The following is a 125735-nucleotide window of genomic DNA, read 5'->3' on the forward strand; positions in this document are numbered from 1 at the left end:
CCACCTGGGAGTTCTTATTATTAAGGACATCTTTCCAGTCTTTGAGAAGCTTCACCTATGACTTTCTTCCAACATATGCCGTTAAGTAAATTTCAAACTCCCTATTTCAGGACTTGTTTCACTGTGTTCCTACTTTATAATTGTTTCACTATGTTGCTACTTCATAATTTTGTGATCCTTTATGCCATTTTGCCTGGTAGGAATTTTTCTGTGTGGCTTTGCTTTACATGTCAGTTTTGACTGTTTTAAAAACCCTGTTAAAGATTCATTTGTTCAACATTTATTTCTAGCTTTCTTGAGAAATGTTTTAACTTATTTCTATTACTTCCTTATTTTGTTTTTATAATGAAGACTGTGAAGCATTCAGCACCATGATGGCCATGGGGAAAGTTCTTTGAGAACGCTGGATCCACTTATTCATTCCATACACATCTGCTGAGTACATGTCTTATGCCTATGTGCCAGGAACTACCCTAGGATCTGAGGCCACGAAGAACAAAAACACAGTCATTAGACTCAGGGACCTCACAGACCAAGTAAAGATACAGACAGAACACCTGGTAATAAATATACAGTATGATAAACGCTAGATCCAAAAATTCTACAGTGGTACAGAGCCTATGGGTCAGAGTAAGCCAAACTGGGACATGAAGAGACAGGGAAGAATTTTTGCAGTTTGGAAGTAATAACTGGGTGACTGAGATATACTCATTTGAGAAAGAGGACAAAGAAGTCCCAGGCAGAGGGAACACCATATGCATAAGCACCAAAGCATGAGAGAGACTGGTCCATTCAGGAAACCATATGTAGCTTGATTTGTTGGAAATTATGAACAAGCAGAGGGAATTCCAGATGTGATGCCTCCTTTAGGAGCCAGGTCAACCAGTTCATATCGCAGCTTGATGTCCATGGGGAGTGATCAAAGGACCTTAATCAGAAGAGCAAAGAGGCCAGCTTTGTGCTTTGAGAGGTCACTGTAGTAGCGATAAGGAAAAGATCTTTAAATCTTTAAAGAGAAGAAAGGCTGAAAATGGAGAGACCTGTTTGTAGGTGAATGCAACAGGCAGAGAATGAGGAGGGCCCAAGCTAAGGTAATAGCTATGAAATTCAAGTAGTAGATAGCTACAAAAGATATGAAGTAGCGAAATCAGTAACTCTTAGTGGCCAAATAGACACAGTAGAATGAACTCTTAAATGCTTAGCTTAGGTATATAGACAGATTATAATGGCATTCACTGATAGGAAGCATTAGAGGAAGGATATAGTTAAAGGAGTTAAAAAAATATCCATTTTAAGTGTCTTAGATTGAATTGTCTGTGAAACTTCCATACTAGATAGAAGTGTTTAAGAAGGATTCGGCAAATATTTTTCAATATATACCAGTATCAGATCATCACATTGTACACCTTAAACTTACACAATGTTACATGTCCATGATACCTCAATAAAGCTGGTAGGAGGAAAGAGTGTGCAATATATCTAGCTTGAAGTTTAAGAAACAGATCTAGACAGGATACAGCTGGCAGTCAAGGCCACAGATATACAGAGAGAGTGAGTAGAATGAGAAAAGAATAAAGGGTCAAGGAAGGAGAGCAGACAACAAATACCAAAACAGAAGAGAGGGGAAAGAAAAAGCCAAAGAGATAAGAGTTGGAAACCACATTAATACTTGGTTCAGGTACCACTTTCTCCAGAAAGAACTTCTCTTGGTCTCTCTGAAACCAGGCAGGACCCTGTGGATCTCTGGGTCATGGACACCTTTCCGTGTCCCCTATTTCTTGTTTATCAGAAACAGATTCCAGCCTCCATGACCTTCCTTGGGTTACAAAGCACAGGTTCAAACTGCTGCTAATCAGGGAAGGAAGGGAACGCAGAGGTAAGGAAGGAGTACCAAGAAACAGGATTTGTATCCAACAGATATGTAAAAATTTAAAAGCCTGATAATTCTAAGTGTGAGTGGGCAAAGATAAGAAACAGAATGGTGCCAAAGAATTGATGCTTTCAAACTGTGATGCTAAAGAAGATTCTTGAGAGTCCCTTGGACTCCAAGGAGATCAAACCAGTCAATCCTAAAGGAAATCAACCTTGAATATTCATTGGAAGGACTGATGCTGAAGCTCCAATACTTTGACCACCTGATACAAAGAGCTTACTCATTGGAAAAGACTCTGATGCTGGAAAAGATTGAAGGCAGGAGGAGAAGGGGAAGAGGGAGGACGAGATGGCTGGATGGTATCACCAACTCAATAGACATGAGTTTGAGCAAACTCTTGAGAGATGGTGAAGGACAGGGAAGCCTGGCGTGCTGCAGTCCATGGGGTCACAAAGAGACACTGAACAACAGTAAGGCAGCCTTGGGGCAGGGTCCTGGTTCCACCTCAGGGGATACACATAAAAATATCCTTTAAGCTCTTTATAGAACTAAAACTCCCAATGGAATATTCTTAGCATTCTTCATTCTAGAGAAGTCCATCTGAGGCTAGATTATAGGATCAGAAAAGCTTATCAAGAGATTGCCTGATCTAAAACCAGATTAAAGGAGTGCAGGCCCTACACACACCCTCATCTTATCAGCAACCCCACTCTTGAACTATTGCTATTAAAACTCCTCACCAAGTCTTTGCTTGGGACACACAGTTTTCAAGGGCAGGAGCCTGCTGTGTGTCTCTTCCTCCTTGCCTGGCAAAGCAATGTTGCCATAACATTCATTCACATACCTCTGTACACACATGCAAGAGTTCTTCTGGGTTCCGTGTAAGCAGAACTCCCAGGTCATAGGGAATGTACATCTTTATTTTGATATAACATGAGGATTATAACCCTTACAAAATATAGTCAAATTGTTCTCTGAGGATTGCAACAATTCACTCTCTCACCACCTGTATGTCAGATTTCCATTGTGTTTCTTTACTTTCCCCACTCACACTTAGAATCATGAGACTTTTAAGTTTTCACCTATCTGTTGGATACAAATCCTGTGTTAATTTGTATTTCCTGGTTAGTGGTGAGACTAAGCACTTTTCATTTGCTTACTTAGCCATGCTGGTTTCCTTTTCTGTGAACTGCCTTCATATGCTTTGCAAATGTTCTAAGATTTTGTCTTTTTTTTTCGATGTTTGCAAAAATTCTTAATATAGTCTGGGCATAAAGTCTTTTTCAGTTTTATGTGTTGTGAAGACTGTCTTTATGTCTATGGGCTTAGTTATATCATTTTAACTTGTGTTATACATAGTTTTAATTCTATTCTATTATCAGACACTCAATTTTTTGATCTACAGAGTCAGTGACAATATTTTTCTAATTAAGTCTGGAGGATTGGTTCTCAAGGTGTGGACCCCAGGCCAGCAGCATCAGCATCACTTGGTAATTACTAGGGATGCAAATTCTCAGGTTCCAACACAGACTTAATGAATCATAAACTCTGGGGATGGGACCCACAACTTATGTGCACCAAGTGATTCTGACAGATACCAAAGTTTAACACCGGCCTAGAATTATTTACCATCTCTATCCAACTCCTAAATAACCAAAGTCTTCTTTTCCTACATAATGAGAAGACATTGACTACGACTTCTGCTTCCACTCTCAGTATTCTTATCTAGAAGTTTGAGTGTGTATGTGTGTATCAACAATGTCAATGGTTAATTAAACACAACAGCATTCTAAGAATATTAGTTTCTCTTCTTTTGCATCTTTTTTTTTTAATTTTATTTTTAAACTTTACAATATTGTATTAGTTTTGCCAAATATTGAAATGAATCCGCCACAGGTATACCCGCGTTCCCCATCCTGAACCCTCCTCCCTCCTCCCTCCCCTACCCTCCCTCTGGGTCGTCCCAGTGCACCAGCCCCCAGCATCCAGTACCGTGCATCGAACCTGGACTGGCGACTCATTTCATACATGATATTATACATGTTTAAATGCTATTCTCCCAAATCTCCCCACCCTCTCCCTCTCCCACAGAGTCCATAAGACTGATCTATACATCGGTGTCTCTTTTGCTGTCTCATACACAGGGTTATTGTTACCATCTTTCTAAATTCCATATATATGCGTTAGTGTACTGTATTGGTGTTTTTCTTTCTGGCTTACTTCACTCTGTATAATAGGTTCCAGTTTCATCCATCTCATTAGAACTGATTCAAATGTATTCTTTTTAATGGCTGAGTAATACTCCATTGTGTATATGTACCACTGCTTTCTTATCCATTCATCTGCTGATGAAAGCTTGACTTTTATTCAAGCAGTCTTTTATTCAAGACTGTCAAGAATATTGACATTCATCTGCTGATGGGCATCTAGGTTGCTTCCATGTCCTGGCTATTATAAAAGTGCTGCGATGAACATTGGGGTACACATGTCTCTTTCCCTTCTGGTTTCCTCAGTGTGTATGCCCAGCAGTGGGATTGCTGGATCATAAGGCAGTTCTATTTCCAGTTTTTTAAGGAATCTCCACACTGTTCTCCATAGTAGCTGTACTAGTTTGCATTCCCACCAACAGTGTAAGAGGGTTCCCTTTTCTCCACACCCTCTCCAGCATTTATTGCTTGTAAACTTTTGGATCGCAGCCATTCTGACTGGCGTGAAATGGTACCTCATAGTGGTTTTGATTTGCATTTCTCTGATAATGAGTGATGTTGAGCATCTTTTCATTTGCTATTATTTTCTCCCATTCTGAAGGCTGCCTTTTCACCTTGCTAATAGTTTCCTTTGTTGTGCAGAAGCTTTTAAGTTTAATTAGGTCCCATTTGTTTATTTTTGCTTTTATTTCCAATATTGTGGGAGGTGGGTCATAGAGGATCCTGCTGTGATGTATGTCAGAGAGTGTTTTGCCTATGTTCTCCTCAGGAGTTTTATAGTTTCTGGTCTTACGTTTAGATCTTTAATCCATTTTGAGTTTATTTTTGTGTATGCTGTTAGAAAGTGTTCTAGTTTCATTCTTTTACAAGTGGTTGACCAGATGTCCCAGCACCACTTGTTAAAGAGATTGTCTTTAATCCATTGTATATTCTTGCCTCCTTTGTCAAAGATAAGGTGTTCATATGTGTGTGCATTTCTCTGGGCTTTCTATTTTGTTCCATTGATCAATATTTCTGTCTTTGTGCCAGTACCATACTGTCTTGATAACTGTGGCTTTGTAATAGAGCCTGGAGTCAGGTAGGTTGATTCCTCCAGTTCCATTCTTCTTTCTCAAGATAGCTTTGGCTATTCGAGGTTTTTTGTATTTCCATACAAATTGTGAAATTATTTGTTCTAGCTCTGTGAAGAATACCGTTGGTAGCTTGATAGGGATTGCATTGAATCTATAAATTGCTTTGGGTAGTATACTCATTTTCACTATATTGATTCTTCCAATCCATGAACATGGTATACTTCTCCATCTATTAGTGTCCTCTTTGATTTCTTTCACCAGTGTTTTATAGTTTTCTATATATAAGTCTTTAGTTTCTTTAGGTAGATATATTCCTAAGTATTTTATTTTTCCGTTGCAATGGTGGATGGAATTGTTTCCTTAATTTCTCTTTCAGTTTTCTCATTATTAGTGTATAGGAATGCAAGGGATTTCTGTGTGTTGATTTTATATCCTGCAACTTTACTATAATCATTGATTAGTTCTAGTAATTTTCTGGTGAAGTCTTTAGGGTTTTCTATGTAGAGGATCATGTCATCTGCAAACAGTGAGAGTTTTACTTCTTCTTTTCCAATTTGGATTCCTTTTATTTCTTTTTCTGCTCTGATTGCTGTGGTCAAAACTTCCAAAACTATGTTGAATAGTAATGGTGAAAGTGGGCACCCTTGTCTTGTTCCTGACTTTAGAGGAAATGCTTTCAATTTTTCACCATTGAGGATAATGTTTGCTGTGGGTTTGTCATATATAGCTTTTATTATGTTGAGGTATGTTCCTTCTATTCCTGCTTTCTGGAGAGTTCTTATCATAAATGGATGTTGAATTTTGTTAAAGGCTTTCTCTGCATCTATTGAGATAATCATATGGGTTTTGTTTTTCAATTTGTTAATGTGGTGTATAACATTGATTGATTTGCAGATATTGAAGAATCCTTGCATCCCTGGGATAGAGCCCACTTGGTCATGGTGTATGATCTTTTTAATGTGTTGTTGGATTCTGATTGCTAGAATTTTGTTAAGGATTTTTGCATCTATGTTCCTCAGTGATATTGACCTGTAGTTTTCTTTTTTTGTGGGATCTTTGTCAGGTTTTGGTATTAGGGTGATGGTGGCCTCATAGAATGAGTTTGGAAGTTTACCTTCCTCTGCAATTTTCTGGAAGAGTTTGAGCAGGATAGGTGTTAGCTCTTCTCTAAATTTTTGGTAGAATTCAGCTGTGAAGCCGTCTGGACCTGGGCTTTTGTTTGCTGGAAGATTTTTGATTACAGTTTCAATTTCCGTGCTTGTGATTGGTCTGTTAAGATTTTCTATTTCTTCCTGGTCCAGTTTTGGCAAGTTGTACTTTTCTAAGACTTTGTCCATTTCTTCCACGTTGTCCATTTTATTGGCATATAATTGTTGATAGTAGTCTCTTATGATCCTTTGTATTTCTGTGTTGTCTGTTGTGATCTCTCCATTTTCATTTCTAATTTTATTGATTTGATTTTTCTCCCTTTGTTTCTTGATGAGTCTGGCTAATGGTTTGTCAATTTTATTTATCCTTTCAAAGAACCAGCTTTTGGCTTTGTTGATTTTTGCTGTGGTCTCTTTTGTTTCTTTTGCATTTATTTCTGCCCTAATTTTTAAGATTTCTTTCCTTCTACTAACCCTGGGGTTCTTCATTTCTTCCTTTTCTAGTTGCTTTAGGTGTAGGGTTAGATTATTTATTTGACTTTTTTCTTGTTTCTTGAGGTATGCCTGTATTGCTATGAACTTTCCCCTTAGGACTGCTTTTACCGTGTCCCACAGGTTTTGAGTTGTTGTGTTTTCATTTTCATTAGTTTCTATGCAAATTTTGATTTCTTTTTTGATTTCTTCTGTGATTTGTTGGTTATTTAGCAGCGTGTTGTTCAGCCTCCATATGTTGGAATTTTTAATAGTTTTTCTCCTGTAATTGAGATCTAATCTTACTGCATTGTGGTCAGAAAAGATGCTTGGAATGATTTCTATTTTTTTTCGAATTTACCAAGGCTAGATTTATGGCCCAGGATGTGATTTATCCTGGAGAAGGTTCCATGTGCACTTGAGAAAAAGGTGAAATTCATTGTTTTGGGATGAAATGTCCTATAGATATCAATTAGGTCTAACTGGTCTATTGTATCATTTAAAGTTTGTGTTTCCTTGTTAATTTTCTGTTTAGTTGATCTATCCATAGGTGTGAGTGGGGTATTAAAGTCTCCCACTATTATTGTGTTATTGTTAATGTCTCCTTTCATACTTGTTAGCATTTGTCTTACATACTGTGGTGTTCCCGTGTTGGGTGCATATATATTTATAATTGTTATATCTTCTTCTTGGATTGATCCTGTGATCATTATGTAGTGACCATCTTTGTCTCTTTTCACAGCCTTTGTTTAAAGTCTATTTTATCTGATATAAGTATTGCTACTCCTGCTTTCTTTTGGTCCCTATTTGCATGGAAAATCTTTTTCCAGCCCTTCACTTTCAGTCTGTATGTGTCCCCTGTTTTGAGGTGGGTCTCTTGTAGACAACATATGTAGGGGTCTTGTTTTTGTATCCATTCAGCCAGTCTTTGTCTTTTGGTTGGGGCATTCAACCCATTTACATTTAAGGTAATTACTGATAAGTATGATCCCGTTGCCATTTACTTTGTTGTTTTGGGTTCGAGTTTATACACTGTTTTTGTGTTTCCTGTCTAGAGAATATCCTTTAGTACTTGTTGGAGAGCTGGTTTGGTGGTGCAGAATTCTCTCAGCTTTTGCTTGTCTGAGAAGCTTTTGATTTCTCCTTCATACTTGAATGAGATCCTTGCTGGGTACAATAATCTGGGCTGTAGGTTATTTTTTTTTTCATCACTTTAAGTATGTCTTGCCATTCCCTCCTGGCTTGAAGAGTTTCTACTGAAAGATCAGCTGTTATCCTTATGGGAATTCCCTTGCTGCATTTAATATTTGTTCTTTGTGTTTGATCTTTGTTAATTTGATTAATATGTGTCTTGGGGTGTTTCACCTTGGGTTTATCCTGTTTGGGACTCTCTGGGTTTCTTGGACTTGGGTGATTATTTCCATCCCCATTTTAGGGAAGTTTTCAACTATTATCTCCTCAAGTATTTTCTCATGGTCTTTCTTTTTGTCTTCTTCTTCTGGGACCCCTATGATTCGAATGTTGTAGCGTTTAATATTGTCATGGAGGTCTCTGAGATTGTCCTCATTTCTTTTAATTCGTTTTTCTTTTATCCTCTCTGATTCATTTATTTCTGCCATTCTATCTTCTAATTCACTAATCCTATCTTCTGCCTCTGTTATTCTACTATTGGTTGCCTCCAGAGTGTTTTTAATTTCATTTATTGCATTATTCATTTTATATTGACTCTCTTTTATTTCTTCTAGGTCCTTGTTAAACCTTTCTTGCATCTTCTCAATCCTTGTCTCCAGGCTATTTATCTGTGATTCCATTTTTATTTCAAGATTTTGGATCAATTTCACTATCATTATTGGGAATTCTTTATCAGGTAGATTCCCTATCTCTTCCTCTTTTGTTTGGTTTGGTGGGCATTTATCCTGTTCCTTTATCTGCTGGGTATTCCTCTGTCTCTTCATCTTGTTTAAATTGCTGAGTTTGGGGTGTCCTTTCTGTATTCTGGCAGTTTGTGGAGTTCTCTTTATTGTGGCATTTCCTCGCTCTGTGTGGGTTTGTACAGGTGGCTTGTCAAGGTTTCTTGGTTAGGGAAGCTTGTGTCGGTGTTCTGGTGGGTGGAGCTGTATTTCTTCTCTCTCCTTTCAAAGACTTGGGTTGCTTTTCTGGGTGCCTGATGTCCTCCGCCGGCATTCAGAAGTTGTTTTGTGGAATTTACTCAGCGTTTAAATATTCTTTTGATGAATTTGTGGGGGAGAAAGTGTTCTCCCCATCCTACTCCTCCGCCATCTTAGCTCCTCTCTCTTCTTTTGCATCTTGATCCTTGGATATGTGTTCATGGTTCTCTCATTGAAGGTTTTAAGTGGTAAACTTTTATAGTGATTTTTGAAACTGTCTTTATAAGGTCCTAATTTTTGAGTCACAGTTTATCTGGATTTAGAATTCAATGTTTGCAGTTATCTGCTATCAACACCTTGAAAACATCTGTTGTAATCTGGCATCTGCTGCAGATGAAAAGTTTGTTATTCATCTATAGGTATTCATTAACAGGAATTCTGTTTTTTTCTCTTGTGGCTTTTAAGACTTCTCTTTATGCTTGGAGTCTGCAATGGTACCATCTTTCATCTACATGTGCACTTATTTCTATTTTTTTTTTCATTGTTCTTCATGTTCTTTATGAAGACTTGTGAATTTCTTTAACTCTTAAATGTCTTCAGTCCCTCTCTGAGTAATTTTTCACCATCCTTTTTTTCTTTTGAAGTTCTTGTTGGATGTATGCTGAAGCCTTTCAATCTGTGTCTTCAGAAGTCTCTTCCCTCCTTTTCCACATTTTTTTAAATCTTACTCTTTGTGCTGCATTCTTGTGGAATTTCTAATACAACCATCCAGAGCACTATCATTTCCTTCAACCATATCAGTTTAGAATATACTGTGTCTTATTCCACTGCTTATATTTGTCATGTACAGGATTTATAATTCATACATATCTTTTTGTTTCATTTCTGTCTGTTTTTGTTTCTTATTCTTTTTTATGAAAGTTTTTCCTTCATTTACACTCTGAGGATCCTAAATACATGTATCTAAAGACTTTTTTTCTGGAGGTCTTACCTCTTTGACTGAACCACCAAAAGGACCTGGGTTTGGTGTGCAAGCAGGCTTTTAATTTATATTTGCTGTAAATATGTCAGTGGAGAAATAAAATATGAATCTCCTATCTACATAAAAAATAAATAAAGACTTTTTTTTCATAATGATCTATTATTTTTAATTGTACTTAAAATGAATTTGTCTCAAATTATTGGTTGCCCTTTTAAGACTAGATTTCTTCATATGTTTTAGAGTTTGTAGTTCAAGCTCATTTTGGTAAAATGTCTTTTTTCCCCTTCCTTTCCAGCCAGTCTCCCAGGTCTAGAGGCACCCTGAAACTGCCTCTCTTCTCCTATGTCCCTGATGGTATTGCAGATATTGAAGATTTGCTACTGTGTAGGCCTCGCCTCATTATCACATTGTGAATATGTACAGAATCTGTTTTTCCCAGGCACTAAGTTCATAGAAGTGACACCCCCAAGGAGCTCTCCAGCCTCCTTTCTTAACCAGGAGAACCCTATTCAAGGGCCTCATTTCAAGAAAGTTCTGCCTGCTTTCAGACATAGTGCAGCATGGTCCAACCCAAGTATAGCTTTGTTGTTCTGTTGTGATTCTAGTACAGGGAAATGTTATCCTTTTTAATTAGTATATCTATTACTTTCATTTTCTCTTTTTTAAAACTGCTGTATGTTTCAACCAAAAGTGGAACTTAAAGTAAATTTATAATGGCTTCTTGACACACAAGGTCTGACAAGGAATCCACTTTGTTATCCTTTTAGGATCCAGGAAAGTATACAGAATGAGGTAGACTTTCTTTGTCTGGTCCAGCAGGCGATGTTTGAAGGTTGCCATACCATCCTAACAAGTAAAATGCTAAACAAAGTGAAAATCAACAATTCTCGTATTTATCAGAGAAGTGAGGTCATAGGACAAACTGCTGCCCCCAAATTGGAGAGACAGACAGGTGGATACAAAGAATCACAACTTACCAGAGCAAAACCCTCCACAGGAACCAAGAGCACGGTAGTAAAACCTAAGCTGTACCCGGAAAACTGCTGGAGGTTCACTGTGGACAAGTCTGAAAGTTAAACCTCCAAGAGGACCCAGTCATCAGGAGGCCCTGACGCTTTTCTGAGTTCTACCTACCAGGTTCTCACAGTGAATTTGGGGGGAAAATTGTCTCATGCTTCCAGGGAAGGGAAAAGGAATCATTCTGAAATACCCTAAAGAATTTTTTTCTTAACAAGGTCAGCCCTTAAAAGATACTATTTGACAAAAGCCTAACTTAATGATATTTAATCAGAGTCTAACAAGTTCAGAGAAGGGAATACTCAACTCAAGCCTACTCTGGCCATCCTATCCCACCCATGGTGTAGAGCTTGTGACTGAGAAACACTTGTGAAGTTCACAGCCCAGAGACACAGGCTCACTAAAAGACTGAGACTTAATCAATTCAGTACACTTCAGTCTCTCAGTCATGTCTGATTTTTTGCAACCCCATGGACTGCAGCACCCCAGGCCTCCCTGTCCATCACCAGCCCCCAGAGTTTACTCAAACTCATGTCCATTGATTCAGTGATCCCATCCAACCATCTCATCCTCTGTCGTCCCCATTCCTCCCACCTTCAGTCTTTCCCAGCATCAGGGTCTTTTCCAATGAGTCAGTTCTTTGCATAAGGTGGCCAAAGTATTGGAGTTTCAGCTTCAGCATCAGTCCTTCCAATGAATATTCAGGACCGATTTCTTTTAGAATGGACTGGTTGGATCTCCTTGCAGTCCAAGGGACTCTCAAGAGTCTTCTCAAACACAGCGGTTCAAAAGCATCAATTCTTTGGTGCTCAGCCTTCTTTATGGTCCAACTCTCACATCCATACGTGACTACTGGAAAAACCATAGCTTTGACTAGATGGACCTTTGTTGGCAAAGTAATGTCTCTGCTTTTTGATATGCTGTCTAGGTTGGTCATAACTTTTCTTCCAAGGAGTAAGCGTCTTTTAATTTCATGGCTGCAGTCACCATCTGCACTGATTTTGGAGCCCCCAAAAAATAAAGTCTGTCACCGCTTCCATTGTTTCCCCATCTATTTGCCATGAAGAGATAGGACCAAATGCCATGACCTTAGTTTACTGAATGTTGAGTTTTAAGTCATCTTTTTCACTCTCTTCTTTCACTTTCATCAAAAGGGTCTTTAGTTCTTCTTTTCTTTCTGCCACAAGGGTGGTATCATCTGCATATCTGAGGTTATTGATATTTCCCCCAGAAATCTTGATTCCAGCTTGTGCTTCATCCAGCCCAGCATTTTCGATGATGTACTCTGCATAGAAGTTAAATAAGCAGGGTGACAATATACAGCCTTGATGTACTCCTTTCCCTATCTGGAACCAGTCTGTTGTTCCATGTCCAGTTCTAACTGTTGCTTCTTGACCTGCATACACATTTCTCAGGAGGCAGGTCAGGTGGTCTGGTATTCCCATCTCTTTAAGAATTTTCCATAGTTTGTTGTGATCCTCACAGTCAAAGGCTTTGGCATAGCCAATGAAGCAGAAATAGGTGTTTTTCTGGAATTCTCTTGCTTTTTCAATGATCCAACAGATGTTGGCAATTTGATCTCTGGTTCCTCTGCCTTTTCTAAATCCATCTTGAACATCTGGAAGTCCATAGTTCACATACTGTTGAAGCCTGGCTTGGAGAATTTTGAGCATTACTTTGCTAGTGTGTGAGATAAGTGTAATTGTGTGGTAGTTTGAGCATTCATTGGCATTGCCTTTCTTTGGGATTGGAATGAAAACTGACCTTTTTCAGTCCTGTGGCCACTGCTGAGTTTTCCAAATTTGCTGGCATATTGAGTGCAGCATTTTCACAGCATCATCTTTTAGGATTTGAAATAGCTCAACTGGAATTCCATCACCTCCACTAGTTTTATTCATAGTAATGTTTCCTAAGGCCCACTTGACTTCACATTCCAGGATGTCTGGCTTTAGGTGAGTGATCACACCAATGTGATTATCTGAGACCTAATCATGGGACTATAAAACACTTCCCCTTCCCCCAGCACTTTACCACTACATCACCAAAGTCCTATTAATTGGAATTCCTTTTACCCAATACATCATGATTGACTTTCAACAACAAGAAAGCATAAGGCATACTAAAAGGCAAAAATTAGTTTGAAGAGATAGAACAAGCATCAGAACCAGACTCAGATATGGCAAGAATGAGACCTATTACAGACCCATTATCATGAGACAGGGAATTTAAAATAATCATGATCAATATGCCAATAAGTCTAACGGAAAAAAATGACAACATGCAAGAATAAATGTGTAATATAAGCAGACAGATGCAAATTATAAGAAAGAATCAAAAATGAATGCTAACAATCAGAAACACTGTAACAGAAATGGTAAATACCTTCAAAAGCTCATTAGTTGACTGGACACGTCTGAGGGAAAAAACCTCTAAGCCTGAGCATATGTCAATAGGAACTTTAAAATCTGAAAGCAAAGAGAATAAAGACGGAAAAAGAACATAATATGAGGACTAGAGAACAACTACAAAAGGTAACACAAGTGAAATGGGAAAATCAGAAGCAGAATAATGTATAATAATCAAGTTTGCATCTATACAACCAATCAAATTTCATCTTATAAGCAGTTCTCTTGGAAGATAAGAAAAGCACTCTCACTATAATTCCTCATGGAATTTCTTCATAACTAAGTTATAAGTTACATAAGAAAAGCATCCTTGAAGTCACAGAAACTGTAAAGACCATAAGTATAGTTTCTGTAAAGTGTAACAAGTATCAGCAAATGTTCAGCATACACACCATAGTTGATCTAGGTAATTAATTGCTGTATTCCTCCCCACTGCTTTAGCAGTACCTCATGACCATTCTCAGTGCAACGTACTGGGCAGTCACTTCCAGTGACTACAATTACCATGCAAAATGAACTCTGTTCATCAACATTTCCTAAAGTATTTATGTAGTGACTTCCTTCTATAAAACACTAATTGGTGAGAAAAAAGATTAATAAGGTCAAATGAATTTTAAAATAGTGAATCAAAACTATATAGGTTTTTTCAGTTATCAGACTTAACAATATACATTATAAATTTCTATTTTCTGAACTTCCTAAACCAGGAACAGTTCCCTGAATTAGTGTTCCCTGGAACATATTTTGAGAAATAGAGCTCCAGGAATATTCATGGATACACTATTTAGGAGAAGGTATAAAAGTTTAGCAGTAGAGCAGTAATCAGGACATTTTCTCTGTAAAAGTCCACCTAGTAAATATATGGGACTTTGCAGGCCAGATGGTCTCTGTCACAACCACTCACCTCTTCTACACTAGCCAAAAAGCAGCCATAGTCAACCCTGAGTGTAGCTGTATTCCAATAAAACTTCATTTGGCAAAAGAGGCCTTGGGCCATAGTTTGCCAACCCCTGCTATAAAGGAACATGATGATGTTTGGTCACAAAACATTCTTTCACTCAACAAATTGAGTGCCTACCATGTGTATTCTGGGCCCATAAATATTGTTTGATGACTGAATAGATGAATTTATGTGTGGAAGACGATAGGGTTTAGTGCACAGACACTACAGAGTCCTGGAACCTTCATAATTTACATTTACATATGGTTTTTCACTTGACTTTTTTTAATCAGTATTTTTAGTATTACCATTGCACCACTGAGAACATTTTCTGGTGGTTGAGCCAGAGATGGCATCTAGGCATGGCAGGAGGATAGACACACATTCAGAATGGCATTTCTAAGTCAAGCTTCCTGTGTCAAGTTGACATTGTCCAAACTTACAGTAAGCCCTGCAACTACTGAAGCACAATGAAAACATGAGATATTAACTAACTTTTGTCTTAGGCAACAAAGTAAGTTCTACCTTGCAGAGTTATATGTTCAGGATGGGACAGATTCTTGAACTGCTCAAAGAAACTGATTGCATATTTTCCACATCCAACACACTAATCCTATCATTGAACTCAAAACCTGGCCAGTAGCAAGGAAAGATAGAGGCATCCTCTGTTTTTTTCAGTGTTTTGTGTTGAAATCCTGATGGAAAAGCTAAAAAGCTTCAGATCTGGCTAGCCTGCAAAACTTTCCAACCAAAGGTTTCACATTTTGGTTGTTTCCCAGGTTCTGCTGATTCCTTTAAACCAAGTTAACCTCAGGCATGTTTGGGCTTTGTTCAAGTTACCAGCAGCCTCCATGTCCAAGCCTGTTTCCCATGCCAGCTGTTTAGACTACAGCATTCTGATATATACATGCTTTCCCGGGTTATACTCTGCTCTTCCTAGAAAAAGAGAACCCAAGAAAATTCAAGTATTTAGCATCTGATAACTACAAAAGCAATGAAGAGGACACAATATATACTGAAAGGAGAGACTGTTGCCCATGATCTCTTTCTCAAGCTCTGTTACACAATTTTTTCTAGTTGTAACCTTGAATAAATGCTAGAAGTTAGCCTGAATTTGTCAAAAGAAAACACTGATGTCCCCATAGGACTGTATATCAAGTGGCTGATGCCAAACAATTAGCATTGTGTCCAGACATAGGACTCCAATTTTAAAAAGAGCTATGCTCCTTGAAATTTCTTAGGTTTGGCTGCCCTGCTGGCCACATACCCAGCCACTGGAATGTTTAATAGAGCAAATGTTTCTCTCTGCCTAAGCCATTTGTTTCTCTTTCTACAATCCCTATGGAAAATTTCCTATGAAACAGATTTGAGAGTCAAGATGAGCACAGAGAGCCTCCCTTTGAACAACTGACTTCCACTCCCCCACCCCCAGTCACACCAGATGAGAGCAAAAAATGTTCTCAGATTGCACAAGTGAAATTTGAGCCTCACAGGATTTGTAAGAGCTAGAAAAAGTGAGAACTGTTCTTCACTGGGTTCAAATATTTGATCTACATGAAAGCAAATTTCTAGGATTCCCTTTAAGCTGGCATCACTCAGTTTAGCCAGTTCTCAAATAAATGTATCTATGGGGGTTGTCACCATTCAGAATTATCTGTAGATTTAACTCACCCCAGAACTCTAAAGTGTGGGAAATCAGGCACTAGCCATTTCCATAGAACAAATCAACCTTGACCCAAAAAGGGACAAAAATGAAGCAAAGCAAAATGAAATGACAAGAAAGATGTGTGACTAAAGGAAGACAGAATATAAAGATGGGGAGAGGGGTTGTTCTTGTAAATGGAGAATAGACAATAAAGAATGCCTACAGCATTTAGAACCATGCCTGCTATTAAATTCATTTAAGACCATTAGGCCAAGGTGGTGCTAAATGCTATGGTGTGCTACATAAGCAAACCAAAATCTAAGCCTATATTTGCCTCAAGTTTACAAGATCAAAATGCTAAGGACAACAAATCACAAATCATCAACAGGCTTTAAGTTACAGTCAATCAATAAACACCTTACTTTGTTTCCACCTTTTCTCTATGAAAGCCTCTCCCCAGCTCTGGTCAGTGGAGCACTTCTAGCCACTTCTGGTTTGGCCCTGCTTGATTTAAATATTTTCTCAAATAAACTCTTAACATTTTTAATATGCTTTAGTTTATCTTAAAGCAGTGCTGATGTCAGAAGAGGGGACTAAAAGAAGCTCCCCCACCCATAGGGTCTAGGTATTGACAATGAGGTGAAGATATTTGTTGAGCCCTTCAGCTCACTGCTTTCTCGCTGCCTCTGGACTTGGGAAGTCCCTCTCAATTCCTCTCAGTTCCTAACTCCACACTTTCTGCATTATGAACTTTTGAACTTTGATTATTTCTTTTTCCAGTCTGGGTCTGACTTAGAAATCAGACTGAAACCAAGCAGGACTCTGCAGAGCCCTTCCAAGGACAAGCCCCTCCATGCCCCCAGCTTCATATTTGGCCTTCCCTGAGTTCCAAAGAGCAAATTCAAACAGCTAATGATTAGAAAAGTGAGGGAATGCAGAAACAAAGGAAAAGCAGTCAAGCAAGAAAAGTAATGATAAGCTTAAAGAACAGTTCAGCAATAAAACAGAGTCATAGGACACTCAGTTCCTCCTCCAGGGATATACTTAACAGCCTGACACATATCTTTGAGTAATTTTGCAGAAACTAAGACCCCATGCAGATGGAGGATGGTGACTACATGCTGACCACAAGTCACAGACCCTAGACTGGCTGAAACCAAAAGGCTGAATATTAAGATTTCTGAAACATCACCTGAAACCTCACTAACAATCGACCAGAAGAATGTCCATGAGTTGATCACACACCTTGCAACTCTTACTCCTAATGATAACTTTAAAAATCCTTGCCTGTTTCATCCACCTCATTAGAACTGAAACTGGAGCCTATTATACAGAGTGAAGTAAGCCAGAAGGAAAAACACCAATACAGTATACTAACACATATATATGGAATTTAGAAAGATGATAACAATAACCCTGTGTACGAGACAGCAAAAGAGACACTGATGTATGGAACAGTCTTATGGACTCTGTGGGAGAGGGAGAGGGTGGGAAGATTTGGGAGAATGGCATTGAAACATGTAAAATATCATGTATGAAACGAGATGCCAGTCCAGGTTCAATGCACGATACTGGATGCTTGGGGCTAGTGCACTGGGACGACCCAGAGGGATGGTATGGGGAGGGAGGAGGGAGGAGAGTTCAGGATGGGGAACACATGTATACCTGTGATGGATTCATTTTAATATTTGGCAAAACTAATACAATTATGTAAAGTTTAAAAATAAAATAAAATTAAAAAAAAAAGAATAAAAAACTTTATCTAGCCCTAAAAAAAAAAAAAAAAAAAAATCCTTGCCTGAAAGCCATCAGTCTTTTGAGTCTGAGATGCCTGTTCTCCTTGCTTGGCATTCATGCGTACCTGTGCACGTGCTAAGTCGCTTCAGTCGTGTCTGACTCTTTGCGACCTTATGGACTATAGCCCACCAGGCTCCTCTGTCCATAGGATTCTCCAGGAAAGAATACTGCAGTGGGTTGCCATGCCCTCCTCATGACCTAGGATAATCTTCAGTAAATAAAAGCTAGTTTAAATTTGCTGGTTTAATTTAAAAAGGCATGTCTTCAGAATTACCAGCATTAAATTTAATGCAGACATGTAACTTTAATTATACCTGCATTTACAAATCAGTTTTCTCTGTTAAGGGCTTCCCTTGTGGCTGAGCTAGTAAAGAATCCACCTGCAATGCAGGAGACCTGGGTTCAATCCCTGAGTTGGGTAGATCCCCTGGAAAAGGGAAAGGCTACCCACTCCAGTATACTGCCCTGGAAAATTCCATTAACTGTGTAGTCCATGGGGTCACAAAGAGTTGGACACAACTGAGTGCCTTTCACTATCTCTGTTAAAAATTTGCCAGCAAGATAATAGTTAGCTCTTTATCAGCTACTGGAATTTTCATGACTAATCTGAACATGACTGTTAGAAACATGTGAATCAACAGATGTAAGTAGAGTAAAAGTTTATAAATGAAACTTGGTAGAGTTTCGTTTGGTAGAGTTCTATCAAGTGAACTGATAGAAATTCACTGATTATCTAGGTCATTTTCAAATAAGATACAATACTGAAACACTGATTTAATCAATTATAGGTTTATCTACTTCTAGGTCCCTACTGCAGAAAAAAAAAAAAAAAGTGGATATAATTAAGTTCAAAGTTTATTTGTAGATTTTGATTACCTATTTCTGTAAAAAAAATTTAATTTACATATTTCAGCAATTCTAAGGCACACTTTGTTTTTTTTCAAATCTAATACACTGAAATTGAATTTTCTTACAACCCAAAGTGTTGCATTCACAATCCCTACCAGCCAGGCAGCACCATGACTGAGCTGTCATTGCTGGTATACGCCTCATTGGTCATAGCTGTTCATATGAATGTCATCATCTCTGCTGAGCTATGTGCAATCTGGCACTACAGTGCTGAATTTAACTGCTGTTAAACGTTTTCAAAAATCTTTTGCTACGATTCAGCATTTAAACAAAATATTTGGAAAATGCAGAAAGGCACAGAAACACAGCAGAAGGATATACATTTGATACGAGTGAAACAAAGTCTACTGTGTATGTAGAAAGACATGGAAACAGAACATAAAATATTCCTTGTAGGAAGAATGACCACACTGCCAAATTTTCTTATAAGGAATAACTAAATATAGGAACTGAGAAAAAAAGATGTTTGCAAGTAAATAATGTTATATTTCATTACTGAGATATATGCAAAGAACTTACTATCACAAGTCAGTGGATGCCACCAGAGGCAAGAGAAATTGCCAGACTCTCAGAAAAGCTGAGAGACATTTCAAAGCAATAATTGGCTTCTGGGCTGATTCATATGCAGCTTTCTTCTTCTTTCTTGGCAGTACATAAAACAATGGTGAGTCTTAGAATCGATGGAATCCTAAAGTTGATTAAATATTATGTTTTTCATCATGGCTGAGTAGCAAGTAAACCTCAGTAAGAGTTTAAAGTAACATGTCGCACAGTAGTTATGACTCAAATACAGAACCTTCATCTTTAAGACCTCCAGTTTCTCAAGCCCTCAGGGCCCTTAACACACATCCAATCATGCTAATCATCTGAAGGGACAGTCTCAAAGCATATATGTGCCTAGCCAACTACATGGAGAACTGTGTATTGCCTTTCAGTGGCTCAGACAGTAATCTGCCTGCAATGCAGAAGACTCAGGGTCCAATCCCTGGGTCAAGAATATCCCCTGGGGCAGAGCATGTCAACCCACTCCAGTATTCTTCCCTGAAGAATTCCATGGACAGGGGAGCCTGGCATGCTACAATCCATAGACTCACAGAGCGTCAGACACAACTGAGCGACTTTCACTTTTTTCATGCCTAGCGATCTTCTAAAAACAGGTTCAGGTCATCATCAATCAGGTTTGCTTAATTAATGGTAGAGATGAGTAAGAGAACATACACATCCCACAGGCTAGTCTAAAAAAGCCTGGAAGAGCATGAGGTGAAACAAGTGAACTCCCCAACCTCACAAATCAGGTTAATCACTTACTCTTGTGCAAAGGGTGGAGCATGGGATGTAGAAAGACAATGTAACTGAAAATGTTATTCCAACGCTGTTGAGAAGTGGAGCACAAGTTTGATACTCATTTTCTAGGGCTACTATTAAAAATTATCACCGATTTCGTGTCTTAAAACAATAGTAATCCCGCAGCCAGACGGAGGTGACCAAGTGGCGCAGCGCCAGAGCAAGCGAGGCGCTCAGGTCCGGTGCGCAGCAAAGAGCAAGCCCAGGCCCAGCTCTGGCTCCGGCACTCCTCAAGCCCCAGCCCCAGCTCCGAGGGCCCCAGGGCCCCTCAGCCCTGTGATCACCTCAAGACCCAGCCGCGGGTTGCCCGGCTCACCGGGCTGCACGAGGAGACAAAGGAGGGCTTCCACGTGACCCTGGTGGACGGGACGACCTGTATAACTGTGAGGTGGCCATTTTCGGGCCCAGCACCTACCACAAGGGCCACTACCTTCAAGGCGCGCCTCAAGTTCCACATCTATTTCCTGACCCCCTCGTCAGCCTCTCAGTTCCTGGCTAGGGCGTGGCACCTCGACACCTACAGGACCAGACCTCTGGGCTCCACACCCCAAGCCCGGTGTCCAGCCCCAGCACCAGAAACTCCTCTGGCACCTCACCTCCCTCCTCAGCAACGCTTCTCTCTGGTGAGAAGGACCTCTTCTCACCAGCCATGGTGATTCAAAGGGAATGGAAAGAGAACAAAGGCGAGGAGCCGGCACTCAGGAATGATCTCGAAGCAGGTCCTGGGAACGAGGTGGACGCGGAGGGCGGTGACACAGACCTGCGGGCCACACAAGTGTGTGAGCACGGAGTGAAGACCAGGGCGCCTGCGCAGGAGACGGCTCCACTCTGACCACGAAGCCCACACCAGACCGAAAATGCTCTCAGAAGGAGGAGGATGACCCGCAAACAGGAGTTCTGACTTGCCCCCACCCCACCCCATGAAATAAACCTACAAATTTTGCAAAAACGACAAACAGAAATGTACATTCAGAGTTCTAGAGGCCAGAAATCCAAAATTAAAGTGTCAGCAGCACTGGTACCTTCTGGAGACTCTGATAAGAGAATCCATTCCTTACCTATTTTCTATTTGTTGATGATTGTTGGCATCCTTTGCATTCCTCCACTAGTAATTGCATAACTGTAAGTCTCTGCCTCCATCTTCACAAGGCTTCCCCAACCCCAACCCTGTGCCAAACTCTCCTCCCCTTTCTCTTAGAAGGGTAACAGCCATTGGATTCATAGCCTATTCTAAATCTAGGATACTCTCAAAGACATAAGAGACAAGGGTTCAATCCCTGGGTGGGAAAGATTCCCTGGAAGAGGGCATGGAAACCCACTCCAGCATTCGTGCCTGGAGAATCCCATGGACAGAGAAGCCTGGTGGGCTACAGTCCATAGGGTTGCAAAGAGTCCAACAGGACTGAAGCAAAACACACAGCACAAGATCCTTATTTAATCTACCTCAGTTCAGTTCAGTCCAGTCACTCAGTGATATCCAACTCTTTGTGACCCCATGGACTGCAGCACGCCAGGCCTCCCTGTCCATCACCAGCTCCCAGAGTTTACTCAAACTCATGTCCATTGAGTCAATGATGCCATCCAACTATCTCATCCTCTGTCATCCCCTTCTCCTCCTGCCTTCAATCTTTACCAGCATCAGGGTCTTTTCAAATGAATCAGTTCTTCACATCAGGTGGCCATAGTATTGGAGCTGCAGCTTCAGCATCAGTCCTTCCAATCAGTCCTTCAGGACTGATTTCCTTGAGGATGGACTGGTTGGATCTCCTTGCAGTCCAAGGGACTCTCAAGAGTCTTCTCCAACACCACAGTTCAAAAGCATCAACTCTTTGACACTCAGCTTTCTTTATAGTCCAACTCTCACATGTATACATGACTATTGGAAAAACCATAGCTTTGACTAGACAGACTGTTGGCAAAGTAATGTCTCTGCTTTTTAATATGCTGTCTAGTTTGGTCATAACTTTTCTTCCAAGGAGCAAGCGTCTTTTGATTTCATGGCTAGAGTCACCATCTGAAGTGATTTTGGAGCCCCCCAAAATAAAAGTCTGTCACTGTTTCCATTCTTTCCCCGTCTATTTGCCATGAAGTGGTGGGACCAAGATTCTATTTCAATATAAGATCACATTTACAAGTCAAAATGACTTGGACAGATAGTTTGGGGCAATACTAAACATTGCTTATGAAAACATGAGAACAAGAATTCTTCCCCTGCTCCTCTTTTATTCTAGGAACTGTGCCAGGCACCAGAAATTCATAAATGAGTAAAATCCTTGCAGTCCCTGTCCTTGTGCTCATGGTCCATTCTTCACTTTCCCTACTGCCAATGCCATAATAGAATGGTCTCCTAATTTTTCTCCCAGCCTTAAGTCCAACTGATCCGTCAGATATGAAACAAAATTAGGCAAAAAAAAAAAAAAAAAAAAGAACCTATAATAGCAGAAACAGGCAGTAAGCATTGTATCTCAGTGTCTTATAACAATAAAACCTTGTGCCTTATTGATGTCTGTGACAAATAGCCAAGGGTCTTCTTTATGTCATTCTCACTCAAGGACCAAAATTCATGCTTCTAGGAGAGCTAAGGCCAGGACTCAATGGCAGATCAGATAGTGTCTCTTCCAGTTTCTGAAGACATGGCATATATTAGTATTGGTAAAAGTAAGTTATGTGCTCATACTTCAAAGGCAGACAAGGAAGTATAATCCTAATAGGGGCTTAGAAGTGGGAAGAACTGAAACTATTTGGTGAGTTGTTCGAATAACTACCACAATCATTTCTTCTGTTTAAATATTTTTAATGGATCTATCTCACCTAAAGACGCAAGTTTACACTCCTTAGTATGGCATTCCAGGCTCTATAGGGTGATCCCAATCTCAGTTTTCAGCCTCATTCTCCCTCCTTCACTGCCATATATGGTCCAGCTACCCTAAATTTCAGGGCTTCCCTGATAGCTCAGTTGGTAAAGAATCCACCTGTGTTGCAGGAGATCCCAGTTCGATTCCTGGGTCAGGAAGATCTGCTGGAGAAGGGATAGGCTACCCACTCCAGTATTCTTGGACTTCCCTTGTGGCTCAGCTGGTAAAGAATCCACCCACAATGCAGGAGACCTGGGTTGGGAAGATCCCTTGGAGAAGGAAAAGGCTACTCACTCCAGTATTCTGGCCTGAAGAATTCCATGGACTGTAGAGTCCATGGGGGTCACAAAAGTCAGACATGACTGAGTGACTTGCACTTTCACACTAAATTTCACTACTCAAAATTCCCTGCTGTTCCCTGCTCTCTAGCCTCCAGGCCTTTGTTCTCACTGTTCCCTTTACCTGGAACAACCTTTAATTCACTTTCCAAGTTTTTTCTTAAAGTTCTCTTCTTCTTTGAAGTGGTCTCTAAGCTTAGGTATAATTAATCTCTCCAGCTGCCATCAGATTTCATTTTTACTTATCTCATTCCTTCACTGATTTATTTACTCAAGAAGCAAATCATATGCCAGGCAGTGTACTGCAATAAAAGAAAAGAGTACAGCTTTAGTCTCAGAACACTTACTACATACCAGAGGAGAAAGGAAAGTAACAGGCAATTACAATTCAGGTGTGCACGTGCCACTGTAGGAGAAGTATGAGGTGCTATGGGAGCCCCCGGCACAGTGACGGTTTCTCAGAGGATAAAATGGTTAAAATAAGATCAGAGGTAGTTAGCCAAGAAAAGGAGTGGGGAGGAGAAAGATGTGGTGGGTAGAGAGAAAAGTTTGTATGAACCTCAAGAGAGAACACGTGTTAAGTTTGGAGAACTGAAAATATGTACTTAAGAAATACAGGGGAAATATGTGGCATACACTGTAAAGCAAATTGGAGACTGAACCACAGTTCCTGAATTCAAGAGCAAATGAGTGCCCGTTTCCTACTTCCATGATTCACCATAGGGACTGGTTCCTTAATTTGGCTTTCTTTATCTATCAACTTTTCTGAGATATTTATTTTTGTCCCTTAATGCTACCTCCTAACATTAAGTTTCCTTTTTTTTTCAATATATATTTTCTGCTTAATTTTCTGCAGTATTCTATTAATATTATTCAATATTAATATTGTTACATCAACTTTTTATATATTTTATTTTCTCTTTTCATTTGTAATTATTCCATAATATTTTGTGTAAAGCCTGACTATAAACAGCTTATATTTTATTTCTTTAACCAGATTTTTAATCCAATATTAGAAAAGTGAATTTAATCTGAAGCTAATTACTGTAATTATTGATACATTTGAATTTCTGCCATTTTACTCTATTTTATTTTTTGCTATTTATTTTTATTGGTTTTCTTTTTTCTCTCTTTTTTTTTTGTGGGTGTGGTGCTAGCTTTCATTAAATAGATTTCTCAAACTTTTCTTTTTACTTTCCAGTTTGGGAGTTATGCATTTTGTGCTTGATTTTTAGCAAGCATTTATAATATGATGACAAAGCCAATCAATCTCTCTTTTCTCTCCTGAAAAAGACAAGGACCTTAGCACTTAGCACCTTCCTCTACCTCATAACTTTCAAGTTAGCATGTGGTATTTTATTTCTAGTCTGTTTTCAAACACAAACACAAATATTGTTATGCCTGTTACTCTGTGGAAAGTATTTTTTAGAATTATGTGTTTTACTGCTTCCTTTGTTCATCATCACTTCTTGTACCCCATAGCTTCACTTTACAATCATTTTTCTCTTTCCTGGAGTATGGTCTCCCTGACTATTCAGAGTAACACCCTCGGACCTGGGTATATGGCCCTGATGATGTGTGACCTAGCACTTTAAAGGGTCCCTCTGGCCTTCATCCAGGAGTTGAAGAAGATATAGCCATCTGGGCATGCACCTCTTGTCTTCTGGACCGTATTTCAAAGATTCAGGACCCTGGAATTTCCTGCCTGGATGGCAAGTGTTAGGGGCAGACTAAGTTTCTGGTTTAAATTTCTGGTTCCCTTGGAACTTTAGCTCCTGCTCTTTGATACTAGTTCCTTTCCAGTTCCAACCTGTATAAATTTTCCTGTATTCATTTTGAGTTCAGCTGTGTGTATGTGTGTGTGCATGCATGCACACATGCACAAAACATGTTACTTAATAAAACTATATATTTTGAGTAGAAGGATTGTTGGGGGCAAGGAGACACTATTTTCCATGTGCTAAGCGCACTCTCTTAACCTTAACTTTACGTGTAAATTAAACGTAAAATTTAAGTGAAATAAAATTAACTGAATCACATTGATTAATTTTAAAATTAAATTACATGAAGTAAGCCTCTTACTGTGGCCCTTGGATTAGGTATAAGTAACTCCATGAGGTAAGGCAAATTACATCATCATTCTGAGCTACAATTTCTCTTTTAAAAAGGAGATTAATGTGAGCTGCCCATAGTGACTTCCATGCAAAAAGTACAGTATAGAGAGAGGGAACAAAGAGACAACTTTACAGCTGAGAAACCCGGCGAACACGACTTCTACCAGATGATAAAGATTACCACTTAATGTGATAAGTAAATGTAAATAATAGGCACTCTTGATATAATGTGATTAGAACGGTACTTTATCTCTGTGGTCTTCTTTTCCAAAACCCAATCTAATCATGAGGAAAATATCAGACTCCAATGAGGGAATCTACAAAATACCTGAGCAGTACAACTCAAAACAGTCAAAGTCATTAACAAAAAAAGGTCTGAGAAACTCTACAACCTATAGGAGCCTAAGGAGACATGACTAATAAATTTAACATAGCATCCTAAATGGGATTCTAGAACAATAAAGGTATTAGTTAAAAACTAAGATAATCTGAATAAAATATGAACTTTATTTGACTTATTATTTAATTAATTATAGCAGATATAATATACTAATAATGTAAGATATAATGTTAATAATGGGAAAAACTAGATGTGAGGTATATGGGAAATCTCTTCACAATTTTTCAATACATCTAAAACTATTCTAAAATTAACAGTGCATTTTAAGAGTTTGTAAAACAAAATACAAAAGATTGGATGTGATAATACCATATGAATGATAAAGTAATTTTAGCCTGAATGTTCTGATATCAAAATACAAGATAATTAATTTCCAAAGTTAGCAAGAATAGAAAGAAAACCTCTTGTAAGAGGAAATTGGATCATGCAACTTCAACAATATTTTGTATCCATCAGTTCAGTTCAGTCGTTCGGTCGTGTCAGACTCTGCGACCCCATGAATCGGACTCTGCGACCCCATGAATCCCAGCACTCCAGGCCTCCCTGTCCATCACCAACTCCCTGAGTTTGTATCCATAAAGGTTATCATTTCATATGTATCAATTTGTACCTTGTCTACCCAGCATTGCTGTTGCTGCTGCTAAGTCACTTCAGTCGTGTCCAACTCCGTGCGACCCCAGAGACGGCAGCCCACCAGGCTCCCCGTCCCTGGGATTCTCCAGGCAAGAACCCTGGAGTGGGTTGCCATTTCCTTCTCCAATGCATGAAAGTGAAAAGTGAAAGGGAAGTTGTTCAGTCGTGTCCAACTCTTAGCAACCCCATGGACTGCAGCCTACCAGGCTCCTCCATCCATGGGATTTTCCAGGCAAGAATACTGGAGTGGGGTGCCATTGCCTTCTCCGCTACCCAGCATTAGGTTGTATCTATATTGATGCACTAAGACACAATTCATTCATTTTGACTGGAGTATGGTAGTCCCATGTATGAGTATAGTATTGATATGATGTATTTATGCAGTCCATCAATGACGAGTGTTCACATTCTTCCAATTTTTGACCCATATAAAAACAGCAGTATCTCTACATACCTCTTTTGCACACATGAACAGAAATTCATAGGCATATATATAATTAGGATAGCATACACACAAAGCTATTAGATATTTATTGCCAATTTGATCTCCAAAGTGTTTGTACCTGTATACTTTCCAGCCAACAGTGTTACCTAAAAAATTTATTTTTTCTACATATTCATGAACCCTTTGAATAATATTTCACTTTTTAATTGAATCCCCCCTAAATAATCATACAGTTAGACATCTTTTCATATATGTATTTGCTTCAGATTCCCTGTTCTGAGTTAGATATGATTAAAAACCTCCCTTGGTTTGCTTTTATTTTTCTTAATGATTTAGAGAATTCTTAGGTTTTTTATACCAATTCTTATTTGTTATACTTGTTAGAAATACCCTATCCACGTTTGTAGTGTTTCTCTTGACTGCTTATTTTATCTGTTGTGACACAAAATTATTAAATTGTAATTTAGTAGAATTATTTTTTTCATGTTTTGTATCTTTCATGTATTTAAGGTCATTCCAATATCAAAATTATATTCTTCTATATTTTCTCTAAATGCTTTATATATTTATTTATTGGCTGCACTGGATGGCTGTGCATTGAATCCCAGCCCATGGCAGTGAAAGCAGCAAGTCCTAACCACTGGACTTCCAGGGAATTCCCACTGTCTAGAAGTTTTAATGGGTTTCCCTCGTGGCTCAGATGGTAAAGAATATGCCTGCAATGCAGGAGATCTGGGTTCAATCCCTGGGTTGGGAAGATCCCCTGGAGAAGGGAAAGGCTACCCACTCTAGTATTCTGGCCTGGAGAATTCCATGGACAGTTCTTGGGGGACACTACTGAGCAACTTTCACTTCACTTCAGAAGTTTTAATAGTTCTACTTTCTACATTTAAATATTCCAATTACATGGCCTTTTTCTTCATACAATGAGGTAGGGATTTAACTGCATTTTTTTCTATGTGGAAAATCAACCTTTCTCACATGTATTGGATAGTGTATCCTTTACCCATTGGTTGTAATGCCATCTTTGTTACAAACCTGCTTCTGGGTTTTTTGGTTCACTTCACTGGTTAGGTTGCTTGTTTAAATGCAGACTTCTGGGTTTTAACCAAAGATTCTAATTCAACCCATTTAGAATGGAACCTACGAATCCACAGTTTTGACAGTAAACCGCATAGTTCTGATAGAAACGGCCCACAAACTACATTTTAAGAAGGATAATCCTGTACTTTGGGAAACAATAGATAATGGCAGAATCCATAACCAGGATTCCTCCATCTTTAAAACCTGTTCTTTTTCCGTGTTGTATCTGAAACTTTATCATTCAAAACTCAACAGCCCATTTCAAGGCAGTTTGACTCACAGAAATCTAATCAGAGAGAAAGTCTAAACCCTCTTTATCTAGCTTTCAATTTAATACCAAGCAGGTGAGCACATCTAAATAGCTAACTTCCCCATAGTAATTAACAGTAAACTTACTTTCACTCTTGAACCACTGACAAAGGCTCTTTCCATGACCAAACTTGAGTCAGGCTCCTCTGGGTCTTTTTTCTGACGAGGTTCCTGACCTTGGGCTCTGTCCTCGGCCTTTTTAATCCAGTTTTAGCAACACTCCAATTTACTGAAAACTCCCCATCCTTAATATCTAATCAAATTTCTCATTCCCCTTCCCGACTCTTTAGTATTTCATCACCTGGGCCCAGCTTCAGCAAAACTCCTGTCAAGCCAGAATCCCCCAACCCCTGCTGCTTTTTCTTAGTCATTTTACATCCACCAGTTCCCACCCTGCTCCTTGGGTATAATTCTTCACATGTCCTTGTTATATTTGGAGTTGCACTCCATCTCTCTCCCCTACTGCAAAACTCCATTGTAATAGCCCCTTTGAATAAAGTCTGCCTTACCATCTTTAACAAGTGTCTTGAATATTTTTCCTTTAACATCATAGTCACCAGTGTAATATTCTCTTTGTAGCTCTCACCAAAATAATGATATTGGTTCAATGAATAAACTTTCAGACATATGAGAGCAAAACACACACACTAAGAAGGAGGGAAGGATTTGTTTAAAATAGTATTATCTCACTAAGCAAACTCAGAAGTTCAATGACTGGATAGATTCAACTGGCTCTGACTGGTTAACTTAAGTACAGAGAGAGCTTAAGTAAAAAGTTAAAGAAAACCAGTGTAGAGTCATTCCTCTCTCTCCTCACCCTTTACTTCCAAGTCTTTCATTGGTTACCTTTATGCTTCATATTTATCATTTACCTTCTGTAAACAGATAAAATAAAGAACTAAATAAAATTTAAAGAAACTCTCGTTATTTTAATCTGATAGGTAGCTGCAATATAGGTGTTAAGTTGATAAATTAGAAGTTGACTACCCAACAGTTATACTTAATAGATTTTAAATGTAATATTTGTAGATACCATGTTAAAAATTTATAATTGAAATAAACTAACTCATTTCAAGGAATTGTAAGCAAGAGACAGAAAGCATAGATTATTGGTTTAATAAAACCATACACCCTCCAGCAAAAAAAAAAAAAAAACTAATTTGGGGTTTGTATTATAATTGACCTTTTTCTTCTGGATAAAACTGCACAGGAAGCCCCTAATCCTCATGATTCCTAATCTTGTTTATATATCATCTATCTACTTGGATTCTTACCTAACCTTGTTGGCATATGTTTTCAATATAGAGCTGCAACAAAGGAAAGCTATAATTACCAAATCTCTTCCTTTCAGCTATTGAAATAAGGTGATTTACAGAAATGCAGGATACCATAAACAAAGGGGATTTTCCAGGGCTCACAGAGCACAGCTTCCAGGAAGATGTTGGAATAAATACACTTTTTTGTGGCCAAGACCCTGGGCCTGCAATCCAAATAGATTATATGTTTCAGAGCCAGGTAGAGTTACTCATCTAGTCTCCATGTTCTGAGAACATTGCTTAAGCAGGAGGAAAATCACAGTATTATCCATAACCTTCCTGAAGCTCATTGGAAGGGACTCCATTCAAATACAACTATTCATATCCTGTAGATGGTAGTGACTCCATTACCTAATGAATGATTATCCAGTTTGTAAATTTTCCAGATTTGTAAACTTTCTCCAGGCTTCAATGGAATCAGCCTCATGTGCGGGTGAAGTATGTAGGAGGGCAAAATTGTCTTAAAAACCAACCAAATCAGTTAAAACTTCAAGCAACACACACTACTTTTAGCATTATAGGCACTGTGGGCAGATATGAAAATGGCTTTTTTGCCTGAGAAGGAATTTGTTTTAGACACGTGAACCAGTCTGACTTTGAACTAGTTTACAAAGGGCCAAGGATGCTGAGGGTTGGACATGGAACATGTGAGCAATGATGGGGAATCAAAGGTACAAAGAGGGTTGGGAACATGGTCTCGCCCAGTGTGACAAGGCCATAGCAGTGGGCAGTGAAGAGGAGATGGAGGTGGAGTTGTGCTAGAAAGAAATGGGGTACCATAAACATAGTAAGATTTGTTGCCAAAGGCACTCACTTTCCAAGACCTCTAACTCAGCTTCAGCTCATCACATAAACCTTCCCTCTGAACCATTTCACTGCACAACAGCATTTCTCCTACTTGATAAGTAGGAATGAAATGTGGATAAAGTATTGAAAAAGAATCAGAAATGAGTTTTTTGCATTTCATGTTAGTTTATGCTGAAAGGGATTAGAAGAGGCAAACCATTAACGATAGTTTTGACTCGTGAGAGTGCAGAGCAGGAAACTGCACACGCCAGCGACAGAGCAGGGTGCAGCCGCGTGTTTCCACTTCACAGTGGTCTTTCCACGTTTCATAGCTGGAGTCTGAACACAGCTGGTTTGCTGAGTTATGGTGCCAGTCCAAGGAAGGGCCTAAATGCAAACCTCATTCTGGATGCTCAAACCAACTCACTAAACAAGCACTGCCTGCCCTGGGGGCCTCTTTTCTAGATACAAACAACTGAGTACAGGAAGTGTGTTAAAACTAGGGCAGGGGCTTTCGTAATGAGTTCTCAGTGGTTCCCAAATCTCACATTATCTCTGAAGTTTGTTTAAAAAATACAGATTCCAGATTCCCAACAGCAGAAACTAACATAACATTGTAAATCAACAATATTCCAATAAAAATTAATTTTTAAAAATACAGATTCCCTAATCCTTAGTCCTCAAAAAAAAATCAATATGAGTGCTGCACTCAATATGTCAGCAAATTTGGAAAACTAAGCAATGGCCACAGGATTGGAAAAGGTCAGTTTTCATTACAATCCCACAGAAGGGCAATGCCAAAAACGTTCAAACTATAGTACAGTTGCGTTCATTTCACATGCAAGCAAGGTAATGCTCAAAATCCTTCAAGACAGACTTCAGCGGTACATGAACTAAGAACTTACAGATTTACAAGCTAGATTTAGAAAAGGCAGAGAAACCAGAGATCATTACCAACATTTGTTGAATCGTGGAGAAAGCATGGGAATTCCAGAAAAAAACTACTTCTGCTTCATTGACTATGCGAAAGCCTTTGACTGTGTGGATCACAACAAACTGTGGAAAATTCTTTAACAGATGGGAATACCAGACCACCTTACTTGTCTCCTGAGAAACCTGTATGCAGGTCAAGAAGCAACAGTTAGAACTGGACATGAAACGATGGAATGCTTCAAAATTGGGAAAGCAGTATGTCAAGGCTGTATGTTGTCACCTTGCTTATTTAACTTCTATGCAGAGTACATCATCAAAAATACTGGGCTAGATGAATTACAGGCTGGAATCGAGATTTCTGGGAGAAATATCAACAACCTCAGATATGCAGATGATACCACTCTAATGGCAGAAAGTGAAGAGGAACTTAAGAGCCTCTTGATGAGGGTGAAAGAGGAGAGTGAAAAAGCTGACTTAAAACTCAACATTCAGAAAACTAAGATCATGGCATCTGGTTCCATCACTTCATGGCAGATGGAAGGGGTTAAAGTGGGAGCAATGACAGATTTTATTTTCTTGGGCTCCAAAATCACTGCAGATGGTGACTGCAGCCATGAAAGTAAAAGAGCCTGCTCCTTGGAAGGAAAGCTATGACAAACATAGACAGTGTATTTAAAAGCAGAGACATCACTTTGCCAACAAAGATTTTTATACTCAAAGCTATGGTTTTCCCAGTAGTCATGTACGGATGTGAGAGTTGGACCACAAAGAAGACTGAGCACCAAAGAATTGATGCTTTTGAACTGTGGTGCTGAAAAAGACTCTTGAGAGTTCCTTGGACTGCAAGAAGATTAAACCAGTCAATCCTAAAGGAAGTCAACCTTGAATATTCACTGGAAGGACTGATGCTGAAGCTAAAGTTTCAATACTTTGGACACCTGATGTGAAGAGCCCTGGAAAAGACTCTGATGCTAGGAAATATTGAAAGCAAAAGAAGGTGGCAGCAGAGGATGAGATAGTTGTATGGCATCACTGACTCAATGGACGTGAGTTTGAGCAAATTCTGGGAGATTGTGAAGTCAGGGAAGGCTGACTTGCAGTTCATAGGGTTGCCAAGAGTCGGACACAACTTAGTGACTGACCAACAACAAACAGGACAACAATATTGACCTTTTCTGACCTCAGTCAACTAAAGCTTGGATTCGGTCTGCAGCCAAGCCCCTTCATGACTGTACTTGTACCCTTAGCTTAAAACTTCAGTTTTGCTGTTCCAGGGGACACTGCTTTGGGAAAGACCCCTGGTGTTCTTCTTACTCATCACATGTAATAAATTTTCATTCTCCCAATCTGTAGCTTGGTTGTGTCCTTCAGCTTAATACCCAACAAGAGACAAACCTAGTTTTCAGATAACAAATCGTCTGGAAATCTGATTTTCTTTGTAAATAAAACACGTAGGTTTGTTGACTATTCTTAGTTGATCCCCTCTGTAATTTTACAAAACTCTTAGTGATTCCACTTAACAGATGAAAAGGCTGAGGATCAGGATTAGGAAAGAGTTTAAAGAAACACTGCTGGTAAGAGCCTTAGTGGCATCAGATAAAACACCCACCATACCTTCAACAATGAACCCTATCAGACACGTCACTCTGTCTGGAATCCATTATTCACTGAGCTGTTTTCCTGAGAAGACTGCTCACATGCATAATTTTGAAAGAGGCAACAAGTTCTGGCATGGTCTTTCCCCTGTCAGAACTCCCTTCTTCTCTCACCCATGTTGGAAGTAATGATGCCCCTTGTCTCCCAAGTTTGAAGATCTTAAATTCTCCCACATCAGAAACCTATCTGACCAAAGCCTTCCTCCCTCAGGAACTGGGTGTTATGATCAATGAAAGCTGGTGGGAGAAGGTGGAACAAGGTAAACCTTCTATGCCCTCCCAGAGAGTATATTACCCTCCTTCCTGGTAAGGACCCCTCAAATCCATCCAACCGTCTCCAAAACCTCTCCATGAAGCTCACATATTAAGAGGCTTTTGTGTACAAAGCAACTTGCTTATATGAAATAATTCATTCTACCTTTAAAAAAAATAGACCGGCAATTGCCAATCAGCACTTTGATAAATGTGGGATAACTAGGATGAATACAGTTCCATCCAAAAGCAAAGAAACTTATGTTTTTGTTAGTCATGCAGCCTGATTGTAGCTTATTGTACATTTCCCTTTAGACTTCTTAAAATAATAAAAAGAACTTTCAAGGGTGGCTGGGATTTCTTTCTAGAAGTAATTTTAGTCAAAGGAATAATTCTACCAGTGAGAATTTCAGGCAGTGAAGAGACTTTATTACAGGCTCCAAACCTTTGCCCCAGAAACAACCACATACTGTGTTGTGCACCAGTTCTGCCCTGTATTAGTCACCAAACATTGTGGGGAAGACAGTGTAGATGGAGCTGTCAGAGTTTAAAAAAAAAAAAACACATTTGTTCAGCTGTATCCTCTATTAAAGGAAAAGAGAGAGAGCGATAACAGGGGCTTACTACTTGTTATGGGGTTCTCGAATGTTAGTGCTCATAAGAAACACCTGGGGAGCTTGTTTTTATTGTTACTATTATATTTAATTTTTTGGCTGTGCTGTGCGGCATGTGGGGTTCCAGTTCCTCAACTAGGGATTGAACCAGTGCCCCCTGTACTGGAAGCTCAGAGTCTCAATCACTGGACCACCGGAGAAGTCCCCCAAGAAGCGTGTTATACAATTGTATTTCCAGCTGCAATTCCCAAGAATGCCAATTCTCCAGTCTGAGTTGCAGCCTGGGATTTTGCAGGTTCATCGAGTACCTCAGGTGATTCTGATGAAGATTTTTCCCTTAATTTTGTTTTAAAAATTCTCAAGCCTTAGGAAGTTTCCAAGAACAGTACAATGAACACCAGTATACTCTACACCAAGATCAAGGGTCAGCAAACTCTTTCAGTAAAGGAATACAGTTCAGACATACCTCAGAGATACTTCCAGTCTGGTTCCAGATCACTGTGATAAAACAATATCATCATAAAGCAAGTCACACAAATTTTTTTACTAGTGCATATAAAAGTTTACACTATACTGTTGTATATTAAGTGGGTAACAGCATTACTATGTTCATTTATTAATTTAAAAACTTTATTGCTAAAAAATGCTAATCAACATCTGAGGCTTCAGGGAGTACTGTAATCCTTTTCCAGTGGTAACATCAAAGATCACGGATCACAGATGATAACAAATATAATTTGTTAGAAAAAGTTAGAAATGTTTCAAGAATTACCAAAATGTGAAACCCAAGTGAGTAAATGCTACTAGAAAAATGGTACCAATAGACTTGCTCCATGCAGTATTGCCACACACCTTCAATTTGTTAAAAAAAAAAACATATATGGGAAATGCAATAAAGTGAAGCACAATAAAACAAGGCATGCCTGTAAATATTTTCAGCTTTGCAGGCCATGGTCTCTGGGCAACTACTCAAACATGCCATTGCCATATGCAAGCTATACTCAATATGTAACAAAATGAACATGACTGTCCTCCAATAAGACTTTATTAATGGATACCAAAATATAAATTATACATAATTTCACATCATAAAATATAACTCTTCTTTTGACTTTTTCTAACGTGTTATATTTGAAGATATGAAACCATTCTTAGCTCAAAATTAGTACAAAACCAGTCAAGGGGACAGGTTTGTTCAATAGGTTAGTTTTCCAGTTCTTGACTTACCAATTTTGATGAAAAAGTCTAAGCTTTTCTGAGGACAAATCTTAAATCTGTTATTACTTTCATAACCAGGCTAATTACAATGTTCATGTTAGAAAAAAATTTTAAATGAATCTATGAAGTTGTTTTCTGACCCACTATTTGCTGGATTTTCAGATATTGCTATGGCTGATATTTTTGGATGCCCTGTGGGGCACAGTTCCTCATTCAGAAATCTTCATAGTTCAATCAGTCATTCTTTAATTTTATCATATAAAAGCAGTGTTGTGTGCCCTTCCCTAAAACACCAAGGCCTAACTAGCATCCTTTTTTTCAGCTTCTCTCTCTTATCGAAGATAAATTTGAGTAAAACCTTCGGTCTTACAAATGATGCCAAGAATCCAGCAAGAAGTAAACAGCATTTTGTTATTTGTGAGCAAGGGGCTGGCGATGCCTTTTCTTAACTTTTTTCCCTCCCTTTTGTTGAAAATGAGCTCCAGTCCAGAGTTTGCACTCATATTTCTAAAAGTCTGGATTATTACTGAGTTAAGACTAACCATAAATATACAAATCTGTTACCCAATTACTCCCATTCATGGTGTTCACTTCTAGGGGAATTTCTCAGGTTATTAAACTTGATTTCACAAGTATCTGAAAGCCAAACAAGAATTCTGGAGGGTAAACTCCAACCACACATCATGAAATCAACAAACACTGTCACAATGGAATTTAAGTACTTACCTACTACAACCAACTTAAAAACACACACACACACTTAAATTAAGTGCATACCTGCTTACTGAAATGCCTTTCAACTGGACTTATCCAAACATTACTTCATCCCTTAAGGAATGAAAACTTAAGTTATCTGAAGCATTCAAGCCTCTATCCATCACTGCATTGCCCACCCCTCCTCCAAACCAAATATTCCATCTAATGGTACAAGGATATGTTCTCTTCTGATGGAGCTGGAGAACAGAGGAGTCATAAACCTCCTCCCCACGCTCAGGTCTAAACATCAGTTTAGTGGCTGCTTTGGAGTCCTATTCTGTAAGACCATGAGCCTGCCTTTCATCTTCTCACAAGCACTCTCTTCCAGCCTCTGAAGATAATATACAACATGCTGATTCAGGTGGAGAGGGAGAAATCTCACAGGAAAGACTTAAAACCCAAGTCTGTTGATATATGAGAAGGCCCTGTGTTTCTCATCAGCTGGCCAATTCGTGGACGGCCACATTTCTGGAACTCAACCAACTGCCTCACCTGATGGAAAATGCTTATGAACTTATAAATCACCTTTGAACACATTTTCCCAGTAGAAATAAAACAGACTGCAAGCTCCCAACTGCCTGAAATGTGTATATCAGCTTTGATAACCAATTTAATAATCTGAGACAACTAAGGACTAAAAACGCTATCTGAAAGTTCAGACAACAGCAAAATGTTTTGTTTAGGGCTGGGAGTTCCATAAGCAATATAGGAATCACAAATAAAAATAGATAATTATAATTTTGTTTTTATCACACAAAAAATTATAGACTGAAGTTAAACAGTGGGCCTATTATATTAGTGCAGTGATACCTAACCCTGGCTACATGTTATTAGCATCACCCAGAGAGCTTTTAAAAAAATTCCAATGGCCAGGCTGCACCCCACACCAATTAAATGTGAAGCAGGAGCTGGAGTGGAGGGAACAGACCAGGCCATCATAGGTTTTAAAGCTCCCAAGCTTTCTCCAATGCGCAGCCAAAGTTAAGAACCTCTGCACCGGCCTTCTGAAGTTACTTAGTCTTACAAAATCTACCTAGTGGATGAAAATTTCTTCATTATTTCTGCCCATAGCTTCTTTACAGATGGGATATGGAATGGAAAAAAAAAAAAATTCTTGCTAGATAGATAGTCACACACATACATGAAAAAATACATGCACACATATTTTTATTTTATTTAAATTGGGCCCTGACCATTAGCATATAAATCAGAAAAACTGAGTGCTTTAGAACTTACATATCCTCTTCAAATCTTTAAAGAGCCAAACTCTAAAAATCACACATAAAAGATATTTGTCATTAAAAAAAACACACACACACAAACAAACTTTAATCACCTTGAGGAACCATGATCCAATAATATATTTAATAGGTAAGATTTCATTCATCAATGTACAAAAAAAACACCCCAAAACCTAAACTTTGATTAAGACACGTACTCTTTTAACAAGAGTACTTACAGTTAGAAAGGTTTATCGGTAGCACTTTGAGGTAGCATATTTTGTAAAGTAATGGAAATAGTCACAGAGCTGCTCTGCAGTTTATTTTGGGCACAAAAGGACAGGCTGTTAGCTGTTGCTCTTGATAGAGAAGAGTGAATTTGTCTGTACTCATTGCCAAAGTCAGCCTGACCATATTCCTTGCTGTGGCCATCCCCACGTTACACTTCATACATTGTGGGTTTAGGAAAAGATAAAAGCGTTTCAACACCTCTTTCCTCTTGGTGTAGTGACATCCTGGCTTTGGCACCAATCTCCTTTAGCCACATGCAGTCCTCACTGGCAGGAGATGCACACACCCAGTAGGAAGAAAAATAGGGCATCACAGTGCCTTTTTTTCAGTGGGCTCTAATGATTTACTTAAGAGTGATGGACTCCTCTAAGGCTAAAAAGAGGTTTGTTTCTGAATATTCTCTCCTTGATTCTGGCCCTTAAAAGGTTCTCCTGTTTTTCCTCTCCCTGAGTACAATATTTTGGGGTATCATTAAGTTTTTTGCAATTGTCCTGCCAGGTTGGTGAGCAGAGAAGCTTTTTTAAAAAAATCCACACGGGTGCAGAAGTACTCCAAGAACAGACTTCCTCTGTGCAAGTTGAAATGACACAAGTTAATAGTTCAGGAAAATGGCCTGCTTCTTTTTTAAAAAAATGTAAATATTTAGCTCAGCTCTTGCATTTTAAATACAAATATACAGTCAAACAGGCTAAGGATTAAAGCTGCAAAAATGGTCCCACCAACATCAGACCAAGGTGCGGGTCCAATTTTTGCCCAATGGTCACAGATTAAAGGGATGTCGAACCCATAAAAGCCCTTTTTTTCCCAATAATACTTGCTGTTTTAAAGTTGAATCCTTAGAAGGAATCAATATACAAATGAATAAAAATAGCACATGTCCAAGCAAAAAAGGGCATGAGCTGGGCCTGAGTTGCCACTTAAAACTCCATCATTCAGTATCATACAAAATCCTCAAAGGCTGCCTGGAATCAGGGACCAAGGCATTCCTGAACATGCCAGCCACCCAGGTCAACTGCTGACCCAAAGTCAACGACACAAGTGAACATCAGACTTCAAGTATCCAAGGTGCTACAAGAGCTGGTCCTCTCAAGGACTCAGGCTGACTCTCAGAAGCTCCCCTTCCCTCACAACATCCCATTTTGTACAAAAGGTGAAGCACTGCTTATGGTCACTACAAAACACAGGAGTGGGATGTGAGGGATAAGAGAACTGATCTCTGAAATATACCAGCCTAACAAATACATATAAATTCTTTAACATTTTGTACAACTAGAAGGTGCATGAGCTGGTATTCAAGCAATCACTTTAAACTCTTACTTTTCTCCCCTTTCTGCCTCAAACAGGAAAATGGTTCCATTGGGTTAACAGTGTCATTTTAAAATGCCATAAATTAAATAAGTTAGTTCACATTTTATCCCCCAGCACTTAAGTTACAGTTCAATCTCTAATGTGCCTTTGAAGTTTGCTTCAACAGCTCCAGGTCTCTTCGGCGGATAGTGTCAGCTCTGTGACAACCATATTCGTCCAGCTGCAAAGGTATGAATTGTTCAAGCAGCCCGAGGCCCTGTCTAGCAGGGCTGGTATACAGCTTAGTCCAGGATGGTTTAAAGTTTCCACTGAATCCCAAAAATATGGTACTCCCTTTAAAAGAAAAAAAACAAAGTTCAATTTGTATCTCTACTAGTTTCAGGCAAGATAATGTGAAAGGTGAGGTGGAGGTGAGCGAAACAAAAAACAACAAAAAAACTATACTTCCTTACGTCAGAGAATGAACTCTTACCACCCACCTCCTGCCCCAAATAACAAACTACATCCCAACACACTTCCTCTAACACTGTCTCCTGATTTAAAAATTACTTCATAATACCCACCCCAGCCTAACAAGCTCATGAAAGCAGGCTGATACCTACACTCCACCATAAAAATGTATATGTTGCTGCTCTCCTAAAAACTTTTTATGGAAGAATACAGATACAAACCTTTGTTATAAAGATTGGCTGGCTTGGCTAATCCCAGAGGTACTAATGAATCTGAAATATTGAACTGCTTTATCTGTCCTCTTGTGCTCAACAGGACAACTGACCTGTAAAAGTTAGAAAATCAGAGCAAGTTTCAGTAATTCAGCATGTGTTCACTGAGTACCTTTCTGAAGTATATACTAGATAAAAGCAGAACTCAAAAAACAAAAAGCACTCCACATGCCTTTTCATCCTTGCTGTCACAAGGGTCCACTTCAATTCTGCACCTAGATCTTAACGTTTCTGTTACAAGGAGGTCTCTAAATACAGGGAAAACTAGTGAGAGTTGGACTGTGAAGAAAGCTGAGCGCCGAACAATTGATGCTTTTGAACTGTGGTGTTGGAGAAGACTCTTGAGAGTCCCTTGGACTGCAAGGAGATCCAACCAGTCCATTTGAAAGGAGATCAGCCCTGGGATTTCTTTGGAAGGAAGGATGCTAAAGCTGAAACTCCAGTACTTTGGCCACCTCATGTGAAGAGTTGACTCATTGGAAAAGACCCTGATGCTAGGAGGGATTGGGGGCAGGAGGAGAAGGGGACGACAGAGGATGAGATGGCTGGATGGCATCACCGACTTGATGGACGTGAGTTTCAGTAAACTCCAGGAGTTGGTGATGGACAGGGAGGCCTGGCGTGCTGCAATTCATGGGGTTGCAAAGAGTCAGACATGACTGAGTGACTGAACTGAACTGAACATCTTTACAGTATTAACTTTTCCATCCAGAAGCAGGGAGAGCCTCTCCTTTTACTCTTATCATATATCCTTTAATAAAGCATTTCTTTTCTTAATATATTGGGTGCCTTGCATGACTATTGTGTTGCTCTAAACATCTGTAGTGAGCTTTATGTTCCAGATTGTTTTAGGTGAAGTGACTGACTGTGTTTATTTTCCAACATTAGGGAAAAAAATCTTTAGATACATAAAGAAAATTGAGGCCTTGCAAAGTAAATACCTACAAACGTATTAAACCAGAAGATAGAGCTATATGTACACAAAGAATGTTACACTCAAAGAATATAATGACTTTACGGGACTTGTTGAGGTCTGGTTCTTTAAAGTTTAAGGAGCGGAACTGACCAGATCAGTTGATGATGATTCAAAAGCTACATAGGACTTTGCGGGAAGCCTATGTTCCTCACTTTGGGGCTTCATTAAATGAAAGCCTGTGTGTAAATCAATGTCCGCAGCAAAGCAAAGGGGGCAGAAAGGGGACTGAATTTATCTTCTTGCCTCCAGTCAGGGTCTGCCTAACACAAATACAGCAAGGTGCACCTCTGTTCAGACACTAAGAACACTGGAGCGGGTTGTCATTTCCTTCTCCAGTGCAGGAAAGTGAAAAGTGAAAGTGAAGTCGTTCAGTCGTGCCCGACTCTTAGGGCTCTTAAAAAAGAGATCACACACTCATCTACTTTAAAAATCAATTTAGTCCTTTCCAGTCAATTCCAAGTGACCCAGATGGCAACTTCCTATACCAGAGTCATAGCCCAATGCTGTCCAAGGGTTCATCAGCAGGATAGACTGTTACAAAGGCAAAACTCAATAAAATTGTTTTAAAATGATACTGAGCCTTCTGAGAGAGTTGGGTACAATGTAGATCAGCTTAATACTAAGAAGTGGGATAGGAACAATCCAAAATGTTGAGCTTTTCCTCCTTCCAAGAACCTTCCCATCATTTGCAAACTCTTCTAACATCCAAGTCCTCACTTATCAATGATAAGCAACTTAGATCACACAGGCATCAACCTGAAACTGGGAAAAGAATGAGTATCCATCCTTCAAGAATCCTAAATACCCAGAGTAAAAAAGTAGACAAGCCAAAACTCAGAGTGAGCCAGGTGTCATCCTTAAGGTATCTTATCCCTTATACAGGGCAAGCTTCACCTACCTTGGAGGGATGCTTGTTTTTAAGTATTCTTCCATGCGACTGACATCAGTGAAAGAGAAAATCTTTTTTTCAGTCAACCGGAAGGGAACACTGCAGGCATCCACAATCAGGAGGAGGACGCCCACACTTCGTAAGGGAAAGTCGGTGCCGTTGATCTGAGAACACAAGATCGTCCTCTGCTGTCATTACCATTTCAGTATCTTTCCAGCCCCTTTCCCTCTGTCTTCTAAACCCAAGAATCAAAAGTAATAACTCCAAAATTCAAACTGCATGTTCCATCACTCTTCCTCTGCCAACATTTGAAATTGAGTCTGTGTTTTCATAGGCTTTTACCTTGACTGGTCTTTACTGATTGGATAAGATGCTCTAAGCAAGACATGGCAGCCTACACTCAGCTGAGTAGGATGACTCTGCAGGTTCAGGGCTTTCATTCTTATATACATACTCTCTCACTGGGGTCAGTTTCCAACTCAGTGATCAGGTGACGGCCTCTATACTGAAGCTCAGATGTTGTCACATTGGTTCAGGAAAAAAATATATAACTGTATACAGTAGGTATCTAGTCGTATAGGTAGGTAAGTAGAGAGAGAGACTTCCTTAACCCACATAAACTCCCGCCCCGTCAGAGTTTAGGTTTGAAACATCAGAAGAGGCAGATAGTTTCATCTGCATTGTTCCATATATAGGTCTCCTTTAAAATCAAAATGGAAAACAGGAAATTTTACCAGGATTTAAGCCACGGGTAGTGATATCTTGTTCAAACAATTACTGTGAAATGAAAGTTCCAGTTGTTCTCTTTAAATTAATGGCTCGAGACATTTTCAAGAAAAAGGAATTCCAGATATACCCAAATCTCATAAATTCCTCAACCAAAAAAGGAAAGAAAAAAATCTTGACTGAAAAATGATTTAACACTACGCCATAGGCACTGATTCTCTTTAAAATGTGTAAAATTATAAACTATGTTAAAAGTTAACAAAGGAGAGATGCTCTCTTCATTACACCTGTCCTCACTTGGAGAAGTTATACTTAAATTGTATTTCTAATCACTAATGATCTCACAGGAATTCAAAATGGCTATTTGTCTGTATTTAAACTGCTCTAGTCCAGAGAATAATTCTAGAAGTGCTTAATATATAGTGCCATTCTATATTTAGAAAGACTGAAAGTGACCCATTTTTTAAAATCCAAATACTTAGAACTGAGACACATTTGATTAAAAAAAAAAAATCATGATCTTTAACACACTCAAATTGTCCAATTGAAAATTACCCCCAAAAACCTGCTGCTTAAAAGAAACACAAAATTTTCCATAAAAACTAAAGCAAGGCCACGTCCAGCAAAGACTTTTCATGTAATACATGTGAAAAGTAGTGGAGGTAAACATGACAAAACACAGTCCTCTGTGACCTCTTTTAGGGTCCCAGACATGCAGTGACTCCAGCAATGGAGTCAAACAATGTCTGCACACCCAAAGGAATACCCTACCTGAGATTGTCTGGGCAATACCTTATCTTGTTTAATTACCTAGTAAGCTAGTAGAGCAGAGACTCAGCACCCAGTGGCATCCCTTTGCAACTGACACCCACCAGATTCCACACAAGGAGGCTGGGATGGGTTCCTCACACTGCTGACTTTATTGAGATGTTGAGCTAACAAACTTCCTACATCATGCTGCTGCTGCTAAGTCACTTCAGTCGTGTCCGACTCTGTGCGACCCCATAGAGGGCAGCCCACCAGGCTCTGCCGTCCCTGGGATTCTCCAGGCAAGATCACTGGAGTGGGTTGCCATTTCCTTCTCCAATGCATGAAAGTGAAAAGTGAAAGTGAAGTCGCTCAGTTGTGCCCGACTCTTAGCGACCCCATGGACTGCAGCCCACTAGGCTCCTCCGTCATGAACATACTACAAAATGAAGACATGCTAACATAGAGCAATAGGTATATATATGTGAGAAACCTTGGAGTTATATTTAAGTAAGGATCTTTCTTTCTTTTCCTTTCTTCCCTCCTTTCTTTCTAATTGTGGTAAGAATACTAACATGAAATCCATCCTCTTAAATATTTTAAGTAGACAATATATTATTACTGATTACAGGGAAAATGCTGTAAAACAGATTTTGAGAGTTTATGTAGTATTTTACTCAACTGAAACTTTATGCCTGATGATTAATAACTCTGCGTTTCACCTTCCTCATCTTAAGTAGGGGTATTTTTAATTCAAAATTATTAAAAAGTTCTTAATTTAGAGTTAAGTTCTGGCGGTGGATAATGGTGATGGCCACACAATATTATGAATGTATTTCATACCACTGAACTATATACTTAAAAATGGTTAGGATTGTAAATTTTATGTTATGTGTACTTTAACATAATAAAAGAGATTGAGAGAGAAAAAAAAAAAGATTTAAGTTTTCACATATATGTGAATTTGTAAATGTGTTGTCCACCACTTTAAAAAAAAAAAAAAACAGCTCCCAAAGAGACCACATGAGACTAAGCCCAGGCCCTGTCTGGGTATCAGTCGGCTAGATACCTCCTACCCAAAGAGCCCTTTATACAGATGCACTCTGGTCAACTCAGTTTGGGACAGGCCACATGCCTAAAGCGGGCTTCCCTGAGAGCTAAGTTGGTAAAGAATCCGCCTGCAATGAAGGAGACCCCGTTTCAATTCCTGGGTTCCAAAGATCTGCTGGAGAAGGGATAGGCTACCCAGTCCAGTATTCTTGGGCTTCCCTGGTGGCTCAGCTGCTAAAGAATCCGCCTGCAATGCGAGAGACCTGGGTTTGATCCCTGGGTTCAGAAGATCCCCTGGAGAAGGGGATGGCTACCCACTCCAGCATTCTGGCCTGGAGAATTCCATGGACTGTATAGTCCATGGGGTCTCGAAGAGTCGGACACGACTGAGTGACTTTCACTTTCACTCCTAGAGCTGATTAACCTTGCTGGCAAACTTGGCTTTTAGGCCAAATTCCAATATTGACACTCAGGCTAACGTTTATACTTCCATTAACCTACTTAAAGACAGTTAACACTTTGCATTGTCACCTTCCTTATCTGAAAAACTGGGAGGCAAGCAATCTCAATTTATAAGAGGCTGAGGAGATTTTAAAATCTTCAACTTCCATATTTTAAACAAATAACTGGGGAGCTTCTTTAAGTTTCAAAAACTAAGGTTAAAAACAATTTTCTACATATTGATTACCAATGACAATTTTTTAAACCAAAAATACCTTTTCTCCTATAGAAAAGGAATCTGGGTCACCTGAATAATTTTAACATTTGCCTAAAAGTAATCAATAAACTTAACTGAGAAAAAAAATTTAATGAATTTCATTTATTTAAAAATACATATGTTTAGGAGTATTTATACCTCTGTTGTATAGCTCACTACAAACAATAAAAATGTGATTAGAAACAAGTGAATGTTATCAGAGATAATTCATGTTACCAGGACAGAATGAAAAAGTGAGAAGCTGAGGCAGTGCACACAGCAGATGGTACTCACAGAAATAACAGACGCATCTCCACGCTGAATCTCTGCTTGACTGGGTGACCGGAATTGCACAGGGAGGTAGCTTATATGAGGATCACTTGTGAACACCACCTACAAGGGGAAGAAGTTCCATATCTATGTTAACCTTCTAAAAAGATCCTTCAAAATAAACTCAACTATATCAAAGCCAGTGAATGATTTTTTTGTTTTTTTTTCCTCTGAACTTTCTGTACGTATTTCATGACCTGGAATTTTATTTTTTGATATAAGCTTTAATAGGAGAATGGTTCAGTTCAGTTCAGTTCAGTCGCTCAGTCGTGTCTGACTCTTTGCAACCCCATGAATCGCAGCATGCCAGGCCTCCCTGTCCATCACCAACTCCCAGAGTTCACTCAGACTCACGTCCATCGAGTCAGTGATGCCATCCAGCCATCTCATCCTCTGTCGTCCCCTTCTCCTCCTGCCCCCAATCCCTCCCAGCATCAGAGTCTTTTCCAATGAGTCAACTCTTCGCATGAGGTGGCCAAAGTACTGGAGTTTCAGCTTTAGCATCATTCCTTCCAAAAAATCCCAGGGCTGATCTCCTTCAGAACTGACTGGTTGGATCTCCTTGTAGTCCAAGGGACTCTCAAGAGTCTTCTCCAACACTACAGTTCAAAAGCATCAATTCTTCGGCGCTCAGCTTTCTTCACAGTCCAACTCTCACATCCATACATGAATGGTATGTTCCTCATTTTCTAGAGCAATCCCAGTTTCAAGTCATTGCAATCTTGTTAATAAGATCAGCTCTCTAAATGACTATATAAATATGCTCTGTATCTAAATCTTTGTAAACATTTCATGCAAAAAAGTTACAAATCTTTTTGAAGGCTCTTTTCAAACTAGTTATCCTCAACTGTGATTCAGTCACTCCAGGATTGAGGAAAGAAGTATAGATGACAAGGATTACTCTGTTTAAAAACTTTTAGGGGCCTTGTACATCACCAATTTTATTTAAATTCCTCTACCTGACCTGCAAAATGTTCCACAAATAGAGCCACTATTCTATTCTATTTCCCACTGTTCTATCCACATTAAACATGCAGGGCAGTTCCCTCAGTTTTCCATTCTTCTGCCACTTGCCTTTTCAGATGCTGTTCCTTCCCCAAGAATGCTCTTCCATTCTCCCTTCTACTTCAAACCACTTCCAGCCTCCAAATCCCACCATCTACCTCCTCCCTAAAGGCTATCTTCTCAATTAAAAGCACTCAACTCTTCACACAATTTAACACTTGAAAGTATATGTACCGAGGAATTCCCTGGCAGTCCAGTGGTTAGGACTTAGCACTTTTACTACCTTGGACTGAGTTCAATTCCTGGTCAGGGAACTAAGATCCCACATGTGGTACTGTCAAAAAATTTAAAAAAATTAAAAAAATATATATATGTATATTCTTATAAATCAATGTCAACAAGAATAAATAATCATGGCAAGCGCAGATAATCATTATATTAAGCATCCAGAAGCTGAACATTTGTTTGAAGTCTCAGGTCTGAAGTCAAAAATTCTTGCGAATTTTCCTACTTATCTCTAATTTACATGTGTTTTTGACATTAAAACAAAAATTCTCCTCAAATTTCCAAGTAAAAGTGGTGTCCATAGACGCTTCAAATACTTCTCAACTGCCAGGTCAGTAGTCAATACATTTTTAAGAAATGAATTCTGATCAATGTTTTAAGCCCCAAAATAAAGAATGCTAAACATCAATGCATGGAACCATTTAACAAGATAGGCCTAGAATAGTTTCGAAGATGATTAAGTTATCTTTACAAATTCTAGTATTTCTTATAACAAGTATAAATTATTTGAAGTCTTCTCAGTAATGAAGGACTTTCTTAACAAATTCAACTTGAGAATTAGGCTGGAAAATTTACTTCTCCACAAAGATTATCTGACAATTTCACTTTAACAGTCAAAACATTACACAGGACAGGCAAGGATTCATATAAGCTTATTTATATACCTGGTTTATTTTTTGGTCTGTTGGTTAGTTTAGTTGAACTGGAGTATAGAGGTGGCTCAAGAGTATAAGAAACCAAGACCATGATAGTGAGTTGTCACCAGAAAAATAATCATCCTATATCACAACAGGAAGCATAAATCCCCCTTCCTTTCCCTGTTCTTACTGCCACCAACAGACAGAAACAAGAAAAATTAGAAATAAGAAATAAAAGAAATATTTAGAGGTTTTCTCCCTCTTATTAAAAGAGATCAGTCCTGGATGTTCTTTGGAAGGACTGATGGTAAAGCTGAAACTCCAATACTTTGGCCACCTCATGTGAAGAGTTGACTCATTGGAAAAGACTCTGATGCTGGGAGGGATTGGGGCAGGAGGAGAAGGGGACGACAGAGGATGAGATGGCTGGATGGCATCACCGACTCCATGGACATGAGTCTGGGTGAACTCTGGGAGTTGGTGATGGACAGGGAGGCCTGGCGTGCTGCAATTCATGGGGTCGCAAAGAGTTGGACACGACTGAGTGACTGAACTGAACTGAACTGATTACAGTATGCATTTCTGTGGCAGTAAGAACTTTTTTTAAAAACTCCTCCAGGCCCATGAAACTAAAATGTGAACATTTATCAGAATCACCTGCAGGGCCTGTTAAAGCAAAGACCATAAGCCCCACTCCTTAAGTTTCTGATTGGGTAGAACTGGGTGGGCCCCAAGAGTTCGAATTTTTCACAAGTTCCCAGGTGTGCTGATGCTGCTGGTCTGGGGACCACAAGTTGAGAACCATTCCTCTTGACCCATATTTGTTTATATATAGGTTAAATATTAATTAGGGCAATATTGATTCTGTACTTCTTTTTCTCCTGGAATCAATGTGACTTCCTATGGGGTTTCCCATGCCTGATTTTAGCTCATACTTTGGATTTACTTTCACTGCCAAGTTTTCTCAAGATCTAGAAGACTGTCTCATTAAGAATATGTCACAGGAAGCACTTCACTTCTGACCAAAGTCAGTTTGTACTTTTAATTATAGGTAAACATAATAGCATATGCTTCAAATTAATAGTTTTTCATCTTAAAGGAAACAATCTCCATGAGTGCCTTTTCTGAAGATAAATTTCACACTGCCAAGAAAACAGATATTTCCACATCACTGACATGTATACATAATAGTGATAATGTACTGGAATCACAGCTGAGAAAGAAAAGATGACAACCAATAAATCCATAATGACCCAGGGCAAACTGATGTGTAAATACATTTTGATTGATTTTATTATAAATTTGGACCGGTTTGCTTCTTATGATCATTAAATTCTAGAGTGGGCCAAAATTCAGGAGAAACCATTCAATATTTATAAACTGGCAGCAAACATCATCAAAAAATTTATGATTTTACAAACAATAAATGCTGGAGAGGGTGTGGAGAAAAGGGAATCGTCTTGCATTGTTGTGCTGTGCTTAGCTACTCAGTTGTGTCCTACTCTTTGCAACCTCATGGACTGTAGCCCGCTAGGCTTCTCTGTCCATGGGGATTCCCCAGGCAAGAATTCTGGAGTGGGTTGCCATGCCCTTCTCCAGGGGATCTTCCCAATCCAGGGATCGAACCAAGGTCTCTTGCATTGCAGGCAGATGCTTTAACATCTGAGCCACAAAGGAAGCCCTGGTGCTTGCACTGCTGGTGAGAATGTAAACGATACAGCCACTATGGAGAACAGTATGCAGGTTCCTTAAAAAACTAGAAATAAAACTACCACATGACCCAACAATTCCACTACTGGGCATATACCCTGAGGAAACCATAACTGAAAAAGACACATGTTCTTTTTCACAATGTCTATCGCAGCACTATTTACAGTAACTAGGACACGGAAGCAACCTAGATGTCCATCAGCATGAATGGATAAAGAAGCTGTGGTACATATATACAATGGAATTTTAGTCATAAAAAGGAATGCATTTGAGTCAGTTCTAATGAGGTGGATGAACCTACAGTCTATTATACAGAATGAAGTCAGAAAGAGAAAAACAAATGTTGTATATTAATGCATATATATGGAACCTAGAAAGATGGTATTGATGAATCCATCTGCAGAGCAACAACGGAGATGCAGACATAGAAAAAAGATTTGTGGACACTGTGGGGGAAGGAGGACAAATCGACAGTAGGATAGCAACATAAATTACCATACGTAAAATAGATAGCCAGTGGGAATTTGCTATATGATGTAGGTAGCTCAAATCAGGTGCTCTGTGACAACCTAGGGGGTGAGATGGGGTGAAAGGTGGGAGGGAGGTTCAGGAGGAAGGGGACATGTGTATACTTATGGCTGATTCACACTGATGTATGGCAGAAACCAACACAATATTGTAAAACAATTATCTTCCAATTAAAAATAAATTTAAAAATAAAATAAATGGGCAGCACAGATGTTTCGGCGGGGGGGGGCAGGAATGTGCTGACTGCACAGAACCTTTTGACTTTTTCTCTTGGACCAAAGCCCACTTTTATTCCTTGTTTTACCTGACGGGTTCCACAGCCTTGACAGAGTCCTTTGAGCATGGACGGCATCGACTTGAGGGCTGATGGCTTTCTGTAATACCGGGGATATGCTTTGGCCATGCAGTTACTGATGTCTTTTGAGTCTGTTGCTGCCTGGATCTTGACTCTTTCGCATCCCTGAGATGAACAGTAACTGTGACCATCCCTATGGCTTTTGGCTTTAAGATACAGAAACAGCAACCTGCACAAAACAGACCAGTCCAAAGGGTATTAGATTTTGACTTTCAAAAACTTTTCAAATTAACTCATGGCCAGTGGGGATATTCCTCCAATAAAGTAATTTTTTTCTCAAAAGGAAAATAACTTATAAAACTAATAAAGTTGCTTCTCTTTCCTTTCTGTCCTCATAGGGTTCTAAGTCAAACACAATTCCACTTCAGAAAATATCATGAAAATCTGATTCCGTCATTATGGACAGTATCAAAGTAAATTTCTGGTTTGAATAACCTCAATAGGTAATTTGGGAAGATGGAATTTGGCTTGGCTCAAAAATTCCTTGGAAAACTAATACTTATGTTGAGTTTAGAATTTGGTAAATTAGGGTGGTTTATTCTTTCTTTCTTTTTCTTTTAGTTTATACATTATTCTGTTTTAAGGCACAAAACTGGAATAATAAAAATAGCAACTTTGAGACTGGTTTGTTTAAGGCCAAGATATGGTCTCAAATCAATTCCTGTGATGTATACTAAGAGCAGATGGGCCTGGAGTCCTTCTGTCTATACTTTGGCCAAAATCAAGTGAAATGATCAGTCCTACCCAGTCTGAATTCTCCTCCAAAATGAATGGAAAAGCAACTTCTAGGCAGCAGTCCAATGTCTTGTCAGCAAACCTAGGCCTTCTAAACCAAAGGAAGTCAAGATTCCAAAAATGACTTGATCAACTGTGATTGATTACTGGAGTTCACAAGTTCACATTTTAAAATGAAGTCAACAAACAATACAAAGTTGAGATTATGAGGTGAAAATCAGCCACTGTTCCAACATCTAGTAATTTTAACATATACATAAGGAATGACAGGGATCTAATTAGGCATGTGCCTTTTGATATATAATTAAAACCATCAAAATGAACAGAATTAAAAAGAATTTGAACCTCAAAGGCTGAAAGGTTCTAGAAATACCCAGATGAAGCAATATTTCCTATCATTGTACATATTAATCATTAATTTGTGATTACCAGACTGTCCTTACAAATTTGGGCCTTACATTTATTTTTGCAGAAAATCAACTGGGAATGTAGCTGTTCTGTCATCTATAGAATAAAACTCCAACTAGGTTTTTAAAGGTTAATTAGAAATTAAAAGTAAGAGAAAATGATACAAAAGGGTTTAAGCTAATCACACTGGCTGCTGCACCAGCCCTGGAGGGCAAATGAGTTGCTTCTTACCCAAAGGAACAAGACAATTGAGTGAACTCCAACCTCATTCCCCCACAGTCAGTCCTGCCACCCTTCTCTTCAGTCCAAAATTTTCTTTCCCCAAACATGTCATGCCATGTTTTTCATGCCTCCATGCATTTATCCATACTGTTCTTGGAACACTTACTCGTCTCCTCCTACTCACTCCTCAAGAGTTAGCCCCAGTGTCACCCTCGTGGGTGTCACTGACCACCCAAGGCTGAACTTGCGGATTATCTCAAAAGGCATGCTTATAGGACTTACAGCATTTAAACCTTTCACCTTCTAACTACTTGCTTTACATGCCCACATCCTTCAGTGGACAGTGAATTTGCAGAAGAAATGCATCTTATTTACATGAGTATCTTTGTAGTACCTAGACAATGGTATGGAGTAGAAATGTCAGCTTAAGGAATGGATATTGGAGGAGCATGCTACTTTCTGGAAGAGTACAGGAGATCAAGCCTACCATAACCCAAAGGCTGAGAGACTGTAACTGGATAAAAGCAGACAAAGCCAACAGGACCCCAGGTGAACAGGATTAGAATTAAAAAGGGGAAAGATGCAGCCTAGAGAAAGTTGAAAGCAAATATGCCATGGTTACACAGTGCTTTTTGTTTTTTTTTTAAACCCAAGGTCAACTTGAGAGATAGCCTTAAAGGAAGAGAAAAATGAGCTTTTGCTAAAATATGAACTATATCATATGGAAATAATCATCTTTAGAGTTGTTATGGAAAACATTATTTTAATTTTCAACTGGGCCTACTGGTTCTTTATTGACAAGGATAATTTTTCTCTCTAAATTGCCTTAATAGGTATACGGCAAACATCTCACTCGATTCCTATTGCCAACTGTAATTATGAGTCATTCTAGTTCTTCTTAAACCTCTAATGGTGATAAGCAGAGAATTACCCACATCAGCTGCTTTTCTAACTAGCCGTCACATCACAGCCTATTCTTAGTTACACTGAAGAACTAGTAATTTCACCATTAAAGAAAAACAGCAAAAATTTTCGTTCATGGGTTGCCCTGAATTACCCCGTGCTGGAGTCAAAATAGAATTTCCTCTCAGACTGCTTCTTCTGCAATTCCTCCAGCGAATGCACAGGCTCATACTCTTCCATTTTGGATAATGAGCCATTATGCCGCTGTAAAAAGCCAAAGGTAACCTGAAAACTTGTGTTTGATGGATAGCAGAGACCAACTCGAATCCAGTCATTCCTATAAAGGAGAGACAATAAAAACACAAGTCCACATTTGAGCCAATATCTTTTGAGTATTACAGCATATGTAAATTTTAGCCATGATCTTCTCCTTCTTAAATTTCTACTGTGTATGGAGCCACTAACAATGAAAGTCCTGAACCCTAACACACATAAGTTATCCACCTTTCCACGTTACTCAGATTTCTCTCATCGTATATTTACAATGGTACGGCTTAGAAAAATCTTGTTTGCAACAAGATTTCAGAGAATGTGAATAGATGTTGGATAAAATGTACTCAGATACTGTAAGCAGATAATAAAATTAAATGAGATGGTTGGGAATGGGTACACTAAGATGGAATAAACACTAATAGCCTGATTGTGGAAATGTACGCTGCTAAGTTTTCCAAAGGATTTTTTTATTCATAAATATATTTGTATCTTTTATAATAACACTAGGATAAATTCCTGGAGAAGGCAATGGCACCCCACTCCAGTACTCCTGCCTGGAAAATCCCATGGACGGAGGAGCCTGGTGGGCTGCTGTCCGTGGGGTCGCTAAGAGTCGAACACGACTGAGCGACTTCACTTTCACTTTTCACTTTTCACTTTCATGCATTGGAGAAGGAAATGGCAACCCACTCCAGTGTTCTTGCCTGGAGAATCCCAGGGACAGGGGAGCCTGATGGGCTGCCGTCTACGGGGTCACACAGAGTCCGACACGACTGAAGCGACTTAGCAGCAGCAAGATAAATTCCTAGTGGCAAAATTGCCAGTTGCTGTTTTTGTTATTGTTCAGTCACTAAGTTGTATCTGTAACCCACCAGGCTCCTCTGTTCGTGGGATTTTGCAGGCAAGAATACTGGAGTGGGTTGCCATTTCCTTCTCCAGAGGATCTTCCCAACCCAGGGATCAAACCCACATTTCCTGCTTGGTGGGCAGATTCTTTCCCACTGAGCCACCAGGGAAGCCTTAGAATTGTTAGAGACAAAGGATATGCATTTTTTAAGTCTTTGATAATATTACCAAATTGCAATAGTGTTTTTTCTTACCTAATGTTCTTGGATATAAAATTAATACTCTTCGAAAACCATTAAAAATATTTCTCCTTTTTTTATCATTTGCTTTTTTCTGATGTTCTTTAAATTGTGGTAAAATACAAAATTTGCCATGTTAGACATTTTTAACTTTACAGTTTAGTGGCATTACGTACATTCACAAGGTTGTACAACCATCACCACTACTCATTTCCAGAACTTTTTAATCATTCTAAAGAATTTTACCACAATATGTAATGAGGGTTTAAAAGTGTTCACACAAATTTCATTCAGTAATCCCACTAAAAAATTAGAAACACAGACCAAAAATAATAAGAAAAATGTTCTATCCAGTATTATTTGTAATACTAAAAGGAGAGGAGGGACAGGAGAAAAACAATCTAAATGTTCATGGGGGAATGGAATAGTTAAACACATTTTGGTATGAGATATACTCAGAGAACCTTTGAGGGTGGAAAGAGACAAGAACCCTATACACATTTATAATGCCTTACTTTGATTAGAAGAATTATAGGTTATTGCAATTTTCTTTATGTTTTTCTGCATTTTCTTAGTTTGTGCAATAAGTATAGATTTATATCTTTTAAACTGTTATTTTCAAAAGTGCCACTATGACAAAATCCATGATCTCTCTGTAATTATCTTAAACATGGGGAAAAAAAACTTACATCTCCTCTTGCCTCTGCCCATGATATAATTTTTACAAACTTTTAGATGATTAAACAAGGAAAGTCTGACTGAATTTCAAGCCCATATGGAGTTTTGAAACTTCTGGCTCAGCCCTTTTTTCACTTTAAAATGTTTTTTACTTGCTCAGTATTTATTCAAAAAATTATGCTTGGTATGTACAGAACCCTGTTTACCTTTTGACTGTAATATCTCACCCTCAGGTTCACAATCTGCCAGCTATAACTTTTTGGACTGCTGATCACTCTTTGGCATGTATCCCCCACCCTCTCTGACAATCATTTGTTCTTTCATTGACTTCTAGGTAGCTCACAGACGGGAGTGATATGATCAGACTGGCTTTTAAAAAGAACTACACCCTGGACACAATGTGGGCCAAGGATTGGAAGTGGGGGGAGATGGGGAGACCGAGTAGGAGGCTGCTGCAGGGATCTAGGTGAGATGACAATGACTCAGTCATAAGCAGTGAGGGTGGCAAGAGTGAAGAGATTTGAACAATATTAAGGAGACAGGACCAACCGGGCTTGGCCACTAATAGGATAGAGAAATGAGAGAAAATAAAGAGCCAAAGATGAGTCCTGAGAGTTTGTTTTCCTTTTCTGTCTTGGTTGACTTAGTAAGTGAAGGTGCAGTTCTTTGGCAGCAATAAGTATTACAGGAAAACAGTAGTGGTTCAGTTTAGAGCATATGCCAGAGGCCTAACATCTCAGAATAAGAGCATCTACCGTATGTTCAGCCACTCTTTAAAGTGCCCTACTTACAGGCGAATTCCTATATGATCTATGTCCATTTCTGTTCATTTCAGTTAGTACTTTAAGAGAGTTCTGACAAGTCAAGGTTTATGACCAATCAGGTAAACAAACCATTTCAATTTTTCAGGGACATATCTGAGCAGTTTCATGGAGTCCCATGGTTTAACCACCACACATATCTAGATAGTCCCAGCTCTGGTTTCTAGTCTCATCTCTGTCACTCCCCTAACCTAGGCTTCCACCGCAATCAATAAATACATCAGTCTTTGAGCAGAACTAGCCCTTTACCAACTCTGCTGCTTTTGTAACAAAATGATCACTTACTGTCCCTTCCTCAGTGTAGCCTGGCCCAACTCCCTTATGCAGAATAATTGCTCTTATCCTTTGTCCATTAAAAAAATAGTACTGGCTTATTTACTTAAATTTTGTTCTACCTGTATACTGTGAGTTTCTAAAGGACAAGTATTTCTCTTGGTCATCCTTATATCAACTGGCACACAGTAAACATTTAAATAAGTTAAATAATAAATTAATTAAATAAATAAACAGAGGCCTTAATTAAAAGTAATACTATAAAAAAAAAAAAGTAATACTATGAGAGCAGACAATTGAGAAATCAAGAGGGAATAGAAAGATGCTTTCACATACAGGCAGAGGTGCAAAGTATCTGGCATTTCATGCCACAATTTTCCACTCCGTGCCCACTGATGACATGAATAATCAATCATACCACTCTCTTCTGTCAAGTCTAAACTTGGCCTCAAAAACTTTTTTACTTTCTAGGTAACCAAGTGCTCATCTGGAACACCAGATAAAAATGTCTTCCTATCCCAGCTACGGAGAATTAAAGTATTCAGCATACAGTATTAAAATCTACTGTTGGGGAATTCTCTGCCAGGCCAGTGGTTAAGACTGGTGCTCTCACCAGTGCTGAGGGCCCAGGTTCGGTCCCTGGGGAGGAACTAAGATCCCACATTTCCACAGAAAAGCCACGTGGCACAGCAAAAAAAAAAAAAATCTTAAATGGCTTTCTGCACAAAATACCTTGGCCATAGAGAAAACATACATGCTTTTAAAAGGAGAGGATTTAACTTATATAATCCCTTAAGTCCATCAATATAACACATATAGCCTTTCCACAGGAGGAACAAAGTACGTAAAGCCGGCATTCTATACTTGCTACAAAGGAGATAAGCTATGATTTTTCTCCACTAAATTACTACTTGCTCAACTATTTGAAATAACGGTAACAAAAGCATACTTGTTGAAGTTTATGAGGTATAGAAAGGCAATCTTGGGTGCTGGCCCATTCCAGTGGATGGTGTAGCCCTTCTCCAGCATGATCACAGGCTGGTACTGTGAGAAAGCTGCCTTCTGGTTAATTCCTCGGAGCACCATAGGGTAGTCTGGATACTCATCTCGTGTGATGGTCATAGTCAGATTTGGAGTGCTCCATGTCTGCACATAGACCTTCAAAAAATAATTAAGAATTAAAGAAAAGAGAATGAAAATTTAAATAGCTAAAAAAAAAAACATTTCAAGCAAAAGTCAAGTGTCTCTACTTTCAAAAGAGAGATTCTATGATCTGTGCCAGACAAAAATGAGTAGTAGCCAACTTCATCCTAAGCTCCACTTACAATGAAGCCTACTTAAACTGAAATGGTAAAAACAGACCATGTGTTCTGCTAGCCAAGATCTTCATCATCTCTTCCACAACAGGCCAGCTTATTCATCAGAATATAAAACCTTTGTGGTTTACATAGCTTGTCAAAGAAATCCCTCAATGTGAAGTACACACATATAAAAAATTAGTAAATTAATGTGAAAACTGATACCCTCTAGTTAAATCTAAAAGGCTTTCCTCTGAAATAAGAGGTGGAAATTTAAAATATCTTAGAGCTTTGGCTTTCGATTTTCCATGACCTGCATCAGCCCAAGAAGTCATTTTTCACCCATTAAAAAAAAAAGTTATAAAGTGTTCTGCAAAAACTGGAAAAACATATTAAACTGAGGCAAATTTGAAAGCTCTGAGTTTATTCCAGTGGCATTTGGGCCCCATGCTACACCAAAACAAAATCTTCCCCAAATGCATCCTCCAAGGAACAACCTCAGAACAATTTCCTAAAACAAATCTGCATCTGTAACAGAATTCCCCAGAAGTATCGAAACATCTGCAGAATGCTGCATTTAATCCACACAACTTCTCTGTTTTCTGTTTCTCTTTTCCACAGTTTTGTCCATAGTGATTCCTTAATTATAAACTCTTTGAGCCAGGAAGTCTTAACTTTGATTTGTGTTTGACTATTTTGATATAACTCTTCTCTAATGACACCATGTAAAGATTAAAATATAGATAGGAAATACATAGTTTGAGACTGATTGTCTTCATTTAAATATATATGTTTAATATATTATATTTACTTATTGTTTATTTAAATGTTTATATGTGACCTGTACTTCATTACATTGGGTTGACCAAAAAGTTCTTTCAGGGTTTTTTCATTATGTTGCAACAGAAAAACCCAAATGAACTTTTTGGCCAACCCAATAATAGGTTATATAAAGGTTATATATAAAATATAATAAAATACACACCCCACCCCAAACACATATCTATAACCTGCCTTCTTCCAAATCCAAAGATTTGAGGTGGCACATGCTCCTTATGAGGGCTTCCCTGATAGCTCATCTGGTAAAGCATTCGCCTGCAATGCAGGAGACCCTGGTTCAATTTCTGGGTCAGGAAGATCCCCTGGAGAAAGGGCAGACTACCCACTCCAGTATTCTTGGGCTTCCCTGGTGGCTCAGTCAGTAAAGAATCTGCCTGCAATGTGGGAGACCCGGGTTCAATCCCTGCGTTGGGAAGATCCCCTGGAGAAGGGCATGGCAAGTCACTCCAGTCTTCTTGCCTGGAGAATCCCCATGGACAGAGGTGCCTGGCGGGCTACAGTCCATGGGGTCGCAAAGAGTCGGACACGGCTGAGCGGCTAAGCACAGCACAGCACAGCACAGCATGCTCCTTATGATACCACCTTTCTTCTTGAGGACCTTTATCCTTGGGTCAGCGAAAAGCAGACATTCCATTAAAAATATTTACAAATAGCTAAATAATGATTATTCTATCTTGAGATCCAGTTGTTTCTAATTTTTGCTGAAAACGTACAGTATTATATATCATCCAAGGAACAACAAATGGCTGTAGATCTGGGCTCCCAGCCCAAATTTCAAATCTCCAGGAGAAAATTTCTATCTTACCATTCCCAGAGCCTCATGGGCAGGATTAAACAAACAAAAACAACAAAAAAATAGAATTACTACTTTGCTTTGTAAGACAGAAGTATCAGGTTCACATTCTCAAGTATATCAAATCCAAATTACGGAGACATTTAAAATAAAATATAAAGTCTTCATTAGTGAGTACATACCAGGTTAAGAAAGACAAACAGATACATGTACCTTTGAATACACATGGCTAGCAATTTAACTACAACTGTAGCTATTAAAGAATTTAAAAGCTTCTTATTTTTGTTTTAATTCTCGAATTTCTACATCTTCTTAGGCATTAATGAGTCTACTTAATTTTAGAGGGCAAATCTGGTTAAGAATAAAATGAATGAAAAAATAAATCACATTTTTAACCACATTCTTTTCTTCTTTATTTTTTACTATAATTAATTCTCCATCCTTCCCTGGTCCTTCCTGGAACTCAGGCAAATATGATTCTTCTTGCTCCCATGGGGATGAGAAATCCCACAACAAAGAAGCTAGTATTCCATTAAAATAAACCAGAAAAATCTCTCTAATCTTTATCCCTCTTAAGCCCTTTGTCTTGTCTATTGATGAGAATCTTTTTGAAGCTGTTTTTTTATTTTTAAGAATCATAGCATTCTTGAACAATGATGATTCAAAGTCTGAAGAGTAATAAAGAAATCTGCTATAAGAAACTCCCACTACAGAAGGCTTATTAAATGGCAGAAACCATTAAGACTCCAGGGGCTCAAGAAATTGAAAAGCAGGAGCCACAAACACACACTTGATGGGTAAAGTAGCCAGAGTTCAGCAAAGGTACTCCATCACCAAACTGGTCCTTCCCCAGGAAAAACCCATCCTACAAATAAGAGAATTCAGCAGCACATCAGCAAGTGAGGCTTCTTTCTTGCCTTTGAGACTATCAGAGCCCAGTCTGCCTTGGAGAATACCTTGCTCTTCCTCTAATTCTCCTCTTCATGCTCCAGTTATCCTTTTCCTTTATTCTTTTATCTCCCTCAACATTTATTATTAAGTATGACCATGTAATTGTCTAAAATATGGAAACAAAATTCTGCTCTCTTCAAAATTCTGGGCAACTGGTACCTTCATTCTGCAATCTTCTATCCATCCAAAATATCACTATTAAAATCATATTTGCAACTTAGAGCCCTGTTCTTCAAATAATACTAATTGCAGCAAGCACTTCACTATGTGCCAGGCCATGGGTGAAATGTATTATCAGTACTCATGCATTCTATCTTCACAACAGCCACATATGAAAGAAACTAATATTATCCTCACTGTGCAGAGGCACAGAGCAGCTAATTAACTTACGCATCTCGTATTTAAGAAAATAACAGAGCCAGGATTCAAAGCCATGTGGTCTAGTTCCAGCATCTATTTTCTGAACATTATACCTCCCAAAGTATTCCATCCTTTTATACTTGGCATCCAGTTAATAAATGCACACTAGCTTAATGTTTTCAAAGACGTGTTTCCCAATCTATAGCATCTCCTTCATATTTTCATAGATACATTATGATTTGCAGAATTTCCTTGAATTCCTTCCTTGTCCACTCATTTCCAATTCCCAACTCTGTTTCTGAGAATATATTACTTTCCATGTGACCTACTGATATTCTGCCTCACAAGTTAGATTCCCTAATTTAGAGATAAATAGAGATAATAACCCTGAAGGGCTTCCCAGGTAGCACTCGTGGTAAAGAACCCACCTGCCAATACAGGAGCTGTAAGAGACACGGGTTCAATCCCTAGGTTGAGAAGATCCTCTGGAGGAGAAAATGGCAACCCACTCCAATATTCTTGCCTGGAGAATCCCATGGACAGAGGAGCCTGATGGGCTACAGTCCATAGGGTCACAAAGAGTTGGGCACAACTGAAGCAACTTAGCATCAGTAACCCTAAAAGCAAAGAATAAAATGCCTTCTCAGGGGGCACAGCTGTAGCATGGCCAGAAAACCTGGCCTAAGACTCAGGAAATATGGTTTCTCACCCCAACTATCTCCCAACCATATTTAACCAAATGCAAATTAATCCTACTTCTCTTGGGCTCACTTTTCCACTTTTAAATTGGTTTGCAGTGGGGGAACTTTAAATCAAATTCTATGAGTCTATGGTTTCTAATGAAATTTTTCTTTTTTTTAACCACTTTTAAAGAAAAAAGAAAATCATGCTTTGAGAAGTATCCATCAGCCAGAAGATCTGAAGAGTACTCCTCACAGAAACGGTGCTGTCAGGAGCTGGGGGACGGGGATCAGACAATGCATTCTGGCCTACCTGGGCATAGCTCCCACTGCACACCACTGCATTCCATTTAGTCACGTTTATACAGCTTGGATGGCGGATCAGGTAGTTGTCCATTCTTCCCACATAAGCATCCTTGTATCCCGTCACAGAGCCATCAATGTCGTGGAATATGGAGTTCTTATCACCATCTAGTTCACAGTCTTCAAACCAGGGACCAGGCTTTCCAAAGAATACATTAAGAGAGACCTAACAGCGATGAAAAACAAGGACATCCTACAATGAGGGCTGCTGCCATGGTACCCAGCATCCCCTTCAAGAACCCAACTTCATATTCATTACAATTCATTATAAAACCTTAAAGACTATGCAGTTCTGAGACACAGCATTGTTGTCAACCAACATTTTTTATTAATTATGACTTGAACAGAAAAAAAAAACTTCCTGAAGCTTTAGTTTGTGCAGCAAGCTTTCAACTTCATCTTTGATGTTTTCCCTTTTTTCAACTTGATTACCTGTTCCCCAGATAAAACGAATTCATGGTAACAGAAACCAGAATAGTTGTGGAAAGAGGAACTATGTAGTCAAGGTATTTGTTAAAACTTAAAAACTTTTCACTTAAGATCTCTGCATGTCCCTGTATGCAAATTATACCTCAATTAAATTAAAATATATTACAAGTTTGATCTCCTGAGCTAATCATTTCATTTTACTTCAAATGTTTTAGTTAACTTGTGAATGACTCCTGTCACCAAAAAATAAGTACAGTTCCAAACTGAAACAGTCTAAATGTTGTCTTGGTATGGTTGCCTGACCATTGGACTCATTAGAACCTGTTGAAAGGTGTCTGTTATTTTTTTCCTCTCCTCAACACAGACTAAGTCCAGCTCAGTAATTTTCATGTCAGGTAACATTAATTCAATACCTTTATCAAACACATAGTACATAGCTAGCTACAAAGCAGGCTACAGGTTACATAATTTATAATCTTTCAGTGCGTGCTAAGTTGCTTCAGTTGTGTTTGACTCTCTGCGACCCCATGGACTGTAGCCCACCAGGCTAATGTTATTCAAACCATGCAAATACACCTTATGATGCTTTTATGCACTCATTGCCCTGGCAAGTTTTAAAATCAACTGAACATCTAAATGATAAGCAACTCAATGGAAAGTCAGTGATGTGTAGGACAAATGGTTCTAAGTTCTTAGTTCTAGACTCTTTTCTCTCTTCACTTATACCTCCCATGGTTAAATCTTAAAGTCTAGGACATATTCTCCATCTTTTTAGGAAGAACAAATTTGCGGAACATACCCTTCACAAATGGTTCCAGAGCATCAGCACCTAGAAAATTCCAGGCTGATGAAACACTGGCCTTAAACAGCATGGATTCTCTTAGGCTGCGAGAACTCTAACTCTACAACAAATGCAACATCTAAAAACTGATTTTTAAGTATGACCATGTCAGTGATCACTAAACTCAATGTATGGAGAGAACATCCAGGCTGTAAGTGAGCTGCCAACCTCCACAATGGACAGGCAATCCAAGACCCACCCTATTTACATCCAGCCCTGTCCACAGTGTAGCTCTTCCTCTTCCCCTGGAGTTATGCAGTCTAGATGAGAACCAGTCAATTTGCCCCTGTGCCTCTGCTCCATGCCTCGTCTATTCACAAAAACCAGTTATAGACTTTGATAAACTAACCTAAGTTCTCTTTTAAACTGGGGAACCACAGAGTTTGCCTATGGACATGAACGACAAAACTATGAATCACTTTACAATTGTGGCTGCCTGTGGGAGCAGAAAGCAAGATGGTCTGAGACTCAATCTCTACACCACTGTCATCTTTGAAGTGGCAAGATGGGAAGAGGCTGGGGGTATATAATCAGATTGGCCTATGTATTGATGGTAAGGAGGGTACTGGTGAAGCTACTGAGAAAACGATTTCTGTGGCCTGCTGCTCCTAAGTTGCTTCAGTCGTGTCTGACTCTATGCGACCCCTTAGATGGAAGCCCACCAGGCTTCCCCGTCTCTGGGATTCTCCAGGCAAGAATACTGGAGTGGGTTGCCATTTCCTTCTCCAATGCATGAAAGTGAAAAGTGAAAGTGAAGTCACTCAGTCGTGTCCGACTCTTGGCGACCCCATGGACTGCAGCCCACCAGGCTCCTCCGTCCATGGGATTTTCCAGGCAAGAGTACTGGAGTGGGGTGCCATCGCCTTCTCCGGTTCTGTGGCCTACTATATTGTAAACAGTTATTTCTAAGTCTTTTTTGCAATCTTCATAAAAATATTCCAATAGTTTATATCAGAAATAACCCAATTTGTTTCCTATCACCCCAGTATTTCTCTTCTTTCCCAATCTTTTGTTCTCCAGTTCCCCAGAAGAATAATCTCAGAAAAGTAAAATACCAGGTAAAACCCAAATCTCTTTATGGATTATTATACTGAATTCCCCAAAATCATACGTCCTCTTATTCCTATGAAATTCTACAATTCCCACCAGTGATCATCACATTAAGTCATTCTCCCTTTGTTGATATCAAAAATACTCTAGGTCACATGGGACTTCTGTTCTCACCCTAAACTCAGCAGGACAGAGTACCTGAAATCAGGAGTTACTCTTGCATAGAATTCGCCTCCTAAGCCTAAAAACTCAGTGCAAATCCCATCTTTGTGTTTCTTTCTCTGGAAATGTGCCATCCCTCCACTTGGTACCATAGTCACTGTATAGGAACCATAAGAATGTACTTACATGTGGACCAAACTTCACGAAGGAGATGTTATTTCTAGGGGTTATCTGCCAGGAATTCTTCATGAGGAAGCCAATAGCACTGGTATATCTATCTAAAGTTGGCACATATTTTTGGAAAGTGCACCTGGTGAGATGAATGGGCCCATCATAGATCTGAAAGCCTCTAATTGGAAATGTCCTGTTGAAATACAAAATTTTGTTTAATGCATATGGGCCCATCTGTTTAACAGCATTTCACTTACATATTTGTTTCATAAATACTGTTAAATATCCCATATACACTGAGTACAATTCTAGGATACAGTGCTAATGAAGCAAGATCTCCAATCTTTTTTTTTTTTTTAAGATCTCCAATCTAATGAAACCTATACTGCAGTGAGAAAGGCAAACAAAAACATAATGGGGGAAAAAAAAAAAAACATAATGGGTAATTTCAGATAAGAGCATAAGAAAACAAAAGACATAGGAATAGAATAGAATTGAGTAGGACAGAGATGCTATTTAGGATACAGTGAAGGCCTCTCCAAGAGGTGACTTTCCTTCCTTGAATCAACTCAGTTAAGATCTTTTCTTTGATAAATCATACCATTTAGCTTTAATTCCGAAATCTCTAGCACAAGAAGACAAATCTGTGCTTAATCAGAGAGACCTCCTTTCAAGCCACTAAATGACAGTAATAAGGAGAAATGATATACTTAAAAGTACAAGTCTGCAAGGCTTACTATAGCTAGATTGAGAAATTCATTTTATTCATTTTACTCCTTTCTGTCCAAACATAAGCTCCTTAACTTACTAATCATATGTTATTAACCATAATTAATGTACAAAACCCATAATATTCTGGATCCCTTAGGTTTTTTCCCCTATTACGTTTTTTAATGGCATTGCAGAGGACTTCTATAGCAACTAATTAGTTTACGACTTGGCAGTGTTTTGCAATAAAAAATCATAAACACTACCAAGAAAGTCAAATAATCTGGTTAAAAATCTATGCCTATCTTTGTGTATCCAAGAATATATAGCAAAATGGTCCTCTGCCATAGAAAAGGCTGCAAAGATACAGTAAAATAAAAATTAGGCCCATTGACCAACCAGCAATCTGTTTAAAAAATTCCTTGCTAGCACAGAAGCAACAGCATTTTGAAGTAAAATTGGAGGCCAATGTAAAATAAAAATAATGAAATTGAATTGCCCACCATTTTACTGCAGCCCATACCCAACTAATACAGCTTTTTTTTTCCCCTTTAATTTACATATTAGAAGAGACAGCTTTGGCTTAATTGTGAAGAGCAGAGCACTGAAGCCAAACTAACAGGTTTTGAGTCCCACATTAGCTACTTTTAGTAAGTTATTCATTTATAAAGCAGGACGATGACAACACCTACCTCACCAGGCTTACAAGGATTAACTGAATAATAAAATATTCAGAACAGGGCCTGATACATAATAAACATTTAATAAATGTTAACTATTAAAAATCCATGAAGTTCCTTTCCTAGTGGCTTCCATGGTCTGACTAAAAGAAGTTCTACACGTAGTGTAGCATGTAGTAAAGATGTTTAGTATTTCCCAACAATAAGCACAGGATAGGGCCAAGGATAGGCTGCCCTTTGCTAGAAGCTAGTTAAGCCCTTTGGCCAATATTCACCACCTGTCCCTTAAAGTCACCTGTCTGTTTGCCTTACCCCGCTGACCTGTCCTAGCCCAATATCCAGACACAGTGGATAGCTTTAAGGGGACTGATGCTTAATGAAATCTGACATTAGCTCTGATGTAAGGACTTTAGAACACTAATTTTTCTCTACCTGGTTTTCTTACAAGTAAAATGACGACAACTCTAAACTGTGTCTCAAAGCTGACTAATTAGGTAATAGTTTCCCAAAAGTTCTGAAGAATCTTTATAGTGCTAAGTACTAGTTTAATGACTGTGATTATTTTGACAGAAAACATGCCAAAAGTCTACCCCATACCCTTTCAACATCTGAAATATTGTTAATTATACAGCTAGTTAGGTTTTGAGTCAGCGTTGGCATCTATCAACTGATTTTCTAGGACTCTTTTCAATAAGTAATTTCTTTTTTCCAGTGGCTATTTCTTAAAGCTAACATCACCATATTAAGGAAAAACTGATTTGATGTCCATAGTTTATGGTTTGGTGACTTTCTGTGGCTCAAGAAAGGAAAAAAAAAAAAAACAACTACCAGCTTACATAAGACTTTATCCAAAAAGGATAAACAGGATAGTTTCCTTCATTATAAAACTGATGTGGTGGTTTAGTTGCTACATCATGTCCGACTCTTGCAACCCCGTGGACCATAGCCGGTCAGGCTTCTCTGTCCAAGGAATTTCCGGGGAAGGAATACTGGAGTGGGTAGCTACTCCCTTCTTCAGGGGATCTTCCTGATCCAGGGATCAAACCCAGGGCTTTCACATTGCAAGTGGATTCTTTACCACTGAGGGAAGCCCCATAAAATTGATAATGACATCTACATATAATGTTTAATAGTTAATGCTCCAGAATCCCAGAGGATAATACATACAATAGAAATAGCAATAATAACATGAATCATTTTAATAATAAAAAATACGGTGGGAAAAGTGTTACAGTGGGAATCCATTCAGGATTATTATGGAAACATTTTTAAGGGTTAGAGCTTCATTCATTGTTTAAAGGTAACATTCCTCTGATACAGCAATGCTCACCTGTTCCTAGGTAATGTCCGAGGCTTCAGGTCTATCCCTCCAGTGCCTACATACTTGTTCTGACCACCCTGAAAGCCGTAATTCCTGCTCTCCCCAACAAAGAGAGATTCAGATACCTCTTGGCTGGAACCTTCATCACTTGGGAAGCTTCCATCACTGTTAAAATAAGAATAATCATTAATCACACAGGAAGGCAAGCTATAACTTTAAAAACCTAAAAATTTTCAAAGTAGCCAGCAGCTTCTTAAACACATATTAGCGAGTCATCAACAGGTGCCTCTAAATTGTGAGTATACCTCTTATAAATTAATATGTGGTTTGGAAATTAGACTTAAACAAATGAGATTTAATTTAGCAGCAACAACTAATTATTTTAGTCTCAAGCAACAATATTGCAAATGAGGAGAATAAACTTGCCCTGAATACAAGGAGATGACAAACATGTTTAAGATGGGCATGAGAGTAACTGTTATCTGGGGAAAAATATGTAACATAAAAAGTTCAGTTCTTAAGGACCATTGTGAAACGAGACCAACTTTTAAGAAAGAAAATATTTAATCTGCTGCCAACTTTTACTCCTTTCCTCTTTATTCCCTTACTTTTTAAGATCTTTAATCGAAAGCTCAAGGGTTTTCTTCTAAGCAAAAAATGTGATGGGCCTATCCTTCTGTGCAATTCCAGCTAGAGCAACCTACTTTGGTGTGAATTCAATTAATCAATAAAAATGTATTTTTGGCCCTCTAGTGGCATCAAGAAGTGAGTGCTATTTTTTTAATGTTAATAAATGATACAGCATTCCTGTGCTATTCAAAAAAAAAAAAAAAATCAAGGTTATTTTACCTTACAACTTTAAAATAAACAGATAAATATTTTTTAAGTAATTACAAACCTGGCAAAGGTCAGTCCTATTCCATTGTCTGCAAATCTAAAGAGAATGAAGGAACATTTTAATTTATCACATCATGTAAGAAGTAATTCTCTCAATATTTAATTGTCATAAAATCCAAGAAGTTCCAATTATATTTATTCTCCAAGACCACACAAAAATTTCACTTTCCAATAACTAAAAGCAATCTTCACGGTAAAGGCACCTGGTTTGAATCTCAGCTTTGCCAATTACTAGCTGTGTGACCTTGGGCAAGTTACTTGTGTGTCCCTCAGTTTTCTCACCTAAAGGCTGAAATAACACTATAAGCTTCCTCATAGGATATCTGAGCATTAAAATGCTAATTCATTTCAACTATTTAGAACAGCGTCTGGCACAGAGTAAAGAGCACATGAAAAGTGAAAGTGTTAGCCACTCAGTCGTGTCCGACTCTTTGCAACCTCATGGACTATAGCCCACCAGGCTCCTCTGTCCATGGAATTTTCCAGGCAAGAATACTGAAGTGGGTAGACATCCTTTCTCCAGGGGATCTTCCCAATCCAGGGATCAAACCCAGGTCTCCTGCATTACAGGCAGATTCTTTACCGTCTGAGCCACCAGAGAAGCCCAAAGAGAATATGTGTTAAAAACCTATATTTACAATTTTTATCATTAGGTTGGCTCCCATATCTGTGTGTTCTGTATCCACAGATTCAACCAACTGTGGATAAGAAATATTTTTTTAAATCCCAGAAAACTCCAAAAAGCAAAATTTTTTCTAGTGCTGGAAACTATTTACATAGCATTTACATTGTATTTACAACTATTTAGGTAGCATTTACAGTCTTGAGTATAATAAGTACTCTAGAGATGATTTAAAGTGTACAGAAGGATGTGTATAGGTTATGTGCAAATACTGAATACTATGACATTTTATATAAGGATCTTGAGCGTCAAGATTTTAGTACCCATTGGGGTCCTGAAACTGATCCCCCATGAATACCAAGGAATGACTAATTTTTATCAATTAGATCATAGTATTCTCTTCAAAACTTTTCAATATTAATTCCAAATTATTTCTACAGATTTTATACAGTGTCAGTTTTTCATGATAAATGTCAAGCAACTAATATCAGTATCAGCCAGAAAAAAACATTTTTCTAAACTCCAAATCTTAGCTCGACATACCTCAGGCTTCTCCTAAAAGTATACAAATGGAAAAGAAGTGAGAGGCTTACTGCCTCAAGTCATGTTAAAACATAAGTCAACAGACTTATTAAGGTGGAATTCAACTTTTGTTTTGAATGGCAGTGGAAGAACATCATGAAACTGAGTTTCCAAGAGGAAGGAAAAAAGTGAAGGCAGTTTCGAAATCTTTATTTAGTTCTCTGACATAGACCATGTTTGTTATATAAAGTCCCAGTTTCTGTTTAATCTCATCAAAAAGCTCTCATGTCACCAGACAAGTTTAGTTCCAATAACAGCAGCAGAATGAGACGATTCCAAACATTTGCAGTCGGTTAATATACTTCCTCAGAGCTTGTCCTGTCTATTAGTAATGATACTATGACTCCAGAAACCACCACTGTACTTTCGGTCTACTGAGTTTTTAAAAATAGTCTTAAAATAAATACATCAGTGTCATCAGATAATAACTTCATAGAGAATACCCACGCTGAATTCTGAACAACAATGTCTCCTCCTCTAACCCAAGCTCCGTTGTCATTATTTTTAAAAGCAATGAGCCTGTCAATTAAAGCAGCAACACGTGGCTTTTCAGGGTCTCCGTCCTGATGAGGCCGAAACCTTAGGGTTGGGAGAAAAAAAAAAGACACTTTTAAAGAGTAATGAAAAGGCAATGGGAATCAGCTATTTAAAATTATAAGCTTAAGTGTCAAAAAACAGGATTCAAGATTTTGTCTTGACCAAAACAAGACAAAAAAACCAAGATACAACTTAATATCTACATTTAAAATACTGAAAAAAAAATCACAAATTTGCAGAAAACTGGTTTAATATTTGTTTTTCATCAATTTATCTTATAGAGCGGACATTACAGAATAGTCCAAGCACTAAAAGCATTTCAAAAATAAAAACCTCAAAGTAAGAAATACAGCATGTTTCCACAAATTTTTAAGTTACATGACATTAAAATAAACTTACTGAGTAAATTAATCATATATTCCAACATACATATCTGTGAACCAGAGTATTATTTGAGTTGTGTACTGGTGAAATGTTTTAGATATAGAGGGAAATCTGAGTTCAATGTCTATAAAATGCCTAAATTTAAAAGAGATTATATTTATAGAATATTACTCAGCCATAAAAAATGAAATTTTGCCATCTGTGATGTGGATGGACCTAGAAGGTATTGTGCTTAGTGAAATATGTCAGACAAAGAAAGACAAATAAATGCTCCACATTATCACTTATATGTGTAATCTAAAAAATAAAACGAATGTAACAAAAAAGAAAGAGATTCACAGATACAGAGAACAAAGGAGTAGTTATCAGAATAGTTACCAGTGTGGAGAGAAGGGAGGAGGGAGCAGATAGTGGTATGGGATTAAGAGATATAAACTACTATGTATGAAATAAACAGGGCTTTCCAAGTGGTGCTAGTGGTAAAGAACCCACATGCCAATGCAGGGGACATAAGCAACACAGGTTCGATCCCTGGGTGGGGAAGATCCTCTGGAGGAGGAGGAAATGGCAACCCAAGCAACAAGGATATACCATACAGCACAGGGAAATGAAGCCATTATTTTATAATAACTTTAAATGAAGTATAATCTATAAAAACACTGAATCATTGTTGTACATTTGACACTGCTGCTGCTGCTAAGTCACTTCAGTCGTGTCCTACTCTGTGCAACCCCATAGACGGCAGCCCACCAGGCTCCCCTATCCCTGGGATTCTCCAGGCAATAACACTGGAGTGGGTTGCCATTTCCTTCTCCAGTGCATGAAAGTGAAAAGTGAAAGTGAAGTCGCTCAGTCGTCTCTGACTCTTAGCGACCCCATGGACTATAGCCTACCAGGCTCCTCTGCCCATGGGATTTTCCAGGCAAGAGTACTGGAGTGGGTTGCCATTGCCTTCTCCAACATTTGACACTAATATACTGTAAATCTATTATTATAAAAATATAAAAAATAAAATATCAGCACTTTAAAAAGTAGACTGTATTTCATCGACTTATTAGTTATAAAGACAATTTTACTTTTTCTTTCTGTTCCTAAAATGTTTACAAGGATGTTAATAAAAAGACCAAGGAAGAAAAACTGGTGTTAAAAACTGTTAAGTGTAACAGCTCAAATAATTCCAGAATGCCTCCTAACTTAAAATAAGATCACTTCCATCATAATCTTACAAAGCTGGGGAGGTGGAGAGAGAAAAACTAGAAAGTTTTACAAAAACCCATTCAGCAAGTTGAGATGCTTCAACCATATAACCATGAAGTATCATTCGCACAAATGCTATTTTGAAAGTTGCTGGGACATGGCAGTACCCACCAAAGACGTATGTTACAATGGGAGAAGCAGCTATGCAGAAAAAGCAGCAAGTGCAAAGGCAGGAGCGAGCTTGGCATGTTCAAGAACAACAAGCAGGTTGGCTGGTAAGTACAAAGCAAGAGGAAGAGGACAGAGAGGAAGGCATGTTTCAGGCAAGGATGTGGTTCTTTATTCTAAATGCAATGGGAAAAGTAGAATGGCGGTGCCAGGGGCTGGAGGGAGGAGGAAATGGGGAGGTGATGGTCAAAGGTATACAAGCTTTAGTTTTATAAGATAAATAAATTCTAGACAGCTAGTCTATAGGTCTTTTGACAAAAAAAACTAATTTTTTACTTCATAAAATAATGTCCATAAAGGAGACAGAAGGAAACTTTGCCCTTGATGGTTCATAGGTGTGTACTTATTTCCAAACTTACTGAGTTCTTGATACTATATATGCACAGCTTTCTACATGTCAGTCATACCTGAATAAAGTAGGTGGATCAATAAGTGTGATGGAAAGTTGTCAGAAACATGGAGTCAGAGCAATGATACAACCGAATTTCACTTTTTAACTGGTCACTAGCTGCTATTTGGTGACAGGATCATGGAGAACAGATAATAAGGACAGCACTCTAGAAAGCACTCCACAAGACTGTGTATGTGACCCCTTACACTAAATAGCTCTGACCTAAGGGGTAAAAAGACTGAGCCGTCGCCCACTCTTTTGGCATTGTAGCTGCTGCAAAACAGATCTGCGGTCATTACATAATATCAAGCAGATGGAACAGTTCTGGAAAGGAAACTACACAATGTTCTAAAAGAAAGCCAAAAAAAAATACAATAAAGCAACATCTAATTTTCTGCTGTAGCCATCTCATTTTTTATGAAATTCCTATCCATATAAATCGTTGACCACTTGCTTAAATGCCCTTTATTTTTCATCCTCCTTTCCACTTAGTCTGTAGAAAATGCAGCTAATTTTCCATCCCCTTCAACTTATGAGCCTTCAGCACACTCCCCGACTCTCACTTGTCTTCTGCTTTAAATGTACTAGTCAGTTTTCATGTTCTTTTACTCTCTTAGATGAAATTTCCCTGTCTTAACCTGAGAGCTTTCTGGAGTTAAAATATTCTTATCTTTGGATTCCTGTAGTTTCACATCTTGAAGATATAAGGAAAGACTCATCTGATTAACTATTAAGTCAGCTTCCCCTTTGATGAACACATTAAATACCTTCTGAATCCCATGAACTGGATGTTTAATTCATGGGCTGACTTATTACTCATTTGTGTTTGAGTTTCATCATTTTTAGTCATGTCTGGACTGCATGAATGCATGTGGGCATATTTTACTCATCAGTTTATACAAAATTAAATGTATATACTAGTTGCCAAATGTCTTGTTACTCTTCTACAATCAGTTCTTTTCAATAACAACTTCCAAATGGAGTCTAACTCCTTACCAACCTGTATGCTTTATAAACTAGTGAGAAAAGTATAGAGAGCACAGAAAAGATCATCATTATCATGATATCAGACATGCATACACAGGCTAAGGAGCTTCTTAAGCCATTATGAGTAGGTTTGTTTTATTGTCAAGTATAATGAAAACATCAACAGATTCTGAAATACATTCTCTTCATTCATCCCTTCATATACACACATATAATTTTTAAGGCAGATAAGAGAGTCGATTGTGTTTTATGTAAAGATTTTTTGGTTAATACTATTAATACCTTAGCAAAGCACACATTACTAGTTCTACCAGTTATAACAAACTCTCAAAAAACAGTAGTAATCTTCTAGCAAGATTCCTTTGTTTTGTCAGTTAATATTCTCTTTTTGGTTCATAATTTATTGCCATCTATATGCTCCTTTTTCATCTCAAGTTTATCTCCTCTTTTTCTACGTCATATCTTGCTCAGCTATTAAGTGTCTACCACTCTGCGTTTTATTTAAACAATGCTCACAATTTCTCCACTTCTCAAACATCATCTGAGCATTGCTTTAATATTTTTCAGGCTTAACTTGATCTTTCATAATGAGTAGTTTTACTAACTTATTTCCCCAGTTTTACTGTGTCACAAGTAAAACTGCTTCACTGACCTAAAGTGTGGCTCCTACTTTATTCCCTTGTGAACAACACCTGGCATCCTTTTCTTTAAGTGCCACCCATAGTGGCTCAAACGGTAAAGAATTTGCCTGCATTGCAAGAGACCTGGGTTCAGTCCCTGGGTTGGGAAGATCCTCTGGAGAAGGGAATGGCAATCCACTTCAGTATTCTTGCTTGGAGAATTCCATGGACACAGGAGCCTGGCGGGCTACAGTCCATGGGGTTATAAAAAGTCGGACATGACTGAGTGACTAACATATTCAGGTTTTCTCTTTTATTACTGTGTCACAGTGATTCTGCTTCACCTACCTACAGAGTGGCTCCTACTTTATTCCTTTGTGAACAACAGCACCTGGCATCCTTTTATAAATGACTGCAAACAGAGTCTATTAAACCTAGCTCCTTTTCAAATCCTTTAGTTGGTCAATCCATCTGAAGTATAGAAAAATAACATACACACAGCTTCTACTGAATATGACCTTAAGTTGCCATCTTTTCCAGAAAATTTTGTTTCCATTGGAGACATTTTATTTATTTTGGCTCATATCATGCTCATGCTCAGTCACTCAGTTATGTCTGACTCTTGCAACCTCATGGACTGTAGCTCACCAGGCTCCTCTGTCCATGGGATTTCCCAGGAAAGAATACTGGAGTAGGTTGCCATTTCCTCTTCCAAGGGATCTTTCTGACTCAGGGATCGAACCCATGTCTCCTACGTCTCCTGCGTTGGCAGGCAGATTCTTTACCACTGAGCCACCTGGAAAATGACTGGGATATAGATCAGCATTTCAACAAATTTTTTTTTTAACATGAAGTATATGAGCCAAAATAAATTAAATGTCTCCAATAGAAACAAAATTTCCCAGAAAAAAATGGCAACTTAAGGTCATACACAGTTTCTACTGAGTATGACCTTAAGTTGCCATCTTCCGGAAAATTTTGTTTCCATTGGAGACATCTTATTTATTTTGGCTCATTTACAGGATGTTCAGAAAAATAGAAAAACTTTGTTGAAATGCTGATCCATATACCAATTACATTTTGTGGTTATAAAGGAGAGTAACAAAGAGCCCTGCTATGATGTGAATCTGAGACTACAAACAACTGAACCAGAACTAGCTTGATCAAGTTTGAGACTTTTCCCTTTGAAATAGATTTAATGCAATATTCCATTTTGACCACTAACAATAAATTACATGTTCCATGGTTTTCAGGGATTATACTAAAACGTCTTAGCTTATTTTTTGATGAATCATATTCTACTGTAGGCCAAATTTGGACCCTTTTTCAACATATCTCTCTTTATTTCTCTTTCTACAACTCTTTCTAACATCAATTTGCAACTGTCAAAAAGAGAAGAAGCATCAGTTTCTTTGGCATCTAACTAAGATAAAAAGCCCAGCCACAGTACCCAGAACAGCAAAATAAATGTTTTTTCAAAACCCTCCTACAAACCTAGAAAACTTCAGTTTAACTATGTTACTGGAGAAGAGGGCAATGGCTCAACTCAGAAAGTTTTACTTTGGCAAGATACGGCTCGAGTGTGACTTAAAAGGACCAGTTCTACCTTGCACTGTTATCCAAACAGAGGTACTCCCTCGGGTCAGCAGCACTAGCATTGGTTGTTTTGACACCTTTGTCAATAAATAAGCCAGCCTGGAAAACATAATCATGGACTGAAATGAATATAAATCCCACGTTATAATGACATATAGGATACATGAAAATAAGTTTTAGCTTATCACATCTACCAAAAAAGGAGGGAGAAGAGGTAAACAGCCAAAAAAAGTATTACAAAAATGGCTACTTTATTGTTGTGTTTTTTTTAAATAATTTTATGCATTTGGTCAAACCTTTCTTTAGTGCCCACCTTGGGGGTCACCAAGAATTATACGTCACCCAGAAAATCATGGTCTTTGCTGTTACTCCATAAATGAGGAGGAAGATACGCAATTAAATAAACAATTACAAAACAATATAGTAAGCATATAACGAAGAAAATAGATGATGCTTTGGCAGCACATAAGAAAGGCACCAAGATGAGACCTTCTATGAAGGCAGGAGAGAGAATTCAGGGAATGTCCTGAATTCGAAAGCTGACACTTGAAGGAACCAGCCACACAGAAGACCAGGTCAGAGACTGAAGGGCAGGGAGTGGGTGGGAAACATCTAAAGAACCCAGAGGAAAGCACTCCAGGGAATCATTTGTACAAAACCTCTGGGGATGAGAGAAAGCATGGCACATCTGAGGGGAAAAAAAATCTTAGATGGATTATCAGGAAATATATGGAGGGAGGAAGGTAAGAAAGAAGACTAAAGAGAAGCAAATGCCAGATGATGCAGAGTCAGTATGCTTAAGAATCCAGACAACAGGATTTTAATAAAGGTTATGTAATCAACTGCATTTTAAGAAAGAATACTGTAGTCTCCAATTTAACAAATTTAAATTTAAAATCTAATAATCCACCCTTTATTCAGATCTAATATCTTTTATTTTGAATTGATATAGTAGAATATTACATTTCCTCATGGTACATGATATTACAAAATTAATTAGAATGAGGTTTTTTTTGTAATACCACAAATAATTTTAAAATTTTGAGGACTTCTACTTTGAAGCACTGTTTTCAATAATTACCACTCTTAATCAACTATTCAGTTCATAAATATCACAATTCTGTGTAAAGTTTTTTCCTCTCTTGTCTTCATCAAGTGATTCTAAGTTCTTCAAATTATATCACACTTAGGTTTTTAAAGGAGGATCCTCTGAGTTTCATAAAGGGAAATTATTAATTGAACTTTGATGTGGATCACATCAGAGGAAAGAATCTGGGTACTGTATCACATGATAAAAATATCAAGATGCCTCAAGAGTACAAAATGAACCAGATGTGTTTATCACCGAGGAGGTTAAGTGTCAAATACCATGAAAATTAGAGTTCCTAAATGGCCTTTCATCTATTTGACCTACATATCATTTTAAATTAGGTCAAATACTCTCAAATAGTATTTCACTGTTTAACTATATTAAATGTCCAATAGGACATTCCATCAGCACTGAGAGAAGAGAGAAAATATGCTTTTTAAGCCCCAAAAGCATATAATACACTAATGTGTACGTCCTTAGAAACATGCAATGATATTAAAGATTGGAAGGAAAGTGAGCGGAAGGAAAGAGGATGAAGACTCATGGTTCAAGTCCATTATTATAATTATTCAGAGTGCATGCACATGTGTGCCACAGCATTTATTTCTGTGTGTATATAAACAGAAAGCTGTCTATACATCCTGAATGGGGCAGGATTAAGAGTCAGCTTTTTTAATCACAAATTACTTTCTCTGATGACAAGTTCTAACTAGTATTAACATCTCTCAGTAGTCCATCCTTTATCCTGTAAATTATACATACTGATTGCTAAAACTTAGGAACCTACCTTAAAACTTGAATGGACCCTGTTGTTATAAAATATTCCCAGTGGAGTGAGTTCTGGTTTTGCTAAGAGCTGCAATCCACTCGATTCCCCCGTAGGCTCCTTGTGGAATAAATACCATATTCCAGCATCCTATAATTAAAAGGGCAAGGTCATTAAAGGCATCCTTTTATAAAACCACTCTATGAAACACCCTCACGTAAACTAAGCATTTCACAAACAAGTTTAATCTTTTTAACACGAATTGTTCATTGTTTCAGCTTCAGCGTTGACTCTAAAAAGTTGTGTACTCATGTAACCAACTCTCAAAGCAGTGTATCAGGTTTGATTTTTTTAAAAGCTAATTTACTTTCGCTTTTAAGATGGGACAAAAGATAGAACTGGCTGATACCAAAATTTTATTCAAAATAACTTTCCTATCATTAGCTTTAAAAAGTCATGCAGAACTAGAACCAAACAAGCCTCCCTTCCTTTCACATGACCAGGACAGGATAGCCTTTTAGCAATATGGGGTTTTTTTCCTATTTACCTACAAACCTGATCAATAGATGAGTCATACCTATTAAACAACTATCCATCAACACACAGAGATCACTGACTTCTTTCAAACAACTCCAGTGCCCTTCCTATCCTGAGGCAAATTTTTGCCAAAGAGAAAAAACCACCACATGCATGAATCAGGATGCTGTCTCAGTCTGGGTCCTGTCTGTTCAATCTCAGTGTTAAGAGTTTGAAATTTTCTGACACTCAAAATAGGATATAAAATGAAATGAAATGCTCTTAATCTCTGTGACATTTTTTTACTTTACAATTTAATTAAAAATCAGCCCAATGTGAAGGACAACTTCACATCAAGGAACACTGATTAAGCAGATTGCTAAAACTCAAATATATAGTCCAAAAGTACAGTATCGATTCAAATTTAGCAGACATTCATTTAGTGCCAGGTATACAATAGCCTATTCTCAAAGAATTCATAGTCTCATGGGAAACACAGAGACAACTAAAGTATAGCTAATAAGTACTATACTAGTTTTGACAAAGTCCTTTAGGAACATAGATGAATTGTGAAAAACATATCAGCAAAATGAAAGCAGTATTTGGCATTTTTCCATGATAAAACTTTACAGATAGGTCTCAGTAAAAACAAACTCCTCTGAAGAATGTGTCTGCCACCTCTGTGCTTTTGGGCACAAAACAGACTCAGAGGGCTATGAAGAAGGCTCCACACCATAGCCTTATAAACTAAGGGCAGTGAACCCTCCCAAGACGCAGTAGAGTTTGGGGCTGAGGGATGGAAAAAGGGGGATAAGGAGGTAGCAGCTGTTTCCTGTTAAAACACTGTGGTGTCAAGACAGGTAAAGGGAGCTTTGTAAAAGGCAGTGGAAAGGTACAAGAAAAAAGGGTTTGATTTACTTTGGGAGGAAAACCCTTGCCAAAACATGAGCTTTACAGGAGCAGTTTTTCTAAAGAGAAAAAAAAGAACTCACAGAATGAAAAGGGAGAGGAACATATAAGAGATGGAAAAAGATAGACACCTGCTTTCTTCTTTTCTCAAATGAGCCCTCATAAGGATGTCTGGCAACCACAACTTACATTTTTCATGGACTCTTTGCAATTTACTTTGATCTACAACCCATGATTTCTGAAAATAGCTAAAAGGAGTCTCTGCTCTGTGTTCATTTGTAATGTAATGTAGATCAGATGATCCTGGGGTAAGACTGCACATCAAATCCTTGGCCACCTCTACTCAAAATCTCATCTCAGTATAAATCCTATATGTGCTCAACAAATATTTGATGAAACATGAATGAATAGAAGACTGAAATGATTGAATGCCCAGGTCTCTGCCCTGTCAAGTAAGAATCTTATGCTTTATGTTTTTAAGAAAAACCACAGAGTCTGCGCCGCACCCCGAACCGCAGCCATGGCTGCCTACAAGCTGGTGCTGATCCGGCACGGTGAGAGCACACGGAACCTGGAGAACCGTTTCAGCGGCTGGTACGACGCGGACCTGAGCCCAGCCGGGAATCAGGAGGCGAAGCGAGGCAGGCAGGCGCTGAGAGATGCTGGCTATGAGTTTGACATCTGCTTCACCTCAGTGCAGAAGAGAGCAATCCGGACCCTCTGGACAGTGCTGGATGCCACTGACCAAATGTGGCTGCCAGTGGTGAGGACTTGGCGCCTTAATGAGCGACACTATGGGGGTCTGACTGGCCTCAATAAGGCAGAAACTGCTGCCAAGCATGGTGAGGCCCAGGTAAAGATCTGGAGGTGCTCCTATGATGTCCCGCCACCTCCCATGGAGCCCGACCATCCCTTCTATAGCAACATCAGTAAGGATCACAGGTACGCAGACCTCACTGAAGACCAGCTGCCCTCCTGTGAGAGTCTGAAGGACACAATTGCCAGAGCTCTGCCCTTTTGGAATGAAGAAATTGTCCCCCAGATCAAGGAGGGGAAAAGGGTACTAATTGTAGCCCATGGCAACAGCCTTTGGCGCATCGTCAAGCATCTGGAGGGTCTCTCTGAAGAGGCTATCATGGAGCTGAACCTGCCAACTGGCATTCCCATGGTCTATGAGTTGGACAAGAACTTGAAGCCCATCAAGCCCATGCAGTTCCTGAGGGATGAGGAGACCATGCATAAAGCCATAGAGGCTGTGGCTGCCCAGGGCAAGGCCAAGAAGTGAGGGCAAGCAGATGATTACTTTCCCAAGGATTACCCTCCTCCCCTGCCCTGGCCCACCCTATTCCTCTGCACCTCTCCCTGGCACATGTCCCACTGATGACATCTATAGGCATCATAAGTTGTAGCTGCAGGTGGGACCAGCGGCTCCCAATCCCACATTAGCCATTTTATCTCTTGCTCCCACTCCCTTCATACAGTCTAGTCAGAATGGCACGTCTGGGGCATGGTCCTCAGTCCAAGCCGAGGGAAGACTTATCCAGAAGTGTTGAGAGGTCATCGCTGCAGGGTTTGATGGTGGTTTATTACTAAGGAGCTGCTTGAGTAGGGGACAGGGAGAAAACCATGCTAAGGTGTGACCAATGAGGAGAAATAAGAGCCTGTTCGTGTCCCCAGAGGCCAGCCGGGCACAGTTGTTAGGTGACTCAGGGCTCCAGTCATTCCAGTGGAAGGTGAATGTAACCTGCATGGTGACTCAATCAAATATTCCTCCCTGACTCTAAAAGGCTGGATCAATCCTGAATGTTTTTGTGTTGCATTTACTTTAAAATATATATATAAATACAAAAAAAAAAAAAACCTTCTGGGGTTTTTAGTGGCGGTTGAAATATTCCCACATGTGGTCATCAGCAAATAAGTCATTCCTTATACCATCATGGGATAAGCTCCTTGACTTCTAAGGTGTAGGAGTTCATCCTGCTGTGTGTTTTAAAATCCCTCCCCTGCTGTACTGTTTTGTGGCAGCAGAATGCCTCTTGATCATGTCCAAGTGTGTCTCTCACTGTGCCTGACTTCTGAATCATGTTACAATTGCTTGGCCCAGCACGTGGGCCCAGTACTCATTTGAGCATAACTGTACTAAAAATATCTTTTTTCCAGATCAGTATAAAATAAAGGAGTGATGTGCAATAAAAAAAAAAAGAAAAACCACAGATGTAAATTCTACCATCACCCAGTGATACCTGTTTTCTGGCTATCTTGAAGAAATACTCCCTTCAGGTAATGTTTTCCTTTATTCTGGAAAACAATGATAGGTATTCCTTTCCTTTTTAAAGTGTTAATAGCCATGATGTATGTATATGAATATTCAGGTTTTGCTGGAAAGCTCATGTTTCTGTGCTATACAGTTTTCAGCATAGATATAATCATAATAGTATTATGTCTTAAAGATTCATTTGTACATTATAAATTAGCAGCTGCATTATAAAAACACTCAATTACAGATGTAAATTTCTCCGAGTTTATCCAGGAGACATTTCTGTCATCCCAAAATAGTTCATTTATTCTCTTAAATTATCCCTGAGTATATGTGAAACAATATAAGGCTCATAACTAGTACATGGCACACAGCTGAAGTTCCCTGGTGGTGCAGTGGCTAAGAATCCTCCCATCAACGCAGAGGTCACAGGTTCGACCCTTCATTCAGGAAGATTCCACACATCTCAGAGCAATTAAGCCTGTGTGCCACAACGACTGAGTCTGTCCTCTACAGTCCCACGCCCACATGGAGCAACTACCGAAACCCGTGTGTCTGGAGCCTGTGCTCCACAACAAGAGTTAAGCCACCACAATGAGAAGCCCACTCACCACGATGAAGAGTAGCCCCCGCTTGCTGCAACTAGAAAAAGCAGTAGAAAAGCAATGAGGACCCAGTGCAGCCAAAAATAAATAAGTAAGTTAAATAAAGGCACACAGTTGAGTCCTTGCTTTACTAAGGAGGTGGAATTTCCAAGTGTATAAAATCCCTGTATTTAACAAAAAGGATATGCCCTTTGACCAGAATGACCATTGTCATAATATTCTACAGAATAACCCAGTCTCATAGGGCTTTTTTTACTCATGAACACATGACTGAAATAGGAGAAGCCAAAAGGATTGTACATAATACACTAAAAATACACTCTGGAGATGACATGATAACCCGATATACTAGCCCCCTCTTTTCTTCCATTTAGCATCTGTCTTTGTACACTCATAAATACTAACTGGCACAAATGATGTGAAGAAACAGAAGAACCATCTCAACCACAGCCTGCTCTGAGAGCTGGCTAAAATAAGCAGTACCAGAAAGCAAGGTGCTTGAGTTAGACTACCACACACTCTGTTGCATATACACATAAACCAGGACACTTACAAACAAGAATGCAAAAAACACAGATGCACTTTAGTGTTATTTACCTGTGAGCCTGCAGCTGCATTATTAATCAGATTATTGTTGGGATGAGCAATCCAGAAAGTTGAAACAGCCCTGAAAGACATTTTTTTTAAGGTGATTTAAATATTCATCAGGAAAAAATCCCATCTTCTAAAAACCTCCCACTAAACATATCCCCAAAAGCCAACAGGCCTTGGCCATCACACGTGAGCTTTTCACTCCACCAATTACTCACATACAGTCAGTGGCAGGCACAGGGATATAATTTCCAAATACTTTTTCCCGCATGGTGATACACATGGAGTTATTCCGATCCGTGGGAAGGAGTGTGCCTGGTTTGGTGAGGAGTCCCAGATTGTGGAACAAAGTATTTCTCTGTTCAATACCATCTTCCAGAAAGAAACAATGACCCAGTGTGTCAAATCCGACGGTGTCTTTTATCTGCCAAAATACAAGTGTATAATGTCGTTGGTAACAAGACTGGCTGTGGTTGACAAGTGCTATTCATGAGGCATGCTGAGTACAAAAGCAAAAAATTTTCATCTTAGCTGATGGGGCAAAGTCAAATGTCAGGGTTCACTGATCTCTTAAGAGAACAGAGAAAAACAGCAGAATTCTCAGGAAAGCAGGACAGAGTAAGACTTGTGGCCCAACGGCTTACTTGTATAAAATTGACAAGTCATGGGAATGAAGGAGAGGTGACTGTTTTCATAAAATATATCAACACAATATGAGGTTACTTACCAGCAAGCCATTTGTCCCATGCACAGTGATGCACCTGGAGAAGCTGTGATGAATAGACAGGCCATCCACAAATGTTGCATGTCTGTACCCTCCTTTGTAATCCACATCTCCACACAGATGAAAATGAACAGGGTACCGCCCCAGGTGCTGCTGACCCATGTGTTTCAATTCCACATGAGAAAGATGGACTGAAGTAAAATTTTTCTTTATCTATAAGATAACCAAAAATCAAACTAACACATAAGCAAAGTAGCTTAGGGTAAAGTAGCTCAGAAGCAAAGTAACAAAATACATTGTTTTTTATTTAAAATATTTATTTGGCTGTATCAGGTCTTAGTTGCAGCGTGCAGGATATTTGTTGGGTGCATGGGCTCTCTAGTTGCCCTGTGGTATGTGGGATCTTAGTTCCCTGAGCAGGGATCGAACCTGAGTCCCCTGCATTCGAAGGCGGACTCTCAACCACTGGATCACCAAGGAAATTCCCCCAAAATATTGTTTTAATAGAAAATATCTGAAGGAGACCAGAAATGAAAGCATCTTTCTTTTACATCCTGTTTTCCTGGATCTCCAGCTCAGAATTTAGCAAATGCTTCTTTACATAAATGAATACTTTAAAGAGTAATAAAAAATAGCCTCTTATTAGGAATCAAGGAAAGGTAACCAGGAAGGCTACAAAAATGATTTTTGTATATATGTGTGGGTTTGTTCAAATATTTTGGTCATTTCCTATCTAGTCTTGTTTTTTCATTTCTATAATCTCCACTGAAGTTTGATAAATAATTATTTCTAAATCCTCCCTCAATGATTTAGTTAGCATATAATGTTGTTTACTTCTGTTTTTTTTTTAAAAATGCCTCTATGATCCACAACTTAGGCAGTCTCAATATTTATAAACTCTGGATTTTCAATCACACTACTAAAAACAAAGTCATGACACTGACCAACATTTCAGAAATCAGCATAACAGAAACATAGCCAAAAATAATATCCTACTCACACAAAACTGATTTTAAGACACATGTAGCCAAAATGCAGCCCAGGAGTCAAATAGATTAGTAGTACACAGAGCAACATTTAGTACATAAGTGCTCAGTACTTTTACAGAATAAAAAATCTGCATATAAAAAATATCTTTACAGAAACATATCTTGAATATGTACATCACTACTGCTTACCCTTTCATAATATCATGTTTAAAAAAAAAAAAAATCTGATCCTTTCAGAGACTGCATGCATGATACTGAGATTATTTGGGTTTTTTTGTCTTTATAACTGATTCTTCCCAATATAAATTGACTTCCTTCTTCACAGGACAATTCTTAAATGATTTAACTAAGAGTCCAGATCAACTACATGAAGATATAATGTTATCTTTTAATCATCTAAAATCTCCTTGTCATTGAAAAGAGAAATAAAATGTGATTTTAATAGCCATAAAGATGCCATTCCAAAACTTGAAAGCTTTGTCAAACATGTACTTAGCAGTCACAGTTTCAAAGAATTCATTAAATCCTTTTGCCTACCATGACATGTCCTCCAAAGGTATCATAATCAAAGAACTGACACTGATTTTCAGCATAGCATGAGTCTTCCATTTCTCCTCGGATAACAATATTCTGGGTAAGAATTCCAACCTCAGCTCTCATGTCTACACCATCTATAATCTCACCCATGTGCAGGAACTGAGGCGTTTCTGGTCGATGAGGGCAAGGCAAAAATAACATCAGAACAAAGAAAACATAAAACTTATATCAAAAAGACAGTAATGTTTATCTTGTAACTTCAAGACATTATTAAATTTATTGTTTGTTTCCATTCTTCGATACCTCAGAACAAAAGAATCCCAGGAAGCAGAGATTTTATGGATTTTCTGCTCCAATCACCCACACTCAATGCCCTTAACCCTCACTCCCAACTATCAAACCCACACACAGAGAGCTTACTCCTCCCTAAAGTACTGGGTCAGCCAAAAAGTTCCATTTGGGTTTTTCCAGAAGATGTTACATAAAAAATCAAACGAACTTTTTGGCAAAGCCAATAGTTCAGTCTTCTCTTGAACAGCACCAATAATCTGGAAGCTAGCTAAGAATCCATGCTGTCTCTGCTTCCTGCCCATGTGCTCTTGTTCTACTCCCCTGAGGATACATGAATACTCCAGTGCATGCCGTACCTAGGAAAACTAATGATTTTGTAGATGTTGATAATAGGGTGGAAAGTTTTTTTTGCTTCTCCTTCAAAGCTAAAGTAACCTGCATTTGGACATTAACAGTCCAGAAATAACGACCTTTTCTTTCCACTTCTTATGCACATTTAAATCCCCACCTTTACTAAAAACTTAGAAACACTTTACCAATGAGCTTTTATCTGATCTTAACTATACAAACTCAGGAAGGAAAAACACAAATAAACCAAATAATGGAGATTCATTATCATGTATACTTGTTAGGAACAATGGGAATTTCCAAACAAAATTAATGCCAGATGGTATGATGATTTTTTAGTTTTCAGTTTTCTGCTTATGGCCTGTATAGTCAAGAAGGAAGAGTACAACACTGAGTGAAGCAGGAAAAAACTGCCAAGTGAGTCAATTTCATTTTTTTTAAAGCAAAAAAGTTTCCTTTAACCTTGAAAGTTCTAAAGTACCCACTGAGTGAGTACTTATTAAATAGTTACTCTAAATTCTTTTGTTTTGTATCATAAATGTGTAATGCATAATTTGTATTACAGAAGCATGGAAAGCAATATAATGAATGAATGCACAATGAATTCCATAACTGAGGCAATGAAGGAAGAAGCTTTGCCTATCACCAGCCTCAAAATAAGTAACTGGTAAATGTCAGTCATCCTTTCTAAACAGAGATTACAGTAAGGATCCCACTGTATATTGCTCTCTCTCAAAAAATACATTCGTCAAGATTATGATAGGAAATGTAGTTTTATGAAAGTATCTTTTCGGTTTCATTTTAAATATTTGTGAGATCTACTTCTGGCCAAGAAAGCAGACACTCAAAGACTGTGAGTTTCATTTTTTTACATAAAAAAGAGACACTTCTATTTAAAAAATAAACCTAGTTTACTATTATCTAATAGCAGAAATTTAATAAAAAGGAAGTTTGAAAGCATCTTCAAAGAAAAAATTCAATCCATCTAGTTTGCATCTCTTTTTTTTTAAACATAGAAACTGGCATAAAAACACTGATTTGTCTATGATACATCATTAACAGCAACATTATTGCTTGATGACTACTTTTATCCAACATCCTCTGGGACTCTAGTGTTCAAAGCTCCCCACTGCTAAGACCTTCAATATTGATGACAATGATGGTGACAATGACGACTCAAGGAAAAACAAAGAATCCCAAGAATCATATCTCAAGAAGAGTGTTTCCCAAGAAGCCTTCTGAGCAGTCTGATACCTTTGACTTTGACCTGGAAGCGGCTGCACTCAGGACAGGGGAGAAGAGTAAACTCCTCTGCTTGGTACATGGAATAGTCCGTGCTTGCGACCACAATCTGATCTCCGGGTTCCCAACTACTAACATCATCCAGCAGGTGCAGTTTTACTCCATCTATGGCCTCTACCCAGAAACCTGAAAAAGAAATACCTAGACCAAAAAGCAAGAAACAAAGTGATTTTTTTTTCTAAAATCAACCCCTTCAACTGATTCACAAATCGAAAGATAAATGTAAGCCAGCAATGCTTCAGTCTGACCCATGCACAGGAAATGATAGGACATGAACACACAGAATCTTAACATTAAATATAAAAGCTGGCCTTAGGTGATTTCTCACTTCTAGACCTCTGCTCATCATTTAGTCTCTGTCTACAGTGTCCATCCACTCTTAATTTACCAACCAAGATACTATTCATCTTATAAAGTTCAGGCAAACCTTTCTGGACTTCCCAAACATCCTCTTGGAAGTAACCATTCCTCCAGTATTCTTATTCTGTTATTTCTCTCTGGTATGATTAGTATCATTCCAATGGGAAGACAGCTCACCTCCCTGGAAGCGACATCAGTGAAGGGGGCAAAGCACCATGTATTCACTGCTCTGTCTCACAGTGCAGACTCATCAAATGTCTACTGAAGGGATGAGTGTCCCCACGATCATCTGCAAAGGGACCTAAAGGCCACATGATAGTGCCCCAGGCCAACTCAGCACCTTTCCTGGGGTAACATCAGACATGCAATCCAGAAACTACTAATCACTGATCTTTCCTAAGACCCCCTTCTGAAATTCAGAGTTGGTTCCCAACTAGGCAGATGGAAACTGAAAAGCTGACCCAACATCTCTCTAACTTGCACTCTTTAACATGCAACCAAGTGCAGAAGCTTCTGCACTGCTTCTACACTGTTCCCTGCTTCTCAAAGTGTCCATGATACAACCTGTCATGGTCCCAAACCTGATTTAATGCAAATGAATATGGAATAGATGGAAGCTATGGAAAATATGGAAATGTGGGGAAACACCGTATTTCAAAGATATCTGTTTACTATCTGTATTTCAGTATCACCTTTCCAATTAATTGACAAACTACTCTGGGGCTACTTGAAGATACTGACCCTAAAAGTCGATGAGGGACTTCCCTGCTGGTCCAGTGGCTAAGACTCCAAGTTTGCAGTGCTTGGGGACCCAGATTCCATCCCTGGTCGGGATAATATATCCTGCATGCCATAACTAAAGTCCCGCATGCCACAACTAAGAGTTGGTGCAGCCAAATAAATAAAATTTTTTTTAATTAAAAAAAATATAATAGTCAATAATAGGAATAAAAAAACTCATTTACTTAAGTTAGAGGAATCAAAATGCAAGATATTTAGGCAAGACACAAAGAATAATACAAATATCCTTACAGTCTTAGGGATACCTGATAATACCTAACCTGAGCAAGTTCTGAAATCTGCTCCATTAGACTGATCTACCATGCTTTCCTGTGTCTACAAAGCACCAAAACAAAACAGAAAAAAAAAGGAAGGAACCTAAAAATGTAAAGTGTCTTTTCTTTATGTTTCTTTCACATAAATACTAAAGCCCATAATGGAATTTTGTCTAAATAAAGATAATAACTATCAATGACAGTTAACAATTATTGGGATTTCACATACATAATAACCTTTCATCAAAACAACTTTGAGATAGAGGAACTATTATATGCATTAGAGATAAAAGAAGCAAAGGCCAGGGAGTCTGACTAATAGCTGAAAAAAGAGCCCACAATGAATGCTAATTTAATTCCAGAGTCCAATTTTCCTAACCTCTATATCATTCTTCCTTCCTAAGAACTAAAACAGGCAGGTTAAGAGTAAAGATAAGCCAAAATATCATGGTAGCAATGATAATCACTACCCAAAATTTCAGATTTAACCAAAAAGATTTATCTAAAAAAGGGAAACTAAGAAATATTAACTTTTTTTCATAAAAAATTTCAATGATGTTTTTAAAAAAATTTTCTAGATAAATAAGTTTTAACTTAAAAGATCATTAGAATTTGTTTCTGTTAAAAAAAAAAAGCAAGGTTACATAGAGAAAAATCTGTATTATTCAACAATTCTTCACTTTTTTCTGGATGTAGAAGAAAATCCTTCCTGAGATATCTCCTACTGGCACTAGAACTGGAAGTATGAAAGAAAATACGTTCATCATCCTAGCTTCCTGGAGTGACTTGCTACCTCTTCCAGAAAATAGGAAACACTGAGAACACAGAACACAAACAATATCCTACAATAGATAGCCAGAATGTATACTTTCCCAGAAAAGAGCAGTCATTGGTAATGTGAAAATGTAAGCAAAAGTTCTCACAAAGGAAATGTTGACTCCAAGTTTGTCGTCCTCTGCCTGGAATCTTACTGAAAGAAGTTCCACTAAACTCTTCATGCAAGTCCAAATTCCTGCTCAGAAATATTTCTCATCTACCTATGTTTTTTGCCAGAGGCCAACCATGATGTGGTTGAAAGAACAATAGTCTTGGAGGCAGAGAACTTAGCCTTGATTCCAGTCTCATCCATAAATAGATACCATCTCCTCACCTCAAACTCAGAAGGCTCCTTAAATGGAGCATGTGGAAGTCCCATTATATACCAGGAACTGTTTATCTGTTTGTTTTAAAGCAAAAGACTCTTTTTTTAATTACAAGGACACAAAATACAGTTATATCCCAAGTCATGTTTGCATTACTGTTAAAACGCTAACTTTTATTGAGTGCTTACTATATACTCTGTGCTAAAAACGTCATATTCTTCATGTTTGATATTCACAGCAGCCCTATGTGGTAGTTCCATTATTATCCCCACTTTCAGATGAAGAAACTAAGGGTTAGGAAGTTAAAGTTATATGCCATCATCATACAGTAAGCAAAAGAGCTGGGACATGAACCTAGGCATTCTGTCTCCAGAAATCCATTTCAGTGAATACTTTGCTACAGTACTGCTAAAAACAGAGGTATGTGGCCAGCCTAAAATAAACCTTTCTGGGTAATTACAGATGTAATAAAGCACCTTTTAATTACTCATTTGACATTAATTTTGGTATAATACTGGCTTGGAAAAGAAAGGTAGTGGGCAAGCACAGACAGGAGACTGCCAATTCACCTGGAGCCAAAAAAATCTAGCAGCAAAATACAGAAATTCTTCAGTGAATTTCCATTAAAAAAAAAAGTCAGAGTATCATTGTTAGACATGATAGTTCTTCTGAAAGGTGGATTCTAATTTTCAAAATATGCTCAAGAAAAGTAAAGACCTAAGATAACTTTATAATGTATTATTTAAGGAAAGGAAAGCAGGTTAAGACAAAATGAACACTAGGGGAGGGAACATAGATTTTAAATGCTAATTAACTCTGAATGATAGGGTGAAACATTAATTTTAATTTTGTACTTTTCTCCGTTTTCCAGTTTGTCTATAAGATAAACGTAGTAGCTGAATTATCATGGAAACATTGCCAAGAAAATGAGTAATTTGTTTACACAGCGTGTGTTTAAAGGTAATATTTGTCCATACAGCTATATAACAATAAGATCCAAAGTACAAAACCAGTTCACTATCACAGAACATAATAAAAGACAGCTCACATCCAGATTGGTTCGACTGATACTAAATCTAGGAAACAAATCCATTAACCACACCTAATGACTCAAGAATGAAGAACAATGTCCAACTGAGGATGCCTAAACTAGATCATTTTCTAATCCAGAAAAAAAAAGTTTTGTTTCAGCCTAAAAGATCAACTATAGTTGGAAAACTACAGGTTTCTTCTTCAACCAGTTGAGAAATCGAAATAGACTGTCATTTGAATACAATGTCACTTTAAAAAACGTCTGTCACAATACTTACCAACGTATTAACAAGAGTATAAACTGCTCGCCTACCTTCCTTCCATTCACTATAAGCTGTCACAGAGAACTTCTGACCATCCACAGTATAAAATTCTCTTTGGGCGAGAGCCTTCCCTCCACTACTATGATTCTCATAGTTTCTTACAGACTCATTGCAAGAAGTACTGCCACCATCAATGACACCAACCAAAGCCCAAGCTTGCCTAGAAGGAAAAAGAGCAGGTGCAACTGATTATTTGTTATGGTACTGATCCAAATCCCCAACACAGATGTTATGACAGGTGCTATTAATTCTATTTCATTTTTGTCAATCCCTCCAACTCTTTTTCCACATGTGGTTGCAAGTACAAACTTGACTGAAAAAACTGACATCACAGAAGGAAATGCACCTGGATTTTAAATCCCTGTTTGTCCAGTTCTGTAACAGGTGAAACACTGATTACTATGATTTCAATTAATCATTGACTTCCTCAATGCACACTCTTTTCATTCACATTATTTTTTTTTTACTATTTTTTCTAATCTTCTGGCCACTCAACATGTGGGGTGTCAGTTTCCAACCAGATATGAAACCCGCATCCCTTGCATTAGAGGATAGATTCTTAACCACTGGATCACCAGTGTATGTTAGTTACTCAGTGTGTCCGACTCTCTGTGACCCCAAGGACTGTAGCCCACCAGGTTCCTCTGTCCATGGAATGCTCCAGGCAAGAATACTGGAATGGATTGCAACTCCCTTCTCCAGGGGATCTTCCTAACCCAGGGACTGAACCCAGGTCTCCTGCATTGCAAGCAAATTCTTTACCATCTGAGCCACCAGGGAAGCCCCCATTTCTTTTTAAATGATTATTGTCTGGTCTCTTTTCCACTCTTATCTCTGCAATGTTCTCAAAGCTAACTATATAACAGAATCATATGGGAGCTTTAGAAACATATCCAAGCTTAGACCCAGCCCACACCAATGCAACCAACATCTCTCAGGTGGGGCCTAGCATTAGTCTGTTTTAAACTTCCCCAGATGCTCTGACTGTGCAGCCACACTGGAAAACCACCAAGTTAGAGCAGGAGTTCTCAAACCTCATTGGTATCAGAATTAAACGTAAGGCTTGTTAAACCAGACTGCTGGGCCCCACCTTCTGATTGTTTGATGTGGGGCCATAGAATTACTGACAAGTTCCCAGGTGATGCTGATGCTGCTGGTCTGGGAACCACACTGAGAACCTGAGTCACAGGTCAGAGGTTAGAGCAGTAAGTGTCATCTTTGACTGCACACACTGCCAGTGGGGAGCGGGGAGGATGTCCTATGCTTCAGAGATCCTGATGTAAATGATGTACAGTGGGCCCTGGGCATGAGACTTTTTAAGATCTCAGATGTGAAAACAAAGCTGAGACCACTGGGTTATTAGTTTAATATTATTAAAGCTATAGAATCACTATTCAACAGGTTTTTAATTTTATATGCTTTATAACTATTTGTTGAAAGCATACACTTGAAAAACACCATTTTATTACTGTGATACTGTGATAAACATTCCAGGGACTTTGCTCAAGCTTATGATCAAAGTCAATTCAAAAAAAAGAAAGAAAGAAAGAACAAAGACAAAACATCAGAAAATTAGCCTTAAGACTCCTGGTTTAAAACATGAAAAGAAAAATCTCAGCTTCCTATTGTAGGGGGAAAAAATGCCAAATATAATCTATGCTAGACAGATGGCTGGATATTCACAGATGAAAGTTAACCAATGCATGCCTACATCCTTACAAATCCCACACCCGCCCCTGCATGGATTAGCTACTCTTTGGCTGACTGTGCTTTATAGCTCTATTTATATTCTTTGATACAGCAGAAAGAATCAAATGAAGAATGCTTCAATTTATTATCTCCTATATGAGGGAAGGAGAGGAAGACTATCAGAGGCTTCCTTTATTTACCAGAACTGCCTCAGCAACTATTAAACAATGTTCTATTCTACTGACACTATCTCCAAAACACTCCTACTTCCCTCCTCCACTTGAGGAAAATTTCAACGTGCCAGAACATTATCTTCAAAGGGGCATGTTTATGTACCCTGGAGATAATGGCAATGCAAAGGAACATTGGCAAAGGATCACAATTCTAATTTCTCCATCAAATCAGCCACAATATTTTAAAAGGAATTTGAAAACAATAGGGAGAAGATTACCCCAAAAGTTAAACAAAACATTCAGAGCTAATGATCACACAAATCTAGAACAATAATGACATAAAGAAACAAAAGTTGCTATCTCTGGTACTACTGGATAATGAAATAGAGTGGGTATCTGAGCAGACCATGCTTTCACTCCTAGGTCTATCAATTACAGAAATACCTGCACATGAGCATGAAGAGAAGTTCCAGTACTTTGGCCACCTGATGCAAAGAGTCGACTCATTAGAAAAGACTGTTGCTGGCAAAGACCGGGGGCAAGAAAAGAAGGGGGCGACAGAGGATGAGATGGTTGGATGACATCACTGACTCACTGGACATGAGTTTGAGCAAACTCCGGGAGATAGTGAAGGACAAGGAAGCCTGCATACTGCAGTTCATGGGACCGCAGAGTGGGACATGACTTAGCGACAGAACAACAACAAATATTCCCTGTGTGAGTAAAAAGAGTTTTAAAACCATTACAGACCCTTTTTATTCACTAATTTTTGTCTTAACTTTCTCTACAACTTCTACAGATAATATTCCATTCCAACACTAACCAAAGGAAAAAATAATAACTAGATAAATCAACCATCAAAGGAAAAAAAGAGAAACTAGATCATTTCAACATGCCAGTTTTGAAGTTCTCTAACTTTTCACTGCAGATATCCCCTGACTTTATTGTGAATAGTAAGCAGAAAACTTCTGTTTTCTTTGTAAATGTTGAGCCAGCTACTTCCCCAGAACTGCATTAAGAAATCATGATTAACCAGAATATGGCACAAGAAGACAAGAATAAATTACAGGAATGAATACTACTATTTGGATGAACTTCCTAGGCCTCCAACTTGTGCCAGGGTCTCATAGGACAGTACCAATCAAACAAGATTCAAATTAAAGGATTCAAAAAACAAAAGAAAAAAAGAGAAAGAAAGAAAAGAAAAAGAAACCTGTGCATGTTCCACCCCTCTTCATGCTTTTAAGACAACTTTTACATCTTAGCTCAGAATGGGGCCCTAAGCCCTGCCGTCCCTGGGATTCTCCAGGCAAGAACACTGGAGTGGGTTGCCATTTCCTCCTCCAATGCATGAAAGTGAAAAGTGAAAGTGAAGTTGCTCAGTTGTGTCCGACCCTTAGCGACCCCATGGATTGCAGCCTACCAGGCTCCTCCGACCATGGGATTTTCCAGGCAAGAGTACTGGAGTGGGGTGCCACTGCCTTCTCCCTTCCAACTCATAAGGTACCTCAATTAGCCTGAATTTCATATGATCTTCAGAAGATACTATAAGAAGGAAGTCAATTTCCTTAAACTGATTGTTTTTCAGAACCACACTCCTGTTCTTAATTTTTCACAAGTTCAATGCTAAGATTCACAAAGTGTTTCGTAAATCAAAGCTTTGAAAAGAGCTTTGTAACCAGTATTCTGTCCTCCAATTCAAAGCAAGAGGCAACCAGACTTCCAAATTGTAGAGGCCATTCTGACACCTGACTTTCTCCATCACACTCTCCTCTCACACAGACACAGATTCAAATATGCAGGGGGAAGGAAAGTAAAAAAAAGATATGTATGGGGCTTCCCTGGTAGTCCAGTGGTTTGGAGTCCACCTACCAATGAGGGGAACATGGGTTTGATCCCTGGTCCAGGAGGATCCCACCAGCCGAAGGGCAACTGGGCCCTCAAGCCGCGACTACTGAGCCTGAGGGCCCTAGAGTCTGTGCTCCGCAACGAGAGAAGCCACCACAATGAGAAACCCAAGCACCACAGCTAGAGAGCAGCCTCGGCTCGCCACAACTAGAGAAAGCCCTTGCAGCAAGGAAGACCCAGCACAGTCAAAATTAAATAAATAAAAAATTGTAAAATATATCTTCATGCTAAAAAAAAAAAGATATGCATGCCTACCTGTAGCCCAGCCCTTGGATCAGCTTACTTCCCAGCCGGTCCTGGATCATTTGTATGGTTCCTTGTAAGAGGCTTTTAACAGCTGAATCTCCAACAGCTATGGCAACAATCCGTCCTGGATCCTGGTCTCTCAGGAATTTCTGAAGTCGCCTACTTTCATTTTGGAATTCATGGGTATCAAATCTCTCAATTTCCAAAATTTTGGCTGTGTCTTGATCAATGACCCTCACATTGAGGCCCCTGGAAAAGTCCTTTTTAAAGGCATAGGAGCCAAAGGTCAAGCCTGAAGAATTCAGAGTTCTCACCAACAATGTCCATGATGCCTTCTGTGTCCCATGTAATTCCAGTGTCCCACCAGCTTCCACACCAATAAATTTTTTGCCAAATGTTGGCATACTTTCACCTTCATCTGACTTGCCATACAAGGCAATTGTCGCTTTGGATTTATAGCGGCATTTTTCTGCTCCAATATGAAGCGCCCCACCATCCTTGATCAGGATGTAATGAGTCCTCAAAGTAATATTTCTGGATCCATCTTTATCATCCCCAAATACAAGCAGTCCTGCAGGGAATAACACTAAGTAAGCCAGTTTCTGAAATATCTTTCTAAGATACAGAAAAATAGCTTTCATCTTAAGAGGGGAAAAAAGCACTTCCGCAGTTAAGTTGGGAAAAAGAATTTACTAAAAGTCTGCTTAGAAAATTGAATCTGTTTTAAAAACAAAGAAGTGGAGAATTCATATCTCAACACCCTAAACATGCCCATGTGTAAGAATTTCAATCCATTCACTTTAAAGGTAAATCATTTCTAGAAAAATATCTAAGACTCTACACATCTGAATCTCATTTTTACCTATATTAACCTACATTAATTCTCTCATCACTCTCCATAGTTGTAACAAAGATTTAGCTATGAGAAATGACCTTCTGGAGCTCTTTCTTTCTGTATAAATCAACGGTCTTGACTTGAGTGATTTCTAAGGCCCTTCTCACTGTTGAATTCTACGGTTCTAACTTAGGAATCTTTCCTGTCTCCACAGTTAGAGTGACACCACATTCTAAATGCCAACGATAGTTTTCTACATAAAGAACATCAAGTGTTGCTGTTCCCATAGACAGGGACCGTTACTTACCTCCATCCTGAATAACTATAGAATTCACTGTGGCATCTGAGGTCAGACGAAACATATCTCCTTCCTTGATAACAACTTGTTTTGCAGAATCTTGTCCTGGATCCCAGTTCCTGAGACGGGGGTTTTGATCTGGGCAATTCTCTATAAAACAAAGCAACATCAATACCCCATTAAACCAACAAGACACAAAAATACCTTTAGCCAAATTCAAATACTGCTGTTGTTTATTGCAACTTACAAGTAATGGGCTGACATATTTTCATTTCTTTCCATAACGATGGAATTCCTACCCCATCCCACCAAGCAGAGCTATGTCAAATCTTTTACTTCCTCAAAACATAAAAAAGGTTTCACCACAAAACCAAGTTGCTGCCATCTAGTTTGGGTCAGAGTCCAGTAAAAACAGAGTTCCTCTGAACTATCTACTCTGGAAACAAATCAACAGTAAGAGGTAAAACTCTGAATTGTGTTTAGAAAAGAAAAGAAGTTCACAACACACTGATAGATAAAAAAAAAACAAAAACAGGAAAATTGCTAAGCAATATGTATATTAGGTCTTCCCAGGTTCCTTCCTATGCATGGTGAATCATAAAGCAGGTGATAATGGGACTTCCTTCATCACAAACGCAGCTGCTGATAAATAGCGGTATCTTCAGACACGTACATTTCCCCAACAAAACTGCAAGAGGCAAATGGTCAAAAACATGACTTCTCATTTTCAGAGATGAGGAAACTACAGATTAGAGAAGCCAAACCCAAGACTACTCAGCAAGTTGAGTGATATGAAAGTTCCCCTTTAAGAAATGAGGTTTACTTTCCTTGCAGTGTTCCTTTGCTACAATTTGCCTCCTGAATACATGATTGATGAAAATCAAAAAGTATTTTGCATTGCCAAAGCCATTTAATGCATGAGACCTTTCATTTCTGCTATAATTTGGAAGAGGGAGGAAAAAATACCACACCAATTTTTTTTAATTTATTTTTAATGTTAGGATAATTACAATATTGTGTTGATTTCTCCCATACATCAACTTGGATCAGCCACAGATATATATATGTCCTCTTCCTCTGGAGCCTGCCTCCCACCTCTCACCCTATCCTACTCCTCTAGATTGTCACAGAGTCCTGGTTTGAGTTTCCTGAATCATACAACAAATTCCCACTGACTATTTTACATATGTTAGTGTATATGTTTGGAGAAGGCACTGGCGACCCACTCCAGTACTCTTGCCTGGAAAATCCCATGGACGGAGGAGCCTGGTAGGCTGCAGTCCATGGGGTCGCCAAGAGTCGGACACGACTGAGCGACTTCACTTTCACTTTTCACTTTCATGCATTGGAGAAGGAAATGGCAACCCACTCCAGTGTTCTTGCCTGGAGAATCTCAGGGACGGGAGCCTCGTGGGCTGCTGTCTATGGGGTTGCACAGAGTCAGACACGACTGAAGCGACTTAGCAGCAGCATTAGCAGTATATATGTTTTCATGCTACTCTCTCCATTATCACATCAATTTTGACCAATTAATGACCAAGTATAGTTATGGAGGACCAATTTGTCCACTCTGGACTAGACAGTGTAAAATTCATAAAGTTTATAATACATAAAATTTAGAATGAGCTCACAGCCCTTAGAGTTTTGTATGAAATAATACTGAAAAATATGGTAGTTTCTTTAGATGCAAAAAAGCTCAGAGAAAGGAGAGGTGGTGCTAGAGTAACTGAGAGAGCTTCAATAGAGCAGACCTATATCCCCAAAGAGTGGACAGAATTTAAATAAGAGGAGCATGAAGGGGAGATATGAATACTAGAGATGCAAATATCCCTTGTGGTCCAAGTCCATTTGGTTGCTCATTTAGAATAGCCAGATGTCACCTACATTTAAACTAAGCAAAGATTAGAAAGGACAGGATACACTTGTATGAAGGTGGAAGGTATATACTACAGGATAATGTGAGAAAAAGTAGAGATACTTCATATATCACAAAGACACAGTTTTTTATAGGAAGTAAATTGTGATTCCTCATTTTGAACTTGCACACCACTAATGCAAACATCTATTTCTAAGCATTCATGTTGGTTTATGCTTTCTCTTTGAGGTGATAGTAACCACTACCATTAAAACTAGTCCTACTAGGTAAGACCTTGGCAATTACTTCATGGAATTAATTTTGTCCTAGCAGCTTCATAATCATTGATATTTAATTCTGATAAATCAATGATCATCACTAATATACTAAGAATAGTCAAACTTTTCAAAGAAACAAGAAATGTCTTGAATTCATTCTGACTTAATATTGAGGATTTCTTGAGCTTTTCTTGTACCTCCCTCTCTACCCATAAAACATTTAACTGGAATTCTCCATCATATCACAAGCAAATGTAGGTCCCAAGAAACAAGCAATGGACCCAGTTAGAGAAGAAAATTCAGAAGGAATCTAATCTCAAAAGATCTAAAGCCTACTATAATAATTATATAATTCCCCTTAATTGTTTATAAATATTTATAATATTTATATTATATTCACTAAAAATTTTTTATCATCCAAAATTCCGATCTGTTTTTTTCCAGTAAAGTACATTTAATGAGAAAACATGTAGTCTGCAGAAAGCATCAAAAAATAGCTTAGCCAGCCCCACCTTCTTGGCTACCCACTTATTGAATAGTGGGATCCATTATTAAAGTTATGTAACAGCAGTAACCACAGTAGGGCTGATTCTGAAATATTTCAGCACCAGATCTTTCCACTGATATTCTGCCCTTATGCTGCCAAAATGTGAAACTAAAAAATGTTGAGTCAAGGAACCACATCACCAATTCACTGTCTTAGCTGGAATATGAAAATGTCAATTAAAGCCACAGATTTTAGCTCTGATTTTCCATAATCTAGCATCCATTTACTGCAGATTGCTTGGAAAGAATGAATCAACAGCAGTGAACATAGTTATTTCTCTGGAGAAAAGAGGAAAGAAGTCAATGGTATGTGCAATGAAAAGCAATGTTGCAAGTTCTTTATGTGGTCCACTGGCTTGGCCAACAAAGATGTTGAGAGACACCTCAACATCACTCTATCATACTGAATGAAGTATAAGTCAGAAAGAGAAAAACAAATATTTTATATTAACACAAAACATAGAATCTAGAAAAAATGGCATAGAGGAACTTATTTGCAAAGCAGAAATAAGAGACATATCAAGGCAGCAAGGTAGGGTGGGATGGACTGGGAGACTGGGATTGACATACATACATTACAGTGTATAAAATAGATAATTAATGAGAACCAACTGTATAGCAAAAGGAACTCTACTTAATGCTCTATGGTGACCTAAATGGGAAGGAAATCCAAGGAAGAGGGGAATACATGTATACACATGGCTGATTCACTTTGCTGTATAGCAGCAACTAATAACTAACACATTATAAAGCAACTACACTCAAAAAAAAAAAAAAAAACACATATACATTAAAAAAATAAAAAGTCAAATGAACATCTCTCTTACTTCAGGTATACTTTTTCACAAGTATTGACATTATCTCCCCCTAAACCTTAAAGTCTTTAAGACCCTTAAATCACCCATGAAAACTAAATAGACTAATGTTTCTAAAGTCTTATAACCAGTAAGTCAAAGTGTACTAGTGACTCAGTAATGTTCAACTCTTTGCAACCCCATGGACTCTATCCCACCAAGATCCTCTGTCCATGGAATTCTCCAGGCAAGAATACTGGAGTGGGTAGCCATTCACTTCTCCAGGGGATCTTCTCAACCCAGGGATCAAACCCAGGTCTCCTGCATAGCAAGCAGATTCTTTACCATCTGATTCATTCCAGAGAAGCCTATAACCAGTAAAGGAAAGTAAAGGAAAGTGAAGTCGCTCAGTCGTGTCCAACTGTTTGTGACCCCAGGGACTATAGCTACCAAGCTCCTCGGTCCATGGGATTTTCCAGGCAATAGTACTGGAGTGGATTGCCATTTTTCTCAAATGTTATATCCATTTAAGAAGGCACTAATTCACCTAGAGCCAGACGTCCTGGAGTGTGAAGTCAAGTGGGCCTTAGAAAGCATCGCTATGAACAAAGTTAGCGGAGGTGATGGAATTCCAGTTGAGCTATTCCAAATCCTTAAAGATGATGCTGTGAAAGTGCTGTACTCAATATGCCAGCAAATTTGGAAAATTCAGCACAGGCCACAGGATTGGAAAAGGTCAGTTTTCATTCCAATCCCAAAGAAAGACAATGCCAAAGAATGCTCAAACTACCACACAATTGCACTCATCTCACACGCTAGTAAAGTAATGCGCAAAATTCTCCAAGCCAGGCTTCAGCAATACGTGAACTGTGAACTTCCAGATGTTCAAGCTGGTTTTAGAAAAGGCAGAGGAAACAGAGATCAAATTGCCAACATCCGCTGGATCATGCAAAAAGCAAGAGAGTTCCAGAAAAATATCTATTTCTGCTTTATTGACTATGCCAAAGCCTTTGACTGTGTGGATCACAAGAAACTGTGGAAAATTCTTCAAGAGATGGGAATACAAGACCACCTGACCTGCCTCTTGAGAAACCTATATGCAGGTCAGGAAGCAACAGTTAGAACTGGACATGGAACAACAGACTGGTTCCAAATAGGAAAAGGAGAACGTCAAGGCTGTATATTGTCACCCTGCTTATTTAACTTCTATGCAGAGTACCTCATGAGAAACGCTGGGCTGGAAGAAGCACAAGCTGGAATCAAGATTGCTGGGAGAAATATCAATAACCTCACATATGCAGATGACACCACCCTTATGGCAGAAAGTAAAGAGGAACTAAAAAGCCTCTTGATGAAGGTGAAAGAGGAGAGTGAAAAAGTTGGCTTAAAACTCAACATTCAGAAAACTAAGATCATGGCATCTGGTCCCATCACTTCATGGGAAATAGATGGGGAAACAGTAGAAACAGTGTCAGACTTTATTTTTCTGGGCTCCAAAACCACTGCAGATGGTGACTGCAGCCATGAAAATTAAAAGACGTTTACTCTTTGGAAGGAAAGTTACGACCAACCCAGATACCATATTCAAAAGCAGAGACATTACTTTGCCAACAAAGGTCCGTCTAGTCAAGGCTATGGTTTTTCCAGTGGTCACGTATGGATGTGAGAGTTGGACTGTGAAGAAAGCTGAGCACCGAAGAATTGATGCTTTTGAACTGTGGTGTTGGAGAAGAATCTTGAGAGTCCCTTGGACTGCAAGGAGATCCAACCAGTCCATTTTAAAGGAGATCAGTCCTGAGTGTTCATCAGAAGGACTGATGCTAAAGCTGAAACTCCAATAGTTTGGCCACCTCATGTGAAGAGTTGACTCACTGGAAAAGACTCTGATGCTGGGAGGGATTGGGGGCAGGAGGAGAAGGGGACGACAGAGGATGAGATGGCTGGATGGCATCACTGACTTGATAGACGTGAGTTTGAGTAAACTCCGGGAGTTGGTGATGGACAGGAAGGCCTGGTGTGCTGCGATTCATGGGATCACAAAGAGTCAGACACGACTGAGCGACTGAACTGAACTGAATTCAACAAAAATCTGTTGTAGACGATTAAAAAATGCAGACCAATATGGTGCTAATCCTGGTGGCCTAGTCTGCTTTCTCCACAGCTTTGAGCCCTTTGGTTTTTAGAGATGGATGGGATGTATTATAAGGCCAGTCTTTATTGCTACTGGGGTTTCCCAGGTGGCTCAGAGGCAAATAATTTGCCTGCCAATGAAGGAGACGTTGGAGATGTAGGTTTGATCCCTGGGTTGGGAAGATCCCTGAAGGAGGAAATGTCAACCCACTCCATTATTCTTGCCTGGGAAATCTCATGGACAGAGAAGCCTGGTGGGCTACAGTCCAAAGGGTTGTAAAGAGTCAGGCACGACTAAGCACACACACATTTTAGCAACACAATATTGAGACTGACTGACAATATCATTCAAAGTACTGCTATGTTACCAACTCAAAAAGCAAAAACCATTTAAGAAATTAAAATCTTCCTAAATGAAGTTTAACTATGAAGCCAAGTGTATCAGAACTTATACCTACTAATGGATATTTTCCTTTAAGGATACACGTTATTCCTCAAAAAATACTGGGAGCTTCTCTTTTGGAACTGTCCCCTCAACTGGTTTCAAATGGCAGAACACAAATCCTATCGCTTTCACTTTTTTTCCCCAATTAAATGTACTTTATCGCTGCATTTAGTAATTCTTAAGACTTCCCTGGTAGCTCAGACGGTAAAGCGTCTGTCTACAATGTGGGAGACCTGACTTCGATCCCTGGGTCGGGAAGTTCCCTGGAGAAGGAAATGGCAACCCACTCCAGTACTCTTGCCTAGAAAATCCCATGGACTGAGTAGCCTGGTGTCCATGGGATTGCAAAGAGTCGGACACGACTGAGCAACTTCACTTTCCCTTTTAGTAATTCTTATTACTAAAAACTTGTGGCAATCTGAAAATTTACTACAAAAGATGAAATTGTGCCACCACAAGATTTCAGTAAAGACTCTTAATATTACTGTTTTGAAAAGAAATGTTCCAAGAAGGTCTTGAGCCCTGGGGCAAAGTGGCAAAATGGAAAGGAAGAGCAATCTTTTTATCATTTTCAATGGATTCCTTTAACAATTGCTCTCATTCATAAGAAGTTATAGCTCCTATTACCTAGTTATATATAAGTTAGCTAGAGCCAAGTTAAGATAACAAAAGATTTTTCAGAGTTTATTCTATTTCCTTCCCTTCTTTCTTCTCCTATATGCACTCACCATCTGGAGCATATTTTGAGGATATTCCTAAAATGACTGCAAGTGCAACAAAAAATGAAAAACTAGTAATAGCAAAGCAAATGAAAGTATTTTTGTGCCTCTTCTGCTTTCGGCGCTCTCTCTCGACTTGCTGTTCCTCAGATGAAAAACCAAAGCTGGCCTGGGCTTCCTGTCGGATGGAGGTAAATTTGGCTGAAGCTTGGCTCTTTGGAGGAGGAGGGGGACGCAGTGGGACAACCTTCCCTGGAACATAGCCAGATGAATGATGGCTGTTTCCATTCTGAGGTTGCAGGAAAGCAGGGGAGTGTCCCCTGGAATTAGTGGCATGCATGATACACTGTCACTGTGAAAAGAAACAGAAAAAAAAAAAATTTAGGCTCAGAAATGTGAGAACTGTAATGCCTTTGTTTTTAGTGTGGTAAAATATATATAACATGAAACTTAGCATTTTAACCATTTATAAATGTATAATCCAGCGGCATTAAGCACATTCACAATGTTGTACAACCATCACAATCATCCATTTCCAGGGCATTTTCATCATCCCAAACAGAAACTCTGTACCCATGAAGCAAAAACATCTCCCTCCTTCTCCCCAGTCACCACTGTAATGACTTTTTTGAAAATATCAAGTCAGCTTACATCCTGATATATTAAACTATGTCAACAATCACCTTCAGTGATCTACTTCTAACACCACTGCTTCTCCACTCTACACGCTATAATCACCTGATAATGTTAATGCCCAATGCCACACCCCAAATATTGTCAGGAGGCAAGCCACCATAGCTTTTAAATGACACAGATTTTCTAATGGGCATCTTGGTTGAAAACCACTGTTCTAGGGCAGCTTTTCTCAACTGTGCATAAGATTCACAAGGGAAGCTTGTTAAAGAAGTATATTCCTAGGCTCTCCACCCCACTGATTCTGGCTCAGTGGGTGGAAAGTGGGCCCTGGAGTTTATATTTTTAAAATGTACCTTGGTGACACTGAATCAGGTGTTCACCCTTGAGTATAATTACTGTAAAGCTCTTCAAATGGAAGTTAAAGTCCATCTGTCAAAGGACCACAAGGTGGAACCACAGGTTCCAACAGGCAAGCATACATGTTTCAGTTCAGTTCAGTTCAGTCACTCAGTGGTGTCTAATTCTTTGCAACGCCATGGACTGCAGCACACTAGGCCTCCTTGTCCATCACCAACTCCTGGATGGAGCTTGCTCAAACTCATGTCCATTGAGTCAGTGATGCCATCCAACCATCTCATCCTCTGTCATCCCGTTCTCCTCCTGCCTTCAATCTTTCCCAACATCAGGGTCTTTTCAAATGAGTCAGTTCTTCTCATCAGGTGGCCATAGTAATGGAGTTTCAGCTTCAGCATCAGTCCTTTTAATAAATATTCAGGACTGATTTCCTTTAGGAAGGACTGGTTGGATCTCCTTGCAGTCCAAGGGACTCTCAAGAGTCTTCTCCAAAACCACAGTTGAAGAGCATCAATTCTTCTCTGCTCAGCTTTCTTTATGGTCCAGCTCTCACATCCATACATGACTACTGGAAAAACCAAAGCTTTGACCAGATGGACATCTGTTGGCAAAGTAATGTCTCTGCTTTTTAATACACTTTCTAGGTTGGTCATAACTTTTCTTCCAAAGAGCAAGCGTCTTTTAATGTCATGGCTATAGTCACCATCTGCAGTGATTTTGGAGCCCCCCATAATAAAGTCTGTCACTGTTTCTATTGTTTCCCCATCTATTTGCCATGAAGTGATGGGACTGGATGCCATGATCTTCCTTAATGTTGAGTTTTAAGTCAGCTTTTTCACTTTCTTCTTTTACCTTTATTGAGAGGCTGTTTAGTTCCTCTTCACTTTCTGCCATAAGGGTGCTGTCATCTGCATATCTGAGGTTATTGATATTTCTCTCTGCAATCTTGATTCCAGCTTGTGCTTCATCTAGCCCGGCATTTTGCATAATATACTCTGCATGCTGCTGCTGCTTCAGTCGTGTCCAACTCTGTGCGACCCCATAGACGGCAGCTACCAGGCTCCCCCATCCCTGGGATTCTCCAGCTAAGAATACTGGAGTGGCTTGCCATTTCCTTCTCCAATGCATGAAAGTGAAAAGTGAAAATGAAGTCGCTCAGTTGTGTCCGACTCTTCGCGACCCCATGGACTGCAGCCTACCAGGCTCCTCCATCCATGGGATTTTCCAGGCAAGAGTCCTGGAGTGGGGTGCCATTGCATAGAAGTTAAATAAGCAGGGTGATACTATACAGCCTTGACATATTCCTTTCCCAGTTTGGAACCAGTCGTTGTTCCATTTTCCATTCTAACTATTGCTTCTTGACCTGCATACACATTTCTCAGGAGGCAAGTAATGTGGTCTGGTATTCCCATCTCTTTCAGAATTTTCCATAGTTTGTTGTGATCCACATAGTCAAAGGCTTTGGCATAGTCAATAAAGCAGAAATAGATGTTTTTCTGGAATCCTCTTGCTTTTTCTATGATCCAGTGGATGTTGGCAATGTGATCTCCGGTTCCCCTGCCTTTTCTAAATCCAGCTTGGATATTTGGAAGTTCACGATTCACGTACTGTTGAAGCCTGGCTTGGAGAATTTTGAGCATTATTTTCCTAGTGTGTGAGATGAGTGCAACTGTGCGGTAGTTTGAGCATTCTTTGGCATTGTCTTTCTTTGAGAATGGAATGAAAACTGACCTTTTCCAGTCCTGTGGCTACTGCTGAGTTTTCCAAATTTGCTGGCCAATTGAGTGCAGCACTTTAACAGCATCATCTTTTAGGATTTGAAGTAGCTCTGCTGGAATTCCATCACCTCCACTAGTTTTGTTCATAGTGATACTTCCTAAGGCCTACTTGACTTCACACTGCAGGATGTCTGGCTTTAGGTGAGTGATCACACCCTTGTTGTTATCTTGGTAATATAACTTATTTTTAACCATGCTATCACTTAATAGCCTGTGAATTCACTTAATGAGAAAGTCTTTTTAAATACTTTTTAAATACTGAAATTTTTTAAATTTCTTTTTAAATTTTTAAATACTTTTTAAATACTGAAATTTTGTTTTAAAAAATAGCAGGCATTCAAATATCATGTTTAAGATGGTTTTAAAAAATAGTGAACTCCGGGAGTTGGTGATGGACAGGGAGGCCTGGCGTGCTGTGATTCATGGGGTCACAAAGAGTCAGACACAACTGAGCGACTGAACTGAATTGAACTGAACATTGCTAGAGCACTTCCTACCTGGTCCTGTTCTAAACACCTTACATGTGTTAACTCACCTAACACATTTAATACAACAAATCTATGAATAGGTGCAATTATCCCCATTTTACACACCAGAAACTGAGGACTAGAAAAGTTAATTAGCTAGTTTACAGAGAACCAGGACTTGAACCTAAGAATGTTGACTAACAATTACACTAAGGTGTCTTCCAAAACACTTGAGAGACAGTAATTTCAAAGAATCCATTCTGCAAGGGTATAACCAGAACTGTGTTGAGTCTGAAAGGGCACTTTAGTATTCTCAGAACTTCTTCATGCAGAAGTCTACCAGACTATATATAATTCTTTCTAATCTAAGAGAACCTGACACAAACGCAAAAAGGCAGTCCTTTTTACTTTCTATATTCTTTATATTAAGCATTTAGTTTTTGAATAAAAGAATAAGTTTTAAATGAAACCTGACTCCAATTTTGTCAAATGAAACAGAAGGGGGCCAGGAGGGAGAAAAAGAGAAAGAATGGAAGAAGGGAGGGAGGGGGAAAAAGCGAAAGAAGCCTTGTCATTTAATGTTCTTACTGCAACAGCTGTGGATAAATAAGAAACATGATGTTCACTACTTCCCCTCCTTAACAACTGTAGCATCTCAGAGTCACCTGACTTCATTCAATTACAATCTTACAATTAATCCCCCTCATCCCCTGCCAAAACAACAAAAAAGGGTACCTCTAAACTGCTCTAAACTACAGCAAATCCACTAAACACAAAATGTGACCAATTAAAGAAGCCACAAATAAGTGTTCCCAGGACCCAAACGACCTGGAAATTAATGGGGACAGAAAGGGAATCTAATCAGGAATTGATGCTGATTTTACATGGGGCAAAGAACATTCTGAGAGTCAGTGTGTCTGTCAAAAGCACTTGGTTTGTGGAGTTTGATTTCTGAACAAAAGTAATTATTTAGACGAAGCTTAAGCTCCATAACAAAGGGAAAACAACATGATTCAAGGTGCTATTGAAGAAACTGCTGCATGTGCCAAGCAGCAGAACAAAATAATGGATACATCCTGCTGGAACAAATGAGAAAGTATGACAAAGACCCCTTTATGATCATCCATTAACAAAGAAAGGACTAAACTAGATATTCTTGAGTGCCAGGCTCACCAGGGTGAGAGGGGAATCAGACTATAATCTCCTCTGAAAGAGAGTGGGACTCTTTTATTTGAAGCTGCAATCATCTGAAACTTTATTGTTTCAGGGTGAGAAAGGCTGTTATTACTTAACAGGCTGGAGGCCCCTTTTGTGGGAGATAATGTCTCCAGATGTACCCACAACAACAACAAAAAAGGCACTGAGAGGCTCAATGAAATCACCATCCCACTTGGAAAAAATTTTGTCTTCACATTCACAAAATGGTATCCTAACATGAAATTTCACATGGTGTTATCACAAACTGACACGATCAATAAATCAGAAATAATCATGATGTGTTTTCCCTATAAATCTCCTCCAAAACAATATATATTTTTTCTATATATTCTGAGCCCATTAGCTCTATTTTACTGAAAAACATGAAAATACATAGTAATAAATACAATCATTATTTTCCTAAATTATAAATTATTGCAACTATATTTAAGAGTAAATTTACAAGAAAATAATATTATATGCAGATTATAATCTCTATTATGATTTTACAATATATAAGACAAATACATTGCTTTAGGATTTCACTTTACATTTACGAGTTTAGTTTAGGATTGGTATTATAAATTAATTACTTTAAAATATATAAATTGCTAGTTATAGATTTCAATAATTCATGGGAAAAAATGACATTTCACTCATTCAATAAATAATTGTGAGCTCTTGCTGTCATTAGAGAATTGTGGTAGAACTATGGGTGAAAAGACAAAAGATATACAGCATCCCCAAGAAATGCAATTCCTAAAATCAATTTTATTTATTTACTTTTAAAAATTATCCCAAGTATTTATTTTAAGAGTATTTGCACAAGTGAAACAGTATAAAATTTTAAACACTATTATATATAGAGTCCTAAATCCAATTTTTAAATCCCTTGCTTGAAGGAAGAGTGAAATTGACCAAGGAAATACTGTAAAATACTGTGAGAGGTACTCAGGCTGTTCAATCCGAAAGGTTGTTACCTTTGGTTGCATTAGTTTGAGTCTGATGTCCCCAAAACAGAGACCTAATAGAGGAAAGAGGATGAAGAGTTTCCCCCAGTCTTTCACGCTTTACTCAAGGTGAGCATTAGGTGTCACTTTAAAATTTTTACTACAGCCTGAAGTTTCTACTTAATACACTGTTCATTTGTTTATATCACCTGTCATTTTTAAAAGGACTGTATTTCTAGTGGAAAGCGCACAGAATACAGAAGGAACACACCAAGATTTTAAGAGTTATTACAGACTGTGTTAAACCTCTAAATGCAGAAAATCCATAATGAACAATAATCCAAGTCATTCATATCAAATTTGGAAATACACTTTAAAAAGGTTCTGAAGCATAACTTTTGGTATTTGGATGTTCCTTGGAAGAATTATCTCGTGAGTATTTATTTCCTGGATGATTAAAAAACTTAGTAGCCCAAAAAGCTTGGTAGTACTTAATTAAAAATAAAATCATGCAATTAAAAATCTGCACAGGGGATTTAGGCAAAATTTAAAGTAGATAATGAAAGAAATTATTAAAAATATGAAAAAATCATATCAACCTAAAGATCTGTAAATGCTGAGAAAAAAGGGAAGTATTTTAAAACCTAGTACTTCTGTCAAATTCTCGGTTGTCCTCACACACACACACACACACACACACACACAATCTTAAAAATTTGCTGTTATTTAAAATAAAATTCTTTTCTTGTACAAAAAGAGTATACCCTCAAACAGAAACTGCAGGAGGGGCTTATGCAGTTGGTAAGAGAATTCAACTAATTTATTTAGTATAAATTAAAATAATCTCAGAAAGTAATTAATTTTGAAATTTCAATAACATTCAGTTCAGTTCAGTTCAGTCACTCAGTCATGTCCAACTCTTTGCGACCCCATGAATTGCAGCATGCCAGGCCTCCCGGTCTAGGAGATCATAGTTTTGGGTTTATATGATTTATTAAAAAGGTGCATGATGTTAAGAAAATTGAAATATCCCCCTATAAAATTTTCAAACATTGTGCTATTTCATCCATGACACCTTCTCAGGATTCCACAATAAGCTCCCTGCTTGTTCTTCCCTGTACTCTGTTTAAAACTCTTACTGAATCACCTTGCTTTTATCTTATGTTTCAATTGATGTAAGTACATATCACTCTCCTGCAGTTGACCAGAAGCCCCATAAGAGCAGGTACAACATCTTACTTTTCTTGGCATTCTCATGGGAACTTACACACAGCAGGAACTCAGTTAAGTGCTTACTGAACTTAGAACTTAAAAAGTTTTCCTCTCTCTCTTTCTCTCTCTCTCATACACACACACACACACAGATTGGAATTTCCCATTGACTCCTTTTTCAACATCCCTGAAGCTCTGGGAAATCTGTCTAATCTCTGTATTAGTTGCCCTAATTTGAAGAAAGCTGAGAACATTTCAAGCAAAAAAGCCAGCACATTAATTTTTATAAAATGTAACCCTAATATGCAACCCAGTGGGTGACTAAAAGGTATTATTAACAAATGCAAATGGGAATTCTAAAGATAAAGAGCAGCCAACTATCTAGACAAGCTCAACCTTTCACAATATTTTGTAAGTTTTAACCACACACTATAAAATGCAGTAGGTACTTAGGAAAAAGGAAATGTTCCATTTCACTTTATATTGTTAGGCTGACAGCAAGTAAGCTTTTATCAGAGGAAACGTCTTCTCAATACAGAGATAGCAGCAATTTAATTGAAAATTCCTTCTTTAAAAAGGTTGAGTTTTCATTTTCTTTCTACTGCTGAGCTGTTAATACAGAAGACCAATTGCCTACCACAAGTGCTCATCACTCAGTGGTTAAGTACGGTTGCCCCATAGTCAGCAAAATCATCCAGCCCCTCCAAGCCAATGCTGAGGGAGTCCCAAAGCCCACTGCTATGCCACACATACTGGCCCCATCACATGTCCATGTGTGCCAAGTCGCTTCAGTCGGGTCTGACTCTGGGCAGCCTTATGAACTGTAGCCCACCAGGCTCCTCTTTCCATGGAATTCTCCAGACAAGAATGCTGGAGTGGGTTGCCATGCCCTCCTCCAAGTGATCTTCCCCACCCAGGGATCAAACATGAGTCTCTTACGTCTCCTGCATTGGCAGGTGTGTTCTTAATCACTAGCACCACTTGGGAGCCCTTAGCCCCAACATACTAAACTCCTAATAAAAATGCAGCACTTTTGACTCATTTAAGCTCTCCTAAATCCTGCTTACACTTGATATGAAAGCTTATTTTTGAGTGGAAAATTCAGGCTTGTAGGAACAGTTGAGAAGCTGGCATGATCTCCTCAAGCATATCTTTCTTGGAGCAAGTACATAACTCTTGAAACAGTATCCAAGCTAAAGGTCAGTTTTACAAGTGAGTCTACTTTCCAGCAGTTTCAGTACAACTGGCCAAAACCTGGTTAAGGAAACTTTTCCTTTTATTAATATCTTAGTACGTCTTTGTAACACATTGACTGGTATGCTCAGTCACAGAAAAAAGTAAAAGTAAACACGCCAGGAAAGAGAGGTGTTCATAAATTATCATGAAAACAAATGATAATTTTGTTTATAATTACTAGTAATACGGGGAATGACCCTGATGCTGGAAAAGAAGAATAGGGCGACAGAGGATGAGATGGCTGGATAGCATCACCGATGCAATGGACATGAACTTGGGCAAACTCCCGGAGATGGTGATGGACAGGGAGGCCTGGCGTCCTGCAGTCCATGGGGTCGCAGAGAGTTGGACATGACTGAGCAACTGAAGAACAACGAATCATGACCTAATAAAATTCTTAACTATCTTCTAATGGCTTTGAGCTTTCAATTAATAGTTCTAACTTCCAATCTCCTATTTATAGGAAAAGGACAAAAAATAATAATATCAAGGTGATTTTCAGGTTTGGGCTCTGCGTGGGAAAAGTAGGATGTTCCATCCAGTTTTGTTTTAGATTCAGGTTATGTCACTGATAAACAATGAGCTCAATACCTCAATCATATAAAAACTATTCAGTAAGAAACAAACTTAGCAAAGCTGACTTTTAGGATCTTTAATTTCACAAACTGTCAAATTTTAAGTGCTATCAATATTCTCATATAAAGATTTTCAAATGCAAAGAACAAAGCAAAGGAAGTTTCAGAAGGGGGAATTCTCTTATACATAGCTTAGCGGAATACACTTTATTTCATGGTTTCTTATCAGAGCACACAAGATAAAATACCCTTTTCTACAACAAACACTGTGAAGGAATTCAGCATAAATGCTAGGTCTATTCCTACAACTATTTGAGAGAAAACAGACAGAAGGTGGGAAAAAATTAAGTTCACTTTCATTCAGAGATCTGCTTGGTTTTATGTGAGCAGAATCTAAAAGAACTGAATACTCTGAGATGTCTAAACAAGAGCCTTCACTCTGTCACATTCACATTCTCCCTTCCTGCCCAGCACTTGCCACAGCCCTTCTGTCTTTTTCCTTCAACTCTCAAAATCAGGATGAGTCACTATCACCTGGTACATTCCCAAGAAATAAGACACTGTGCACAGTTAATTTACCTGCACTGGTTCCTGTTCATTTTGCTAATTACCCAAATCAATGCTCAGAAGCAGAAGAGGAATGCACTAAACCTTAATGATAAATAGCTTCCTATGAAGTAAAAGGATAAGGGACTGAGACTCTTTAATGCTATTCTTTCTCCACTTGGTCAGTTTAGACACATACGATGAATGATATATTCAAAAGTTAACCTACTATGTAAATATCAAAAGACACTTGCCTTCTACTTTGGCATCCTATATTGCTCACATCTCTCCCCTCAAAAGGAAATAACTCTCTATTTAATACATTTCAAATGTATAGCCCTAAAAAGACTAAATTTACTTTAAAAAATGTTTTGCCACAAGCATTTGCATTGGAACAATTATTATTTAAAGTTAGAAGACATTTTTTTCCCTGTTTAGAAATTTACTTTTCATTTAAGCTATACTCTCTTTGTTAGAAAACTGTAGTCAAGAAACAGTAAATCCCTGGAAAGGAAAAATTAACTACAAATACCAAGAATTTGCTTACATGGAAAACAAGAAAACAATATATGCTTATGGGGCCTATACTTAAGGATGTTAGATTAGCTCATTAGTTACAATTTCATGTCTATATCCTTGGCAAATTCTATTGGAATCTCTTGTTAAAATATGAATCTCTCAAAACAAAGAGTATTTATACTATCTAATGCCCAAAGTAAACCCAGTGAACACTTTCCCACTCTAAAGCTAAGTTGAGTGGCCCTTTAAGAAATAGTTTAATTCATTATTTCACTCCTCTCATTTATGCAAAACATAGGAGGCAGATGTCTGATTTGTCTGCCACCAAATATACTCATTAATCCTGTCTTTTTTCAAATCTGTTAGTCTATCCATGAAAAGCAAGGCTTGACCCTAAAGCCAAGATGGCTGATAGAGTGAAAAGGCTGGAGAATTATCCCGGGAAACAAAAGAGAAGCAAAGGGAGCAAAAAATACAGATTTACACACCAAGGCGGAAGAAAGGGTGACAAGTGAGGAATACCGAACATTCCTCGCCCAATCAAAAATAAAATTAAAAAAAAAAGCAAAGTACATAGGCCTCTGGTTGGCAGTAAAAAAAAAAAAAAAAACTAAAGGATAAAACTAGAGGATGACTGTTTTTCAACTTGGAAAATTGAAGACAGAATGAGAGTGTCATTTTACCTACCAGTCCTCCGCTCCTCACTTCTGTTTCCTTTCTTCTGCTTATTATTTCTCAGATTCCTCTTTCTCCTTAATTCTTTCTCCTGAAAAGCTGTTCTCTTTTCTTCTCCCTCTCAAGTCTTTAGACCATCCCCCTTCACTCTTGTGGAGAGACTCCCAACCTGCTGACAGTGAAGGATGGCCCTGCAGAGGCACACAATGGCAGGCGCAGGCATGTCATCAGCCTTGCAGCTGGCCTTTGAAAAAAAGAACCAAAGCCTAAGCCTGACCTGAGGGAGGCCGATTTAATTAAGATCACAGCAAAGGGCAGAGCTGCCTGTGGGCTGCAGGGACGAAGCTTTAAGATGCTCTTCCAGAAGAAAAATGCAAGAAAGTCGTGGTGGTAGAACATTGAAAGGTGGGACAAAAAGAAAAGACAATACAGATGTGTTTGAAAAATAAGCATTACTGTACCAAAAGTTTATAATCCAGTGATATACAGACATCAAAATGCAATGTCAGTAGGAAGCATGTAACAAGTATGTTTTGACATGCCTTTCAAACTAAGAAATATTCCAGATGAATAATGCGATGACCAGACTGAAGAGATCCAGGCTACTCAATTCAGCAACAAAGCAAATTTTCTATTAACGATAGGGCTAGGACCATAATCCAAATGTGTAATTTTTTTACCTATACAACATGGTCTATTTTTAACACAGTATATCTAAGAGAAAAGCCTTTTCAAACAGGGAATGTGTACGGGCTTGGGCATCACTTATGAGACAGATTTTGTGAAGATTAGGACCCAGTAATACAAAAAATATACATGATCTCTACCTTAGAGAAGCTCATAGTCTAGTGTTGGAGGTGGGGAGTGAAGGAGCTCATAGTCTAGTGTTGGAGGTCGGGGGGTGGGAGCAAAGGAGCTCAAAGTCTAGTGTTGGAGGTGGGGGTTGGGGCTAACACAGGTAAACAAGTAATAATAATACACATTGAAGCAAAGACACTGGGCTGGTGTGTCTAAAGAGGTGATAACTTGATTTTATTTAATTCCAAACTCACTTACCCAAATGTATACCATCAGACTACTACTAATACCTTCCTTTGTATGTGTGAATAAAATTTACCACTGAATTTTGCCCCTAAAATGACAACACATTGTCCAGCAATAACCAACATAGGGAGAAAACAACAAACTCATGAGGTCTTTCATTATTCTCTGACAGGCTGCCTGGTGGGTGTCATCCACAGGTGAGTTCCTGGCCAAAATATTAATACAAAGGAATTACAGTCCCTGTCCTCCTAGGGCTTGTGAAAACTAGGCCTACTATAGGGACCATATTACACCTCCTCCACAGTCTCTCTGACATTCGTCAAATTCAAGAGTACCAGAGAGTCAAAAGGTAGGACCTCCACTGAACAAGCAATTACTCAGAGCTAGAGCAGAGATTAGACTCTGCATGGCTGAACAGGGACAGAATACAGCCAGCAGAAGGAGGCAAACAGGGGCTGAGTGATGAGCTCACATGCCACACACACAGTTCGGGAACAAGAAGAAATACTTTAAGGCTAAGCCCAAGCTCAGATGACATGGCAACCAGGCAGCTGGGGAAAGTTATCCAAGAACTGACCATATATTGTGAAGTGTGGCCATATCCTAAGGGCAGTGTCTAAATCAGCAGGCACTTGGGAAAACAGCAACGAACATCCATCGAAAGATGTCATTAATCATGTAGAGAAGATGATTCATCTCTCATTTGGCCTTTTCTCCTATACCTTCATACACAGCCCACTGCCTACCAAATTGCTAGCTTCTCAGCATTACTGCGGAGAAGGCAATGGCACCCCACTCCAGTACTCTTGCTTGGAAAATCCCATGGACAGAGGAGCCTGGTAGGCTGCAGACCATGGGGTCACTAAGAGTCGGACACAACTGAGCAACTTCACTTTCACCTTTCACTTTCATGCACTGGAGAAGGAAATGGCAACCCACTCCAGTGTTCCTGCCTGGAGAATCCCAGGGATGGCGGAGTCTGGCGGGCTGGCGTCTATGGGGTCGCACAGAGTCGGACACGACTGAAGTGACTTAGCAGCAGCATCAGCAGCAGCATTACTGGCACTTCATTCTATGACATTGGATGGTTAGGGGATGGCTATGACTAAGCACCTATTAAACAATTAAAGCCATATCTTTTGCATTAATGAAGTATAATATTTTTTAAATCCTATGTATGTATGTTCAGTTGTGTCTGACTCTTTGCGGCCCCATGGACTGTAGCCCACCAGGCTCCTCTGTCCATGGGATTCTCCAGGCAAGAGGACTTGCCATGCCCTCCTCCAGGGGATCCTCCAAGCAAAAACGATGTTATATGTGTGGGGATTTTTTTTTTAGCCACATTTTTTTTAATGACTCATTTTTTTCATTCCTTCTGAAACAGGAATCAGGCATGTGTCCTTATGCTACACTTAATTTTTCCAATCCCTCAAATATTAAAATGAACTTTCTAACTTCGATGTGTGTTTAAAAAAAAAAAAGCTCATTTATTCTTCAGGAAAATGAGTCACTATAAACAGAGACCATTATGATAAGAGAAGGCTTGTAGTCTTAAGTTACAAACCAGTAATTAGGCAAGAGCCCCCAAATCAATAATAATTTTATTCTTCAGAGACACTTAGTATTCAGACATGACTAGGACATCTAGTTTGTGGAGAATATGCCTATATTTGAATACTTACATCAAACTCAGAGTCAATGAGGACAATTCTTTTCTTGGTTGCTCCATATGGATTGTATCAAACTGCAACCTTTTCAGGCAACAACAATGTTGCTTCCAGCCACACTTCTAAATGCAATGTTAAAGTCAAAAGGAGCCTGGCGGGCTATAGCCCATGGGGTCGCAAAGAGTTGGACACGACTGAGCGAGTAAGCACAGCAAAGCTAAGATCACCACAAGCTCTCCTAGGCAAACTTTTCATAATATAAAATCTCATCAAATGCTGCCAAGTTTTTATTTATAGTCCAAATGAAGATGAAGCACTGATAAATGTAAAAGATTAATCACTTGTCATCGTGTAATGAAAAGAAATATCTTGTTATAAGCCTGATTAGTCTAATAATAATTTCAGAGCAGATTTGCCTACTAGATCAAGGACTCATTTATTGGGAGACAGGAACTCTATGCTTCAGGTCATACACAGCTTTGAGTCTGTTTCACTTTTTGTAAAGAGACATTTTAATAAAGACCCTATGCCTCATACATCTTTGTATCATTGACAGCAACTTGCCAGTGCCTTGAACATCTTAGGAATGTAATCAGACATTTGCTGAACATAGTTTCTAACAAGCAGCATTAAAGTCTTCTCAAAGCAAGTACAGGGAAAACCAAAGAACACGCAAACCTGTTTCTAACATGTTTTTATCATATGATTCAAACACAAAGCTGAATAATGTTCCCAGGAACTTGCTTCTTTTTAAAAATGTGCACTTCAACAATACTTTAAGTTGGTATACTATTTATGGAAAATGCAAGTAAAGTTAACATACTTTTACACTTAGTTCCTTATTTGACAAATTTATTACAAGTTAGCTTCACCCCCTCTGTGCACCATACCACATCTAGATTCTCGCAAATGAAACAGAAGGTATAGTGTCTGCCTTAAACTTGGGTGCAATGGGTTCCTAAGCCCAAATCCAAGTTATTTCACTATTAAAACATTAAAATAACTAAGTTCTAACAAAACCAAACAGGAGCATAATAGAATATATTGGAGAAAAAGAAAAAATGCTGGCTGAAAATAGGGACAAAGGGGTTCTTGTCCCCACTCAGCCATTAATTTACTACATGACCTTACCTAATTAGTTAGCCTCTGTGGGTCTCAACTTCCTCATTTTAATATTATTTTTGAAGCCCATTAAACTGCATGTCAAGACTCAGCATGTAACTGTCCTGAGAACTGATTCATAGTCATGCCACCCTTCCCCCTAAAAAGTCACATGTAACATGGCAGTTTTAAATAGCTGAGTATGGATTTCTATCAAAGGCAATTTATTAAAATGTCAGATGAGCTTAAGTCTATTTCAAGTGGAGAATTAAGGCACATATATTAAAGCAAGTACTGTTTACAGATTCAAGTTTCACCTAGACAGCAGCTGTTGCTATTGAGAGCACAGTCTTTAACAGGGTAGTTGAAAATTATACCTCTTTACAAATGGAGAAAACTATTAAGGGTGATTTTCATGGTCTCAGAAACACAGATGCACAGCTTTTTGTTAGGATCAAGAAAAGGAGAAAAACAAGCCTGGCTTGGGAGGCAGGGAGGAGAGCACGGAAGTTACAGTACACACCCAGACAAGCCCCTCTCATCTGATGTACTGTACTAGACAGCCTTTACTTCTAATTAGCGTTCACAACCCAAACGCAATGAAAAGATTTCCTATGGCTGAGATGAAGATGGTGGGAACAGTGAGCTTCACCATATGACAACAGCTGAAGACTTACACTCAAGATGGGATTCAGATCCCTCAGGAAAGGGCCAATAAAATAGACATCTGTGACTGAGACCAATTACACTAAGATATAAACTGTATCTATTTACAGCTGTTAAAAAAAAGAACATATTTTGAGAGTACCAAACAGCACTAGCTTATATGGTAAGTAAGTAAAGTCGCTCAGTCGTCTCCGACTCTTTGCGACCCCATGAATTGTAGTCTACCAGGATTCTCCGTCCATTGGATTTTCCAGGCAAGAGTACTGGAGTGGGTTGCCATTTCCTTCTCCAGGGGATCTTCCCGACCCAGGGATCGAACCCCGGTCTCCCGCGTTGTAGGCAGACGCTTTACCGTCTGAGCGCCACCAGGGATCATATATATAGCAAATTAAATCAAAGTTAATCCTCAAAGAATTCCATAAAGTCATTTTACAGATGAAGAAACAATTATGTGAAGAATCAGGGGACTTGCCCAATAAACAAATGGTTAACTGTAAGAGCCTTGTTTTCAACTAAAATCTGACTTCTCCAATCTTTATATTTCAAAATGGTACTCTAACATCAGTTTCCAGCCCCTACTATTTTGTCTGATTTGGCAAATTTTATTTTTTCACTAAATTGCTTCCCCCTCGCATTCCCGTTTGGATCCTCCTCTGGGTTCCTAAAGCATTCTATGCATAATTCTCCACTTACTGGGCCTTCTAATTGTTCACTTCCTTTTGCCCCTGAATAGACTCATTTCTTCAACAGCAGAGATTGTTTTATCTTTCTTTATAGATGGAGGCCACCACAGACTATCTTTGCTCCTCGTGACCTCTCAAATTTCAACCATTTCATCTAACTCCCTCTCTCTACCAAAAAGAACACTCCACCAAGACAGTGGGCAATCAGATTGCTTCCAGACAGCCTGACACACAATAGGTGGTTAACAGTTGTTAGCTGAAGGGATGGTGGGTGGGTGGATGGAGGATGATGCAATACTTATAAGTATTTTACAGCACTTTACATATATGCATTTACATACATACAGCATCTCCTGTGAGTCTAAAACTGTTAATTTGATAATGAAAATTTAAGTTTTCTTACCCGACATCTGGTTCATCATTCTCAATTGCAGAAACCTGCCCAGAGGCACCTAGCTAATAAGTAGTAACTTTTCAACTTCAGAAATTGCCCACAAGCCTACCTCACTCTCTTGCTTTGTTTCCTTTTCATTTCAAACATAGCTGAGAACAGGCTTGATTATGTCTATTGGAACATGAATAAGGTGTTGTCCCATTCTGGTTTCCTGTTGTGAAATCTGAGACTTTTGAAAATTTGAAGGGTTGGTTACCAGCCAGATCAAGAAAAGAGACTTTACTCAGACAATTAGCTGTGACAAAGGAAATCTAAACAAGTACCATGTAAGAATTTATTGATTCAAATCTCCTGTCCACGTACACAGTGCCCAGTCCTCAGCCTGCTTGCTCATTCACAGACTGTTAATGAGTCTGTGACTGTTAATGAGGTGGTGACTCAGAACTCACTTTTAACATTACTTTTCTGGGCCTCTCAACACATTAAGGTAAAACAGCATCAAGTGGACTGAACTGAAAAAACTACAAGACTTTAAGTTACACACACACACACTCATCCTGTAGAGTTGAGAGGTGTGATTTTAGGATAAAGCACCAGAAGGCGCTACCCAACCTTTACTACAAAAGTGAGTGAGTGAGTGTTGTGTCCGACTGTTTGCGACCCCATGGACTATACAGTTCATGAAGATAAGCCCTTACTAAGCGAAGCCCATACTAAGCAGAAGAAATGCACTATCTTCTATTTCACCCAGAAATGCAAATTCTTTTGGAACTTTGAGTAGCTAATCAAAGACACAACCAAAGTGTGATGCCCGACCAATTCTGAAAATAGCAAGCTTCCTTCAAGGGTCAAACAAACATTAATAGCTTCATTCTAGCCAACCAAAGAACCATAAGGCTAACATTTTAAAGGTACTGGTTTTTAAAACAGAGATGTTTCCAACAGGTAAGCAGGCTGTTTTGAGGATTCAGTCCTCCTTCAGCTCAGGTGAAACTTCCCTTCATCCCCCTTCCTCTGAATCATTCTCACTTTGTTCTGGGAAGAGCTACAGAAGGTAGCATCTGCACACTCTCAACACATGAAATTATGCAATATCGCATCACAATCACACTTAAAGAAGGGGAGTGAATACAAACCAGTGAGTGGCTCCTGTGCAGAATGAAAGTTCTTAAAATTACGAAGCACTCTATTCGTAACCCCTAGTGCTGATGAAAGGAGACATATATCAAAGTCTGTTTTCCTAACCTAATGCGGAGAATTTAAGTGAGTGGCTTCCGCTCCACGGGAAATCTGGTGACACAAATCAACCCTCAGCAAAGAGCATCCAGGGACGTCAGAGCCTTAGTTTTATTGCAAGGAGTGCAGCAATCAGCATTAACTGCAGCACTCAGGGGTCCTCGCAGAACCAGATCCCCTTCTTTTGCCAAGACCTCCCAACTTTGCACTGGAAAGCTAGAAGTGGAGGATCCAGTGCTAAGCCTTTCCCCAGCTCTAAAGAAAGCTGCACGAGATCTTAAAGAATCGCCCCACCTTAACTAACAGAAACTGGGGTGGGGGACAACGGGGGTGGGAACCAACCCAGCGGAATAGAGACAAAGATCACCCCAAACGCGTACGCGCGCGCGCACTGAAGCCGAAAGTCTGCAATGCACATTCCACCAATCTTTCCCTGTAGTCTGCTTCCTGTGGGGTTTATTCCCCCAATCCAGCCCTTTCCAAAAAGTTTAAGGCTGTTCCCACCGACTTTCAAAGGTCCATTGTTTCCTTCCCCGTAAAAGTAATGAAAAGAGAGAGGGAGAAAAAGAAATCAAGACTCGGTTCCCAAAGACCCTTTCTTATGGAGAGGACTTACTCTGGAGAGCCTTGTTACTCCTAATCCAAAGAGGGGAAAGGCGGTGCGCGGGGGCAGGGCGGGAGGGTGCTGTTGGGGGGCGGGAGGATGTTTGCCGCTTCAATAGAAAGGCCCAGATGCGACTATTGGGAGCCAGGAAGGACCGGAGGACCACCGTCCGCGTCCTCGCAGTGGCCCCCAGCGGGGAGCAAGGGAGACCAGGCAGGGAGAGGGGGCTGGTGACCCAGTTGCTTCTTACCTTCCCCTCCCCCGCTTAGCGTTGGCTAATTCAGGTGCCTACACAGCAGTCCAAAGAGACTGAGCAGAGCTCCTGGCGTCCCCGGGTCCGGATCTTCCCTCCATGGCCAGGGAGCCCGTCCAGCCCCGGAGCCCGCTGCCACCGCCGCCGCCGCCGCCGCTGCTGCTTTTACGCAACTGGCAGCCGCAGCCTCTGCCTGGAGGTGAAACACTCTCCTCCCGGGAGTGACGCGCACTTCCCTCCGCCTCCGCCTCCTCCTTCTCCAGTCCCGAGCCTCCGAGGCAAGGGCCTCGGCTCTGTCTCTCCAGTGCAGCCGCTCCGCTTTCGCCGTCCCTTCCCCTTCGGGAGGAAGAGGAGGAGAATCGTGGCTCCGGCCGGAGCGTCCCAGCAAAAACAGGGAGGGGGCGGCCGCGCGGGGGCAGAGCGGGGTCCCGGGAGTCGGGCTCGTCCCTGGTCGGCGGGCGCCGCGGCTCGCTAAAGTCGCGCTCAGCCTCCGCCGGCCAGACAAGCAGCCCGGCTCCGCGGTGCCGAGGGCTACGGATTGGGCGCGCGGGCGGGCTAGACGAAGAAGGCGGGGGGAGAGGAGGAGCCTGCGGCCGGAGGAGGTGGTGGCCGCGCAGGGATCCGCCCGCTGTTGCAGCTTCGCTCCAGCTGCGGACAGCAGCACTTAGCGCCTCTCGCTGCGGCGCCCAGGAACAGCACCTGACCTCCCGGTAGCCGGTGCAGCCCTCCCAACCAGCGCCCCCCGCTGAGGCACGCATCACCTCCAGGGTTAAGCCTAACCTGAGCCCCCACTGGGTCTCAGCTAAGCTTGACTCTGCACCTCCATTACATCCCCATTGAGCCTGACAACGGCACCCCGACACTCCCAGCTGAACCCGACACTTAGCCACCCATCACTCCACGGCTGACCTGGACATTTTACCCCTATCACCTCCCGGCTGAGCCTGACTTTGCGGCCCAGCCTCTCAAGGCTGAGCCGGACAGGCTCCTTCATCGCTCCTGGCTGAGCCAAACTGCGCCTAGCATCCCCGAAGGGACTTCCACAACTCCCGAAAATTTTCTGTGCGCTCCGCCACTGCACCAAGGCTGCCCCCACCTGGCCAATCCCTGGCGCTGGTTTCTTAGCCTTTTCGGGAGAACTCAGGACAGCTCCTCCGGCGGCAGAGTGACTTCGGCATCCAGTTCAGTATAAATATACCTACGTCTCCCCCACTCCCCTTGCCTGCACCACTCAGGAGCGGCTGTCGCTTGCGGGAGTGGCGCTGAAAACCACTCTCTGGCCCACCCCAACTACGCTGTACCTCTCTTATGGACACCCATACCAAGGCTGGGATACCCTGAGGCCACAACAGCTGGGGCTGCTCCCATCGAGGAAAGCCTTGGCTCCCGCTGAGGGCGCGGCCAGCGCTTGATCAGTCAGACCCACGAGGTTCCGGGCTAATGACAGCAGTAGGACTGCCAAATCCAGGCTGTCGTCATCCGCCACTTAATTCGGAAGTGGAAGTTTTCCCTCTAGGGAACTCTTTCAGTGGATACTGTACAGATAGGACCGTTCAGTTTTCAGGCTTGCCTTTTTTTTCCTTCCGCCCTTTTAATAAAAACTCAGTCATGTAACTGTGACATCCAGAAGGCGGGAAAGGGAATTCCCAATTTCGAGGGTTTTGGTTCAGAACTTCGTTGGAATTAATCTTTCTAAATTTTTTCTGGTAAAATTCCCAAGAGGCACTGAAAATTTTGGATTCCGGGACCTAGCACCACCTACTGAATTAGAGGTGCCAGGAATGTGCAAGTTTGAGAAAAAGTGCTAGAGGGCATCCTGGAATTAAATAAAACCTTGGAAAGATGCCTCTAAAATAGTAACACGGTCTAATGCTGAGACTTTAAAGAAACCACCCAACTTTGATGCCCACGGTCCTTTCTGTCAAAGGGTAAGTGAAAGTCGCTCAGTCAGTCGTGTCCGACTCCCTGGAGTGGGTAGCCATTTCCTTCTCCAGAGGATCTTCCCAACCCAGGAACTGAATCCAGGTCTCCCACATTGCAGGAAGATTCTTTACCAGCTGAGCCACCACGGAAACCAGAGGGAGGAAGGTTCTTAAAATAAGGCAGATGGTTTCCAAGGAAAAACTGGGGGGAACAAACGACAATTGTAGTTGTCTATGGTTTTTCCAGTAGTCATGTATGCATGGATGTGAGAGTTGGACTATAAAGAAAGCTGAGCGCCAAAGAATTGATGCTTTTGAACTGTGGTGTTGGAGAAGACTCTGAGAGTCCCTTGTACTGCAAGGAGATCCAACCAGCCCATCCTCAAGGAAATCAGTCCTGAATATTCATTGGAAGGACTGATGCTGAAGCTGAAACTCCAATAATCTGGCCACCTAATGCGATGAGCTGACTCATTTGAAAAGACCCTGATGCTGGGAAAGATTGAAGGCAGGAGGAGTAGGGGAAAACAGAGGATGAGATGGTTGGATAGCATCACCGACTTGATAGACATGAGTTTGAGTAAACTCTGGGAGTTGGTGATGGACAGGGAAGCCTGGCGTGCTGCAGTCCATGGGGGTCGCAAAGAGTCGGACATGACTGAGCAACTGAACTGAACTGAAAAGTAAAATGTCCAGAACCATGCCTTGAAAAGACAGGACAGGAACTGTGTCACCCTGTGTGGTAGGCCAAAAAAATCAGATTTAAATTACTAGAACCTAGCAATGTCCCCTTATATAGAAACAGAGTCTATACACAGTAAGGATCCTGAGTTAAAAAGATTATTCTGGGTTTTCAGGGTAAGCCCTAGCTGCAATCACATGTATCCTTACAAAAGGAAGGCAGAGAGGAAGAGGCAATGTGACCAGGAAGGCGGGGATTGGAGTGATGCAGTCAAGGAATGCCAGCAGTAACCAGAATCTGGAAGAGACAAGGAAGGATTCTCCCCTGGAGCCTCCAGAGGGATAGCAGTTCTGCTCTCACCTTGATTTCAGACTTTTGGCCTCCAGGAGCCTCAGAGAATAAACTTCTGTTGTCTTAAGCCCCCACATTTGTAGTAATATATTACAGCAGCCACAGGGAACAAATATACCCAGTGCCAACTTTACATTAAAATGTCCATTCTCTGAATCTTTATTATGTGCCGAGCACTTTGTTTAAAGTTGGGACATCTCATATAATCCTCCCAATTCTAGAGATGAAGATACTGAGACTCAAAGTTTAAGGAGCCTGCCAAGTTCACACAGCAAGAGCCTATTGGAATAAAGTCAGCCAACAACTCAAAAATCAAAAATAGTTATTAAAAGTTTACATAAACTATTGTAATGAAAGCTTTGGTTTTAAAGAGATCATATTTCTATAACCTATGTATGCATGCACGCTCAGTTGCTCAGTCGTGTCCAATTCTTTGCGACACTATGGACTGTAGCCCACCAGACTCCTTTGTCCATGGTATTCTCCAGGCAAGAATACTGAAATGGGTTACCATGCTCTCCTCCAGGGGATCTTCCAGATCCAGGGAGCCAACCCGCATCTCTTACATCTCTCCTGCAATTGCAGGCAGGTTCTTTACCACTACTGTCACCTGGGAAGCCCCTCTATAACCTATATATATTGCCAAAACCAAAGAAAATGGATGTTGACAATAGGGGAGGCTGTGCATGTGAAAGAAAGGCAAGGGATATAGGGGGACTCATGGCATTTTCTGCTTTGTGTTGTGAGCCTAATGCTGCTCTAAATAAATTCAATTAACAAAAACAAAAAAGGGGGGGGGAGCAGGTTAAATCTTTGTGTAACCTACCTTTGAGAATTTTATTAACTTTTGTTCTTGGATATTTATCTGAAATATGAAAAATCAAAGGTCCTTAGAAAACAGAAAAAAAAAAAAAAAGGATGGTTTTGAAACTAATGTGAAAGGACGTTACAAAGGAGACAAAGTGAGGGGTAACAGAATGGAATTGATGTTGTCACCGATTGGGTCCCCAGGGAAGCAGGCTCTGAGACAGAGTGGCAGGACGATCATTAAAGAGTGCCCATGGGGTTGACACCTGTGGAGGGTGGAACAGGAAGCAGGATGGAACAAAGGGAGAAGTGGAGCATCAACGTAAACCCAACAACAGGCTCAGCAGACCTCCCTTTGAGGCCCTGCAGCTAGCCTGACTCATAGGAGGTATTGGACCTACATGTCTGGACTTTATACAGCCTTCTGAATTAGTCATTGGATCTGGTACATCCTGGGGAGTAGCATGACCTCGAGAAGGTGACTCAGCAGCTGAGGCAGTCCCTGAAAGGCCCAGCTGTTGACAGCACTCAGAGCTGGACAGCATGTCCTCTCTTGAAGACAGATCTGGCTGGTGAACCCCATGTCACCCACTCACACAGTGGTGACACCCTCATTCTCACCGTTGTGCTCTCCTTCCCATGTGAGGAGGGAAAGCCCCAGGATGAGTGGGATGATACTTATCTGATATTTTTTGATTCCTGGTGGTGGCAGTGCTCACAGTCATGAGAAAGGGTAACACACTGGCTAAGCCTTGAGGCCCTGCAGTCAGATTGTCTGGGTTAGAAGCAGAGTGCATAGCTCAACTGAACATGATGCCTCTGTGCCTCAGTTTCTTTATTTAAAAACAGGAATAGAAAGAGGACGAGATCATTGGATGACATCACTGACTCAATGGACATGAGCACAAGCAAACTCTGGGAGATAGTGAAGGACAGGGAAGCCTGGCATGCTGCAGTCCACAGGGTCGCAGTGAGTGGGACACGACTTAGCGACTGAACAAATAGTACCTAGCCCATAGAATCATTAGGAGAATTAAATCTGGTAATGCTCGAAAGAGTTTAGCTGCACACCTCACAAGTGTTCAGCAAATTGCTTTATGGGTGTCTTTGGTCATTTCTTCTTTAGCCTTCCATGATTTACTAAATTGGAATCTTATATCACAACCTGCAGTTAGGAAACTGAGTGCTCTTGGATCCAGGCTGGAGGTGAAGGCCATGAGATACGTGCAATGAACATTACCTAAAGCAGTGGTCCCCAACCTCAGCAGCAGCCTTAGATTAGAAATAAAGCACACAATAAATGTAATGCACTTGAATCATCCCCAAAACATCCCTCCCACCCCATGGTGCCAAAAAGATTGGCACGGCTGACCTAAACGACATTACAACTTTCTTTTAAATGATGAGAAATAGCAGTCAGACTCCAAATACGTCTTTTTCTTGCAAATCTCTCTGGCTTCCCTCTTCACATATCTCTGGAATGCCAGTGCTCCTATTCTGTATCTTGACTTCCATGGGATTTTTGAGGCATTTCCTTCTCCAGGGGATCTTCCTGACCCAGGGATTGAACCCAGGTTTCTTGCAGGAGGTCTTCTGCATTGCAGGCAGATTCTTTACCAACTGAGCCACCTGGGAAGCTAGCCCCTTGACTGGCCCAACCGTTTACTATACTTGCCGCTATCCTTTTCCCTCTCCTGAGTTGTAGCAAATGTCACCCTCTCTGAGAACATTCTAGAGTCACCAGTGAGGGCCTCCTCTCAGCTCCAATGGCTCTGCACACTCATTTGCTACAACCATTACCACAATGCACTGTGATTATTACACAAAACTCCCTCCCAGCTATTCCCATCCCACCTATTCCCTTACAGCTGCTAAACTGGGGACCTGAAGACTGAGAGATTTGAGATTGATCTTTATTCATTTTTATATCCTCAGGGCATCAGTTGTTGAGTGACACTGCTCACTGAGTGGATGACGAAGTTCACAGAGCCCTTGGAGAGAGGGCAGGAGAGCAGAGGACCAAATACCATGATTTGGAAACAGTCTGTTCAGCTTCATGCTCAGCATTTCAGTGCCTCTTCTTGCTCTGTATTTTCCAGCTCCAAACCCTTTTAAGACAGAACCTCTCTTGACTATCACCCACTCTTTCCCTTTCTGTTTTCCCCAAGGCTGTAGAAACTAATTCCTACAAACAGCCTTTCATTCTATGAGGGTCTGAACAGATCTTTTTTAAACCATGTTTTTCTGTCCATACTTGTTCCCAGTTACATTTTGGTGGAAGATATGGAAATGATTCTCCAGATGACTCATGCTTCACTAGGAAGGCATTGATATGCTGTTTGCCATCCTCACAGTAATTAAAAGTCTTAGAGGAACTTTCCCCCCAGTGACCCAGTGCAATAACATTACAGAATATTAGTGTAACCTTTCTCTGCTCTAATACAGCTGAGTGTCTACAAAACCATCTTTTCTTTCTTTATGTCCTTCCATCGAGCCAACCTCATTCTCACACTTCATCAGCTTGTTATGAGGACTGTATATATTTTCAGTTCAACTCTCTGGATACCTGCTTTATTTCCCCCTCTTTTTGTTGGCCACACCATGCCGTATGTAAGATCTTAGTTCAACAACCAGGAATTGCATCTGAGTTCCCTGCAGAGTCCTGACCACTGGACTGGATTGCCAGGGAATTCCCCTAGATTCTTACTTTAAAGTATCAATATGAGGTAAGCAATTCAGATATAGCTAAAATTCTGACAGTCATCTCAGAGAAAGGAAAAAAAAATATTTATTTTCTTTTAAGCCTCTAAATTCTGTTAACTAAGTAGGAATTACTTATCTTTTCTTTTTTCTATTAAATAACATGACTTTTTACTCTGGAAAAAAGTGATATCCCATCCTGATTCCTTCAGATTTTGTACAAAACCCTCTTACATTATATGCCCTTAGTATTTTTCTATTTTAAGGCCTTTACAGGCATCTTTATATAAGTGATATTGCTTTGCTGCTGGCACCCAAACCCAAGAACTAGAATGGACATTTCCCCAATTGTCTTATTTCACAATTGAGGACACTGTCCCTAAGAAAGGAAATGAGTAGCCTGAGGTCACTCAGCTAGAATGAAGTTGCTAAAACTGTAAGAGTTGCTACTGTTGGGACTTTCCTGGTGGTCAGGTGGCTAAGACTCCACACTCCCAATGCAGGGGACCTGGGTTTGATTCCTGGTCAGGGAATTAGAGCCCATATGCCATACTAAGATCCCAAACTAAAGGCCACAGCTAAGGAGCCCGCACACTACAACAAAAATCAAAAGATCTTATGTGCCCTAACTAAGACCTGGCCCACCCAAATAAAGAAAGAAATTTGTTTTTAAAAAGGGTTGCTACTGCTGTTTTGGATTAAAATTTTCTTATATAATGTCTAAAATACATACAGTATTGGTACCACTATCTTATGTTTGCTGTATGAGGATTGTATGATATAAGTAAACTGAAAAATACACATGAGAAATATAACACCTTTTAATTATATTCATATACAGATGTATACTGATAGATCTTAAATAGTGGATTTGTGTAAGAATTGAGAAAGTTGGTTATGTATATAGATTTTCATGTGAAATAATACCAATACCCTGAAATCATGCATTGTCTCCTGGGTTTTATCCCTTCTTTCCTGTTCTTCCCTTCCAGGCAACCAGCAAAGATGCATAAACTCACTCTACACTGAAAGATCAAGAATCCTGTGAACTCTTCAAAGGAATAGAATTAGAAAGAAAAAGCATGATTAAGAGCACCTTATCTGCATAAATTTGTAGCTGCCAAATTCCCCAAAGTATATTGTGTAAAAGCTCTCTGTGTTTCCCATAGTTATTATTAAAGGCTAAATAAAGTACAAGAAAAAAAAATAAATTCCTATAGTTTCAACTGGATAAAAAAAAAGTCCTCTTCAGGAAACTTGAAATCACCAGTGACTTGAAAATCCACAATTAACAACTTGCCAGAAGTTACCATCAGTCCAGTTCAACTCCACAAATCCCTTTTGCAACATGTCTATATTCCACTGTAAAGAAATGAATATGAGACTGTTCTGAAAGATAATCAAGATTACTTGAAATATTTATTATTCTAAGCTAACAAAATTAATCAAATGTTTCCCAATTTCTAAGAGTACAATGAAAAATGGCCAAAATGACAGAAGTTGAAAAATCTGATTTTATGTTCCATTCAGATATAAAA

General features: G+C 39.3%; 2 protein-coding genes across 4 annotated transcripts; one reads left to right on the top strand and one right to left on the bottom strand.

Annotated features, from left to right (window-relative positions):
• Positions 1-36776: 36776 nt before the first annotated feature.
• Positions 36777-118972, bottom strand: CEMIP2 (cell migration inducing hyaluronidase 2). Of its 3 annotated transcripts, none has more exons than XM_061425535.1 (24): positions 118832-118972; positions 99952-100294; positions 93185-93325; positions 92052-92613; positions 88017-88186; positions 84067-84255; positions 82174-82343; positions 80651-80860; positions 80142-80347; positions 79930-79999; positions 75067-75195; positions 73200-73288; positions 67697-67828; positions 66047-66082; positions 65158-65313; positions 62455-62632; positions 59737-59952; positions 55451-55659; positions 51526-51708; positions 49053-49272; positions 44547-44645; positions 41042-41196; positions 39117-39220; positions 36777-38778 (listed from the first exon to the last, which is right to left on the bottom strand). In XM_061425535.1, the coding sequence occupies exons 2-24, from the start codon at positions 100280-100282 to the stop codon at positions 38582-38584; spliced, it is 4152 nt and encodes a 1383-aa protein (XP_061281519.1). In that variant the 5' UTR covers positions 100283-100294; positions 118832-118972; the 3' UTR covers positions 36777-38581. The 3 variants fall into 3 exon arrangements, with proteins under 3 accessions (XP_061281519.1, XP_061281518.1, XP_061281520.1); XM_061425534.1 differs by lacking the exon at positions 118832-118972 and adding an exon at positions 117733-118276; XM_061425536.1 differs by lacking the exons at positions 41042-41196; positions 118832-118972 and adding an exon at positions 117733-118262 and having other exon boundaries at positions 38692-38778.
• LOC133252694 (phosphoglycerate mutase 1-like) lies at positions 76969-78678 on the top strand. Its single transcript, XM_061425537.1, has one exon. The coding sequence runs from the start codon at positions 76991-76993 to the stop codon at positions 77753-77755; it is 765 nt and encodes a 254-aa protein (XP_061281521.1). The 5' UTR covers positions 76969-76990; the 3' UTR covers positions 77756-78678.
• Positions 118973-125735: the final 6763 nt, after the last annotated feature.

The sequence above is a fragment of the Bos javanicus genome, chromosome 8 (genome assembly GCF_032452875.1).
Source record: "Bos javanicus breed banteng chromosome 8, ARS-OSU_banteng_1.0, whole genome shotgun sequence".
Taxonomy (NCBI): domain Eukaryota; kingdom Metazoa; phylum Chordata; class Mammalia; order Artiodactyla; family Bovidae; genus Bos; species Bos javanicus.

Bases quoted from the DNA above. Each gene is read 5' to 3' on its own strand.
- LOC133252694 (XM_061425537.1), top strand. From the start codon at position 76,991: ATGGCTGCCTACAAGCTGGTGCTGATCCGGCACGGTGAGAGCACACGG.
- CEMIP2 (XM_061425535.1), bottom strand. From the start codon at position 100,282: ATGCATGCCACTAATTCCAGGGGACACTCCCCTGCTTTCCTGCAACCT. The intron at 84,256-88,016 runs GTAGGCGAGCAG...TTTTTGGTCTAG, and splicing joins TTATAGTGAATGGAAGGAAG to GTATTTCTTTTTCAGGTTTC. The intron at 39,221-41,041 runs GTAGGTGAAGCT...TAACTTTTACAG, and splicing joins AAAACAAGCATCCCTCCAAG to GTCAGTTGTCCTGTTGAGCA.